Source organism: Mustela nigripes, chromosome 5 (assembly GCF_022355385.1).
Source record: "Mustela nigripes isolate SB6536 chromosome 5, MUSNIG.SB6536, whole genome shotgun sequence".
Lineage (NCBI taxonomy): Eukaryota > Metazoa > Chordata > Mammalia > Carnivora > Mustelidae > Mustela > Mustela nigripes.
In genome coordinates, this window is record NC_081561.1 from 60,371,040 (window position 1) to 60,507,221 (window position 136,182).

Genomic DNA, 136,182 nt, shown 5'->3' on the forward strand with positions numbered 1-136,182 from the left:
TTTTTTAAGATTTTATTCATTTAGATAGAAACAGAACATGAGTGGGGTGGAGGGGCAGAGGGAGAGGTAGAAGCATACTCCCCATTGAGCGGGGAGCCCAACACAGGGCTTGATCCCCAGATCCCGAGATCATGACCTGAGCTGAAGGCAGACGCTTAGCCAACTGAGTCACCCAGATGCCCCCAAATTAACCCATTTTTTAAAGATTTTATTTATTTATTTGACAAAGAGTGACAGTGAGAGAGGGAACACAAGCAGAGGGTGTAAGAAAGGTAGAAGCAGGCTTCCTGCTCAGCAGGATGCGGGAGTCAATCCCAGGACTCTGGGATCATGCCCCAAGCCAAAGGAAGATGTTGAATGACTAAGCCACCCAGGCACCCCACAACCAATTTTTTAAGATTTTATTTATTTATTTGACAGAGAGAGAGATCACAAGTAGGTAGAGAAGCAGGCAGAGAGAGAGGGGGAAGCAGGCTCCCTGCTGAACAAACAGCCCAACGCAGGGCTTCATCCCAGGACCCTGAGATCATGACCTGAGCTGAAGGCAGAGGCTTAACCCACTGAGCCACACAGGCACCTCAAGAATGTCTTTGTATGTCATTTTTATTGTGGGGAAAAAACAGAATATTTAGCCTTTTAACCATTTTTTTAAAAGCTTTTATTTATTCATTTGACAGAGAGAGACACAGCAAGAGAAGAACCACAAGTAACAGTGGGAGAGGGAGAAGCAGCCTTCTTGCCAAGTAGAAGCCCAATGTGGGGTTTGATCCCAGGACCCCAAGATTGTAACCTGAGCCGAAGGCAGATGCTTAATTAACCCACTGAGCCACCAAGGCACCCAGCCTTTTTTTTTTTTTTTTTTAGTTTTTTTTTTAAACTTTATTTATTTATTTGACAGACAGAGATCACAAGTAGGCAGAGAGGCAGGCAGAGAGAGAGGGGAGAAAGCAGGCTCCCTGCTGAGCAGAGAGCCCGATGCGGGGCTTGATCCCAGGACCCTGGGATCATGACCTGAGCCGAAGGCAGAGGCTTTAAACCCACTGAGCCACCCAGGCGCCCCGGCACCCAGCCTTTTAACCATTTTTAAGTGTAGGGTTCAGAGGCATTAAATATACTCACATTGTTGTACAACTATCACCACCATCCATTTCCAGAACTTTTTCTGTACCTGTCTTTTTGATGAACATATGTGCTTATTTTTGATGGGCATATATCTCAGAAAGGCTGGGTCATAGTATATGTTCAACTTCAGTGAATACTGCCAAATAGTTTTCCAAAGTGGTTGTACCAATTTATATGCCCTCTAGCCCTATATGAGGGTTCTCATGGGTCTATGCCCTTGTTTACACTTGGTATTATTATCTTTTAATTATTCTTTTTTCTCCCTTTCTCCTTCAGAAAGAAAGTGTGTGTGTGTGTGTGTGTGTGTGTGTGTGTGTGTGTGTATGCAGAGGTGGGGAGAGTGGGGGGTGGGGGTAGGGTAGAGAGGAGAGGCAGAGGGAGAGGGAGAGAGAACACCATGTAGGCTCCATGCCCAATGCGGAGCCCAACTTCGGGCTCCGTCTCACAACCTGAGATCATGACCCAAGCCAAAGTCAAGTCAGAAACTCAACCCAGGCACCTTGTCTTTTAATTACTCTAGTAAATGTTTAGTGTAGTGTATCTTTTTCCATTTCTGTGATAACAAAGGTGGTTTAGCACCTTTTTTGCTTTTATTTTTTTTAAGAGGGAGAAGGTGGGGAGGAGCAGAGGGAGAATCTTAAGTGGGCTCCTTGCCCAGTACAGAGCCAGACATGGCCTTAATCTCATAACCCTGAGATCATGACCCAAACCCAAATCAAGAGTTAAGCACTTAACTGACTAAGCCACCCAGGCATCCCATAACTTTTCACATATTTAATAGTCATTGGATAGCTGCTTTTGTTAAATGACTGTTCAAGTCCTTTGCCCATTTTTAATTGGATTGCCTATATTTTTCTTATTGATGTACAAGTTATATATTCTAGTGCAAGCACTTTGTTGGTTAAATGTTTTGCAAATATCATCCCTTGTTCCATGACTTGTGTTTTCACCTCCTTAATGGTGTCTTTTGATAGATCAGTTTCTAATCTTGAATATAATATGTACTCCTTTATTTTAGAGAGTTGGGGAGGGGCAGTGGGGGAGAGAGAGAGAGAGAGAATCCTGAGTGGGGAGCCCAACATGGGTCTCAATCCCAGGATCCTGAGATCATGACCTGAGCCAAAATCAAGAGTCAGCCACTTAACCAACTGGGCCATCCAGGTGCCCCCCAAATTTCTAACTAATACAGTCTTATTTACCAGTTCTTTCATTTACAGTTAGTGTTTTTGTGTCCTATTTAAGAAATCTTTCTTATTGAAAGTATGAAGACTGTCTCTTATGTTAGCTTCCAGAAACTTAATTGTTTTATCTTTCACAGTCTAAAATTTATATGCAGATAGATTATCAATCTGGAATTAATTTTCGTGTATGGTACTAGGTAAAGGTCAAGATTCATTTTTTTTCCCTGTAGTTATATGCCCAGTAAACCCCACACCATTCATTGAAAATATCTTCTGTTCCCCTGTGCACTGCAGTGCCACTTTTGTCTTAAATCAAGCATAGAATTGTTCCTGGACTCTGAATTGTACTCATTGGTCTGTTTGTCTCATTGTGCCAATATCACACAGTTTTACTTTATAGTTTTCTAATAAATCTTTCTCTTTCTTTCTTTTTTTCTCTCTCTCTTTTTCTCTTTTAGTAATTCTCCACATTCAATGTGGGGCTCAAACTTACAACCCCACATGCTCTACTGACAGCCATTCTGGTGCCCCCGTAGATTTCCAATAAAACTTAATATCTGGTAGCATTCTTCTCGCAGAGTGCTTTTGCTATTCTTAGACTTTTGCATTTCCATACAAATTTTAGAATCAAGTTGTTGATTTCTATCAAAAAACACATTAGGATTACATTGACTCTATAGATCAATTTCGGGGAAAATTAACATTTTTACAATATTGAGTCTTTCAGTCCATGAGTATGGTATATCCCTCCAGTTACTTAGATCTTCGTTAATTAGTTTTGTTAATGTTTTATAGTTTTCTATTTAGATATTTTATACTTCATTTATTAGATTTATTCTGAAGTATTTAGCATTTTTTTATATTGTTGTAAATGGGGCTGTTTTCCAATTTTATTTTATTTTCATAGGTATATAGAAATACAACTGGTTTTTGTATAGTCACCTTGCTTTCAATGACTTTGATAAATCCAACTAGTATTAAAATAATTTATTTGTATATTCTTTTTTTTAATTATTTTTTTGTCCATGAGATTTTGCTCACCATTTTATTCACTCAGTCTAGCACAGTGACTACAGATTGGTATTTCCCAATCCTTGTTTTTTTTTTTTTTTTTTAAGATTTTATTTTATTTATTTGACAGAGATCACAAGTAGGCAGAGAGGCAGACAGAGAGACAGAGAGAGAGAGAGAGAGGAGGAGGAAGCAAGCTGCTCACTGAGCAGAGAGCCCGATATGGGGCTTGATCCCAGGACCCTGAATCATGACCTGAGCCGAAAGCAGAGGCTTTATCCCACTGAGGCACCCAGGCACCCCTGTTTGGTTTGTTTGTTTGTTTTTAAGATTTTATTTATTTATTTATTTGAGAGGGAGACAGCATGAGTTGGGGGAAGGGGCAGAGGGAGAGGGAGTGGGAGAAGCAGACTCTCTGCTGAGTGGGGAGACAAACAGGGGCTTGATCCCAGGACCCTGAGATCATGACCTGAGCCAAAGGCAGACGTTCAACTGACTGAGCCACCAAGACACCCCCCCAATCCTTATGTATTTGAATTGCACCTTCATGATTTTTCCTTTAAGGATACTACTAATACTACAGTTTCCTTAACATTATTAAAAGTCAACTTTAGGGGCACCTGACTGTCTCAGCTGGAAGAGCATGCTCTCTCTCTCTTGCTATCTCTGTCTGTCTCTGTCTCTCAAGTAAATAAATAAAAATAAAAATCTTTTTAGAAATGACTTGCTATATATATATGTGTGTATATATATATACACATATATCCCCAACATGGGTCTCGAGCTCACAATCCCAAGACTGAGAGTTGCATGGTTTACAGATTGAGCTGACCAGGTACCCCTGTTCGTGTAATTTTTTAAATTATTTTGTAAGCAGGGGCGCCTGGATGGCTCAACTGGTTAAATGTCTGCCTTCAGCTCAGGTCATGATCTCAGAGTCCTGGGATCGAGTCCCAGATTGGGCTCCTTGCTCAGCAGAGAGCCTGCTTCTCCCTCTGCCTGCTGCTCCCACTTCTTGTGTGCTCCCTTCTCTCTACCTCTCTTTCTCTGGCAAATAAAGTCTTTGAAAAATTATTTTATAAGCAGTCTTTTTTTTTTTTTCTCATATAAGCAGTCTTTTCTATTGGTCACACAGACCAACCCTGCCACCATATAGGAAGGGACTATACAAGGGTGTGAATATCAAGAGACATTTTGGGGGCTGGCTGCCATATCTTAGGAACATAAATTGCTTGCTAACACACAAATAATGCCACCTGGATTTCAAATTTCATAGGCTTCCCTTATGTTATAAAAATTTAACCCTTTTATATTTTAAAAATTTTCATACTGTACATAAACATGCTTAAAACATAAATGTGCATTTTACTAAGTTATGAAAAAGCTGTTATCTGTGGACAATCACCCAAGTAAAGATATGGAACAATGTGAACACCCCAGAAACCCCTCCCCATTCTCCTGAATCACACCACTCCCCCACCACACTTAGGATGATCACCATGCTTATTTTTATGGTTTTCAGGTTGCTTTTCTTTATAATGTACCACCTAAGAATGTACTCCTAGTCACTACAGTTGGGTTTTGTCAGTTTAAAAATGTTTTATAAATGCAATCATGCAGTATGTAGTAGTTTTGTAACTATTTTCTTTGGCTCAGTGTTATGTTCTTTAGATTTATTTATGTTATTGAATTAAGCAGTTTGTTAATTTTCAACTCTGTACAGTATGCCATACTATAAACATTTTACTGTTTATTTTACTGTTGAAGACTATGTGGACTGTTTGTCTATTACAAATAAAGTTTCTGTGAGCATTTTTTAAGATTTATTTATTTATTTATTTATTTATTTGAGAGAGAGTGAGAGAATGTGCAAGCAGTGTGCAGGGGCAGAGGGAGAGGGAGAGAGAAAATCCCAAGCAGATTCCCCACTGAGCATGGCACCCAATCCCACAACTCTGAGATCATGACCTGAGCCAAAATCTAGAGTCGGACACTCAACTGACTGAGCCCCCCAGGTGTCCCTTATGTGAGCATTCTTTTTTTTTTTTTAAGATTTTGTTTATTTATTTGAAAGACAGAGATCACAAGTAGGTAGAGAGGCAGGCAGGAGAGAGAGTCGGGGAGGTGGGGGGGAAGCAGGCTCCCACTGAGCAGCGAGCCTGATGTGGGGCTCGATCCCAGGACCCTGGGACCAGGACCTGAGCAGAAGGCAGAGGCTTATCCCACTGAGCCACCCAGGTGCCCCATTATGTGACCATTCTTGTATACATCTCCCAGTACAGACCTGCATATGCATTTCTTAGGATATATGCTTAGGGAAAAGATTGTATAGTCATTTTCAACTTTAGTAGACAATGCCAAACTGTTTTCCAAAGTGGCTGTGCCAACTTACACTTCCATCTGCAGCATATGTGAATGTCACTTGTTCCACATGCTCCCCAACATCTGGAATTTAGCTCTGTAAGTGTAAAGTGGTATTTTATTATGATTTACTTTGCATTCTTGTGATTATTTGTGAGCTTTTTCATGTTCACTCGCCATTTGGATTTCCACTTTTGATCAGTTACTCAAGTATTTTGTCCATACTTTGATCAAAGTATCTGTCTTTTCCTTATATTACAATTGTTGTTTATATAGTGTGGCTATGAGTCCTTTTTATGTGCAGCATATCTTTTCTGACTCCATTCTCTTAAAGGCATCTTTTGAGAAGCAGGAATTCTTAATGGCAATGAAGTCAAATATATCAATCTTTTCCTTGTCAGTTGTGTTAGCCTGGTTCCCTAGAAACCAGAGCCTCACTGTATTATTAGGGTCCAGGGAGCAGGTGTGAGGGACAAGGAGAGTGACGCAGGAAAGAAAGGAGAACCAACAGGAAGATGGTTTCACCAACTCGGCCACTAAATCAAAGTGATTGCTGGATCTGGGGACTGTGTCCTCAATAAACAAATTGCTTCTCAAGACCATCCTGGGAGAAGTGAGGTAATGGGAGAAGTGGAAGAAAATTACTCATTGTCTTTCACTGATCAAAATTCCACCCCACCAGGCATTATCTCCCTCACACTTACAGGTGGCATGTATGAGGGTATGCCTTAAAAATCAGACAAGTGAAACCCTTTACTGTCATTTTAGAAGAGTTTAGGGACCTAACAGTGACAATGCATGGATTGAATCCACCATGTTTAACACAAAATCGTATTTTCTAATTAGCTATTGCTAATATATAGAAAGTAGTGATACCAAGGTCCTGCCGTTCCATTCACTGAGCAATGACAGCCTAGGCTCAGTTCTCAACTAAGGACTGTCAACATTTGTCCTTGCACCCACTTTGCACACAGCTTCCGATAAAGTTATAAACCCAAGCAGAAAATGGACAATAGTTGCGTTCAGCTTGCATGTCAGGGTGGGACTGTCCTTGGCTTCAAGCTGAAAACCCGTCCCAGGTCCTCCACCTCCCAGGAGGCACTTATATCTCCATACACGGGAGTGAAATCTCTGACTGCTACCCTTATTTCTAGACTTATCTCAATGCCTAGGGGGTCTGTGGGAAAGATATATAATCATAGGGGCTCATAGGGCAGATTTATCTTGTTTTAAAGCCTAGGTCTCTTTTCTTTTTCAAGTTTTGAAAAATTATTTATTTATTTGAGAGAGAGTGGGGGAGAGGGGCAGAGGGAGAGAGAGAGAGTCTTTTTTTTTTTTTTTTTTTTTTTTTTGACAGAGAGAAAAAGAATCTTAAGCAGACTCCACACTGAACACAGAACCTCATGGGGGACTCGATCTCATAATCGTGAACCCTGACCTGAATGGAAACCAAGTTGGACACTTAAGTTGGACACTTAATTGAATGAACCAACCAGGTGCCCCTTCCCTTTTCAAATTTTTTCTGTCAAGGCTATTTGTCTGCTACTGTGTGTGTGTGTGTGTGTGTGTGTGTGTGTGTGTGTTAACCCATCTCATCATTTTCATCAGAAGTAAAGTTAGAGGAGCACCTGGGTGGCTCACTTGGTTAAGCATCCAAATCTTGGTCTGGCTCAATTCTTGATCTCGGGGTCATGAGTTCAAATCCCACACTGGGCTCCACACTGGGCTTAGAGCCTAGTTGAGAAAAAAAAAGTGTCTAGTAAGAGTTTCTTGAATTGATGACAGACAACAATTGTGACAGGATGTCAATTAGATTCTTCCTGTTGTCTTTGGAGTTTCAGCAAAGGCTTCAAAAGCAGAAAGAAACACAACAGATGCCAGGTACTGCTCACCCCCACCTCAAAGGGAGATGGGAAGAGATTGTTACCAAGTGTGCCAGCTTTACTAATGTTCTGTAGTTTGTATAAGAGAATGAGAATTGTGTTGGAGAGTTGTGTATGTTTTGAAGTTTCTCTTCTGTAGGGATTAGGGTTGTTCCCTTTACCTAAAGCCAGGTGAGTTAGAAGCCTCCACTGGCACCTCTCAGGATGTTTGTCTTATATTTCCTGGAATGGGGTTGGCAGTCCATAGGGACTGATATCCTAACTCCAACCTGATGAAGTGTGAAAGCAGGATGCAGGCTGACTGGCTTTCCTGGGATGGCAAGTAAGGTGTGTGGCATGAAGAATGAGCTGTACTGCCCTTGTCAGCAGGGCAAAGATGCAAAAGTTGTCCTGTGGGCCAAGTGCACCTAGAAGGAAATCAACCTAGAATCATTTTAAAAGGATCCTGTCAGGATGGCTAAAGTCAACCACATGAGAAACAACAGGTGTTAGTAAGGATGTGGAGAAAGGAGAACCCTCTTGAACTGTTAGTGGGAATGCAAACTGATGTAGCCACTGTGGAAAAGAGTACAGAGTTTCCTCAGAAAGTTAAAAATAGAGCTACCCTATGACCCAGCAATTGCACTACTAGGTATTTACTCAAAGAATACAAAAACGCTAATTCAAAGGGATACATGCACCCCAATGTTTATAGCAACATTAGCAACAGTAGCCAAATTATGGAAACAGCCCAGATGTCCATCGACTGATGAATGGGTAAAGAAGATGTGGTGTGAATATAAATATATACAATGGAATATTACTCAGCCATAAAAAAGAAGGAAATCTTGCCATTTGCAACAACGTGGATGGAGTTAGAGAGTATTATGCCAAGCAAAATCAGTCAGAGAAGGACAACCATATGATCTTACTCATATGTGGAATTTAAGAAACAAAACAACCGGGCACCTGGGTGGCTCAGTCAGTTAAGCATCTGCCTTTGGCTCGTGTAGTGATCCCAGGGTACTGGGATTGAGCCCCACCTTGGGCTCCTGCTCAGCAGGGAGTCTGCTTCTCCCTTTCCCTCTGCCCCTCCCTTCCACTTGTGCTCTCTCTTGCTCTCTCTCTCAGATAAATAAGAGAAATCTTAAACACACACACACACACACACACACACACACACGCAAAGCGGGAAAGAAGAGAGAGAGGCAAACCAAGAAACAGACTCTTAACTATAGACAACAAACTGATGGTTACCAGAGGGAAGGTAGGTGGGGGGAATGAGGGAAGTAGGTGGTGAGGATGAAGGGGGGCATGTATTGTGATGAGCACCAGGTGTTGTATGTAAATGCTGAAGCACTAAATTGTACACCTGAAACTAATATCACACTATATGTTAACTAAGTGGAATAAAAACTTAAAATTGATTAATTGATCAATCAAGCCTTCCCATGATGTATGCCTAGAGAGGAAAGGGACTCCAGCAGAATGAGTTTTATGTGGGATGACTCTACAAGACCAGGGGCTAGAGGTAGAAAAGTAATAGGCAGTCAGCTAGAGAAGAGACATTATCTAGGTCCCAGCAGAAGAGTCATAAAAAAGCCCACAAATGTGACATAGGAGCAAAAGAGTCAACATTTGTGTATCCTTCGTGCCCATAGGGAACCAACTTTTGAAGATGAGAGTATCCTGCATCACCCAGGAAAGACTGCCCTTTCCCTTAATCCCTTCTTTTCCTGCACCAAATGCTGGGGGAGGGCAGTTCAGAAATAGCAGCTGGCCAGTGAGAGAGGACAAATATACACTGAGGAGTAAAGGCTGGGATGTGGAGAAGCCTGGCACACCTCCCTTCAGCACAGTAAGTTTCACATCTGTAGCAGGCAAGAGCTGGGGAAGGAGAGAACCTTTAGCTTGAATGAAGTTTAGAGTTGTACTTGTTACCATGGACAAGGTATTTTCACTACTGCGGTGAGACTACTCTTGTGACTGAAAAATACTTAACAGGTGAAGGGATCTGCAAGAGGTTTCGTGCAGGGCATGGAAAGAACTATGCAGAAGGCAGATGTGAAGGGGAAGCAGGAAAGTTTTCCAATTTTATCAGATGGAGGCCAAATCCCTTGATAAAAATCATTATTCCGTATTACAGAAGGATTGAAGAGGCAAGGTTTTTTTGTTAAGAGTTTATTTACTTATTCGAAAGAGAGAGGACAGAGAGAGAGAGCACGGGCAAGGGGAGCAGCAGGCAGAGGAAAAGAGAGAAGCAGACTTCCCACTGAGTAGGAAGCCCAACCCTGGGATCACGACCAGAGCCGAAGGCAGACATTGAACCAACTGAGCCACGCAGGTGTCCCGAACAGGCAGCTCTTGATCTCGGGGTTGTGAATTTGAGCCCCACATTGGATATAGAGATTACTAAAAAATAAATAAATTTTTAAAAAATTTTTAAATGTATGGACTCCAAGTATCTGTAAATACCTATTAACATTTTCTTCAGCATGGGTGACCAAAATTCACATATAAGCTAATAAAGATAGGGTATACCCCTCTGGCAGATTTTTTATTTTTTTAAATTTTATTTTGTAAGTAATCTCTACACCCAACATGGGACATTGTTAGGGTATGGAGTCGACCACCCCTCAATTAGACAGAGAACACTCTCGATAATGCAAGTCACACAGCAAGGTTTATTTGACAAGCTTAAGCTTGGGCCCAAGTATACCTTGACACAGCGGAGTAGGGACTTGGACCCTGAGGTGACATGCTTAAGCTTGGGCCCAAGTATACCTGATGCAGCAGAGTAAGGACTTGGACCCCGACACTAGTTAAGGCAGGGGTTTTTATGGGTCATTACAAGAGGCTGGGCAGAGGGAGGAGGAGAAGTTCAGACTTTTCTGCAGTAAGCTGATTGGCTGTTCCCGGGGTGTTGCAGGGTGGGGTACTTTCTTGAAACTAAAGCAGGGTGGGGGTCCCTGGAACTAAAGTAAAGTAGGGGAAAGTTCAGCCCTTGGTCACAGGGGCCTGAGATGGCTGCCGAAGCTAAGATGGCTGTACTTATGCTAAGGCTAAACCTCAGGTGGGATGGCCTTAATTTTTCTCAGCCTCCACAACATGAACTCATGAAGTGTGATCAAGAGTAGCATGAGCCAGCCAGGTGCCCCCATATTTTAAATTATTTTTTCCTCAAAATAATTTAATGGGTATTTTATTTTATATAAGTTCAATAAATAACCCAAAAGTCAGAAAATACAAATAAGAAAAAAACAAAACCACCAAAAAACACCTTCATAATAGTCCCATTTGGGAGGTTTTACTATGGTAGGAAATTATCCGTCAAAATCTCAATGTTTTACACAACGAAGCTTTATTTCATGCTCATGGTATATGTTCTACTCAGGGTAGCGTGTAGTGACTGCTCTACTCAGTCACTCAGGGACTCAAATTGACAAGCTGTACCATCTGGAACATGTGGCTTCCTTAGTTGTCCCAGCAAGGGAGGAGAGAACATGGAAGTCTTTTAACTGTTCTTTCCTGATTGGGCCTGGAAGTGCTTCCATTCACAGTCTGTAGTGGATAGAAATAGTCACATTGCCCCCTTTCTGATAGAGGGAATGGAGTAGCCTTCTTTGTGCCCCAAATGAGAGGAAACACAGATGTCAATGTTCCCGGCTAAGGTCTGTCAGATTCCCAGATCTCCTAATCTCACTAAGCCAGAAATGACTAAAATCATCTCATCCAGACTATTTTATTATTTCAGATTTATTTATTTATTTGAGAGAGAGAGAGAGAGAGAGAGCAAGCAAGCAGCGGGAGGGGCAGAGGGAGAGGGAGAAGGAGTCTCAGGCAGATTCTGCTCTGAGCAGAGAGCCCCAGGCTGGACTGGATTTCACCGTCCTGACCTAAAACCCAAAAGTCAGATGCCCCAACTGCACTACGCAGGCACTCCTAGACTATTTTATATGGCAGCTCAGCTTACATACACTGTCACCCTTTAGTTGTTACTGTAAGGTTTTACAGGTGAGATATACACCACACCAGGCAAGATAGGCACAAGGCAAGGTTTATTAAAGGCGCCCTTGGGCGAGGTTCCGCGACTCAGGAGAAGAGAGTTGGGGAAGTGGTGCCCGGGAAGGGGTCAAGTGGGTCTGTTATTTGGGTTAAGACAAGGCATAGGTTCACAGCCATATAAAGTAAGGTTCATATAAAGTCGGTTCACAACTATATATGGTAAGGTATTTGGTGGTTGGAGGGTAGGGGGAGTCCTGACGTTGCTGTTCCTTTCATAGGTATCGGTTTACTTACGGTGACGTGTCCTCAGCATATGTCCTTCTGGCGGGAGAGTCATAAGGGAAGAGGTCGGCCATTTTATTGTTCCTCCTGCATTCCCAGAGCCGCGGACCCAACAGTTACCTAACCAGGTTCATTTTGCCCCATGTACAGCAAGCCAATCACTGAGACTTGCAGGTAGATGGCAGAGAAAGGAATTTATTTGCAAGGCAGCCAAGCATGGAGACGGGAGAACCAGTCTCAAAGCTCCCTTCCTCTGCGAAGGAGTCTTGAGCATTTATGGGATTTTAGGGAGAACATGGGTGAATGGGATTGGAAGTTAGAAAGGGTGATGAAAGGTCAAGGAATTGTTGATCTACACAGGCGCAGTGCATCGTCATGCCTGTTCAGAGATGGTGTATTGACATGATCAGAGGGCGGAGATTTCAGTCTCTTCCATGTCAAAAGGTCACCTGTGGACATTTGCGCAGGCCCAGTAAGAAGTTTTTGACAACTGAAGCAACTATCATGTGACTTATACCTCAGGGAGCTTTCCTCATAGAAGCAGTCCTCCATCCTTACGATGTGTTCCATGGGCTGCCTGTTGTTTGGAAGCAGGCGGTTAGAAAGTTCATTGTTTGAAAAAATGGGTCATAGGTGATGGTTTGACCAGGAGTCTTCCCCATTTCACTCTGACAGGCCTTTTACGTTACTTAGCTGGTGTGCCGAGTGGAGGTCTCTGTTGCATAGGACACATTATGAAATATGTTCTAAACTATACAGAAACCTTACATACAACTCATACGTTCTGGTTAAGAGCCATCACTTTTTCGGTGATGTCTATCATTGATACTGGTATTTTATTTTTTCACAAAGAAATCCCATTAACAAAATCTTTTATTTTTTTTAATATTTTATTTATTTGACAGAGATCACAAGTAGGCAGAGAAGCAGGCAAACACAGAGAGGGAGAAGCAGGCTCCCCACTGAGTAGAGAGCCCGATGCAGGGCTCGATTCCAGGACCTTGAGATCATGACCTGAGCAGAAGGCAGAGGCTTAACCCAGTGAACCACCCGGGCACCCCAACGAAATCTCTTTACTGTTAAATTACACAACTAAAAGAAAACAACAGAAGTGGACTGAGATGTGAATGATGAGCATTTGCCAGGTTTCTTTCATTCCCTCACTGTTGCAGTATACACTATACTGGTAATACCAATTCATGTTTGAACAAAGTTGACTATCCATCCATGAAAAGTGATTTTAGATTTTAACTTAATAGAATGATTATGTAAGGATTCATTCATACATAAAATTCCAGATAAACTAACCTCGGAAAACAAAATCATTTAAGTGTTAAAATATACATGGTATATTGATAATCTTGACATGATGAAGCCTTAAGACGTGAAACCCAAAAGTCAAGGATCAAAAATGCAAATGCTGGGGGTGCCTGGATGGGTCAGTTAGTTGTCTGCCTTTGGATCAGGTCATGATCTTCCCCTCCTAGGATCCAGTCCTGCCTCTGTCTTCTTGCTCAGCAGGGAGTCAGCGTCTCTGTCTGCCTGCTGCTCCCCCACTTGTGCTTTTTCTCTCTCTCTGGCAGATAAACAGGTAAAATATTTTTTTTAAATGTACTTTGTTGTTACTGAGCTATGTTATAAGCAAATGTCATTATACAAACATGTAATATTGGATATATTTTAGATTTAATATGGAAACATAAATTATGGGGCGCCTGGGTGGCTCAGTTGATTGGGCAATTGCCTTCAGCTCAGGTCATGAGCCCAGAGTTCCAGGATCAAGTCCTGTACGGGGCTCCCAGCTCCACTGGAAGGCTGCTGCTCCCTCTGACCTCCCCTCTCACACTCTCCCTTTCTCTCTCTCTCAAATAAATAGAAATTTTAAAAAGAAAAGAAACATAAATTAGAAAATGGAAATTTTGTGGTTAAAAAAAATTTGTTCTGCCTTTGCTTTGGAATTAGAAACTTGATTTTCTTACCAATTTCAAATTTTGTGTTTCTAGTGGAGAGATGAAAATCATCAAGCCACTGTTTTGTTTGGAAGAGTTTGATTAGGGTCAACTTTTTTTTCATGTTTTTGACCACTGTTTTTCTTCTTTTGTGTGTTGACTTTTTCTTGACTTTTGCAGGCTAAAACTGGGGACTACTACAGCCAGGCGTCCAGGGAAATTCTGGTCATAGACTGGAGGTTCCGAATCGCTCACAAAGGGTCATGCTACAGACCCTTTGGCAGTGAGTGACTCTCCCCACGACCAGAAGTATTCCGGTTGAGAGAGCCAACAATTTACTCTGATGTCTGCTCTGGGTTTGACTCTTGGCCCCTCAACCCATCCCCATTCTGCATTATCCTGTCCTCAATTTGAGTCGCCAGAATTCAGGAGAAATGGAAAGTAAAATGATGGCTGAGGCTCCTGTGGGGCCCGGGGCGTTGGTGGTCATTCTTGCTGTACCTGCGCCATACCTAATGTTTTAGGGGTTATTTGTATCCCATAACTTATAACGACTTATTGTCCCCACGTAAATTAGCAGGTTTAGGGAACAGGGCGAAGATGCTCCCGCGATGTTCCCAGGCTTCGAGCACCCCTGGAAAACCCTGTTTAGCTCCCGCTAACCCCGTCTCTTCCGCCAGGGCCTACCTGCGCGGAGGCCCTCCAGGTCACGTGGCCACCGGGGGAGGGGAAGTGGGCGGCCTTCCCGCCGCCATCTTGCCGGCTTGGGGCGGAGCGTGCCGGGCGCAGGTCGCGCGCTCCGCTTCCCCTCCCCTCGGCCTGCCTCGCTCAGGCTTCTGCGCTCCTCCCCACTTCTGGCTTCTGTGGCCGTTCCCTGAGTGGAGGAGCGGGGAGCCCCGGAGGGCGGGGGGGTGTGTCGGACGCGTGCTCGCGCGTCCAACCGCCAGCCGCGACCGCGCGCTCGGCCGGGCCCCAGGGGCGGCGCGGGGCCGAGGGGAGGGGGCGGCTCCGGCTGCGGGGGCGGCGCGTGGCGGCCGTGGCGGCCGAGGCTGCAGCTGCAGCGGCGCACTGGGGCCCCGCGTCCAGGGGGCCCCTGGGTCGGAGCTGGTGCCGTGGCCGCTGCTGCCGGAGCCATGTACCGCAGCGGCGCCCGCTCCTCCGTCTCTTCGCACCGGCCTAAAGAGAGCGGCGGGGGCGGCCCGCGCACCGGCCGCAGCTCCGGCTCCTCCTCAGGCCCGGCTCGCCGCACCTCGCCGCCGCCCTCCGGCTCCTCCTCGTCGCGGAACGCTGCTCGGCGACCCCGCTCGCCTTCAGGGCACCGCGGCCGCCGGGCCTCTCCGTCCCCGCCGCGGGGTCGCCGCGGCTCTCCGTCCCCGCCCCGCGGCCGCCGGGCCTCGCCTTCCCCGCCGCGGGGTCGTCGCGTTTCCCCCTCCCCGCCGCGGGCCCGTCGTGGCTCCCCATCGCCGCCGCGGGGCCGACGACTCTTCCCGCCGGGCTCGGCCGGTTTCCGAGGCAGCAGCCGGGGGGAGCCCCGCGCCGACTTCGCCCGGGACGGCCGCGGAGACCATCCAGGCGACAGCGGCAGCCGGGTAATCCCACCCCTCGACCGAGACTCCCTCTTTACCCTAGTCCCCTCACCCGGGCTTCCCGCCTCCAGAAACGCCCGCAGCACAGGCGCCCCGAGGCCTCCAGGCCAGAGTCCCAGGATCGAGGGCCCTCCATCCCCCCACGGGCTCCCTCAGCGACACCCGAACCTGGAGATTCCCTGTCAGCCCCGGGACCCCTTTTTGCACAATAACGGGCTCGGGACCCAAACGGGCGCCTGATCGGGAGGCAGTGCACCGTTTCTGGAATAGGCTGTTTCTCTCACTCTAGGTGAGATGCGGAAAAGTTTGCCAGGGCGAGGGGAATGCCCTCCAAACCGTGTGCCTGGTACTTGTGCAGTTTCCTCAGAGTTCAGTGGTTTGGTATCCCCTTAGACCTGAGCTGCTCCAGAGGTCTTGGAAAAGAAGCTGGAATGTCTTTGTGGCCAGTTAGGGTTGCCTAAACCCCATCAGCATAGACCCCTGAAGTGTAAACTCTTAGCAAACTGGAGGTGCTTCTCCGAAATGAACTGTGCGTCCACAGTCATTGTAATAAGTGCCACCACTTACTGAGTTATGTGGCAGGATTATACCTAGCCCTTCACTTTACACATTCTCTTTGAACAGTCACAGCCTTGTGAGCCGAGGCAGTGAAAATCGCGTTATTGACTAGCTGAGGTATTCAGAGAGGTTTGAGCAACTTACTGTCACATGGCTAAGAAGTGGTGTAGCTGTGATTCAGTCCATATCTACCTGGTTCCTGGCACCCGTGATTTTCACGGTTTTGTTCTCCTGCTCAAGGAACAGAACATGAGGTTAAGTTTAGGGGGGCCTGTCCAGCTTAAGTTGGTAGACTGTGTGACTTTAGATATCAGGGTTGTGAGTTCAAGCTCCAGGTTGTGTGGAGAGATTACTTAAAACATGAAATCTTTCTGTGTTTCTCTCCCTCTTTCTGTTTCTTTCTTCCCGCCTGCCTTTCTTAGAAGTAGGCTCCATGCCTAGTGTGGGTCTTGAACTCAAGACCATGAGATCAAGAGTGCCGTGCTCCATCAACTGAGCCGTCCAGGTGCTCCCCCAAAATAAAATATTTAAAAAAAAAAATAGATGTAATATTAACCTATAACCACCTCTGGCCTGGGACTGGTGTTTTGGAATTTGTTTTTATTTTCAGTTCACCAATCTTTTTTTAAAAACCCAATGACAGAGTTTCTGTTTTCTTGGGTGGGGTGGGCTTTCTAAAAATATTGGAGAGTACTCTAAGTACTCTGCTCATAGGTGGATTGACGTGTCACTATGCTGAGATTTTCATAGCTGAGCAGGTATAGTCTGAGGAATCAAGCATTTCTACAGAGGAAGCAAAGAAAGTTGACTACTACTTTCCATAACCTCTTTTTTCTCCAGTGCTCTGGGCTTTTCTGTCTCAGTAAAAGACCTCATCCGTTGCTCAGCCAGAAACAGTGATTGTCTCCCTTTTCCAAGTGCAGGCTGTCAGTCACTTCATCTAATTTGTCAGCTCTCACTCCAGGATACATTCCCCAAACTGTCCTCCTACCATCTCTCTATTCTAAGTCCTATTACTTCCCATCTGTTAGGATCCTTTATATTCTTGTTACCACCCAGTTTATTCTGCACCCATCAATCAAAACCATTTTTTAAATCGTCATTATATACATTTGAGAAGTATTAATTAAGCATCTAGCATTTATTAGGCACTGTTCGGGGCACTGGGGTTACAACATGAACAGTCAAAAACCCCTGCCCTCATAGAGCTTATATTCTACCAGAGGGAGTCAGATAATAAATAAGATGGAGAAGTCAATTATTTTGGCATGTTAAATAGAACTAAGTACTAAGAACAAACAAGAACAGAGAAAGGAGTTAATACTTTTTAATAGGGTAGCCAGGGAAGGTCTGGGAAGGTGACTTTAACAAAGACCTGAAGGAGATGAGAGGATGAGCAATGCAAGCATCTAGAGGAAGAATGTAGTCAGATCATATCACTCTTGTGCTGGAAATCTTTCTGTGGCTTCTTACTGCACTAAGAATAAAATTCAAATTTCCTAACTGGCTTCTGCCTGTCTTCTGTCACTTTGCTGCAGTCACACTAGCTGCCTTTCTGTTACCCAGAACACACTAAGCGTATTACAGAGCTTTTTCTTTTTGCCTGAAACATCCTTCCATTTGTTTGCAGGGCTGACATCTCATCATTCAAGTGTAAAGTTAAATAGTATCACCTCAGGAAAGCCACCTTTAACCATTCTCTCTGAAGTAGCTCCTGTTCCCTAATCTCTTTCATGTTATCATGTTTTAATAATTTTCTAGCACTTTCTGCTATCAGAAGTACTTAAAAAAAAAAAAGTTTTTTGCTTGCTTGCTTCACTGTAATGAAGAGTGAGTGTATGTAGAGATTCTGAGGAGAGACTTAATTTACTCTTCTCGTCCCATGCCCAGTACTAGTAAATGAAAGAATGAAAGGGCACTGGTGGGGAGGGTTGGAAGTGTGGCCTTTCATCTACGAAAATGATTTGTTGGGGCACCTGGGTGGCTCAGTTTTTAAGCATCTGCCTTAAAGCTCGGGTCATGATTTCAAGGTCCTGGGATCAAGTCCTGCTCAGCAGGAAGCTTCTTATCCCTTTCCCCATTCCTCCTGCTTGTGTTCCCTCTCTTGCTGCGTCTCTATGTCAAATTTTAAAACTCTTAAAAAAAAAAAAAATTTTTAAATGTGCTTTATTCTGGGGATAGGATCTTACCATAGCCATTTCTCTCCTTGTTGGGCTACTTTATAACTAAGGAGGAGTACATTTTTGGGTATAGGGATGTCTTGATCCTATGGACTATTACATTATCTTTTACTTTTGTAGAGGCGCTCTCCTGGTCTGCGTTCTGACTCTTCTTTGGAACAGAGCTTAAGGATCACTGTTGGCAATGACCATTTCTGTGTTGGCATACCAGAACGGCGGCGGCTTAGTGATCGACTGGGGTCACCAGTGAATAATCTGGAGGACGTGGACAGGTAGGCTTCATGTGAGGAAGGTAGAAAAGTTGCTCTTTTCTGCATGATGTATTTGAAAGAGTGGTGCCAGCACTGAAGTTATGTCCTATATCCAGTACAAAGTACTGCATTGGAAAAGGCTTTCTGAGTGGGGATAGTATATTGATGTAGACTCTGTTGCTGAAAGAGTTATGTAGAAGACTTCAGAATGTCATCCTAGTCCATCTGGAAAGCTGAAGGGACATAAGCAGAGTTCCCCAGATTAAAAACAGTTGAGATGATAAGGATTCTAAGATACTGGAACTAGAATCCTTTCTACAAAGGAAAGTTCTGGACAAAATAGGAAATCTTTTAGTGGTGTTGTTTTTCAGCTTGATCAGGTTGAAATATAGGTTCAGAAAGGGCTTAGATAAATTTATGTCTAATGTATGTATCTAAATATGTGAGCATTAATGGAAAGTTAAAGGTCTTTAAAAATGTTTAATTTCAGTTACTACTTTACAATTGTTGGAATGCTGAGGAAGGACAAACACACTCCACAGAGTGTAATAGGTCCCAGGTATTAGGAACTTAACTGTATATGGGAAGTAATCGCATTAGGTATGTCTCACCACAGGAAAGTAAATAAATAAGAATGGGAGTACAGGGAAAGCTCTCTTTCTGATTGCTGAGAGCCATGTCTCTTACAGTCTCTGCCCAGTATACTGGGAGTTTTCACAATGATGAGCAGTAGCAACAAATCAATGTGATAGTCTTTCAAACTGAGACTGTTCATGCAGTGGTACAATGAGCATAGGCAGACAGGTGGGGGACAACTGGGCAGGAAGTCTGAATACCAGTGCTACCCTTTGGTAATATTTTCTTCAAAGCCGTAGTGGCAATTTGATGTGGCAAAGCAAGGCAGGACAGTTCTAGGTCATACAACATAAGCTTCTGAAGATAGGGCTTCAAGGTATGTAACTGTGTCCCTTCATTGAGGCAAAATCCCTTGCCCTTCTGACTTTCTATTTTGGGAGATGATTGAGTAGGTGGTGCATGGTGTGACTCTCTTCCTTCCTTGTTAAGGTTTTGAGGTAACTTTAGCATTTCCTCTTGTCAGTTTTAGGCTGTCACCTCCCCTTTCCATAAGCTTCGTTATGCACGTGTGCTTCAGAGAGCTAGTTGTCTTTTTTTAAGGTGTAAAAATTAAAATTTTCCTTTTAGGGAGTTTGGGACCCTAGTTTTCTTTCCAGAATCATGTGTTTCAGAGAGACAAGTCTATTTTTAGAGAAAATGAGATGAAGGTTCTAAAAGGAGCTACCAGTGGGGCACGTGGCTGGGGCAGTTGGTAGAGCATACATCTCTTGATCTCACGGTTATGAGTTTGAGCCCCATGTTGGATGTAAAGTTTATTTAAGGAAGAAGAATAGAAGGAGGTACCAGTCCATTATTTTGATGTTTGTTCTGTGTACTTTTGCTCAGTATGGTTTGTGTGGATAATTACGGTCTACTAAAATCGGGTCATAGGACCATTGGCATTCTCAGGATGTCTCCTGACAGTGTGTCTAGTCTTCAGCCTGACCATTTCTAGGTCCAGGCCATTTTTGTACTTTGTATGTAGGTGTTTTACATTTTTTCCTGGGCACACCTGGCTGGCTCAGTCAGGCATTCGACTCTTGTTCTTGAGGTTGTAAGTTCAAGCCCAATGTGGAATATAGAGATTACCCAAAAATAAAATCTTTAAAGTTTTGGTGTTTTTTTTTTTTAAAGATTTTATTTATTTATTTGTCAGAGAAAGAACAAGAGAGCAAGCATAATCAGGGAAAGCAGCAGGCAGAGGCAGAGGCAATCTCCCTACTGAGCAAGGATCCCGATGCGGGACTCCATTCCAAGGACCCTGGGATCATGACCTGAGCCAAAGGCAGATGCTTAACCGACTGAGCCACCCAGGCATCCAAAAACAAAATCTTTAAAAATAAACAAGCATTTTCCTGGGACTCTGGTATTCTTTCTCTTCCCTTACTGAATATATTAAACTTTATATCCAGTTTGGATTACAGCCAAATTGCCAGAGTTGTCTGCGTTCTCACCTTGGCATCCCTGTGTGTATTAATGTAACTTACTCTGGAAAGGGAACATGAACAGGTTGTATGAAAACAGTCAGCTTTTGAAGATTTGTGGATGTGAGGTCAGTGTCCCATGTTATCAAAGTACTCTGCACACACATTGTGTGTTCCATTCATGGAATTCTTAACCCTTCTTAACCCAACCTAACATAGGTTGAAGGAGCAGGATTTTTTCCCTCCAGTTTGCCATAGGGAAAAGACAGAAGCGCACAGTTTTCTTCCAGCATTTTGGGGAATCAGCAGAGGAAAAGAATGGGGTGTTTGGGCTCTGGAGGATCTTTTTCCTGTTTTTATCGTATATATATTTTTAATAGCTTTATTGAGCCATAATTCACATACCATAAAATATGCCCATGTAAAGTTGTACAGTTCAGTGACTTTTAGTATATTCTTAGAGTTGTGAATTCACTACTGTGATCAGTTTTAGAATAGTTTTTTTACCTCTACTCTTAGCTATTTATTAGTTAACCCTACCACCTGCCCTAGCTTATCACTAATCTACTTTCTGCCTCTATAGATTTGCCAATTCTGGACATTTCGTATGTGACTTGCCTCTTCCACTTAGAATAATATTTTTCTTTTTTTTTTTTTAAGATTTTATTTATTTATTTGACAGAGAGTGAGATCACAAGTAGGCAGAAAGACAGGCAGAGAGAGAGGAGGAAGCAGGCTCCCTGCTGAGCAGAGATCCTGATGCAGGGCTCAATCCCAGAACCCTGGGATCATGATCTGAGCCGAAGACAAAGGCTTTAACCCACTGAACCACCAGGTGCCCCAGCATAATATTTTTCAAGACTCACTCATGTAGTAGCATATAATAGTACTTCTTTCCTTTTTACTGCCTGCCTGTGGGTGTTTTGTTTATCCATTAATCAGTGATGAATGGATAGATAAATTTGGGTTGTTTCCATGATTTGGCTGTTGTGAATAATGCAGCTATGAACAATCGGTGTATAAACTTTTATGTGGATATATGTGATATTTCTTTTGACTAATACAGTGCAATTCATAAGTAGAAAAGTACAGAGAGGGAGCTCCCCTCTACTTGCTAGATGAGATGCTGCCCAATTCATGAATAGCTTAATAATGCTAATTAAATCTTAAAAAAAAAAGTAGAATAGGACAGTGAGCCCTCATGTACTCATCACCTACATCCAACAGTCAATTTTTTAAATAGATAGACCTTATTTTAGAAAAGAGTTGGATTTAACTAAAGCTTTCAGAGAGAGTGGGTCCCTGGACTATTCTGAGCTACAGGGTATGGTTACCTTTTTAGGGCTTACTTTTACTGCAGCTAATGCTTTCTCTTATCCTTTGGGAGACTTGGGAAAGGAGGACATGGACTTCTAATAAGCAACTTAATTTCTGCCCTGTATTTACATGATGGCTCATTCTTTAAACTGTTAATGAGCATTTTTTCATTGTGGGTTTTTTGTTTTGTTTTGTTTTGTTTTGGGGGTTTTTTTGTTTTTGTTTTTGTTTGCCTCCTTTTGCTGGAGATTACAAGTCTGGACTGAGACTCTGGGAGGAGTCATCTCATTATTTCTGACTTCTTGATATATAGGGGTGGATTAGATCTTGAGCTGGTATGTCATTTGGTGTAATATGTAATAGTTTTAGTGTGGAGCTGAACATGGAAGTATGGATGAATTTGCCATTATCTGTGGAGCCTGTATCTTTCCCCCCTAAACTAATACAGTCAGAGTTTTCTATGGTAGATGGTAGCAGTGGAGCAACTCATGGACATTCTTCCCTGGAAATAGGTATGTTCATGGCCAACAAACCTATAGAGCAAAATGTTTTACTCTGGTTTGATTTCAGAATTCGTCCTTTGTTCAATCCCATTTTTTCCCCTATTTTATGCTATATTGAAAGCTCAAAATTCTCCTGATTCTTGGGGAGCAGGTGAGTTATAGGAACATGGATTCCCATGTGTGGCATTCTTTTAGTGGACGTGATAAAGTTTATCTTCAGTAGTCTTTCATAAGGTTATTTATAGCTATTACCCAGGTCTAAAACAAAGACAGGACTGGTGAATAAGAAAAGGCCATTCTTTGGTGTTCTGCTAACTCAGTCCCAGAGAAAGCAACTAAAAAATCAAACAAAATGAAAGAAAAGCTAATTCTTAGAAACTTTCAAAAAATAAAGGTAGGTACTGGAAACTGTAGAAAACACCAGTGTGAATGGAATGTGAGTGACCTGTAAATTTTTCATTCAGATTATTTAAAAGTTGTATGCTCAAAGTGCTGGAGGATCTTTATTTCCACCTTTGATTAAATCAGAGATTGTTTGGGGGGGAAGTAGAAGCTCTTTGACTACAGTACCCAAAAAGATTAGGACTATTGTGTGTAGTACAGAGCTCTGAACAGATGGGTATTCCAGCCTATATTTTTATCTTCATGCCACAAAGGTCCAAGACTGTATTATTTTTATGAAATAAAAATATATAGTGAGCCAAACAATCACATACTTTTTCCAGACCCAGGACTAGCAGGGTGCCTGAGGATATCCAAGCAAAGTAGAAAAGAGGGAATTAAACAGGCTGTGAAGGAATTTTATGGCTTTTAATATGTGAACTAGCGAAACAAAGCATTGGAGAACCTTCTAAAACTTGTGAGAAAATAAAGCCAGTTAGGTAGCTCAGTAGTTTAAAAAATTTTCCCTACAGTGAAACACTTCTTTTCCAAATTATATATAGAATTTTATGTCATAAACAGATAAAATTAGAGCTAGTACAGTTTCAGTGAGGTGGAAGACCCAGAGCCATGCAGGCTTTGCTTTTTTTCTTTCTTTCTTTTTTTTCTTTTTTAAGATTTTATTTATTAATTAGAGTGAGCACAAGCAAGGGGAGGGGAAGAGGCCAAGGGTGAGAAGCAGACCCCCCTCTGAGCATGGGGCCCAATGTAGGGCTCTATCCCAGAACCCTGAGCTGAAGTCACACACTTAACTGACTGAGCCACCCAGGTGCTGCCAGGGTGTGCTTTCTTAACATGTCTTTCTTTTAGGCACCTCCTGAGCAGTCTTTAGAATCTCTGTAGAACATAGCTTGAAAATCATTGATCTGGCCTGGTGTTCCTCAGATTTTAAAGTGCATACCTATTACCTGAAGATCCTATTAAAATGCAGATTCTGGTTCAGTAGGCCTGGATGGAGCCTGAGAGTTCACATTTCTGAAAAGTTCCTGGGTAATACAGATGCTGCTCATTCACACCACACTTTTGTTAATAAAGAGCTAGAATTTAAGCTAGTGTGGAGTTGTGTAATCCCAGGCTTTTTGTAATCTGGTAGTGGTATTTTCAGATCTCCCAAACCCTAGTGTGATAGTCTGCATCTCCAAAGTCTACTCAAAGAGATTAGCCTACGAGCCCTGTCCAGACAGACTAGTACTATCTCCCCTTGGTTAGAGGCTAAAGCTGCTTGTGTCCTGGAGAAAGGTAGAAGAAATGTTCCATGGGTTTGTTCTTGGGCTTCATGATTATTGTGTTTTGTCTTGAGTATTCTGTAGCCCCTTGCTTGAATGTCAGGCTCTTAGTCTTGCCTGGTCTCACTGTTTCCAAGTCCATTGTATTCAGTGACGCTTGTCTCTTTCCTCAGGGATGACCTGACTGATGATTCTGTCTTCACTCGAAGTTCCCAGTGCTCTCGAGGTCTTGAACGATATATTTCTCGGGAGGAGGGACCTCTTAGTCCATTCTTAGGACAACTTGATGAGGACTACCGGGCAAGAGAAACTTTCCTGCATCGTTCTGATTATAGTCCCCATATCAGTTGTCATGATGAGCTGTTGCGGGGAACAGAAAGGAATAGAGATAAACTCAAAGGCTCCTACTCCATAAGACCCGAGGAAAGGAGTCGGGAGGCCAAACGGCCCCGTTATGATGACACAGAGAAGATACACAGCATGGGAGGTGATCACTCAGGTTTTACATCAGGGACCCGCAACTATCGACAGCGTAGACGAAGCCCAAGCCCTAGGTTTCTAGATCCTGAGTTTCGAGAGCTGGACCTTGCCAGGCGAAAACGAGAGGAAGAGGAGGAACGAAGTAGGAGCTTGAGTCAGGAGCTGGTTGGAGTTGATGGTGGTGACAATGGCTGTCCCATTCCTGGACTATCAGGTGTCCTGACAGCATCGGAGCCAGGATATTCTTTACATCGGCCTGAGGAAGTATCTGTGATGCCCAAGAAGTCAATTCTGAAGAAACGGATTGAGGTGGACATGGAGCCTTCCATTCAGGTCTCTGCTGCATTTCTAGGGTCTCTTGCTAGTTCCTCTAATATCTTAAAACTTGGTTACTTTCTCAGGGGTGTATGTTTCTAATGATATCTTTGTAATATATCCTGGAACAACCTTGTTAGGCTTATGAGCTGTATCTTCCAGGATTCTCCAAAGGAAACTGTAGGCCTAACAGTGCATCAGTAGAGGGCTTCTATTGTCATATATTAGGCTTTCTAAATAAACATTTTTGGGTATTTATTGTAAGTTTTTTCTCTAAATTGGATAGCCATGTAGGAATCTTGGAATGTGGATATCTTCGAAATTAAGTTTAAAGGCCAAAGATAGGAGATGATCTGAATTTTCCTCATTCCTCTTTAGAGAGAAGACAGAATTTATGAGTGGTAGGACACTAGACCAGAAATCAGGAGATTCTGATTTTGGTCCCACTGCTGCCAACTTGCTGTGCGATTTTTAGGCAAGTCACCTCACCATTCTGGGCCTTGTTATTTTTTTTCATCTGTGAAATGATGATCAGGCATGAGCACTAGTTTTTAGCTATTCTCTTAGGAGTTAGAGGTTTCTGAAGAAGTACCTAAGGGGGCATAAGGAAGGAAGGGAAGGCTGATCAGTTAGGGTTTCACAGTTTCCAGATCCCACTTGAACCAAAGCAGCTCCATTTTTATATGCCTTTTTTTCCTCTTTGAGGAAATATGAATATGAATCATATTCTTTGATAAGGGTTACAACAAATGGGCAAAAGTGAGAATTCATGCTAGTCTACCTTACTTCTTATTTCCCCTTGCTTCAGCAGAAGCATCTGGAGAGATGGAAACCCAAATCTTGAACCTGCCTAAGCATACTGTACCTCATTCCCCTATTAATTCAAGAAGAACAAAGTATTTAAGTATATATTTCAATTATTAGTTTTCTGAGATTCTGCATCGAGGCTAAATCACTTAACGCTTGTCTTTGCAGCTTGAGAGTTTTTCCAGCAGTACCAGCTCCAGCCAGGATCACCCTGTCTACTCTGGTCACCCATCTCTTCCACTAAGTGGTGCTATTGCTGCCTATGCCTCCGAGATTGAAAACAAGGGGGCTATGGTAGAGACTACCCTAAAGGAACCTCAGGGCAACCTTTACCAATGGGGTCCTCTCCCTGGGATACCCAAAGACAACAGTCCTCTCAGAGAAAAGTTTGGAAGTTTTCTGTGCCACAAGGAGAAATTGAATATGAAGGCTGAGGGGCCTGAGCGACACACAGATTTCTTGCTGCCCCATGAGAGGGCTAGCCAGGATGGCAGTGGTTTTTCCCGCATTTTAAGCATGTTGGCAGACTCTACCAGTACACAGGAAAAAAGGCGCCGTAGTTTCCCTGATATCGAGGATGAGGAGAAATTTCTCTATGGGGATGAAGAAGAGGATTTAAAGGCCGAATCTCCACCAAAGCCCCTTGGGGGCTCTGAGAGTGAAGTCTTGAGACAGAAGGCAAGCTCCCTGCCCTCTTCAGCTCCAGCTGTAAAACTAGAATCAATAGAAGAGACCAATCCAGAATATGCCAAGATTCATGACTTGCTTAAGACCATAGGGCTGGATATTGGGGTAGCAGAGATTAGTAAACTGGCTGCCCGCACCCAGGAACGACTTCATGGCAAGAAACCATCACGTTCCTCAGCCGATCGCCGTTCATCAGTTGACCAGCACTTTTCAGCAGACCACTGTCCCTCAGTTGACCACCGTTTCTCAGCTGATCGGCACTCCTCAGATCCTCACAGACTGGAGAGCAGAGAGGCACACCATAGCAATACCCACTCCCCAGAAGTGTCCCATCCACATCCAGTCTCCCCTGTAGATCCTTACCTGCTCACAAAAAATAGCCCCCCATTTCTAAAGTCTGACCATTCAGTGGGTCATATTGCAGGGCCAGAGGTAGTTGGCAGTGGTTTTCAGTCATCTGTGGCCGTCAGATGCATGTTACCATCAGCCCCGTCTGCCCCAATTAGACTTCCACATCCTGCTTCATTATCTCAGTTTCATATGCCAAGGGCATCTCAGTTTGCTGCAGCTCGGATACCTCCAAACTACCAGGGACCTGCCATTCCCCCTGCTTCCTTCGATGCCTATAGGCATTACATGGCATATGCAGCCTCTAGGTGGCCCATGTACCCTGCTTCTCAACCATCCAACCATTCTCTACCTGAACCACACAGGGTAATACCCGTTACCAAACAAGCTACTCGTAGCCGTCCCAATCTCCGTGTGATCCCCACTGTGACTCCTGATGAGCCCAAACAGGAGGAGTCAGTGTTAAGCTCAATTCCTACTGCTCAAGTGCCTGTCCAGGTGTCCATCCCATCACTCATAAGATACAATCCGGAGAAGATCTCTGATGAGAAGAACCGTGCTTCCCAGAAACAGAAGGTGAATATTAGCTTTGGCAACCTGTACCTGGGCCTTCCTATTTTAATGTAAATTGGTATTTGTCTTTTAGAGGGAGTAAGGTCCTTGAAGTTTTTGGAAGCTGCTGTCCTCACTCTAAGTAATGCATATACAACCTCCCCCCCCCCACTTTTTCTTATTAGGACTAAACTGAATTCTGGCCCTAGGTCCCACTGTAATTTCTTGACTTCCTTTTTTTTTCTTTTGTAAGTGTCTCTATCAAAATTACTGGCCTTAGAACCCTATGGGTAGGACTTGAGAGCCTTGAAGTTTTCAATATGACCTCGTCAGGGAGCGAGGAACCAAAATTGGATTGGGTGAAGCAGAATCAGTAAACCTGTTTTCACCTTAGTGAGTTTTGGATCTTTTTCCTATAGTGATTATGCAGGTTAAAAGCTAATACCTGGTTGTTGCTTGGTAATTAAACCCAAGAAATAAGTTTTGCTTGTTCTGATTTGTTTTAGAGTCCAGGAATAACACCACTTTTTTAATGACACTTTTTAAAAAAAAAAATGGTCTTTATACTACAAAGTTCATTGTGTTCTCAGGTATAGGAAGGGAGCAGTGGCTGGGGTAATGATGTAACAATTCTAGGTGTTTGAAAACAGTAGGTAAAAATTACATAGGGATGAGGAATACAGAATAGCAGAAATTCAAATGGAAAAATTAATGCATTCCCTTAGTAACTAATAACTCACTTTGTTTAGGAACATAAAAATGTAATATGTATAAATTTGTTTTGCTAGTAAAGTAATGAAAACATGAGGAGGAAAAAAAAAAGAAAGGGAAAAAAATGAAGGGCCAGTCATTTTTTTTCTGGTTTAAAGGAAATGTAACTAATTCTTGGGAAGACAGAAATTAATTCTTAATACTCTAAACTCCAGAAAGAGGAGGATAGGTTCAATACAGACAAAACTTGAGACTGCACAGACACTTTGTAGACTGAATGCTTTCCTTTTACTACTCCTTCAAGAACCTAGCACTAAGTCAGGGCTGATAATACATGTGTTTTCCACACTAATCCATTATAGACAATCTGTATTTGTTTTTTCCATCAGGTAGTAGTAATACAGTTGAAACATTGTGGGCATTTGGCTATATGTACCTGGATTTGATTTGACTTGATTTGATTTATATACCTAGATTTTACATTTTCTCTAAAAATTACTTATTTGAGAGAAAGACCACAAGCAGGGAGGAGGGGCAGAGGCAGAGGGAGAAGCAAACTCCCCGCTGAGCAGGAAGTCCGATGTGGGACTCAATTCCAGGACCCTAGGATCATGACCTTAGCAGAAGGCAGACACTTGGACAACTGAGCCACTCAGGTGCCCTGGATTTTATGTTTTCTTACTGTATGACCTTGGGTATGTTACTTAATCTTTCACAACCTCAGTTTTCTTACTGTAAAACAGATAATGTCATGAGGATTAAAGAAGATATATGTAATGCACCTAACACAGTATATCCCCTGTAACACTTATTAGCTCCCTTCTTGATGGTTCCCTTTGAGCTCAGAACCCCTGTCGAATAGTTGCTGTCAGTAGCTTTAGGTTACTATCAATAGTATAGCATTTCCTGGAGCACCTAGATGGCTCAGCCAGTTGAGCATCTGACTCTTGGTTTTGGGCCAGGTCATGATCTCAGGTGATGGGATTGAGCCCCTTGCTGGGATCTATGCTGTGGAGCCCGCTTGAGATTCTCTGTCTCCACCTCTCCATCTGACCCACCCCCACCCCAGGAAAAAATATATATAGTGCTTTGTGCATAAAAATGACCCTTTCTGGGCAATGTAGCTCTGAAGAGGATAATTTTATTCTGGAATTTGGGTCAGAATGAAATATCACCTTTGATATAAAGTCAGAACTTTTGTGTGCAGACATTTGGATCCTTGGATTCTGATACCATCTAGCATAAAGACTGATGGAAGAGAGCAATAGAAAAGGGAGGATGTTGGAGGCTGAAGGATTTTATATTTTGCAGGTTATTGAAGAGAGGGAAAAGCTAAAGAGTGACCGGGAAGCTCGCCAAAAGAAGATGTACTACCTCAGGACTGAATTGGAGCGGCTTCATAAACAACAAGGTATCAGACACTCCTATGCGTGACTGCCTTTTTGGAGTAACTTGAGTAGGAAACCCAGTTGAGCTGTGAGGACTCTCAGGTTCAGTGACCTGAAGCCTTAATTTTTAAAAAATTTTGACTTAATTGGACTTACAGAGAAGTTGCAATGAAATGTTACAATAAAGAATTCTCAGGTAGTCTCTATGATTATCAGCATATTTACCATAGTTACCATGCCAATATGCCATATTTTACCAGACCAAAAGCTTCATCCCTTTTTTCCTTTCAGTCTTTGTGTGTGGGGTGTGTGTGTGTGTGTGTGTGTGTGTGTGTGTGTGTGAGATTTTTCCTGAATTCCTTAAGAATAAGTTTTACATACGATACTCCTTTACTCCTAAATACTTCATGGTGAAGATGAAGTGAACATACTCCTAACAACAAAGAATTCACTTGCATAACCATAGTACACTTTCCTAAATTAGGAAATTAACCATAATGTAGTACTAGTCTATTGATCTTACTTCTATTTCACTGGTTCCCCTAATAATGCCCTAAAGCAAAAGAAAATGCAAGATTATGCACAGCATTCAGTTGTCATGTTCTTTTACTCTCCTTTTTCTGTAACAGTTCCTCAATCTTTGTTTCATGACATTGACATTTTAGAAGAAAAGTCACATATTTGTAGAATGTCCTTTAATTTTGGTTTGCGTGATGTTTCCTTATGATTAAATTTAGGTTATGCGTTTTTGACAGGAACATCACAGAAGTGATGCTGTGTTCGTATCAGGTGTTGATTTCAGTCCCATTACTGGTGAGGTCAACTTTGATCATTTGGTTAAGGTGGTGTCTTCAAAGGTGTCTTCAGTGGAAAATTATTATTTTATCCTCTATAATTAGTAAGTAACTTATGGGAGAGATATTTATAGGAATAAATATTCAGTTACTCCTTAAATTTCCTCTTAATAGTTTTAGCATTCTTTGGTGATTCGTGCCTAAATCAGTTATTGTGATGGTTGTTAAATAGTGATTTTCTAATTTCATCATTTCCTTCTACTTTAATGGGTTGGTTTTCTCTCTGATGAAGAGCTTCCTGCCCATCCCTCTTCTCCCATTCATTGATCCATTTATGTTGGTGTGAATGCATGGACTCTTCATTCAACAAGTTATAATAATTTACTGTTGTTCATTTTCATTCCCAAATTGCCCCAGCTTTGGCCAATGGGAGCCCCTTTGAGTTGACTTCTGTGTCCTTTGATATGTCCGCATCATTTCTGGGTACTTGCTTCGGCACAAAAAGATGTTCCATGATGCCTCTTTGACTCCATCTCTTCATCTGTTCTTTTAGAAATTCACATACACACTGAGGAAAGAACATAACAAGGCTTCTAAATATTACAGCTTGATAGCATTGCAGAACAGAGGGAGAAGATACAGTTTCTTCTATGTAGGTTTAGACTGTTTTGGGATGAGAAATTTAGTTAGTGATCTGGTGAGGATTATTTCATGAGGACCTGCAGTTTGGAATAGGAGATAACATGAGGTAAACCTGAGGCAAAACCCAACACTCAATGCAAGTACTGGTGAAGGGTCCTTAAATCACCTAAAGTCAAAGATGTGACTGAATGTTTTTTAGCCTCTGAATAATACTTTGGTTTTCTGAAGAAGACTGCCACTGGATTCATAGTTTGGGTTTGGGGGTTTTTTTTTAAGAGTGATTTATTTATTTTAGAGGAAGTGAGAGCATGCCAGGAAGGGGCAAGGGAAGTGGGAGAGAGGTATTGAAGCAGACCGCAGACTGAGCAGGAAGCCTGATGCAAGGCTTGATCCCAGGACCCTGAGATCATGACCCAACTGAAACCAAGAGCCAGAGACTTAACCAGCTAACTCACCCAGGTATCCCTGGATTCATAGTTAACAACCTAAGGACAAATGCATACAAACTTTGATATACCATTTTGGGGATTCATGGAGTTCTTGAAGCCTGCCTGTATATCCTTAGCTAATAACTCCTACATAAGAAATAATGTAGTCACTTATCCTTTACCTCCATAAAAACTTGACCTAGGGGTGCCTGACTAGCTCACTTGGTTAAATGTCTGCCTTTGGCTTAAGTCATGATCCTAGGGTCCTGGGGTGGAGCCCCAAGTCAGGCTCCCTCCTCAGAGGAGAGTCTGCTTCTCTCTCTCCCTCTGCCCCTCCCACTGCTCATGCTCACTCTCTCTCATAAATAAAATTTAAAAAGAAAAAATGGGAGAAAAGAAACTTCATCTAAACTAGCCCATGTGGAAGGAGAGTCTCTCTTGCTTTTAGGAAGGAATATTTTAACGGCAAAGATTTTGTCACCATAAACTCTTGGGAGGTTACTACTTACAACAGAAAAATGACTTGTCTTAATTTACTTTCCTTGTGTTTGTTTCTTCTGACATTTGACTACTCAGGGGAAATGCTACGCAAGAAACGAAGGGAGAAGGATGGCCACAAAGACCCGCTCCTGGTGGAGGTGAGTCGGCTTCAAGATAACATTATGAAGGACATTGCAGAACTTCGACAAGAGGCAGAAGAGGCTGAAAAGAAGCAGTCTGAACTGGACAAAGTGGCTCAGATCTTGGGAATTAACATTTTGGATAAATCCCAAAAGTCTTCAAATGACTGTAAAGAGACTACAGAGAAGCCTGGAAAAGCGGAAAAATCTAGGAGCCCAGAAAAAGTGTCCTCATCCTCAAATTCCTCTTCCACCAGCAAGGTAACAACTCAGCTTTTCCGTTTCTATTACATCTTTTATTTCCATGGACTCCTAAAGAAGCCTTCTAACTAAGCATTTCCTTAGATTCCTTTTCCAACCTGTTCTTAACTCATGTTAGAGTTATTTTTGTAAAGCACAGATCAGATCATAGGACTCTACTTCAGAATTTTAGTAGTTCCCATTGTCCCCAGAGTAGAATCACAAATCCTTAGCATTCAAGCCTTCCCATGTTTTTGTTCTAGCCTTTACTCCTTAACCCACACCAGCATGGTTTTCTTATCTTCTTGTAGCTTCTGTATACCATTTTGTGCATTCACAGTTAGCAACAGGGACACCGCCATGCTGCATGGCCAGTGAATACATTTAAGTTCTCAAATCAGTATTTGATACAGGAAACCACTGTTTCCTAAAAGTGCTTTCTTCTCTTGGCTTCTCTCACATTTCTTTCCCTCCTAGTATGCTGGCTGCTGCTACTTAGTCTCCTTTACCGCCTGTTGTCTTATACCTAATCTTTAAAAATTTTAGTTCTGCAGGACTTAGTCTTAAACCAGTTCTCCAGAATTATGCTCTCTCCCTAGGTCATTTCATCCAGGTCTGTGCTAAAATACCATACTGACTACTTCCGGTTTTATATTCTAGCTCAAATGAGTCTGGCAAGGTCCAAATTTGAGTGTCCAACATTTTATTCACCATTTCCATTTCATTGTTTCATAGACACTTTAAAATCATCATAGCCTGGGGCCTCTGGGTGGCTCAGTGGGTTGAGTATCTGCCTCAGGTTATAATCTCAGGATCCTGGAATCGAGCCCTGCATCGATCTCCCTGCTCAGAGGGGAGCCTGCTTCTCCCTCTCCTACTCCACATTTGTGTTCCCTCTCTACCTGTCTCTCCCTCTCTCAAATAAATAAGTACAGCCTTTTTAAAAAAATAAAATCAACATATCCTAATCTAAATTAATGATGTGCGCATCCTCCCTCTTTCCTGCCGTCAGTGTTCTCCATATCAGTGGCCCCACTGTCCCAACAGTTTTCATGCCAAAAACCTGAAAAGCTTTATCAGTGCTTCCCTCTCCCTAACTGCTCCATACTGAATCAATGACGGATTCTTTCAGTTCTCCCTCTGACATAAATCTTGGTTTCATCCGTCTCACCATCTTTATTGCCCTCTAAGTTCAAGCCACCTACGATTCCTGCTTGTATGACTACACTCTTAATCCTTTCTCCACATATAACCAGTGATTGCAGTACTCCCTTACCTGCCTCTTCAGCCTCATTTCATGCTACTTTTCCCCCTTGCTCATTATAATTTCATTATTGGCCTTTTCTTCTTCCTTCCTTTTTTTTTTTTTTTTTTTTTTTAAGTAATCTCTAGGGGCACCTGGGTGGCTCAGTCGTTAAGTGTCTGCCTTCAGCTCAGGTCATGATCCCAGGGTCCTGGGGTCATGCCCCACATCAGGAGCTCTGCACAGCAGGGAGCCTGCTCCCCCGACCCCCGCCGCAGCCCGCCCTGCCTGCCTGCCTCTCTGCCTACTTGTGATCTCTCTCTCTGTCAAATAAATAAATAAAATCTTTAAAAAAAAAAAAAAAAGAGTTGCATGCTCTATCATCATAGCTGGCCAGGCACCCCTCATTACTGGCCTTTTTTTTTTTTTAAGTTTTTATTTATTTGTTAGGGCATGCAAGCACAAGCAGGGGGAGTGGCAGCAGAGGGAGAAGCTGGGGGACAGGACATGATACCAGGACCCTGAGATCATGACCAGAGCTGGAGGGAGGCGCTCAACCAACTAAGCCACCCAGGCATCCCGATTACTGGCTTTTTCATTCCTCAGATACATCACCCTCTCTAATGTCTATAGATCTTCTTTCTTTCTGGTTACTGTGCAGATCTGTCTTCTCTCCTAACTTATGTTCATCCTTCAGAGGGTAGCTTAGATTACTACCCTGCCTCTCTTCCTTGATTTCCCAGCCTGTTATATTTGCCTGATAGACACTCTCGTAATAATGTGTCATTTACCTTCTTAGCATTTCTGACGGTTGTAATTCTGTAATTACATGGGTTCCCTCAGTTGGATTTTAAGGTTCAAATGGTTAAGGAAAATATCCATCTCATTCTCCAATATTGTCCTCAAATCATAGCTCAGTGCCTGGCTCATAGTAAATGAGTAGTGTTTAAGAAATATTGCACTGCCTCTTATTCTCCTGTCACCTCAGAATGCTTGCACTTTTCCAAATGTGCAATTTGCTATTATGCCTCTCTGATTTTTCATTAATAATCCTCTTATCATTATCTTTCTTCCAGCCTTACTCACCCCTAAGGCCCAATTTGAATACCATCCTACTCCATGAAAAATTCCTGAATTCTACCCCAATTAATCGGCCCTTCTTTAATATATTAAAGAATATATTCATATATAGTCAGCCCTCCGGTAATATATTATGGTTTCTTTATAAGATTTATTTCATTTTGTCTTATTTAAAACTTGATTATGGGGGTGGCCTGGGTGGCTCAGTCAGTTAAGTGTCTGCCTTCAGCTCAGGCAGGTCATGATCCCAGGGTCCTTGGATCGAGCCCCTACATTGGGCTTCATGCTCAGAGGGATGTCTGTTTCTCCCTCTCCCTCTGCTGCTACCCCTGCTTGTGTGTGCTTTCTCTATCTCTTTTACGCTTTCTGTCAAATAAAATCTTTAAAAAAAACTTGATTAAGATTATGTGTCTTCTCATGCCCATCTCTTCCACTAAGTAAGAACTCCCTGATAATAAAAGGATAGAACTCATTTATCTTTGTGTTTCCAGTGGCATCCACTTTGTTTATTACATAGTAGATGCTCACTTAATGTTGGGGAGATAGAGAAGAGGATATTCTGTATTCCCTATCAACAAAGCTCTAATTTTTCCATTTTTCCTGAGAGAGTTCTCTTTTTCAATCTGGTAGGACTATACTCTTGTTTATACCAGGGCACTGAGTTCAGGGCCTTTGATGGAAAAGAGCTTGAAAGTTCTGGCCCTTTATAGTTGACTTATACATTGTTTGGGGTCCATTTGTGCACCAGCCCCATAATGACCAATCACCTTGATTTGAATGAGGCTTCACATTCTCTGAGGCCAACATGGATATGTTACAATTCAGTATTCATTTTAATAGTAAGGAATGTTGTGTCTTCAGCCTCTTTCCTACCTGGTTGGTATATCTTCTTTCTTTGCCTCTCTTTAAAATGCATCAGTAGTTTAAGGTTTTCTTTCTTTTTCTATTCATTTCATAAAAATAAACACACATATACACAATTCCACAATTCATCTATCTGTAGACTACTGTCATTAATATCTTGGTATATATTATTTCAACTACTCATGTTTTGTTTATTAAACAGAAGATTGTATATTAAACAAATATTTATTGATCTCTAAAAAAGTGACAGACACTATTTTAGATGGTGGGGAAGTTTAAAAGTATAGAAGTGGGGAAGTATAATTAGAACAGACGTTCTAACTCTTGTGAAATGTGGGAGAAAATAAATAATAAACAAGTACAGGTTAGGTAATGACAAGTGTCTAAAAAAAGAAAATGGGGTAAGGGATATAGAGTAGTTACAGAAAGTTATTTGGATAAGGTGACACTTGATATTCTATGCCCATTTACATATCTTTATTGATTTTTCAAATGTATTTAGTTATTTGCTTTTTTCAGTATATCATGAACATTTTACCATGTTAATAGATTTCTGTGACATCATTTTTTTTTTAATAAACATGTATTTTTATCCCCAGGGATACAGGTCTTTGAATTGCCAGGTTTACACACTTCACAGCACTCACCAAAGCACATACCCTCCAATGTGTGACATCATTTTTAATGACCTTGTTTTTTGTCACACAAATACCAACATTTATTTAACCAGTCAGATTATCTCCGCTTTGACATAATAATTTACTTCAGATAAATGTCAAGGAGTGGAATTGCTAGGTCAGGGCATAAAGAATTTTGAGGTGTGTAGTATGTATTCCTAGATTATATTGCAGAAATGTGGTGCCAGTTAATACTTGCCCACAGTGTATACATGTGCCCATCCCTTTTCTGCTGGGTGTGATTTCTTTAGTGACTTTTAAACAAGACCCTAGTAAGGAAAGATATCTTTGAAGTTAAATTATATCTTTCTTCAGCTTGTCTTCCTCTTCCCACTAGCCCATGTGCCCAGTTCTCTGATCTTTTCTCTTCACTCATACTTACCTTCCTCTGTTCCAAATTATTTGTTTTCTGTGCCTCCCTCCTCAACAGTACCAAAATTCTCACTTCCTAAATACCTTGTTCCCAACTTGCTGACACATGAATTCATATTAAAGTATTTTTGTTAATAACTTAATATGAGGAGTTGATACGGGTTTTTTTTTAGTTGATATATTTTAAAAGAGGATTCTTATTAACTCAAAGGTGTTAAATTCTAATGATGGTTGGTATTTTAGGCAGCTGCAAATGTTTTACCCAGATTCTTTAAAGTCATCCCACATAGATACCTGTCTGTTTTATCTATACACAACACCAGCCTTTCTCTCCAGTTTTGTATACCAGGATGTGTCTATGATAAGTGGGTTCACTATTACATGTTTTCTGTAATTGCTTAACCTGTAAGTTACCTCTTCCATATTGTCTTGTCTTTGCTTCTTGGGTGTCATTATGATTTCTAAATTTAACTAATATATTTAATTGCATAGGGAACACATTCAACATCTACCAAAGGGTGTATAGTAAAAAAACTCCTGTCCATCCTTGTTCTCAGCTTCCCCCTCCAGAGGCCGCCATTATACTCATAATCTTGAGCATTTTTCTGTTTTAAGATATATAAGTAAATATATTGCCATTATGATGTATTCTCCATGATAAGGTAGCACTATGGAGTCTAGTTCTGTTTGAGCCTTGTAAACAGATTTCTTCATGAGCTTTTCCCCAGTTTATATAGCTTTAGGCACTGGAAATATGGTCATGTGGCCCTGTATCAATTAATGTGGTAAGCTACCTGCTTTTTCTAAGAAAAGACAGATCTAGAATTCCTTCTGAGTGCAGGTGTTTTCCCTCTAGGAATCAAAGGTAAACAGTGAGAATTCCCATACTAAGAGCCCCAAGCCTGCCGAGAGCCCCCAGCCAGCTGCTAAGCAGTCTGATCAGCCTATTGCTGCCTATGAGTATTATGATGCTGGCAATCACTGGTGCAAAGACTGCAACACCATCTGTGGAACCATGTTTGACTTCTTCACTCATATGCACAATAAGAAGCACACACAGGTAGGTATCTTGCCTGCTATTATTTCCACTCTTGCCCTCCTTCCCTTCAAACTTCTGCACCCCCATCTGCATTACAAAGCTGGAAAATGAAACATTCTCATATGGGCAGGAGCCCCAATCTGAAGAGCCAAGAGATACCATCAAAGGAGACATCATCCCCAGGGCTCAGCCCAGGGGACCTGCCTATAACTAAACAACATGACAAGTGTAAGTGAGGCTTCTGCCTCTTTTGATTCCTTGAGTACCTGATTATTTGTTTCATTTTATCCATTGCTAGTACTTGCTCTAACATGTGTTTACCTTTTCCACAGGTGATTTCCGTTTAAACAGTTGGCAGAGAGGGTGGGGGTGGGTAGCTGGGGGTTTCTGGTCCCCCTGGTGTGGGGGAGAAAAAGAGAAAAGTGGGTCATTGAATTTTAGTGCTGTTGTGTGAGCACCTCTGCCTCTTGCAAATAGACACTGGATCCCTACAACAGACCTTGGGCTTCAAAGACCCAGAGTGAGGCCAAGCAAGATGCTGTAAAGCGTACTGACAAGATAACTGTTCCTGCAAAAGGTATGTTCCCCCCTGCCTCCTCTGTGGTTTTCTTACATTTAGCCAAATAAGAGATGTCCCTGAATTAAGGTGCTAGGAAGCAGCATAGGGTGAGAAATAACCATTTCGTTAACAAAGATGTAAGGATTCCTTCTATGTGCAAAATAGTGTGCCCGAGCCTGAGGAAATAAAGAGATCTATACAACAAAAATGATCTCTACCCATATGGCCAAAATTCTATCAAATGTTAAACATATACATACATACTTTAAAATATAACTGAGGGGTTCCTGGCTGGCCCAGCTGGCAGAGCATGCAACTCTTGATTTTGGGGTCATGAGTTCAAGCTCCATACTGGGCGTGGAGCCTACATTTAAAAAAAAAAAAATTTTTTTTAATGCACATATAACTTTTTTTTCACTGACTTATGTACCAAAATCTTACTTATTTGAAATTCAGGTAAAAGCACAGTAAAAAGGTATAGTAGTTTAACTGCTTTTTCAACTGAGAACTATAAAATATTTTTGAATAGTTGTTATTGGGGGTAGGTTGAAAAGTAGAAAGTTTCTTTGTCTTTATACTTCTCAGATTCTTACCTTCATAAGTAGTGCTCATCTACAGAAGGTAGATTCCTGAGTAATTCATACCAGCATGAGAGATCCTCATACAAATGGTACTGAGCTGTTTGAGAGTATAGTTTTTAAATTTCCTACAATGCTTAGTGGTAGCTGGAGTTTGAGGGGCATCAACAACAGAAATGAGTTTGAAACAGAAAACCCTGAATTAACTAATTAGTGTTTCCAAGAGGGAGAAGGGCCAAAGGTCCTGAGTTCAAACTTTAAATTGGAAAGACTGTGCCATTTGGATTCATCTAAATGGTACTTCTGACTTGAAAATGGGTAAGGTCCTATATACCATTAACTTTTTTATTACAAAGGGGAAGTGGGATTTCCTTTAATGACATGCTGGGTGAAAATGACTTATTTTCTTGACTTCTACTTCTTCCAGGTTCTGAGTTTCTGATTCCCATCACTGGATATTACTGCCAGCTCTGTGAGGAATTTTTGGGGGATCCAATTTCTGGAGAGCAACATGTGAAAGGTCACCAGCACAATGAGAAATATAAGGTTGGTCTTTGTAGTAGTTGTGGAGTTTCCCACTTTCTACAGTAATCCTTTTGACTTTGTCAGACTTCAGAGTCAGGAAGTCATTAATACTTTAAATTCCATGTAATTACTAGGAAGTTTTCTTCAATCCTATTAAGAGATGCTGACTTGGTAGAGCCATCTGTATCCTTGAAGATGACTCTTCTTCAGAAGTTTCTACCAGTTGAATTCCAACAGTAACAGAGCCAATATTTCCTTCTAACTATATTTTGACCAGTTGTTGAGCTTCTATCTTTTCTCTTCCCAGAAATATGTGGTTGAAAACCCATTGTATGAGGAGCGGCGGAATCTGGACCGCCAAGCTGGCTTAGCTGTGGTCCTGGAGACAGAACGGCGACGACAGAGTGAACTAAAGCGTAAACTTAGTGAGAAAACAAAGGAAGAGAAGAAAGAAAAAAAGGCAAAGGTCATGAAGGAAGTAAAAGAGGATGACAGAGTCTCTGAGGAACTAGAGGACCAACTCTCTGAGGGTGGGAACTCCCCTGAAAAGGCTGAAAGTAAAAGGAAAGCTAGCATCAAACTCCAGTTAAAGGAAGAGGTAAAGAAAGAATCACCAACATCTTCCTCTTTTGGGAAATTCAGCTGGAAGAAGGCAGAGAAAGAGGAGGAAAAAGGTTCAGTGGCCACAAGTATTCACAAGGAAGAGGTTATGGAAAACAGTAAGGACAAAGAGGATGGCAAAGCCGAGGCTGGGAAGGCAAAGCCCATCAAAATCAAGCTCTCTGGGAAAACGGTTGTCGCACACACTAGCCCGTGGATGCCTGTTGTTACAACTTCAACCCAGACTAAGATCCGACCCAACCTGCCCATCCCATCTACAGTACTCCGCAAGTCAGGTTCAGCCACAGTGAGCAAGCCAGCGCCTCTTAACACCTTTCTATCCATCAAGTCTTCTGGAACTACTGCTAAGCCTCTGCCAGTGGTTAAAGAGTCTTCAGCTGATCTCCTCTTGCCTCCTGACATCATCTCCAAAGCATTTGGAGGGGAAGAGGTGATTCTGAAAGGGTCTCCAGAGGAAAAAATGGTACTGGCTGAAAAGAATGAGTCATCCCATATACCTGAACAAATGCTGCCACCTCCTCCACCACCCCCTCTACCACCACCTCCGCCACCCCCAGTTATACCTCATCTAGCTTCCCCGTCTCCTACTCAAACAAATGCCATCTTGGCACCGGTCAAATCAAACCCACCTATATCTCACACTCTCAGCCCCAGCTTCCTGGGTCCTAACATTTTGAATCCTGTGTTGCCAATAGCCATCATGGCCTCAGCACAGCCAGCTGCCATCCCTTCTGATGAGACGGCTCCTGGGGTGAGTGAGAGTGACGGGGACCAGACCTTTTTCTCTGTGTTAGTGCGTCCTCCACCTCCCCTCTCAAGTGTATTCAGTGAACAAGCCAAAAAATTGGAAAAGCGAAATTCATGCTTAGCCACAGCCAATGCTAAGGACCTGTATGATATATTCTACAGTAGTGGTGGAAAGGGGACACCTGAGACTAAGCTGAGTGGTGGTCTATTGGCCAATGGGGAAAACAGCCATCTTTCTAAAGTGGAAAGTTCAGATACCTCTTCCACTTCTACTTTGAACAACAGTACATCCCAAGAGGAGTTGCCTCCAGATAGAAGTTTGATCTCTGCTCCTTTAGTCAGCAACCCTGAAAAGCCCGTTCCAAAACCTCTGGTGTCTCTAGGGAAATGGTCAGTGGTAGAACGCACAGACTCAAAGAGCAGAGGCAGTAGCTATGGCTTCCTACAACCTCTGACGAGGTTGTGCCAAAGCAGGCCTTATGAAACTGTTACCCCAAAGACAGACACTTTGGCCATGTGGACTTGTAGCTCCTTCCAGAGTGATGCTAATAGGGATATATCTCCAGGCGGAAAAATCGAACTTGACCTGGGAGAGCCAGGGCCACCAGGTGTAGAGCCACGCCCTCAATTGTCAGATACACACTGTCAGATCCTGGAATCTCAGAAGTTGGTAGAAACCCACCTTATGGAATCTGGTAACCAGGATGAGGAAAGCCAAGAGCTCCACAAATCTAAAGGTTGTGGGGAAAGTGAGGGAGAGGGAAATACTGGACTACAAGAAAAGAGACCAAAACTTTCTGAGGTGATGGTAGAAGAGGGAACAGGTATCTGTGTTGGGCCCAATAGCATAGATGATTCTAATTTGAACCGTGGGAACAGATGTGCATGGGTGGGTGAAATAGAACAGCCCAAGTTACAAATGACTGACAAAAAGCCTGAACAGTCCAAGAAATTGATGACAAGAAGTGAAACTCAAGGTAAAGTAGTGATCGACTTGAGTGCACAGGCCCTTTCTTCCACAAAGGCAAAAATAGACTCATTTCCATCAGAAGCTAGATCTTTACTCCAGAACCCACAAGATGTACATGTGAAAATTTCTGCCCCAGAATTGCTTCTCCAGTCCCCAGCCAGATCAGATATGTGTTTAACAGATAGTGCACAGGGGCAAGGAGTTTCAACTGATAGTGAAGAGTGGCAAGAAAATTCAGCTGCAGAATCAGCTTCCAGAACTAGTTACAGAAGCCTCAAACTCAAGAGAGAAAGATCAAAAGACATTCAAGGTAAAAGGATTTATGAAATGGCTGTTTGGGATGAAAATAAGAAGTCAGAGACCTGGGAGAGCCCAGAGAAACCAGAAACAGAAGCCCTGGAGCTACAAGATGTCCATCCAGAATTGACTGTGACAAGAGGAAGCAAGGCCTTAGAAGACTTTGAAGTTACAGACTTAAAAGTAGAAGAGCTTGCTGCCCTGGGGAACCTGGGGAATATAAGTGTTGATTTCTGCAATCCTCAGGTAGACCAAGCACATAGATCCCCAACTGCCCTGTCTCAGAAACTACGTGAAGAAAATTGTATGTCACCTATAGGATGTAATCCCTCTACTCTCAGTGACTTGGAACCAGTCCCATCCTTCTCTGAGTTTCCATTAGATTCTCCCAAAACCCTGGTGCTTAGCTTTGGAGCAGAGGGTGAACAAAACTCATCTAATCCCAGAAGTGGAAGGATCACTCCTAACATTTTGAAAACTGGACTTCCTATAGAAAATGTTGACCTTGGCTTAGGGAGCCTAGAGGGAACACACCAAGCACTTGACCTGTTAGCAGGAGGAATGATGCCTGAGGAAGTAGAAGAAACTTCTCAATTAAAGAAACAAGATTCTCTCAGATTGGAATCAGAACCAATTAATCCTGCAGGCCTTGGGCCGTCTCCTTGCCTTCCAGACCTTGTTGAATTTGTTACACGGACACCCGGAGTTCAAAAAGAGAAGTTATGTTCTCCTCTGTCTGAGCCAGGTGACACTCCTGCGTGTAGTTCCCTGGAGATGGGTCCACTACAGCTAGAAATACCGAAAGTGTCCATAACACATCTAACAATTCCTCAAGCGGATGAGGACAGTGACCATCCCTTGAATTTGGTAAAATCTCTGGCTTCAGGGTCCCCTACAAGGGAGCAAGTAGTTGGAGGCAATATGGTCCCTCAGGAATTACCCGCACAAGAAGCTCCAGTTGCTGCCACCCAGGACCAAACAGCATCCACTGTTCATGACTAAGAATACACATCGAGAGCTTTTTGCGGATGAATCAAATTGGCTTCTAGATATCAGGTGCCCAGATGATCCAGGACTAGTTGGCTGTCTCATCTGGAATCTACACCAAGAGATGCAGTCAGCATCTTACAGTAAATGTTCATGGAAGCCAAAAAATTTACCTCTTTTCTGTTGTTTTTTTTTCCTTAAGATATCAGATGAATCAATCATAACTTCTATACATATCTGTAAAAAAGTATTTTCTGTTGTTATTATTATTATTATTATTATTATTATTATTATTTTGCCAATTTACTTTCTCCTACTTTGTCATTAAAATCAAATGTCTGTCTGGCTCACCACACAGTGTGCTTTGATTGTATTTTGGCTTTGACTCTGCCATTTCTGGAATATGGGGGAGGAGGGAGACAGAGCTGACTTCTGCAATTGCTATGTTGTATTCCTACCCAATTTCCTGGGCAGCTGATGGATCACTGGGAGAAACACCAGAAAGCCTGCTGAAGTGGAAAACTACTAATGAAGGAAGGATTGTTCATCTCTTAGGCTTCCATTTGGATGGGCCTGCCTTAACATTGTTTGAAATGCAGCGTGAGTAGCTCTTTTGTTTACTGTTTACTTCCTTGTGCCATGTCAACCCCATACTTCCTTTATTCTGTTGCCTTTGCTTGAGATGGTCCTGCTAACCCACAAACCTGTTTGGAAATGGCCTCAATAAACGTGGAAGAAAATCTAGCAGGTTCACTTTTGGAAGACAACAAATCGGTAAGGCTGATTCATGGCTGAATCTGCCAGGTGCAGATATGCTTTTTGGGTCACTTTTATTTTTGAAATGGCCTTTTGTTCATTATATTGTGATCCAGTAACACTTTGTGTTAAATTGTTTAGCAGCCATTTCTGTTCTGAAGAGGTAGAAGAGCTGAAACTTGTTTTGGGATTGGACTCATTCTCTGTTCCTCAATTCATATGTATTCCTTCCTCTACCTCTCCCTTTCCCAAGTTATTTCCACTATAGTGTGATGTTTTGGGTTGTACATTTTGTTTAAAAGATTAAAGAATTTCTGAGTTGGCTTGGACAAGTTTAATTTTATTTTTAATGTGTTAATTACTTGGAATAAATGCATTAACCTCATGTTTCTTTCTTGATTTTTGTTTTGAACCACACACATTTGAACTCCACAGGAAAACTAGAAAAGCGAACTCCTGCTATCCTGTTGTCTATCTCCTCCCTCCCAGTTTCTTTTTCCCCACCTGTTGGGGCTGTTTTCTTCATGTGAGATTGGGAAATTATGTAATCTGTGCCTCAGTGCTGCCTTGGATGGGTAGTGAGTAGGCAACATTGGTCTGGTTTTGGCATCTCCCTATTGTGAAGCTTTTCATATACCCTTATGTTAGCTCTCCCCTATGCTACTTTGGAAGCTGAACTCCCCCAAGAACATTCGTGTTCTTGCTGAGGGCATTCTTAGGGACCAGAGAGGTTAGTCCTCAGATTTCCTAATCTCTGTCCCAGTTTCCTTTTGACATCCTTGTTGTCAGAAATTTATAACCTGGCTCAACAGAGGCATCCAGAGTCTTCTACCCACTCAAAAATAATGCAAAGTTGATCTTTTCCCCTCAGAATGCTTTTTTCCCTGTTAACTTGTATACAGAGGTGCAGAATCCTATGTTGACTCTGGGGAGGCTATTTAGTTTTTCTTGACTAATGTCTATTTAGAAGATGTCCTGGCCTCTGCTGTTCATCATGTTGTGGAAAGAGCACATATTCGAGAGAGTCCAGTCCGTGATTGTCCCTCAGCCATTTGCCTTGCTGTGATTTTGGACAAGTTACTTCACCTCACTGTTCCACAGGGATTTTTTTTTCCTTCTTTAAAATGAGGATCATTGTCTTCTATCTCAGCTCCAAATATGTCCAGGGTCATGCCATCCTGAGTAGCCCTCCTAGGCTTGCTATTTAGGTACTTTCCTGGCCCAGAAACCATAGAGTGACTCAGAAGGTACCCTTTAGACAAACGTAAACCCAGATGAGCTTCAGAAATATATTCGTTTTTCTGGAGACCTACTCCCTCCCTGTCCTACCAGCCTATCTATAGGAATTCAGAGAACGTAGAAGTTAAAATGCCAGTTGTTACTGATTTTCTGGCCTCTTCACTTAGTAAATTCATCTCCCTTTGGGGAGAAATGGGTGGGATTAGACTGGGGAGGGGTAAATCAAAACCCTATTCTTTAGATTAGGAGGGGGACTCATTGGGAAGCATAAAGTAGGGAAGAGAAGAGAGGCAAAATCTACGACGTACAGAACTAATTCAAGTAACTGGGACTGGAGTACTTTGAGCTGTTACTGTTGTATTCTTTTGATAACTTCAGTCTTTTTCCAGAATAATGAATGCCTCCTTGTAAGAAGCAATGTCAGTCTTCATATCTGCCTTGAACTAGCAAAGGGAGAGCCTTTAGTCTAGGCCAGAAGTGTGATTCCTCTTTGATCATTGGGGTCTAGTTTTGTAGCCCATCCAGAGAAGCCCTGTGAAAGGAAAGGCAGAACTCTAACCCAGTTGCCAGAACCTAAAGGTAGGACCTACTTCTTTTTATTCAGTACTATGACAGCACTGAATAAATGTTCACCTTTGGAGACAAAGGCATATGCAAGGAGGGGGCCCTAATCGTTACATGTCGTTTATGGTATCATCTATAACTACTTTAAAATTCTGCAGACACCAGAAAGTTTTTATTAGACTCCCTCGACTGTGAGAATACATCATCAGCAGTTAGGTTTAAATTTGGGCAAACACCTAATTTTACTTAAGTTGTGAATATAATCCCCCAGATATCCCCTTGGCTTTGTGAATGGAGACCTCTTGCTTCATGAACCATCTTTCTCCTATTTACAGCTAGCTTCAGGGCATATAAGACTTAAACCTTTCAGGTAAGTATTCCCATTGTACCTAATAAAGTTCCATCTCTAAAAAAAAATGTAAAAGTCAAAAAGTTAGCTAAATGCTTTGGTATCAAAGCATGCCAGGCCATATGTTCATTTATCAGGCTGCCAGGTTCAGGGACTAAAGAAGAATGGTAAGGTGTTGGACAGGGAGGGTTGGACATAGAGATACAGGCATCCAACAGGGACATTAAGTGTATTTTTTTTTTAAAAAGAAGAAGGTGGAGACAGGTTCAGAGAAGAGATAGCCTACAAAGTGAGATGGGTTTTTAAAATTGTATTCCTAGGGTGCCTGGCTGGCTCAGTTGGTAGAGCATATGACTCTTGATATCGGGATCATGAGTTCAAGCCCCATGTTGGGCCTAGAGCTTACTTAATATATTTTCCTAAACCTTGGGTCTCACATTAACAAAACAAACCTACCAACCCTGGGGCAAGCAATTTATTGCTTAATTAATTAAATAGTTAATTAATAAAAATAAATAAGCTATTAACAGTTTTGTGAGAACATGGACAGATGAAGAGTTTGTGATTGTGAACACATTTCTTTATAGAGTTGAATTTTAAGATAATTTTTATTATTTATAATATATAATTTTTAACCAAAAAAATTATGTATACACTCACAGTGTTCATTGATATAAGCCACGCAGTTGAACTGATAATGAAAATCTATCATTAAAAAAAAAAAACACTGCCATGATGATTTGCCCATAACCCTTATATACTTTCAAAGGGCTGTGTATGTTTTCACTGTAGCAGTGTGGTTTTAATTTTACATTTATGTGTTTATAAACTCTCCTAAGCAGGAAGTCTGCCTTTGCTTACTTTTTTTCCATTGTATTCCCAGTACACAGTTGCCTGACACACACACAGTACTCAATAAAAATTTGTTAAAAGAATCAATGTGGTAATAGTAGCTATTTTTTATTAACTGATTGTAAATATTGAGCAATTTATAAGTGGGTGAAAGCTACAAACTGCTTTTGTATTTGTTGGGTACTTAGCACTCCAGAAACCAGCTACCCTGCTTCTCTGTCCTGGATCTTTGTATACAAAGCACTGTCTGTGGCAATGAATGCATATTGAGGCTGTCAGTGGCCTTCATTTCAGCAGCATTCTGGAATAATGGTGTCAGGCCAGGAGGGGGACACATTGCCCCTGAAGCTCCTGAAAGAAAAACTGAGGTTGGGAATGGGGGTAAACTGACTGTAGTGTTAGCAGTCAAAGGCTTTGGGTACTTTGATATTCAGATGGCTAACTTTCTCCTTCCAGCCATATTTCATAGGCATGTTGAAATCAGTCAGTCAAATCCCCGATCTCTGATTTGGCCCAACATCCTCTTGTCACCTCATCAGAACCAGAACCCAAAATCAAGCTACCAGTTTCATTTCTGGGAGGAAACAACAACAGCAAAAAAGTTTTCATTGGTAGAAGGAGAAGGAACGCTTTCTTTTTTTATTCTTTATTTTTTGTTTCAACATCCTGACCATAAAATGCATTTTATATAAAATACAAATATTTCATGCACATATAAAATAGGTACACACATGTAAAATATGTAATTTTATGTCAGTAAGAGCTATTTGATGCTGTGGAATTATAAACCAGGGTTAATTTTTTTCCTTTTGTGTACTTTTATGTATTAAAAAACAGTATTTTGTTTTGTTTTTAAAGTATGTGTCTCCTACTCAGTTCATCCCTGTCGTCGTTCCTCTCAATAGTTTTCTATCATTACAAATAGTTTCCTGCTGCTTTTCCCACAAGACTCCCTAAATTCCTCTATTCCCTTCAAGGCTGGGCAACATTCATTCAGTCTCCATTCTTGAAGAATATTAGTCCTTTCTTTTTTCCTCTTCCTCTTCCCTTTCTCTTGCTCCTACTTCTGTTTGGCTGGTTATGCATTTCCAAGTGTACAAGCATTTGGACATGAAATTCTATAAATCAAACTGCCTGTCTTTACAGAGCTTTACCTGTAATGCAGGTACACAAAAATATGTCACAAAGTCTTTGTTGCATGCAAGAGAATAGAAGATAATTTGTATCTAGATGTATAGATTAATCACTTTACAGGCTTTTGTTCATTCCACTTGTGGAGGATCAGCAGAAGAAATATTTTGTAGAAAGCAATGGAAATGAGCATGTTTAAGGGAAGTGAGTAAGCAGGGTGAAAGTAGAGGCAGTTACATGATAGAGAGTACAGAGAAAGATTGCAAAGAGGTAAAAAAGCATATTGAGGTATCATTTCTTTCATATCCTCTCTGATGTTCTGTCCCTGGTAAACTACCCAGCTCTCCTATAGCCTACCTATATGAGGTTGACTATGAAGACATTTACTCACTCTTGCCCACCTCTCTTCCTTTCTTTTCAGGAGCAGTTTGTGCCAAAGTCCAGAATTCTAGAAAGAAGAACTCCAAAAGACATCTTTGCCTCAGAGAGGCAGGGATAGAAGTCACAGAGACCAAAGAAATGATGAGCACCCTTGGGGTCAGTAGGCAGTCACCTCTAGGGTCTGACTTCCAGAAGGTAGGTATGACTGCTGGGACAGGCATGGGTTGTGGAGAAGGCCCTCAGCTACCAGGAAATGGTGAGTTGGGTGAGCAAATATGTTGTGTATGTATGTCTGTATCATTATCAAAGAGGAATAAGATAAGAGGCATAGAGATACATATTTTAAACTTGCCACTCATCTCAGTTTATCTCCTAACTTCCATCTCTCATTTTGTGCCCTGATACTTACGTTAAAGCTGTGACTTTCAGATCTTCTCATCCCTCCTGGAGCCTGGGTCCCAGTGTGCCTAGCAAGTAGAACATCTACTATTTCAGCTTCATTACTGGTCCATTTAAGAATCAAGGTAGAAATTGGGTATATCCTTAGAGGAGTGGGGTATGTAAAGACAAAAGAGGTGGGAGGATGGGGAGAAAATCACAAAGGTGGTATTTGAAAAATCCTGGGATTTTAGACTTCAGGACAGCTGTCAACTAGTTTCCATTCAGTCTCACTATCTCTCCTATACACACTGAAAATTCTGGCACACAGAAGCAGGCAAGCATCATTTCAGACTACCAAGGAAACCCCTTCCTCTCCATCTAAAATGCCAGTAGGTAATTCATTTTCTCTTTTTTGCACTTCGGGTCTGTGGAGGATGAGAACCAAAAGCAAATAAAATTTAGCTGACCTCAAAGTCCTTTAAATTCTGAGACTCATTTAAATCTGAGCTGCCTCTGATCCAGATTTACCCTTAAAATTGTTAGTCTACTTTTGTTCCGGCATTTTTAGAATCCTAGAGGTCTAGTTTACTACCCAAATAAATCTGTAGTTTGTGTAGTTTGGGGAATCCCCAAAATCTATAGTTTGGGGAATACTCATAACACTAGAAGTATAAAGAACTGTGTAATATCCAACCAGAGCCATCGAAAGCGTAAGAAGTAAGGAGTAAGGGGTACAAAATATCTCAGGGTCTCTGGCTATTGAGGCTGAAATCAGTTAAGAACTACTCATTCCTAAGGCATCCACCCTGTGGATGAAGCAATGGAAATGCTCTGGTGCCAGGGCTGCCAACACTTTGTCACCACCACTTTTAACTTTCTTTCCCTTGCTCCAGCCCAAGATCTGTTTCGCATCAGCTACCACATTCCTCTGTTCAGGGACAATCAGGGCTCTTGGTCACAGTTTTTATTCCTAACTGCAACTGATCTACCTCCATTCTCCAATGGTATCTGAGGTCCACCTCTAAGAGGTGCTGATCTGAAGGATGGGCAGGGGAAGGGAACACTTCTAGAGTAATATTTTCCCTTTGAACTTCTTTTCTTTAATATGCTAGGGTTCACATACATTGTGAAAATATTTAAGATCTTTTTTATTGAAATGTATTTCATATAACATTAAATCTCTTGTAACATAAAATTCACCATTTTACAGTGTCAAATCCAGGGCGTCTGGGTGGCTCAGTCAATTAAGCATCTGTCTTCAGCTCAGGTCATGATCCCAGCTTTCTGGGATAGAGTCCCACATGCGGCTTCCTGCTCAGTGGGGAGCATGCTTCTCCTCCCTCTGCCCCTCCTCTGCTCCTGCTCTCTTTCTCTCACTCACTCTCTCAAATAAATAAAATCTTTTTTTTTTTTTAAGTATAAAATCCAGTGGTTTATAGTATCTTTAAGATTATGCAACTATGGGGTACCTGGGTGGCTCAGTCAGTTAAGCATCCACCTTCAGCTCGGGTCATGATCCCAGGGTCTTGGGATGAAGCCCTACATCAGGCTTCCTACTCTGTGGGAGCCTGCTTCTCCATCTCCCTGCCACTCCCCCTGCTTGTACATTCACTAACACACACACACACAAACACACACACTCTCTCTCATTCTGTCAAATAAATAAAATCTTTAAAAAAAGTCATGCAGCTATCACCACTATCCAATTCCAGAACGTATCTACCACCCCTCCTAAAGAAACATACCCATGAACAGACACTCCCATTCTTCCCTGCCCCAAAGCTGTTGGCAGTCACCAATCTGCTTTCCATCTCCGTGGATTTACCTGTTCTGGGCAATTCGTGTAAAGGGAGTCATACAGTGTGTGCTCTTTTGTGTCTGGCTTCTTTCATTTAACATGTTTTCAAGGTTCATTCATCATGTTGTACCATGTGTCAGTACTTCACTATATTTTATAGTTGAATAATATTCTGCATGAATATACCGCATTTTGTGTCTCTACTAGTTGATGGGATTTTGAGTTATTTCCACTTTGGGGCTATTATGAACAATGCTGCTATGAAAGTGAACATTTGTATACAAGTGTTTGTGTGGACATGTTTTTCAGTTCTCTTGGGTATATCCTGGGTCATGGTAACTCTAAATGTTTTTTTAAGTTTTATGTTAAAGTACAAGATGCACATAAAAAACAAAAGTAAATGGGGCTGCCTGGGTGGCTCAGGGAGTTAACCCTCTGCCTTCGGCTCAGGTCATGATCTCAGAGTCCTGGGATCGAGTCCCACATCGGGCTCTCTGCTAGACAGGGAGCCTGCTTCCTTCTCTCTCTCTCTCTCTCTCTCTGTTTACCTCTCTGCCTACTTGTGATCTCTCTCTGTCAAATAAATAAAATCTTAAAATAAAAAAAAGTACACACATCACAATTGTTAAGCCCCAAAATTTTAAGATAATGACCACAACTGGGTAACCAACATCCAAATCAAAAAATAAAATATGACCAACATCCCAGAAGCCCTCTCATGTCCTCTTCCAGTCACTACTTTTCTGAAATGTAACCACTTTTCTGACTGATGTCTCAGGTCTTGTGTTTGTTTATTTGTTTCATGGAGGTGAAATTCACATAACTAAATAACCACTTTAAAATAAACAAGTGGCATTTAGTCCATTCACAGTGTTGTATAACCATCACCTCTGTCTAGTTCCAGAACTGTTTCATCACCCCAAAATAAAACCTTGTGTCTATTAAGCAGTTAGTTCTCATTCCTACCTCCCTGCAGCCCCTGGCAATTGCCAATCTGCTTTCTGTCACTATGATGTATGTATGCTGGTTATTTCACAAAAATGGAATCATAGGATATATGACCTACTCTGTCTGGCTTCTTTCATTTAGCATAATGTTTTTGAGGTTAGCATGTATCAGTAGCTCATTATCTTTTATGGCTGAATAATATTGCTTTGTATGTGTATACCATAATTTGTTTATCCATTCATTCACTGATGGACATTTGGGTTATTTCCACCTTTTAGCTATTGTGAGTAGTACTGCTGTGAACATTCCTGAATAAGTAAATGTTTGAGTACTTGTTTTCCCATGGATAAGTACATGTTTGAGTACCTGTTTTCACTTCTTTTCAGAATATAACTAGAAGTGGAATTGCTGAGTCATTTGATTATTTTGTTTAACTTTTTGAGAAACTGCCAAACTTTACCACAGCACCTGAATCATTTTACATCCCTTTCAGGAATGTACAGTGGTTCTAATTTCTCCATATTAATAACACTTGTTAATTTCTTTTTTATATATATTATAGTCATCCTAGTGTTTCATTGTGTTTAGTTTACCTTTCCTTGATAACTAATGATATTTAGCATCTTTTCATGTGTTTTTTGGCCTTTAAATACCTTCCTTAGAGAAATACCTACTCAAGTCCTTTGCCCATTTTTTAAATTAGGTTGTTTGTCTCTTTGTTCTAGAATTGTAAGGATTCTGTATATATTCTGGATACTAGACCTTTATCAGATATATGATTTGCAGGTATTTTCTCCCATGCTACATGTTGTCTTTTCACATTCTTCATAATACCTGTTAATGCACAAAAGATTTTAATTTTGATCAAATCTAGTTTATCCATTTTCTCTTTTATTACTTGTGGTTCCAGCATAATATTTAAGAATTTATTGCCAAGTCCAAGACCACAAAGATTTACCCCTATGTTTTCTCCTAAGAATTTTTTAGTTTTAGCACTTATGTTTAGGTTGTTGATCTGTTTTGAGTTAATTTTTGTATATAGTGTGAGGTAGGGTACAACTGCATTCTTTTGTATGTGGAAGTACTGTTGTTCCAGCATATTGTTAAAAAGATTATTTTTTCTACTTTGAATGGTCTAGGCATTCTTTTTTTTTTTACAGCTATCAATTTATTTATTTTCAGAAAAACAGTATTCATTATTTTTTCACCACACCCAGTGCTCCATGCAATCCGTGCCCTCTATAATACCCACCACCTGGTCTAGGCATTCTTGTTGGAAATTGATTGGCTGTAGATGTATAGATTTATTTCTGGAGTCTCAATTCTATTCCATTGGTTTATATGTCATCTTGATGCCAGTACTCTCTTTTGTTCACTGTAATTCTGTAGCAAGTTTTGAAATTGAGAAGTATAAGACCTCCAACTTTGTTCTTCTTTAAGATTATTTTGCTGTTCACAGGGGCGCCTGGGTGGCTCAGTGCGTTAAAGCCTCTGCCTTCAGCTCAGGTCATGATCCCAGGGTCCTGGGATAGAGCCCCACATCGGGCTCTCTGCTCAGCAGGGAGCCTGCTTCCCCCCCACCCCTCTCTGCCTGCCTCTCTGCCTACTTGCGATCCCTGTCTGTCAAATAAATAAATAAAATCTTTAAAAAAAATTATTTTTTAATTAATCGAAAGGACCACCTTTCGATTTCATATGAATTTGAAGATTGGCTTTTCATTTCTGCAGAAAGGGTCATTGGAAATTTGATAGGGATTGTTTTAGATCTATAGATCACTTTGGATAGCATTACCATTTTGACAATATTAGATCTTCCAATCCATGAACATAGATGGGATACCTTTTTGTTTATTAGGTCTTTAATATCTTTCAGCAGTATTTTATAGTTTTTGTGTATGTCTTCCATGTCCTGGCTAAATTTATTCTTACGTATTTATTCTTTTGTATACTATTGTAAATGGAGTTGTTTCTTAATTTCCTTTTGGACTATTTATTGCAGGTGTACAGAAACACAATGTTCTTTAATATGTTGGTCTTATACCATGAAACTTTGCTAAACTTGTTCATTTCTTCTAGTTTTGTGTGTGTATGTGGATTCTTTAATATAATGTAATATAATATAATATATAATGTATGTATAGTGTATATCATAAGATCATGTCATTTGAGAATAGAGATAGTTTTACTTCCTCCTTCCCAATTTGGATACCTTTTATTTCTTTTTCTTCCCTAATTACTTTAGCTAGAACCTCCAGTACAATGTTTAAAAGCAGCAGTAAAAGTGACATCCTTGTCTGGTTCCTACTTAATCATACAGCTGTTCATAGTATTATCTTATAATGCTTTTTTATTTCGTAAGGTCAGTAGTAATACCCTACTTTCATTTCTGATTTTAGTTACTTGCATCTTCTCTTTTTTTTCTAAGTAAATTTAGCTAAAGCTTTTTTTTTTTTAATTCAGATAAAGTTTTGCCAATTTTGTCTCTTCAAAGTATCAACTCTTGGTTGCTTTGATTCTGTTGTTCTTTTTTCCTGCTTCATTCATCCCTGCTGTAATCTTTATGATTTCTTTCCTCCTACTATTTTTTAGTTTAGTTAGCTCTTTTTTTTTTCTAGTTCCTCAAGGTATAAAGTTAGGTTATTGATTTGAAATCTTCTTTTTTAAAATGTTCCTAGCTGTAATTTCCCTCTTAGCACTGTTTTCACTGCATCCAATGTGTTTTGATATGTTGTGTTTTCATTTTCATCCATCTCAAAGTATTTTATCATTTTCTTGTGAGTTCTTCTTTGACCCTTTGGTTACTTAAGAGCGTGTTGTTTAATTTCCACATTTTGTGAATTTTCAAGTTTTCCTTCTCTTGTTGATTTTTAACTTTACTGTGGTTGGAGAAGATACTTTGTATGATTTAAATCTTTTTAAATGTATTGAGTTTTGTGGACTAACATATGACCTATTCTGGAGAATTTTCATTTAGTTCTTATGTGATATTATAATAATAAATGTATATAAATATAATAATAAATAATGTATATATCTTTATGGATATTCTTTATTCATTTCTTCATTCTCCTAGTTTCCTTTAGGTTATTTTGTCTATTATTTTCTTTAGCTCTTTGAGCACATTTAAGACATTTGATTTAAAATATTTGCCAAGGAGTTGCCTGGGTGACTCAGTGGGTTAAAGCCTCTGCCTTCAGCTCGGATCATGATCCCAGGGTCCTGGGATCAAGCCCCACATGGGGCTTTCTGCTCAGCAGGGAGCCTGCTTCCCTTCCTCACTCTCTCTCTGCCTACTTGTGACCTCTGTCTGTCAAATAAATAAATAAAATACTTAAAATAATAAAAATAAAATAAAGTATTTGCCAAATGGGGTGCCTGGCTGGCTTAGTGGTTAGAACATGCAATTCTTGATCTTGGGGTTGTGAGTTTGAACCCCATGTTGGGTGTAGAGATTACTTAAAATAAAAAATCTTTTAAAAAAATAAAATATTTGCCTGGTAAGTCCAGTGTTTGGGTTTCCTTGGTGATGATTTCTGTAAACTTCTCTGTTTTTTCTGTGAATGAACCATACTTTCTTTATTCTTTATATATCTTGTGATTTTTTTTGTTGTTGTTTAAAAATGAACATTTTGAATATTAAACTGTGTCAGTCTGGGAATCAGATACCCTGATTATTGAAGACTATTGTCATCCATTTGTGCATTGATTTTCCTAAACTATTTTTATTAAGACTGCATTTCTTGTTGTGCGTGATCACTGAAAGTCTGTTCCATTATTTCAGCAGTCAGTCAGTGATCTGACAGAGGTTTCCTTAAGGGGCTGGACTAAAAACACCTCAGGTACCTCTCCAGGCTTTTGTAGCTTGGCTCTGAGCTGGGGCACTTCTTCAATGCTAAGCCAATTTGCCTGAAACTCTGCCTTAGCCTTCACCTCCTGATTGCATGGAACCCAAAGATCAGCTAAAGGTGCAAGCCTAGGATATTCTCAGGTCTTTTCTGAACATGCATCTGTCCCTGGGCATGCACTTTGTTTGATGGAGTTCCCCAATCACACAGTAGCCCTTCAGAGTCCTTATTTCCCCATGTAGCTTCCTCCTCAGTCTTCTACTTCCCAGGCTTTTAGATTCATCTGCTGCTTTTTCAGTTCTCTGTCTCTTGCTCTAAGCAGTCACCAGTAGCACAGGTCTTTAAGTACTTTGAACAGATGCTATTTGGAAAGCTCTCCAGGCTAGGGAGGAAAAAAAAAGTCAGACTCCGCATGCATCCCTCAGGGCACCAGACAGGGCACAATTGACAGCCACAGTCTTTTGCAAATAGGGTGCATCTCTCCTCCCCTGGCAGTAGCAAGCCACACCAGGAATGTGGACTACTGTCCCACAGGCACCACCAAACTGGGGAATGGGGGATGGTAGACAGGTAAACAAAAATGCCATAACATTTAACAGCTAATTTTTTATTAAGCACACCACTGGTTGGACTCCCCACTCTAAGTTTTATTAGATTCCAGAGTTCTGAAAAAGTTCCTTCTATCTGTTTTTGCCAGCTTAATGATAGCTTTAGTGGAGGACTGATTCTTGTAACTCTGTCTGCCATTTCTGTGAAATCACAATATATTTAACTTTTTGAGGAACTGTCAAACTGTTTTCCACAGAAGTTGCATCACTTTATCCTCCCACCAGAAATATGAGGGTTTCGTTTTCTCCATATCTTTTGCAACGCTTGTTATTTTCTCTCTTTTTTTTTTTTTTATTATAGCCATCTTAGTGGATGTAAAATAGTATAGTATGTTCTTCTGGTTTTGATTTATATTTCTTTAATGACTAATGATGTCAAGCATGTTTTTCATGTGCTTATTGGCCATTTGAAAACTATCCAAATTTTTTGCCTGTTGTTTAATTGGATAACTTGTCTATCCAATTTTTTACATATCATTTTCTAGTCTTTTTTCTTACATGGTTATCCTAAAAATCATGCATTAAGAAAATATGTATTTGAAGCAATTTACAGTGTCAGAACTTTATACACCATGATGTAATTCTTAAATACAAGAAGAAGCACAAGAACTGTATAAAGATGCACACTGTATTAATTAGGACTCTTGGTCATAACGGAAATCAACTCAAACAAGCTTAAGAAAAAATGGATAGGGGATAATTTACTGCTTGATACCAAGAAAATAGGGCAGAGTTAGATCCTGGAGGTCAGAGATGTCATTAGGACCCTCCCTTCCTATTTCTCTCAGCTTTGCTTGGCCTCATTTTCTCTTCACTCAGGGGCAAAATAGCCCCTGAAGTCTTGAACCTGCTGTGGTCCTTACAAGGTTTCTGTCTAGGAAATGAGAGAGTATCTTTCCTGATAACACCAAAAAGTCTTACGGAAAAGTCTCAGGGAAAAGGATGAGTGCGACTTGAGCCACACTTCTATCCCTCAGCAATTCCTGTGGCCAGGTGGATAAAGTACTCAGACCAGGCCCTGGTCAGAAGCTCATCAGGGAAGAACAAGATCTACCCTACTGAACAATCTATAATGGGGGAAGATGAGGTTCTTCAAAGGAAATGCTTCCAAGTAAAAAACAAAATGTCCCCTATACAGCTGCAAAGATTCAGTGCTGCCTTGGTTTTTATAGCCTTCCTCTTCATGGCTTTTTATCACAAGATGAATGCACAAATTCTTGTCTCCACAAGATACTGGTAATTGATACTGTTTTTGGTGGTCGTGGTGGGGTGGTAGTAAGAGATTATGAGTAAAGATATTATAGTTCTGGCTCTGCCAAAAGCTCCAGAGAAGAGAAAAAGCCCAGTCGTTTTGGAGTTGGGAAAAGCCTGGAACTTGACTCCTGGTTCTGTGATTTTGAGTTTCAGAAACTCCTCTATAAAAAGGTAAGCTTTTGCATTTTTCTGAATCATAAAATTAAACTGTTTTAGTTTTCCTTAACATAGTCTCATGACCTGGAAGGACTATTCTTTTGTATTATAAAAAATGGGATGAGGAAGTTGCTGACAGTTCACATCATGGAGTATTGTCACCATCTGTCAGATCTATAAGCAAGCTGACCACCAAGTTTCACTCCTGTTTTCTTCTCAGTTTCCAGCAGCATATGGATACATTTTTCGGGCTGCAAATTATCTGGATATAGTTATTTTCATATATTTTTAGATAAAATACACATTTCCAAGTGATATTTGAGAAACCAAGCCCATCTTTGTATGGAAAACCACTATTTAAAGCTATTGTTAATTTCTTCAGGAGGTGAGTTGAAGGCAACCACGGTGAGGGATCAGACTGTCATTTCCTGCAGTCTTGATTCTGAATTAGCCCAGCTGATGCCACTCAGTCACAAAATATAGCCCAGTCAATAACCCCAAGCAGCTAACTAACCACAAGTAGCTATACACAGAATGCTCTCAGCAGGTTCATGTAACGGCAGCAAGCAGATCCTGGAAAACTGGGGACAAAGTCAAACAGACTTGCTAATGTGGTTTTAAGAAAACATTTCAGTCTGTTTTTGTCTTGTGTGTATGTTTCTATTTTTATTTTCAGTAACATAAGCGGTAGAAAGTAAAGCTTTCTAGTTAGAGGAGATACTCAGAAGATGGAGTGAGAAGGCACACAGGTTATGGGTAGTAAAGGTTAAGTGACACAGTGATCAAGAGGTAAGACTAACTTTTCATTAACACACCAGAACTTAGTGAAACCTTTCAAGAGCCATTAAGGAACAAAGTTTTTTATAATGCCTTAAAAGTTTAAGCATATGCCCGTATACTTGAACAAGTCTACAAAGTTAAAAATAAGTGGACTTTATAGTTGTAATCAAAACTCAGTGCTAACCTGACATATTATAGCAGTCATATTTGTAAGGTGCTTTACAGTTTACATAACACCTTCCCACATTCTCTCACTTGCCATATATTTAATGATAGACAGAATTGTGCCACATGCTAATTAAGTTTAATTAGGAAGTGCTTGTGAATGACTGCAATTAGTGGAACTGGTTTGCTGCCAAAGCAGATTTTCAGTACTCTTTTTATTATCTAGTATTTATAATCAGGATCACTTTAAGTCATATTCTGGTTTGCCTCATACATGCTGATCCTCATGGGTATGAAGAAATGAACTCCTGTGTTCTTACTCCCAGGCACCTAAGTTTCCCTTACTCCAGGGCTTTTGTTGTAATGATACTCTCAACTCCTTCCAGCCCCCTCCTAACTCCACATCTCCTCACTAGCCCTCATCTACTCACATTTGAGGGAGACTTGTGTATAACATTTAACATTCTTTCACCAAGTATTTCTTGAGCACTATGTATCAGAGATTAAGCAAGACATTGGAAGCATACACATGTGTTTGGCAAAGCATTCCTGGTCCCTGCCCTCATGGAGCTCACAGACTAATGGGGTAGATAAAGCCCAGGTTTTATCTACCTGGGTAGGAGCAGGTAGGGCAGGAAGTTGGCAGACCTCTTTTATTCTCCCACTAAGCTACAAATGTAGCCTTTATCATGAGTTTCCATTTGCCTTTTTTCCCTTGTTCGGTTGAGCTGTCAAGTAGGGAAAAAACAGTTGTCATTGATTGTACCCCCTTGGCCCTCCAGCACAGGATGCTATGGGAGAGAATGCCTGGGCCCAATAGCCTGATATTGAGTGGGTGAGGGGGACCTGAAGTTAGGCAGGAATTAGTGAGGTGAAGATATTCAGGAAGCAAGTTCCCAGAAGGCAGATAGCATTTGCAAAGGTCCTGAGGCAGAAAAGGATTTGGCAGGTTTAAGAAGCTCATTTAGTGGTTGGAGGGAAGAAACAGGGGGAATGGCTAGAACTGGAAAGGTGAGGTACTTAGAGCCAAGTTAAAAACTTACCTTGAGGGCACTGAGAAGCCATGGAAAAGCTTTAATGACATTCCCATCTCTTGCAACCCATTCATTATTTGCCTGGAGAGGTCCTCTTACCTTTGGGCACAGAGGTGCTGTGTAGACAAGGATAGTATCCTTTCAGACTCAAACACATGGGCAGCTTAGCAGAAACCATGCTTAGGAACAGGGAGTGGAAAGAGTATGAACTTGAGAATCCTGAGTCTGTATGATTTGAAAAAATCTCTTAACCTCTCCACGCCAGTTTGCTTTTATGTACAATTGATGATGTAGCATTTTTCATTTATTTATTATTTGAGAGAGAGCAAGCAAGTGAGAGAGAGCACACAAGCAGGGGCAGAGAGAGAGGGAAAAGCAGACTCCCCTGCTGAGCCGGTATCGTGACCTGAGCCAAAGCAGACATTTAACCAACTGAGCTACCCAGGCGCCCCAATAATGTAGCATTTAAACCCCTCACCTGGGTGTTGATCATAAATAACAAGTACAGGGCCTGTGACTGGTGCTCCATAGGTGGTAGCTGTCACCGTTTTGTTTTTAAGATTTTATTATCTAACAGAGATCACAAGTAGGTAGAGAGGCAGGCGGAGGGGGAAAGGAAGCTCTGCTGAGCAGAAAGCCAGATGCGGGGCTCGATTCCAGGACCCTGAGACCATGACCTGAGCAGAAGGCAGAGGCTCAACCCACTGAGCTACCCAGGCGCCCCTAGCTGTCACTGTTTTAACAGTGCTCTCTTGCTAACACAAATTTGAAACTCTTCTTTGGTAATAGAATCACAAAATCATATACTGCCAAACTGTGAGGAAAACTCAAAGATCTGTCTGTGTATGATGCTTGCATCCCTTTGGCAACACTAGATCACTAGTTGGTTTGTTCTCCAGTGTTATTTATGACATCCAGAGATAGGAAGCTCCTACTATCTGAAGCAACCACCCTGTGTTTGGGCTCTGTAAGAACATTCTTTCCTTGGACTGAATCCCAATCTGCTTCTTTGTGACCTCTCTCCAGGGGTCTCAGTAGTGCCCTAATGCCTCATCCATGTGACAGCCCTCAGGTGTTTGGGGCCATTATCTTCACCACCACTCATCTTGTTGGAAAGCTTGTTTCTTCAGCTTCATAACAATAGGGGTCACTTCATCGAAAACTACCAACAGTCTGAAAACAAATGTACCTAACAATAGAGCCTAAAAACATGAAGTAAAAAGTGTTAGGGATGGATTTCAATAATAATAAAAATAGGGGCACCCAGCTGGCTCAGTTAGTGGAGCAAGTGACTCTTGATCTCAGGGTTGTGAGTTTGAGCCCCATGTTGGGCATACAAATTACCTAAAAATAAAAGTCTTTATTTTTTTTTTAAGATTTTATTTATTTAACAGAGATCATAAGTAGGCAGAAAGGCAGGCAGAGAGAGAGGGGGAAGCAGGCTCCATGCTGAGCAGAAAGCCCAATGCGGGGCTCCATCCCAGGACCCTAGGATCATGACCTGAGCCGAAGGCAGAGGCTTTAACCCACTGAGACACCCAGGTGCTCCAAAAATAAAAGTCTTTAAAAAATAACTATCATACTGAGCACCCCCACTTTACTTGGTGCTATAGGTACACAGATAAGAATCAGTCATGTTGGTTGAAGAAAGCCTGACAAGTAAATAAGTGTAACACAACTATACAGATACTGTGACAGGTCTGTGCAGGAAAAATTAGGGGGTATTTGAAGGGCACCAAGGGATCAATCACCTTTATGAAAGAGGGATCTGCCTCTCAGAGGACACAAACTCCACTCTGACAGCTGATTGGGTGCTACATACACTCTACTGAACTTAACCATTTGTGGTATTCATTAAACTATCATGTTAGAGGCTTTACTCACACAAAGTGTTCAGAACAGCCACCATCAGTAACTGCAAGTGCATTCCTACAAGAAGTGTTCATTTTCCCTGTTAGCAATCTTTACAAAGCCTCTTTTATTTTTTTTTAAAGATTTTATTTATTTGTCAGAGAGAGAGTGAGCGAGAGCGAGCATAGGCAGATAGAGTGGAAGGCAGAGTCAGAGGGAGAAGCAGGCTCCCTGCGGAGGGCAAGGAGCCCGATGTGGGACTCGATCCCAGGACGCTGGGATCATGACCTGAGCCGAAGGCAGCTGCTTAACCAACTGAGCCACCCAGTCGTCCCACAAAGCCTCTTTTAGATACAGAATAATAGAAGCCAGTCAAGGAAGAGTGGAATACTGTGATTTGCTGTACTTGCACCTGGATGGCCAGTATTTGGAAAGGAGGAGCCTCAACTAGCCTTTCCTAAGCACTGAAAGAGAAGCGACAAGGCATACTGTGTTTGTCACAGCCATGCAATGCAGGAAGGCCCCAGAAGACAGGAGCAGTAAAGCACTTGCCCCACTGACTCAGGGCAAGTTGTGTGAAGGCAACATGGTGCTCACACTCCGACACCTGTTTCTTTATGTGGGATCCCGTGCTGGATGCTCTGGTAAAGATGACCTCTCTATGGGGCTGAGTATGTGTCCAAGGTGACCCAACACAGAAAGAGCTGCAGATCCTCAGCGAAAGATTATTTGATATGCCCCAGAAATTCTAAGAATAGTTCTGTGGGCCAATGAAGCTAACCTTTCTAAAGGACAAATACAGTGTCTATGAATGACTACAATGAAGTTCTCCCAACCTCCTGAATAAGAGCTTCTCTGTGACAGCCGTAGAGAGCAAAAAACAGTGAACCTCAAGCTGCCTTCTGGAAGAAGAAATGAATGAGAGAGGCAGAAACACAAAAGTAAAATATTGGTGGAGACTGAGACTGATGCTTTTCAAGTTTGTTAAAGAAGCCCATCAAGAAATAGGTATAAAACTAAGGATCTTGAAATAGTTCCCCAAACGAGAAACAGATAATGAGAAAATATAGACAAGTTCGTTTCATAGTATGTAGGCTTCTACCTTTAGAGGTCAACAAGGAGGATAAAACAAGTGTTATAAGAAGGAAGTATGGATGGAGACAACTGATTAAACAGGAATGTTGAGTGGAAATTCATAGTCACCATTCCTATCCAATTGCCCAGGGAGGGAACCAAAGTCCAGAGAGGCTCTCGAACTCCTGAGACACAGGCAGGACCCCTTTCACCCAGCAGGACACAGTACTGCAGCTGCAGGCTAAGCTCAGCACCCACACCCCCTTGAGCTGTTTCTGGGCTGATATGACAAAACAAAGGAATTTACCCCAGAAAACTCTTCATTTCACCACTTAATACTTCATCAAGGGATTGTTTTCTCTGCTCGGGCACTGGCACACAGTAATTAGCTCTCTTCCCTGCCCCTTATTTCCTGAGCTGCCTTTTTAAAATAAATTATCTTTGGCCATTATTATTATTATTATTAAGGAATTATTCACATATAAAATTCACCCTTCTAAGATATACAATTCATTAATTTTTAGTATATTCATGAGGTTGTCCATCATCACTCATTCCAGACCATTCTCATCTCCTCACAAAGAGATCTATCTAATACCCCCTCAGCAGATATGCCCAGTTTCCCCTCCTCCACACCCCTAGGAATGACTAATCCACTTTTCTGTCTTTATGGATTTCCCTTTTCTGGACATTTCATATAAATGGAATCCTACAGTATATGGTGTTGTATGTCTGGCTTCTTTCATTTAGCATATTTTTATGGCTCATTCAGGTTGTAGTGTGCATCAGTACTCCATTTTTATGGCTGAGTCCTGTTCTAGCACAGATAAGCCACGTTGCTCATCTGTTTATTAGCTGATGGACTTTCAGCTGTTGTGAATAGCAGTACTTTGAACATTCATGTGCAAGTTTTCATGTGGACATATGCTTTCATTTCTCTTGGGTATATACCCAGGATTGCAATTGCTGGATCATACCATAACTCTTTTTAACCTTTTGAGGAATTACCAGGATGTTTTTCAAAGGGCTGCACTATTTTACATTCTCATCAACAGCATATGAGGAATCCAATTTTGACACATCCTAATACTTGTTATTACTCATCTTTTTTTATTATAGCCATTCTAATACTTCTAAAATGGTATCTCATTGTGATCCTGATTTTCCTTTTCCCTAAATGACTAATGATGTTGATCACCTTTTCATGTGCTTGTTGGCCATGTGTATATCTTCTTTAGAAAAATGTCTATTCAGGGGCGCCTGGGTGGCTCAGTGGGTTAAGCCTCTGCCTTTGGCTTGGGTCATGATCTCAGGGTCCTGGAATCGAGCCCCGCATCGGGCTCTCTGCTCAGCAGGAAGCCTGCTTCCCTCTCCGTCTGCCTGCCTCTCTCCGTGCTTGTGATCTTTGTCTGTCAAATAAATAAATAAAATCTTTAAAAAAAAGAAAAAAGAAAAATGTCTATTCAAATTCTTTGCCTGTTTTTAAATTGGGTTGTCTTTGTTGACGTGTAAGAGTCCTTTATTCTTATTACTAGATCCTTATCAGATACTATGTTTGCAAATATTTTCTTCCTTTCTCTGTGGGTTTTCTTGAGGTGTCCTTTGAAGTACTCTTGGGCTATTTGTAACAAATATTAAAACCTTGAAACTAAATTAGGAATATGTAATTGTGTCTGAGTTATATATTTAAATTTAATACGCTTTGTAATTTCACAAGAAAACCATTGTATCCAGACCACACTTTGAGGCTACCGAAGAGTCTTTTGAGTTTATTATGGGATCCATCTTAAAGATAGCTATCGATTTTAGAGCAGCTATGTGCCAAGCACTGAGCCCTTTACACGTACTAGCTTCATTCCCACAACAATCCTATGAGGTAAAGATTAATCATCATACTCATTGTACAAATAAAATGGATGCGGAGGAAATTTGCCTGAAGCCAGAGAGTAAGTGGCAGAGATGCGCTCCAGATTCCGACGCTCTTAACCTCCTGAGACGGTCAAGGCGGAGTTAAACCATTTCGGAGAAGGCTGACCCTTAGCTTTGAGGAAATTAGTGTTTTCATGAAGTCCGCCCTCTGGACAGTTTTCCCGTTTGTTCGAAGACAGAAACTAGTGCCCCCCCCCCCCCCCCCGCCCCCGGCCCCGGCGACTTCACTGCTCTCTTCCTTTCCCGTCTGGCTACAAGTCCCACTGTCACCACCACGGGTCGGAGGCTTTAGCTTTTGGAACTACGAAATCGCCGGCGTCTCCCAGGTGGAATTGGTCTAAATTTCTGACAGCCAATAGGCGGCGAGGAGCTACTGTTTCAGCCCAATGAGGCTCCCAGCGGAGCCATGGGCGGGGCCGGCGGAGGGGGCGGGGCCGGCGGAGGGGGCGGGGCCGAAGCCCCCCACCGTGGTGCCTACTGTGTGAGGCGCAGGCTGCGCTGAGCGGAGCCATGAGCTGGACCTGCCCGCGTTGCCAGCAACCCGTTTTCTTCGGTGAGGCCCGGGCTGAGGAGGGGGAGATGGGGCGAGTGTGAGCCGGGGCGTTGGAGGAGCTTACAACAGCGTGGCCTCAGACCCTCTTTCCACCTCTGGGGCGCAGGGCACTCGGGCGGGTTCGAGCTGAACTTCCCCGGACACTCCCCGCAGTGTCTAGGAAGCAGGCGGGCGGGGCTAAGGAGGGAAAAGGGGGCCCCCCGCTGCGTGGCCTATCTCCCCATATCCCGGTTCCACCTTGTCCCCCACAGCGGAGAAGGTGAGCTCCCTGGGCAAGAACTGGCACCGCTTCTGCCTGAAATGTGAGCGCTGCCACAGCGTCCTGTCCCCAGGAGGGCATGCAGAGGTGAGGCCTGGCCAGGGCGCACAGCCCTGTATCTGTCACTGTCCCCTAAGCACCAGCCCCCAGTTTCGACTCAGGAGGCTCACTAAAGGCAACCTCAGCAAATACCAAGACCACCTACTCGGAGGGCCCCACACCAGCCAGGATTTGGGATACCTGAGTTGTGCTGGTGGACCCCATTCCTTTTGGTGGGGAGGGGAAGGAAGCCACGGTTTTCTGACATGCTCTTGCTCATTCTCCTGACCACGGTGGCAATTCTGACATGCTCACCCTACACTTCTCCCAGCCCCACAAGCCCAGGCTAATGGACAGACACCCCTGGCAGTCTGTCCTTAGAGAAGGCCCACCCACCCACCCTACCCCAGGCCTTTAGTCCTGAGCAGCCCTCTTTCCTCTGCTTGTGCCTAGCACAACGGGAGGCCATATTGCCACAAGCCATGCTATGGGGCTCTCTTCGGACCCAGGGGTAAGTACCAGCCTAGAAGAGGCCAGGGGACAGCAGGACCCTCTTTGTGGCCTGGAACTGGAGGTTCAAGCCTGACAGCCACTATTTTCTCTACAGGGGTGAACATTGGTGGTGTGGGCTCCTACCTCTACAACCCTCCCACTCCCACCCCAGCCAGCACCACTCCCCTCAGCCCCAGCAGTTTCAGCCCCCCCAGGCCCAGGACTGGCCTCCCCCAGGGCAAGAAAAGTAAGTGAAGTTGGGCCCCAGCTACTCCTCATCCCCAGGCTGGAACAGGTCTCCCACCTAGTCCTCTGCTTCACATTCCTATAACTTCGTTTGTGGCAAAGTCTTCTCTTACTCGTGGCCCTTTTTGGGGGGTTCTCTGATGTGAGCTGCTGAGTTAAGAGGTAAATTGAGTAGATGGCATTATCACCTGCATTTTACAGGTGAGGAAACCAAGGTTTGGAGAGAGCAAGTGGCATTGTGCAGTCACACAGCGAGTCGGGCAAAGCTGGCCTAGAATTCAGGCCTCTCCCAAGCCAAGGCCATGGAAAGAATGACCTAGGAGTGAGAGGTCATTGAGACAGGGTCAGCCCCTCTTATTCTTCCACTTCTTTCCTCTCCCTGTACCTTCCTCCCATCCCCTAGAGTGGGCAATGACGCTATGCTCCCCAACACCTGACACCCATGCCCTGGCCTTCTCCTGTATCAGCTCAGGTTTCCTGAGGATAGAGTTGCTGACCAGGGTTGAGCTAGTGGGCACCTGAACCCCTGGGAGGAGAAGGAAGCAGGGGGTCCCTTCTGCAGAAAGGTTGGGGACAGAAGGTGGGGGTCATAGGAAACTCGGCTCTGCCCAAGAAAGCAGATCCATGGCGAGCTGGGTGGAGTGCTCCGGGATGAGCATGGCTTTTGGAAGAAGCCATGTGCAGGCCGGTGCTGATGGGCCCTGCTTAGGCCTGGCCCCCACCTCAGCCCTAGCCAGGGCCTCTTCCCCTTAAAGGCCCTCCCCACATGAAGACATTCACTGGGGAGACTTCACTGTGCCCAGGCTGCGAGGAACCTGTCTATTTTGGTAAGTAACAATGGAAAGCTTGGGGAGGAGGGAAGAGGATGGGCATCAAAGTGTAGGGAGGTGGTGCAAAGCAGGTAGGTCTCATTGCCCTGCCCTAGAATTACCAGTTCTCTCCACCACCAGCTGAGAAGGTGATGTCTTTGGGTAGAAACTGGCACCGACCCTGTCTGAGGTGCCAGCGCTGCCGGAAGACCCTGACTGCTGGGAGTCATGCTGAGGTGAACGGGGCAGGGATGGGTACTTATGTCGGGAGGAGGTAGGCTGGAGATGGGAAGAGAGCCAAGCTGAGATGGCTCTCTTTTCTCTCTATGTCCCAGCATGACGGCGTCCCCTACTGCCACATCCCCTGCTACGGCTACCTGTTTGGCCCCAAAGGTGGGCAGCCCCAGCCCAGACAGCGGGCCTAAAGTATGGCATGTGGGGATGTGTGGACAACTTCCCCTGTAGTCAAACACACCCAGGCCCCTCCCAATCCCCTTCATCCCTCGGCCCAACAACCCCCACCCCCAAGGCCCTTGGTGACGGGGCTCTCTCCCTCAGGTGTGAACATTGGTGATGTGGGCTGCTACATCTATGACCCCGTGGAGATAAAATCCAAATGAGACGCTCACAGGAGAGGTCACTCTAACTCAGGCCACATACCATCCCCTCCATGGTTGAGTGGGAGCTACAGAATTCTTCAGTCCCACGGTGGGGAATATGGTCTTCCAGTGGCCTGGGCCTAGGCTCCATGGTAGACCAGGGAGCCTAGACCTTGCTGATGCCTCACTTCTCGTTCCCTTGTGGCCAGGAGGACACAGACCACCACATTTTAAAGGGTGTCCTCCCGGCCTTCCCAGTCCGTTTCCCTAGCAAATTCTGTAATTTCAAGGTACTTAAGAAACGTGTTTATTCTGGCTTCTCCAATAAAATGTTGGCTCCCATGCCTTCAACTCTTCTTTGGGCATGAGGTCTAAACAATGGGATGGAAGATGGGAGGTGTAGGGTGGGGGATGCATCACCCTGCAAAGTGCCTGGGAGGTATAGGGCCAATCATGGGCACAAAGCTCTGTTCTCTTGGTTACCCTCGACCTGGGAAGCTCCCAGTACCACACAGTGGACAGCATGCCCACAAGCCTATTGGTGCCAGAAGTCATCATAGGGCAGTCCCTTCTTCAGCACCATCTCTAGAGGAAGCACGTTATTTGGCATCTCATTTGAGCCTGACAAAAGATAGATCCTGTGGTGAGGTCTACTAAAAGCTTTCATTATCCATTCAAGAGATGAACAGACTGAAGCCTTGAGAGGGAAAGCCACATGCCGAAGGTCACACAGCAAATCAGTGGCAAAGTTGGGATCAGATCGCAGGGGCAGACTGGCTTCCCATCCAGGGCTCGTCCGTGCTGCCCCAAACCCTTGGGGCACCTTCGTTTCTAGAACTACCCCCAGCCATGACAAGGGTACCAGAATTATTCAGCCACCGACTGCATTCTAGGAAGTCACCCAGCTGCTGGAGGCTGGGTGAGCACAGAGAGGGGGCACTGTTGGCCACCCCAGCCCTGGGGAGGGGGCTTGATGGCCCCAGCCCCAGCCACAGGGCCTGCCCTTCTGGTCTTCCAGCCCCTGCTGCAGAACTTCTGTGGAGAGCCTGCCCCGATACCACTCAGTCCTGGACCTGCTTCATGGGCATCTCTTCCTCCTGAAGGCTGGATGGGGCACTGTGGAGGAAGGAGTCATGAGCAGTGGTGGGGTTTAGGCCCTGGGCCTCCCACCCGAGCCTGCCCCATCAGGGCTGGCCTACACCTCCCCCCATCTGCTAGTATAAAAACATGGGTACTCCCTCAAGTGACTCCCACACATGCTTGCACACATCCCTGATGGACAGGCATACCTGAGTGTGCACACATCCACCTCTTCCTGGACAATCTTGGATATCCGTGTACACACACATATGGACTCGTGTACTTTTACATACCTCAAGTCATATGCCCATGCACACCAGATACACAACATGCAGACACGTCCTCTCTGCATCCTACCTAAGGCGTCAGGTACTTGAGCACTCATTCCCACATGCATGTGCTCACACAAACAGTCATTCTGTGCACACCTCCTCTCCACGTCCTGGATGGTCTCTGGCAGCTGTGCTTGCCTCGTCTCTGGTAGCAGGAGGGCAGTGCAGGCAGCCAGCAGGGCGATCCCCCCATAAGCGAGCTTGGGCAGTGGCAGCCATACTCCATCCAGCAAAGCTGCCAGTGGGGCCAGAGAGCCCCCCAGCCGGCCCACCAGTGAAGTCAGCCCCATCCCTGTCTGTCTGTTTGGAGAGAGGATGGGGGAACGGGTGGGTGGGTGTTCACATCTACTTAGGGTCATGCCTCAGAGGGCTCCCATCCTGGGCTGGCATATCCTGAGTCCCCTTCTCCCTAGATGGCTAAGAAAGCTGAGACTTCTTCCAGGTGGTCTTCCCATCTGTCCCCAGGCCAGGGACCCCAAGCCAGTATTCACCAGAGGATGGGACCCCCATTCTGACAGAATCAATCAGGTACTGCTGAAGGAAAATAAAAGTCATCAGAAAGGGGGTAGGGAAAGTGCAGTGTGGAAGGAAGAAGGTCCCAGCTCCCAGAGACCCTGCCATGTTGGTAGAGGAGGAACAAGGCTTTCTAAATTTACCCAGTCCCTACCTGCCAATAGCTAGTTGAAAGGATACCAGGGAGTGCCTGGATGGCTAAATTGGTTGGGCATGGCCACTCTGGATTTTGGTTCAGGTCATGATCTGGGGGTCGAGGGATGAAGCCCCGCCTCAGCTCGGTGGGAGTCTGCTTGAGATTCTCTCCCTTTCCCTCTCCCTGTTTGCCCCTCTCCCCACTTCCTGTTCTCTCTCTCTCTTCTCTCTCTCAAATGAATACAGTCTTTAAAAAGGTAAAAAAAAAAAAAAGGAGGGGGGGTGGGCAGGTCTTAAGTCTGGAGACAACCCCTAGGCAGCACTGCCTGGGGCTATAGTGAATGGGAAGGGAAGGGCAGATAGTGCTTTTTGTGACTTTTCTTTTAAAGAGGCCTAGAGAAGTGTGACCTCGCTCAGGGTCACTTAGTAACAATAAAATGCTCTGCCTTCTACCAGATGTAAGCAAGCACAGACAGCTCTGATTAGCTCTTGTATTCTGCGTTCGGTTTAAGGAACGGGTAGGAGGAACTGGGCTGCAGTGTGTGTGGTGTTGGTAAAAAGATGTAACTACAAGCCCTCTGGGTGTCAGTGTGAGTGTGTGTGTTGAGGGGGGAGGGGTCGCTGGTAAAAAAGATGTGACTACAAGCCCTCCCCCAGGTGGGTTGCCTGGAACCCAGGCTCCCCTCACCTGAGCACAGTAGGGTACAACTCCGACGTGAACAGGTAGGCAGTGGTGAAGGCACCTTCAGAAAAACCTTTCCCTATCACAGCCAGGGCGATGCTCCATGCGCCCATCTCTGGAGGAAAAAGGGTTCGGGTAGTGAGCGGGCCTTGCGGGAGACCCAGAGTTCCCGCGATGGGAGGTTCCCCGAGTGCTGGACTTCGAGCAGAAGCTTCCGGGAAAGGGCGGGCCTTCTTGGGCAGGAGGCGGGGCCTCCGGGCAGTGGGTGGGGCTCACCAGAGGGCACCAGCAGACTGGTACCCAAAGCGAGGGCCGTGCCCAGGAGCATTCCTGCTTGCGTGAGACGGCGTCCCACGTGGCGCACCAACAGGTAGACCAGCAGCTTGGAGGGCACCTCAACAGCCCCGAACAGCAGCTGCGTTTGGTACACGTTCAGCCCCAGCCCCGACAGGTCCAGGCTCAGGCCATAATAGGAGAAATTCACTCCAAACCTGAAAGGGGTCAGGATGCCACTCAGGGTGCCATCCTCCTTTTCACGCCCGACTCCTTGTCTTCTCTTTTTAGGAAACCTTGGCTTTTTAGAAGGACCATCTCCCCCACCTCCAGAGCCTACTGCCCACCACCTTCCCTGTCCCCATAACCCCCTGGGAGTGTGCAACATGTGCCAATGGCCAAAGCGTCTTTACCTAATCTTCACAGCAAGCCTTGAGGTAGGAACTAACAGTGTCCTGTTTTGCAGAAGGGGCTCTGAGGCCCGGTGTTGTGACCTGTCCAAGGTCTCAGAGCAAGGAAGTGGCAGAGCCTGCATCTGAGCCCCGCTTCTGATGACTGCTCCATCTTGTGACTTTCCAGAACCCCATGCCCGCAGGGGCTGGTGGTCCTGCTCCGCACAGTCACAGTTCACTTGTCCATCTTCCTCTCACACTCAGCACCATCCCGGAGTCTGCCGCCCCTCTGTCCACCTATGCCCACCCTGCCAGGCCCAGGCCAGGCTCCCTCCTTACCACATCACCATGCAGCACAGTGAGATGTATCGGAGCCGTGGGGTCCGGAACAGGTCTAAGTAGGAGGGTCTTTGAACTACTCGCTCCCGAGTGGCGACTTTGTTCAGGGCCTGGTGGGAGAGAAGGAGAGTTTGTGACATCAGAGTTGGCTTAGGCACATGGCTTAGCTAGGCACATTGATCTTCCTGGGTCTCTACTCTTCCTTCTTCAGCAGCGGGGGTGGGGATGCACTTGCAAGCTGAGTAGGGTGGGCCCTGAGTCAAGGATGTGGCCCACTGGAGCCAGGCAGGACATTTTGAAGAGTTTGGAACTCTCCACTGGAGGCCAGAAACTTTTCCTGCACACACACACTGGGCCCCAGGAAGGGGGCGCTCGACATAGGCCTCACACACACACACATGCACGTCCCTCTCATGCACGCGCGTGCACTCACACACACACATTCTCCCTCACCTCCCGGCTCAGGCCGTCTTCACCCACGAGCTGCCCATTGAGCCTGGCACAGCGGAGCAAGTACCTGTGGGCCTCCTCCACACGGCCCTGGGTCAGAAGCCAGCGTGCAGACTCGGGCACCCACCTGGGGGACAGACAGCAGGAGGCCCTTCAGGCAAAGTCAGCACCCACAGCCACATCTCCCTCCTGCACATACCACAGCCTGTCAACCTTCGGACTCTTGCCCATGCAGTCTCTCAACATGGCCCAAACCCTCCTCACCTGACGGACTTTAATTCATCCTTTAAGGCCCAACTTAAAAGCCACCTTCTCCCACACTTCCTTGCCCAGGCCTGGATCTGCTACAGCCTAGGATTCCCTTCTCTCCAGCTGGATTGGTTTCATTCCTGAGACCACAACCCCCAGCATCAGCCACCCACTTCTCCCACAGGTGATAGGGTGAAGGAGAGAGAGACACACAGAAATCCCCGAGGGGCATCAAAAGCCAGTTCGTTTTGGGGAGGCAATGAAATGGCCACCCTGCCTGGCTTCCTACCCTCCTACTTGGACTCCCTATCCCTGTGCTGGCCCTATCTCTCTGGCCCTGTCTCTCTTGTCACTCCTCCAACCATCTCTATCTGTCCCTCTGAATCTGCCTTTCAGGTCTGGCCTCTGACACTTTCTCTCACTGATTCTGTTTCTGTCTCTCCACCATCTCTCTATATGTTGCCTGTGTTTCTCTGCTTCTCATGTCCAGTGCCATCTTCTTTGTACTGGTCGGTTTCTCTTTCTCTCTTTTTCCATTTCTCGGTCACTGACTTTCTCTTCATCTCTCAGTCATTCTGTATTCGAAGCTCAGCCTCTGATTAGTTCTATCTCGGGGGGCGCCTGGGTGGCTCAGTTGGTTAAGCAACTGCCTTAGGCTCAGGTCATGATCCCAGAGTCCTGGGATCGAGTCCCGCATCAGGCTCCCAGCTCCATGGGGATTCTGCTTCTCACCCTGACCTCCCCTCTCATGCTCGCTCACTCTGTCTCTCTCTCTCTCAAATAAATAAATAAAATCTTTAAAAAATAATAATAGTAATTCTATCTCTATCTCCCACTCCCAAGCTGCCCACAGTCCTCACCAGAGGCTGAGGATGCCTGGGGCACAAGGCAGAGTGACAGCCAGCAGAAGCCATCGCCAGTCCCGTATCAGGTATCCGACCAGCGCCAAGAGCATCACGCCCACTGTCCAGAAGGTGCCGCTTAGGACACCTGCCACGGTGCGGTGCCCCACGTCCAGCCATTCCATTTCTGGGCCCAGGGCAGGGGCCAGAGACAGGAAGAAAATTAGCAAGGACCAGATGGGTTTAGTCTCACCCTTGACAACTGCCTCCCTCCAATCTCCTAGGCCCTGCCCGTCCTTTGCCTGCCTTACCCAGTGGCATCACGATGATGGTGAAGCCAGCCAGAGCTGTGCCAGTGAGGGTGCGGGTGATGACGAACATGATGTAGCTCACCGAGGCTGCAGACGCCAGGCCTAGCACCAGGGAACTCACATAGGCCACCAGCAGCAGACGGCGTCTCCCGAACCTGCACAGGGGTCACGCGGCGTCAGCTCCCCCTGAAGAGGGGAGGTCTCACGACAGAGGTAGAACAGGCCCATAACCCCAGCTAGTGGGAGAGGGTTCCCCACCCGCTCCCCTGCCCACCCCCCACTCCACCCCACCTGTCAGACAGGTATCCGAAGGCCACAGCCCCCACCAGCACACCAGCAAAAAAGAAAGTGGAAGTGGCTTTGTTCAGGCCTTTCTGCTCGCACACGAGGTCCCACTGCAGGGACAAACAGGGAAGGGCCTCCCATGGGTACAGGCCCTCTCCAGCTAGCACCGACCCTTCCTCTCTAGACTCTGGGGCCTTCCAAGGTCAACAGTCCCATCCTGGCGCCTCCATGTCAGATAAGAAACCCTCAACTATTCACCCAACTTGAGGGGTAAGAGACTTTGCACCCCCCAATCCTGCAGCGTCAGTTTCTTCCCATGGAGGGCCTTCTCTTTGACAACAGATCTGCTCCTCTCCAGACAGAATGCCCCCGTCTGCGTTCACCTCTAGATGGATTATATAAATCCCAGACCTGGGACCAAAAAGAAGAAGAGAAAGAAGGAGGCCTGTATTGTTTCTTCACCTCCTACTGTAGAAACGCCTTTCCCAACTCTCTCTCCCAGCTCCCTGGAGCCGTCTTAGCCCTTCCCTGCCTTAATCACCTCCCAGCTGACACTAGCAGCTCCCCATAAGGGCTACCTACTACAGGCCAGGAACGAAGCTCACTGCTTTAAATTCATAGATCCCATCTACAGATAGGTAAACTGAGACTCTAAAAAAAGTAAGGTAATGCGTCTCCTGCCCACACAGTAATCACCCAAGGCAGTGTCAGGCCCATCCCACTCTCGTGTCCCCCAGTCTCACACACGAGTACCTCGGTTGCAATGGTGGAGGAGAACTCGGAGCGGTCGTAGTCCCAGCCCTGAGGGCAGGGTGCTGTGGAGGGCTCACCCTCCAGCTGCCCAGGGCTCTGATCCGCTCCCCAAAACGTGGTGTTGGGGAGGGCCTGGGAGTGGGTGAAGTAGAGGCAGGAGCTGAGGGTGCCGTCAGGCTCCCGGGGCAGGTGGGCCTCCAGCCACGCGTCCTGGTGGCTGAAGTTGGCGGGGGCACCAGGCAGCGCACAGCGGTGGGCAGGTACGGCCGCCAGGAAGACGGGCAGGAGGAAGTGCATGGGCAGCAGCACTCGGGGAAGGGCCAGCAGGGCCACATTGCACAGCTGGAAGGGCCCAAAGCCGCCCACCTGCTCTAGCAGCTCCTCGAATCTCATGGCGCCCACCCACCAACGGTTATCAGTGCCACTTTCCTCTGTAGTGCTCAGGACAGCCTGGCCCACCCACCACTTGGACCCTTGGACTCTGGAGGCGGGACCAGTTCATCTGAAGAGCAGAGAGCCTACAGTTGGAATCCAGCCCAGGGGCTGGGCCAGCACTGGGCCCTCCCTGGTCACCAGGTCTTCAGGGATCCTGGCTGGTTCGGCCCACAGCCTGGGGGAGGGGCTGCCATCCATTGGGAGGTCACTGACTCTGTGGCTCTGGGACTTACAGATCGGTGCTCAGGGACCAAGTGGGCTAGCCTCGGGTTGCCATGATGGGGTAGCTGGGATGTGTAGGAAGTGAGCCCCTGACCCCTTGATCAACAGAGCTCCAAGAGTCCCTAAGAGGAGGAGTCCTCCAGGGCATGGTGACAACTCTCCTGGGATGCCCTTTGTTCCATGGGAGATTTAGGTCAGCCTTACCTAATGAAGCCACAGCTCTGCTGGGCCCCCAAGATTCAAGACTGAGGGCCAGGGGCTACTTGTGTGGTTCAGCTGGTAAAGCATCCAACAGGTGATTTCGGCTCAGGTCATGATCTCTCATCGGTTGTTCAGCGGGGAGTCTGCTTCTCTCCCTCTGCCACTCCCCTTGCTCACTCCCTCTCTCTATATATCTCAAATAAATAAATAAATCTTTTTTAAAAGGAGGGAGGGAGGCTGCCTTCAGCTTGGGCCATGATCCAGGACCCTGGGATTGGGCTCTGACTTGGACTCCCAGCTCAGTGCGGAGCCTGCTTGCTTCTTCCTCTCCCTCTGCCTGCTGCCCCCCTACTTATGCTCTCTCTCAAATAAATTTTAAAAAGGAAGGAGAAAAGAAAGAAAGAAAAAAAAGACTGAGGGCCAGGCCGTAACCAGGTGAAGAGTTCTTTTTGCTGAGCCACAAACCCTCTGTAAACCTTTAGACCCCCACCTGGAACTGACGGGGCAGCCTGGCCACTCTGGGGACCCCAGACCCATCACTCTCCCACTTGCCATACACGCAGTGCCTCCTGCCTGCCCCCTACCCCTATTTTCAGAGCTTCCCCTTTGGGGATTGGCTAGGTAAGGAAAGAGAGGGCTTGCCAAGGTCCTGCCATGCCCATCAGCAATGCCTAAGACTCAGGATCTGTCTAGCCTCCCACATTCAGTTCTCGTTCACGACCTCTGCAGCAAAAGCACAGCACAGACCAGCACTACCGGCTTCATTCTGATCTGCTTCTCCAAACTCTGGGTTGGCAGAGATGGGAGGTCATCAGATTTTTTCCAAAAGCTCCAGATTTCTTTTTCCTTTTTAAGATTTGTATTTATTTATTTGTCAGAGAGAGAGCGCGAGCGAGAGCACAAGCAAGGGGAGGGGCAGAGGCAGAGGAAGAAGCAGACTCCCCACTGAGCAAGGAGCCTGGTGTGGGGTCATGACCTGAATCAAAAGCAGACGCCCAATCGACCGGGCCACCCACGGGTCCCAAGGACTCCAGGTTTCTAAGCAAATTGACTTGTAAACCTAAAAACAGTTTAAAAACCACTAGTGTAATCTAACCCTCACTTTGAATAGCTAAGGAAATGGGGCGGAGGGGTTGTGCTGACTAGGGCCACTCTGGGACTCAGCAGCATAACTGGAGAGAGGACCAGGACCCCTGCTTCTGGCCCAGGCCTTTGACCTAAGCTGCTGGGTTCCCTGAGATGGCTCTGGAAGGGAACTTAGTCAGTGACATGGTGTGTGGTAAGGGTGGTGCCAATAACGTGGGGGCAAGGGCAGTGACAAGTGATAACAGAAAGATGATACAAGCGTTCTGCAGAGTGCCCAGATGGCCCAGGCGCAGCTCCTGCCCTCAGTGAGCACGCCGTCTAGCAGGAGGATCAAAACCAGGTGAACACACCTCCTAGCCTCCGGTCTCACTCCTGTCAGCCCATTCGCCACACACCTGCCACAGAGGACTTTTTTTTTTTTTTTTTTTAAGATTTATTTATTTATTTGACAAGAGCGAGAGGGATCACAAGTAGGCAGAGAGGCAGGCAGGGGCGGGGGAAGCAGGCTCCCTGCTGAGCAGAGAGCCCAATGTGGGGCTCCATCCCAGGACCCTGAGATCATGCCTTGAGCCCAAAGCAGAGGCTTAACCCACTGAGCCACCCAGGTGCCCACAGAGGACATTTTTAAAACACAAAGCTGACATGGCAGTGGCTCAGGGCAAAGCCCTCCCACTGCTGGAGGGTGAAAGTCCAGCTCCTTCCCTCAGCCCACACGATTCCCCCCAAGCTCGGCGCCTCTCTGTTTCCTCCTGGCCCTTCCCTGACATCCCCTGTCCCTCCATGTCCCCAAACACACCAGCCCTGCCGACTCCTCCCACAGTGTTCCTCCCTCATTTAATACTATATAATCATATTATTTATGTAGGAATATAAAATACCAGGGCACCTGGTTGGCTCTTTTGGTAGAACATGCAACTCTTGATCTTAGGGTCTGGAGTTCAAGCCCCATGCTAGGCATGGAGCCCACTTAAAAAACTAATAAATAAATATGAACAAGCAAACAAATAAAATACCACAACCCTTCGCATCTTGGAGAACTAACTTTTGCTGACATCTTACCTCTGTGGCCCATCCAGTAGCTCACTCTGAAGTTTTCACAGCCAGGGGAATCCGCCAATGAGGCCAAGTCTGGGCATTGGCTGTGGTGCCTTCCTCCTGCCACCACCACATGTCTCTCCCACCTTAACATAAAGCCTCTGCCTTCAGCTCAGGTCATGATCTCAGGGCCCTGGGATCGAGCCCTGCATCGGGCTCTCTGCTCAGCAGGGAGCCCACTTCCTCCTCTCTCTCTCTCTCTGCCTGCCTCTCTGCCTGCTTGTGATCTCTGTCTGTCAAATAAATAAATAAAATCTTTAATTAAAAAAAGAAAGAAAGAGCTGATAGTCAGATGGTGGTTACCTCTCCCCTTATGCATTGACTCCTAAGAAACTCAGATCTGAATCTTAGCCCCTTTCTGCAGAGAAAGATTTGGTATTAACTGTACTCCTGGCTATAGGTATAGGTCCCCAGCCTATATGGCCTCTCTCTTCTCTCATGTCATCAAGGAGTAGGGATGACAGTGGCCGTGATATCTGGAGACAGATGATAGAACTAGGCAGACAAGGTTTGAAACCTAGGGTCTAACCAGAGGGAAGATCAGCTCTAAATCACCAGTTAAGAGCTGATTTTGATTAAATATTTAACCATCCTCATTCCTCTCCCACCTGGGAATCCAAACCTGAGCATCCAAACCTGAGCTCAGAGGCCAAGCTGGGGGAAGCATTCATTTATACCCAACTACAGGAGAAGGAGAGACTTGTGCCCTGGGAAAAAAATAGCAACTCCTTAGTTGAAATTATTGCTAAAACTGTTGGAGGGTTTGGGGAAGAATAAGTTCTTAGGATAAACTTTCCCTATATGGGATTGCTTCCAATATGGAAGGAATCACTTACACTTCAGGACTTCTTACCCTTTTGTCCCTCTCTACATTGAGTGACCTCATATGACCTCCCCATCTTAGCTGGGACTTCACTGACCATTAACTATTGCTACAACCCATGTACTTATTTCCTGCAATGATGATGGTGGCAATGATGGTGGAATTAATTCCAACTGATGATATCGGTTGTAGTGAAAAGTATGGTGATGGGATGATGTAATTGTGATCAAATGAGAATACTGATGATAAACGGATGGTAATGGGAGTGACTGGAGTAGGGATAAGGGGTATGGGTCTAGGATAGTGGTAATAGTGATCTGGTTATAAGGCAGTGGTGGTGACAAGGATCATGTGGTAGATGATAATGACGGTGGTAGTGGTGGTGGACCACCATGTTCTACCAGTGGACAAAGATGTGTAAGTTCCTTGAGAGCAAGAACCTTCTCTCTCTTGTTAAGCATTATGTTATCAGAGGCTAGTAGTGTTGATGGTGGTGGTGGTGGTGGTAATGGAGCCTAGTTTGGGAGAAGAGGACCTGTGATTTGAGTAATGATGGTGCCAGTAATAGAGTTAGAGTTGGGTAATGGACATACAGCTAGCGAATGTTGATGGTGGCGGTATATCATGTCACTTTGGGTTTAAGGGTACATGGATGAGAAGAAATGCAGAAGTTGCCACCTGGAGTTGGTGAAAATGGGCTTGTATCATGTGTCCCTCTGACCTATGGCCACTTTCCCATGACCATGCGGCCTCCCCTCCCCCATCACCTCATCACCATGGTCTGCTAGGGACTTAGAAGATCATCCTGACCATTCTTCTATCTTGGGTTAGTCTCAGCTCTTATTCTGGCCTCGACTCCTGATTAGCCAGAGGGAAAATCTCAGCAGGCCCCTGTGTCTGAAGATTAGAGGCACAGTCTCCACACTCCCACCCTGTCTCTCTTCTCCAGAGTAATCCCCAAGGGTCTCTCTCTACTAACAAAGTCCCCTCCAATGTCCTTGATCTTGTGGCTCCTCTCTGGCCCCTGACTCAGAAACCTTGATGAAGTCACTTATTTCTCTGGGTCCCTGTCCTTAGAGCTCTCTGGGCCATAGGACAGAAAAGAGAACTCTCTTTCTCGGGAAGTAGAGAGAAGGTTGGCCAGGACCTGGGCAGGTCCTCACCCATGGAGCATCAGGCAGGCTCATATATTTTATGAAATCCATTTCACATAGTATATGAAATGTCCAAAAAGGCAAATCTGTACAGAAACAGAAAGTAGATTAGTGGCTGCCTAGGATTAGGGTTGACTGCTAATGGATAAGGAGTTTCTTTGGGGGGTTCTAAAATTGATTGTGGTGATGGTTGCACAACTCTATGAATATACCACAAACTGTATTTTAGGACATATTGTTGGGCATCAAAATTATGTTTCGGAATAGCAAGTGTAACATGCTCTTCTATTTATGGGGAGGACAGGGCAAGAAGGAGGGAGAGAGCTATGATTATTTTTTCAAGATTGTATTATTTATTTGACAGAGAGAGAGAGCACGCACTAGCAGGGGCAGTGGCAGGCAGAGGGAAAGGGAAAAGCAGGTTACCTGCTGAGCAGGAAGTCCAATGTGGAGCTCAATTCCAGGACCCCGATATCATGACCAGAGCTGAAGGCAGACGCTTAACTGACTGAGCCACCCAGGCGCCCTGGGAGAGAGGTATTATAAACATAAGAAAGAAGTCATTGAGGCGTCTGGCTGGCTCAGATGGAAGAGCACATGACTCGATCTTGGGATTCTGAGTTGGAGCCCCACGTTGGGTATAGAGATTACTTAAAAAATAAAATCTTTCAGGGGCGTGTGGGTGACTCAGTCACTTGGACATCCGACGCTCGGTTTCCATCCCAGTCATGATCTCTGTGTTACTGGGATCAACTGAGCCCCATGTTGAGTTCCCTATTCCCCACCCCAGTTCCATAATCAGCAGGGCACCCACTTGAGGATTCTCTCCCTCTGTCCCTCCTTCCACTTGCACACACGCTCGAGAGCACTCTCTGTCTCTCTCTCAAATAAATAAACAATTCTCAAAATAAAACAAAATAAAATCTTAAAAAAAGAGAAAGAAGAAGAAGCCAGTCATAGGAGTTACCTCTAGATAATCAGATTCATGGATGGGGGGACTTTACTATTTTATTTTATATCTGTTTACATTTGCCTTTATACTCTAAATATGATCTGTTTTTTACTTTCTTTCTTTTTTTTTTTTTTTAAGATTTTATTCATTCACTTGACAGAGAGCACAGGCAAGGGGAGCAGCAGGCAGATGGAGAGGGAGAAGCAGGCTCCCACCAAGCAGGGAGCCTGAGTCAGGGCTCAATTCCAGGACCCTGGGATCAAAACCTGAGCTGAAGGCAGATGCTTAACAATGACTGAGCCACCCAGGTGCCCCTTGACTATATTTTTTAAAGATTTATTTATTTGCTTGAGAGAGAGAGAAAGCCCATGAACATGTGGTGGGGGGGGGTAAGAGGGGTAGAGGGAGAGAGAGTCTTAAGCAGACCCCCCCCCCACAAGCACAGAGTCTGACTTGGAGCTTGATCCCCAAACCCTGAGATCAAGGCCCTGAGCTCATCAGCTGCATGGAAACCAAGAGTCAACCACTTAATTGACAGAGCCACCCAGGGGGCTCTGCTTTTGACATTTTTAAGCAAGAAGGAAGCTGAAAGCATGTGGCAATCCCTCTGAAGTCTGGCAAATTAGGACCTAGAGCCCCCGGCACGTGTGTCAGAAGCAATGGAACCCCAGGGGGCAGGGGCAAGAACAGGAGACAGTTACACATGTTCTGGAACGTCAGAGCTAGAGCTACATGTGCATGGTTTTCTTGGAGGGAAAGCAGAACTTCTGAGCTAGGCCCCTTTCCCTCGGACCCCAGGCACAGCCAGGAGTGTGTCCTGGGATGGAAACTATCTGTGTATGGCCTTGGTGAAAATTTCACACCCACTGAAATAGGGTCCAAAAGGCAAAAGGTACAGCAAGTACCCTGCAGGAAAGCCTCCCATCCCCCGCCCCAGCCCCTCTCCCTGAAGTGAACCAGACTCCTCTCACTCGTGAAAATAGCTGCACAGCATACACTCCGCTCTCCCATGTACTCTCATTCTCGGAGGCCAGTCCTTAGGTGTGTACAAAACACATACATCCCCTTCACCGTGGAGCCTCACAGTACCACCGTACCGGAGGCCACACTGTACGGATCAGCCCCAATCAGGGGACGTTTAGACTGCTTCTGAACATTTTTAAAAGAAGGCTTCACGGGATTGGGAGGGAGACAAACCATAAGTGACTCTTAATCTCACAAAACAAACTGAGGGTTGCTGGGGGGAGGGGGGTTGGGAGAAGGGGGTGGGATTATGGACATTGGGGAGGGTATGTGCTTTGGTGAGTGCTGTGAAGTGTGTAAACCTGGTGATTCACAGACCTGTACCCCTGGGGATAAAAATGTATGTTTATAAAAAATAAAAAATTAATTAAAAAAAAAAGAAATGTTTAAAACAAGTTAAAAAAAAAAAAAAAAAGAAGAAGGCTTCACGCCCAACATAGGGCCTGATCCCACGACACCAAGATCAAGATAGCAGATGAGTCTGTGCGATTTTAACGAGAAAGCTCCCATTTCCAGACATTTTGAGTATGAGATCGCGGCTGAGGCTTTGTAGAGTTCCTTCCGTGCCGTATACTGCGGTGAGTAACTTTGCACACATGGAATTTGGCAAGTCTACCCACCCTCTACAGGATGCGTGTCTAGAAATGGAGATGCTAGTTCACAGGCTACACTCATTTATAATTTCTACGGATGTCGCTAGAATAATGGCCATGGTTTCTCTTTGCCTGGGAGCTGCTTAGCTTTGTGGTTTTCCAAACACTCCCTTGTGTCTGTTAACTTCGGGGCAATGAAAATTCCTCCTCCCTCCCTCTCAGCTGGCTGGCACAAAGCGGGACTCAGTCTCACGCCCTTGGAGAGAGAGCCAGGGGAGCTGAGCATGGCAGGCTCTGCAGTCAGAGACAGAGGGCGGCCCAGTGTGACCCTGTATCTGTCCTGTCCTCAGCTTCTGTTTCCAGCTCTGTAGAGACAATCTGCTTCCCACGATCGTTCCTCCCTACTTGTCCACCAACCTGCACTCTTCACCACTGCCCACCCCTAGCCCCAGGTCCTGGGCTTTGCCCTCCTCCCCAAAGAAAGAAGAGTCCAGGCCAACAAAACGAAAGGTCCACAGGCTTTTTAATGGTGTGATGGCTACTTCCCTTCCAAGACCCGATCTAATCATGACAGCGGCTTCCAGGGTGTCGGGGTGGGGGTGGGCTGGTGCAGGGCGGGCAGAGGCCATGCAGTGACTGGGAAGAGGTGGGGAAGGGTGTTACATTCTGTTTGGCGTGTAAACATTCTTCAGTGGCTTCCCTGGGGGAGGGGGAGGGCATCTCCCTGCCCCCCCCCCCCAACTCCATGCCCACCAGGGCTGATCCCCAGAGCTGAGAAGACTGAGCCAGGCCCCAGTAAGGGGCTGGGAAAGGGGGAGCCCATGCGCCTGGGGCACGGCCCTTCTCCTGCACCTGCTTCGTACACAGTGTGGCTTGGGAGGGGAGGCATGTTCTGGGGTGAGCAGACCTGCATCTGAGCCAATGACACAGGTTGTGGCAATGGGGAAGTGCTAGAGGGGTGAGGTGATGGTGGGGGTGGGGTGTGACACTCTTTTACAGGGAAGGGGTTCAGGACCAGGACAGCTTGGTGGAGGGGATGGGTGCTCGGTGGAGGGGATGGGTGCTCGAGGGGAAAGAGGCTGCTGCTGGGGGTGGGGACACGGGGGAGGTGTGGTTTCCTCTGCCCTGGATCCTTCCTGGGGAGAGGAGCAGAGACAGTCCCCTGGACCCCTCCACAGTCGCCCCTTCCCCTCCTTCCCTCGGTGACATTCAATGACGCAGAGGCCCGAGGATAGATGGGAGCCCTAGGGAGGTCTGGAATCCCAAGAGCAGACAGGGTTTTGCGTCTCTGCCCAGCTCCAGTGCTGGGTGAAGCTGAGGGTGAGATGGGTCTGGGGCTCTCTCAGACCGCCCCCTTTTCCTCCCAACACCAAACCAGGGTGTTGTTGGTCCTGGGGCAGGGTTGAAGCTGGGGGCCCTACATTCACGGTTCGGTTGGTGGCAAGGAGCAGGCCCAGAACCTGGGCACTGGGGGTCATGCCCTGGTCCCCACCTGGCACGAGCTGATTGTCATTCAGAGAAGCTCTAGGTGGGAGGGAGTGGCCCCTCTTCCACCCCCTTTGCTGGACCCAGAGGGCAGTAGAGGCCTTGGGAGGGTCTCGGGTTGACAAAGAGGGCTCTGTCCGGAGAGGTTTCCTGAGTGTTCTGGGAGCTTCTGTGTCAGCATGAGATGGACCTTGTCCAACCTGGAGTCCTCCCCTGGCCTCATTTGCAGAGAAGCCACCACCTTGGTGTGGGAAGAGCTGCCCAAGCCTGCTGACTCTCCAAGAAAGGCTTCGGCAACCACCACACTGCTTCCAGAGCCAACTTCCTCAAGGGCGTCCTTCTAAGTGATGGTGGCTGGATGCTGCCAGACAGCTGGGGCATGTCAGGGTCTTTCTTCCTCTTCCCCTGGTTGCCTTGCCTTGCTTCTGGGACCCAGAGAAGAACAGAGGGGCCAGGCCAGGGGACAGAGGCTGAGGGTGTTGAGGACTGAGGAGGCCTGCAGGGGACCCATCCCAGATAGACAGTTTGGCTGTCCCTTCTATAGCCAGGGTGCTGCTTGGCTCGACGGAGGCAGTTGAGGCTCTTGACGAGGTGGGATGAGCTACGCAGGAGCCAGACCCAGAAGGAAGCCCCATATCCATTCATGGAGCACCACAGCCCTCACCCTCTGCAGGGATAGCTCAGATGCATGGGCTGGGGTTAGTACAAGAAGGGACAGTCTGAAGGGTTAGCTGGGGGAGAACGGGACTTGGGCCGGACCCATCACACAAGCACACAATCTGGAAGTTAGAAAGGCCTTTCCACCTTGAGTCCAGGGGCCAGCTGTCTACCTGCCTGTTTCTGCTTTCTCTGCCCACTGTGGAAGATGATGGTCTGATCCAGCCCCCTCCCCAACCCCAGGAGGACAGAAAGTGTGACCCGGCCAGAACTGAGTCCCTGAATCTCTAAATAGCCAGTGCAGAGAAGATGAAAACCAGCCTCCACCTCCACTGAACTCAAGAGAGAGGGAGGTTGGCTGAAACTGCAGCAGGCAGGGTTGAGGTTAGATGGCAAGAAGGAATTCCTGATGGTGAGGGGTCCTGAGCACTAGATCAGGAGGCCAAGGGAGAGGGTGAAACCTTTTTTAAACCCCCCCCAACTTCCCATTGGGAAACATGTGACCAGGAAGGCAGCCCCCACACACACTCTATGGTTCCCACTGAGGACCTACCCAAATTTATGGGGAGGAGAACTTTGCACCCTGGGGGTGCAGGAGAGCAGCCCCCCAATCACCTGCCCACTACCTCCCCCAGGGATGTCCAGGATGGAGCTGAATTTGGGCTAGTTAGACCTGCCCTCTCACACCTGAGTAGACCAGTGGTCCCTAGGTCCCAGCTCCCCAACCCCAGGCTGGTAGCTAAGGGGACCACCACAGCTCCCAGGAGATTGTGGGGTTGGCTGGAACTTCCACTTCCGGAATTTGAGGCTGCCTTTCCGTGCAGGTGGGCTTGGGCTGGAAGAAGGCCGGGAAGAGGGGAAGGCGCCGCAGGAGGTGTAAGCAGAGGTCCCTGGAGGAGCACGAAGAGCAGCAGAGGCCTGGCGGGTGGGCGAAGGGGTGGGGGAGGGCGTCCCCATTACTGGAGTCCTCGGTGAAAAAGTGGCTGAGCCTTCCCCGGGGCCAAGGGTGAGCCTGCCCCACCAGAAGGGCGGCAGGGGGAGGGCAGGGGTCACGGAGATGGGGCAGAGGACAGGGGGCGGGCCCTCCCCCCGCGGCGCGGCGCCCCCCTCCGGCCCGGCCGGGGGGCGGGCGCGGCGAGTGCTGGCGCGCGTCCTCGCGGGTGCAGGCGGGAAGCTGGGGCCGCGGGTGGCGCGCGTCAGGCGCGTAAGGCTGTGCCGGGAGCTGTTTCAGTGTGGCCGGCTGCGGGTGGGGGGCCGGGGTGAGGGTGGGGGGCCGCGGAGAGCCGCGCGCGTCATTATCTGGCCCCGGCCCGGCCCTCCGCGACCCCCGCCCGGCCTTTGGTTGCTGCGCGCTGAGTATGGAGTTTCCCTCTGGGTCCTTTCTTGGGCCCCCCCGGGGAGGGGGTGCCATCAGGCTGGGCCCGGGCCTGCGGGGCGCCCCGAGGCGGGGGCCCAGTGGGCCGGGCCTGGTGCGAGGGGGAGGAGCTCTCCTTGCGGGACAGGGACTGGCTCCGGGGGGACGCGCTGGGGTGGCGCGGCACGGCAGAGGCGGAGGGGCCTGGACTGCGCGGGACAGGGGGCCTGGTGCCGGCTGGGGTTCTCCCGGGCCCCGGGCCCCGGCCGGGGGACTGTTTGGGGCGGAGATCAGCAGCGACGGCTGACCCTGGAGGCTTCTGCAACTGGAGCCTGCGGGACGAGGGGAGGGGGCAGAAGGCAAGAGAAAAGAGAAGGGCAAAGAAACAAAAAGGGAGAGACATTTTCAGAATCGCTGAACACTCAGCGGGGAGCCTGCTTCTCCCTCTCCCTCTGCTTGCTGCTCTGCCTACTTGTGCTCTGTCTCTGTCAAAATAAAGAAATAAAATCTTTTTTTTTTTTTTTTAAGTCGCTGAGCACTGAGCCCTGGAGCCCTGCGGCTTCAGACCTGGGTGAGGCTGTGGAGACCAGGCACAGGTTGATAAACTAGGGCTGGTGCTCCGTCCTCCTGGGCAGGACCTCTAGGGGCCACAGGCTCCTGGGACTGCTACCTGGCCTCTGTTTCATCTTTAAAATTCTAATGGATTTTACATTCTACTCTACCACCTACCCGTGTTTACAACGGTATGAATGTTTTCTCCCAACTACTTCTGGTCTTTAACCTTTGGCTTCAAATGCCTCATGGCACACCAGAGGATGTGTGTGAGCCCCACTGGCCCCCATTCACCTTCCTCAAGCTTGGCGTCCCTGACGACCCCTCTAGACATGTTCACTGTAGCCACTCCCTTGAGCCCAGTGACAGGGCTGGAACCTGAGAGGGAGGAGACACTTAGTTGTGGAGGTGGAGAACAGGAAGCGTCCTTCTCTGCATCCTTGCTAGGCCCTGACCTTGCCTCTGGGGAAGCTCCTGAAGTTGGAGGCCTTCTGCGGTCACCATCTGGCCACCGTAGGGCCAGCTGTGATTTCTCACCTGCTGGTGATGGCTGTGTCGGAGGCGGGGCCAGCGCCATGGGGTCTGCTGGCAGCAGAAGGCTGCTGGGCTGCAGCAGGCGTGGGCATGCGGATGCTGATGGGGCGGGGAATCCGGCTCCGGGTGGCGGCTACCCGCCCAGCCTTCCTGGGGGCAGCAGGCTCCGAGGCAGGTGTGTCCTCCTCTGAGCCAGTGCCGGAGAGCGTCTCTGAAGCCCGGCGCTGCTCCTCACTGGAGGAGGACGAGGCCCCGGAGGCCAGCCGCAAGAGCAGGCGGCCCTGCCTCTTTTCCATCACCAGCCGCGCCAGGTCCTGCTGTGGCCGGACCCTCTTGCCCCACCGCTCTTTGGCCGACAGGGAGCCTGAGGGCTCCGAGCCTGTGTCCTCCTCAGACAGCAGGACTGGGATCCGGCTCCTGGGGCGAGCGCCTGCCATGGCATGGCGGCTGGGGGAGATGGTGGCCAGTTTCTCGGGGCCTGGCTCCAGCGGGGACACTGGAGTCGGCCCATTGGCAAGGGCTGGGCCATTGGGCAGTGAGTCTGTGGCCACCTCCGGGGGGGTGTCCCCGGGAGGGCCAGCCAGAGCACCGCTCTCCAGCCCTGACTGGGTAATGCCATTCTCTAGGGGCAGGGAGGCCCCCTCCTCCACAGCCCTCCCATCAGAGGGCGCCTCCAGGCCCAGTTCACCCCCAGCGCCCAGCTCCTCAGACCGGGACACTTGTCCGCCGGAAGACATGACGTTGAGGTGGGTTTTCTCCGCAATGTGCACAAAGGTCCTCTCAACTTTGGTGAAGGGTGAGGAGGTGACGGCCACCCCTCCCGCCCCTGTGGTCACTGTCCCGGCCCCCGGCCCCGTCCCAGGTCCAGGGGGCTTGGGCTCAGACTTGAGCACAGAGGACAGGGTGCCCGGCTCAGACACGTCCAGCTGGCTGCCCGTGGGCTGGGGCCGCTCCTGCTGAGGAGTGAGGGCAGCCAGAGTGCCCAGGTCAGGGTCAGGGGCCAGGTCGGCAGTGACGGGCGACTTCTTCATGTCACCAGGGGAGACGAGCACCAGCGTTTTGGAGCCCTCCTCGGGCTCCAGGTCCCCGTCAGCCATGGAGGCCCGGCCCCTGGACTCCTTCTGGTCGTCAGCCAGCAGCGTGGATGGGGCACCCTCCTGACTCCGGTCCGTGCTCCTTTCACTCCCCTCACTGCTAGAGCCACTTCGAGGCCCCAGCACCTCCCCTAGAGCCACTGCTTCCTCCTCCTCCTCGTCTCCCTCCTCCTCCTCCTCCTCGTCTTCCTCCTCCTCCTCCTCGTCTTCCTCCTCCTCCTCTTCATCTTCCTCCTCCTCTTCCTCCTCTTCCTCCTCTTCTTCCTCCTCCTCTTCCTCTTCGTCCTTCCCATTAGCTTGAGGCTGAACAGAAGCCAGTGGTACCTGGGGGGTGGTGAGCAGCATGTGGGAGAAGCCCACCCTCCGGACCCTGTTGAGCAACCGAGCCCGTTCTCGGTAATCAGAGAGATCTTTCTTGAAGTCCTGGTAGGGCAGGCTCAGAGGCACAGCTCGAGGGAGACCATTGACCTCAAACGGGGGCGCCACGGAGAACACCTGCAAGGGGCACACACAGGGATTCGCTGATGTCACCTGCCCTGAAGGGCCCGATGACACCAGCACTGCACCCACAAGCTGGGAGGCCCACATGCCCAGGTGCATGTGCCAGAAAGTGTGCTCCTTTCTGAGCACTGGGCCCGTCTTGTTCATTGCTCTGTCCCCCAAGGCCTAGAAGGGTCCCTGGCACCTAGTGAGTGCTCAGAAAGTCTCTGAGGAAGGATTGTGTGCACGCTCCAGCTCCTCCTGAGGCCCCTGGCCCTGAAGCTGGCAGTTCCTCGGTCTCCCGTCTCCCACCTCCTTCACTCTCCTCCCTGCCTCTGAAACCCAGAGCCAGCTTTAGTTCAATCAATAGAAGACAAAGACAGCGGCAAGGCATCAGAGGCACGGTGTGGATCTCCCTTTGACAGAGGACGAAACCAGGTCCGGAGAGGAGTGGCAAGCGTCTGGGTCAACCCTTGCTGCCTCCTTACAGGACAGGGTTTCTCTGCAGCCAAGGAGTTGGCGGCCAGGGCCATCAGAGCCTGTGCAGGAGCAGGGCAAAGTTCAGCTGTCCTCCACACCCCAAAATGCAGGTTGGGTGCCCTTGGAGCTCCAGTGCCCTCTTTCCTCCTGCCCTTTCCTGGCCTGTTGCTCAGGAATTCTCCAGCCCTCCCCAGCTGTGTGTTGAGTCCACAGTTCCTCCGGGAATTTGCAGCTAGCTTACAAAAGGCAAGTTTCTTTCCACTTGATTTAGTTTTCCCTTTTGAAGCTTTGGGCAGAGCCCTTGGCAATGTGATGGCCTATGTTCTTGGTTTTCTGGGCTTCTGCCACATCTCCCCTTAGTCTTCCAGGCTAAGGATCCTTTCAGACTAGAAAGGCCTGATCACCCTGTCAGGACCTCAGCCCTTACATCTTCTCCAGCTCTGACCAAGTCAACACACGCACACGCACACTCAAACACGCATTTCCAGCACCCCTAGTGCACCAGGCCCCACCAGGGGCTGACATAGCTTCGTTTCAGATGGGGATGGGGCTGACAGCGTCCAGCGCTTTGTCAGCCTTTTTGAACATGCTGTGCCCTGTCTTCCTAAACACAGCCCCTCCAGATCAGAAGCCCCAGAGATCGGACACCTCCAACACCTCAGGTGCCATCCAGACTTGCAGGGAGTACTGCTAAATATTCTTCAACCTCTGCACCTGCTGCCTCAGCTGTAAGGGCACAGTCCTATCGGGCCAGGGGTGGGGGGGAGTCCCCAACCACTGGCTTGTTCTCTCCCGCCCACCTAACCATTCTCCCTACAGCTGCTAGAGGGATCTTTCTGAAACTGAAATCTGACCCTATCTCTCTGCTTCCAACTTGCAGAAACCTACAATAGCCCCCACAGTCCTCAGGGGACAGTTCCAATTCTAGGCTGGGCACTTGGCAACGCTGCCCCGCCCCCATGACTTGGCTCCTCCCCTTCTGCTCTGAGCTCACCTGGCGCTGCGCCCTGGGATCCTTGCCCTGTGCGCTTGCCTGCTGATGCAGCCAGCAGTTCCCTAAGTGCTAGTCGCTTCTCACACCGCTGTCTTTCCCTCTGGTGGTCCCGCTGACTGGGGATCCTGTCATTCCCTCTACTCACATGACAAATCCCTGTCCTTCCTCCAGGACTGAGCTCAACCAATCTTTAAGAAAACCTTCCTGTCCACCCACCAAGCAGGCATCATCACCCCCCTTTCTACTTGTTTTCTCACACCCCGATAGAGACACTTCACTGCGCCCCTTGAGGCCCTGACCTGGCCTTTCTTTCTAGAAAAAGTCCTGGAATGTCTATTGTCCTGGCCAAGATGGTAGAGGCCGTGAATCTGTGGATCACATACTGAACGAGACAGATGTGGCCCTTGTTTTCACAGAGTGCACCGTCTCTCTATTAGGAAATAATATGGGTTTGCAATGAGGTGGATGGAACTTGAGGGTGTTAGGCGAAGTGAAATTAGTCAATTAGAGAAAGACAACTATCACATGATCTCACTGCTATGCGGAATTTAAGAAACAAAACAGAGGATCATAGGAGAAGGGAGAGAAAGACAAAATAAGACGAAATCAGAGAGGGAGACAAACCAACCATAAGAGACTCAATCATGGGAAACAAACTGAGGGTTGCTGGAAGGAAGGGGGGTGGAGGATGGGGTAACTGGGCGATGGGCATTAAGGAGGGCACGGGATGGAATGAGCACTGGGTGTTCCGTAAGACTGATGAATCACTAACCTCTACCTCTGAAACCAAAAATAAACTATATGTTAGTTAATTTAATTTAATTTTTTTTAAACTACATTTGACCAAAAAAGGGGGGGGGGTGAAATTGGGATTATGCACACTCCACAGAGATTGTGATCATAAATGAGGTGAGATAAGCAATGGGTCTGGCATATAGCTCAATACTCAGATACTCAATAAACGTCAGCTCCCTCCCAGCCTGCCTCCTGCCCTCTGCCCTGCTCCCTGGTCTGGAGATCACTGTCTCCCTCTCCAACCCCAGCAATGCCCTGATGCCACACCCATGGGAGAGAGAGTGGTGAGAAAAGGAGGGGCTCTCCCAGCTGAGGCCAACTAGCAGGCAGCCAGAGGCAGGTGGAGGGGAAGGTAAGAATCCCCCAAGCTGAGGCTCTGCCCAAGGCTGTGACTTCTCCCTTCCTCAACTGCCATAATCTTTCTCATGGTCAGACCATCTATGAGGACTGATAATGGTGGGGAGGGGGGTGCAAGATGGGGTAGCATCAGACCCCAGGCAGGACACTTGCCCACCCTGTCTGAGCCAGGCAGGGGACTTCCTTAGAGCTTAGTCTTCTTCACATCCAGGCTGAAAGTCCCTGGCAATTGTTTTCTTTTTCTACACCATTCCCATTCATTCATTCATTCATTCATTCAACAAACACTGAGCCCTGTTTCTGTGGTAGGCCATGTGCTGCGGCCCTCTGCCATGCTCAGTTACCAACAGTAAGGCTAAAGATGACTGGGCAGAGGTGGAGGGGTGCTGTGAGATCCTGGGTGTGTCGTGACTGTGGTGTAGGTGCCAAGGACCTATAGAGAGACGCAGCTCTGATCATGTCTCCCTCCTGTCCAGCTCAGAACTCACCCACCCAACACCAGATGCGTCCCACCCAACGTCTCTGCCTGTTTTCTCTGTCCCGTCTCTGACACTTTGAGCAACCTTCTGGCCAGGCCCTGGATCTCTTTAGAAAATCCCATCTGTAGGACAGACCCTCCACTCACAGTGTCTGTGTTAGATCATCATAGCTCGAACCTTCTCCCTTCCATCTCAAAGCCCTCCCCTTCCACTTCACGGGAAGGAGGGGCAATAAGAACTGAAATCAGGCTTCAGTGACAAGGTCAGAATAGGACACAGGCCTAGAGAGAGCCACTGGCACACCCACTTCACAAAGCACATCAACCGAGGTGGCTCAGAACCCCAAACTCTTTCCATTGCCTCACTGGCCTCCCACCCTCCCATGCAGGGAAACCTGGTATCCGGTGCCCTTTAGCAGGAAGAGCCATGAATCTCAGAGTGGGGACAGCTTTGCCCTAAGGATCACTGACAAGCCCACCGGCCAGCTGGCATCTGGACCTGCTGTGTTTCCCAACTCAGGCTCCCTCCACACCTCCCCATGTGGCTCCTTGTTGGGGAGGGCAGACCTGGGCTCAGTTCCGCCCTCCTCAGAGAGGGGGAAGTCCTCCTTCCCCCCTCCCCAGCCTCTCCTGAATGCCCATGCCCAGTGACTATTCATGCATTTGCCCATGCTATCCTGTGCTCATTCATTCAGCCTCGATCCTTAGCCAGCCTCTGTGTGCTTGGTCCAGAAGTCTGGCAGATACCATGGGAGGGGGATACCAGTGACACTCTCCCATTCCAGTTCAGGGGGCAACAAGCCTACTGCATTTCAGCAAGGGAAAATCAGGGCCTAGGGGAACTCATGTCTTCCTACTCCCTCTCCAGAGCAGCGACCCTTTATGATTCCAATTATATTTGTGGTTCTCCAGCTTGGCTTGGTACAGCACTATCTAGGGGAGCTTTTAAAACCTACAGAGCCCTGAGTCCCACTCCCCTTGCCCCCAGATTCAGGTCCAAGATGAGGCCCAGAAATCTTTTAAAGCTCCCTGGTGGTTCTGAGGGAATGGCGGATGCGGTAAGGGTGAGTCATGGAGGAGGGGAGGCAGGCTGCTGGAGCTGAGACCCTCAGAAAGAATGAAAGCCCTAGCCCTCCCCTTGCCTCCAGGGAGTCCAGACCCAAAGACTTCAGCTTCACCAACTTCATAGCCCAGCCAAGTCCATGTTTAACTCCAGTCAGCAGGAAAAGTGGAGGGAGGTGGATGGACCTGCCTCTGATATTTTCCTGCCACCAAAACTGTTCTCTCCTCAGCCTTGAATTGCCTGACACTAGCGACACCCCCAGGGGTGGGTTTGTCCACATACCCCCATTCCCCAGACAGAGTACAGAGGGCAGCTCTCCTGTTTGGACCCTGGCCAAGCCCAGACACAGCACACTGCACTTCAGCCCACAGTCCCAAGGTCAAAGAAGGGGGACTGTTGAGTGACCAAAGCCGGAGGATGGACCATGACCCTTTCCCCCTCCCCAGCAAGCCTCTCACGGCAGTGCTCCCCTTCCTTCTCCCTCAGCAGCCACCCCCGGCACCCTTCCCATCTCTCCTCCCCAAAGGAGCCCCCAATTGCCATAATTTCCCCACCTGAAAAACAGAGACATTGGCAGTGTGGTTCCCTTTGCCCACCACCAGCTTCCCCAGATTTCTCACCTGTCTGTCTGGGTCTGCCGACTCAAACCACATCTGCCAAGCCAGGAGCCCTCCAGCCCTCCCCCTGCTCTTTCACCCACACCCAGGGGTGCCACCCACATTGGCACACTGGCCATTGACAGTCATCTGGGTGGAAGGGCTAAGATGACCCGAGCTGACAGCGTGGGAACATTCTAGCTCAAGAAATGCAGCCGTAGCTTGCCCTTCTTCTGCCCCCATACTTGCTTTAGGCCCCAAGGAGTAAAGTGTGGCCCGGTGAGAGCACCCCACCCCCAGGCTCTGCACAATCCACTCTCTCACTGACTCCCCTGGACAGATCATTCTCCCCACGCCAGAGCTGTCTCAGTTCCCCCATCAGAGCAGAGGGGCAGGGAAAGACTCCCAGGGTCCCTTCACAGGGCTCTCTGGTTTCCTCCTTACACACACACACACACACACACACACACACACACACACGCAGCTTCAGTAGATTGATCCACAGAGAACAGATCTAGGTACCCACCCCTCTACTTCCCATCCATCCTCCAGCAAGTTGGCAATTAGGAGTCCAACCCCAGAGACCAGGGTCCATCCCTATCACCTTCCTGCGGATGAAAGGAGACTGCCAGCAGGACTGCCAGGTCTCCTGGAGTCCACCTCCCAGGAGACCTCTCAGGATTCCCCCTTCCCCTCCCCATTCTTGTCTTAGGGGCTGTGGGGCTGGATCCATTTATCTGGAATTTGCCCCCCTCCCCCCAACCGGATCCCAGAATCAGCAAGACTAGCCCCTGGCCTCTGCCCGTGGGGTGGTGGGTTAGGAAGAAGGATGAAAAGAAAGAAGGCGAGTCGCAGGTTCCTGGAAGGCGTCTTTAATCAGGATTTGGTAGTACACAAGCTCTCCGGATTGTCTGCATTAACATACAGGGACTAAAAAAGGCACAAGATCCCTCGCACAACGACGCGAGACGGCGGGGCGACCCCCACCCCCGCCCGTGCGCGGCCGTGTGCGCATGGGTGCGTGTCCGTGTCCCACCCCCCCGTGGCGGCGCCGCGCGTGTGCGTGTCGGTTTCAAGTGTTGGATTTGTACAGTACTCGCAGTCTAGGGGTGGGGGCTCAGTGCATGCTTTTCCACCCGGGCCCAGGCTTCCCCACCCCCGACGCCGCTATGTACACTGAGGACGCACCCCGGAGAGGAAGAAGAAGAAAAAAAAAAAAAAAAAAAGCGTCCCGTGTGTGTGTGTGTGTGTGTGTGTGTGTGTGTGTGTGTTTTTCGTGCATGCTTACGCTGGCCGGGTTGGGGAATAGTGCAAGCTTATAATACAGTATTATTGCAGTACAAAAGTGGGGGGGGCATGATGGGAGGGGGAGACTTAGGAATAAACTGGCTGGAATTCGGGACTTCGGGAAGGGTCCTCTCCCCATCCCCTTCCCATCCCTCGCTCCCCTCCCCACCATGATTAGGAAGCGTCTCCCCATGCTGGGAGGGGATCCTGGGGTCCCTAGAAGAGGCTCAGCTGGGCCCGGGGCTGAGCTTCCCTCCTTCTCACCAGTACTACCTCTCAGGGGGCAGGGGCCAGCCCTCTCCTTGCGAAATACTGTCAGACATTAGGGCCCCCAACCCCGCCTGCCCCCCCACGGAAGCCCCTCCAGTGGGGGGGGGGGGGTGTCGACGGAGCAAGTGCAAAGGAAGCAGATGTTGGTCCCTGAGTTTTATTTTCGGGGGTGGGGAGGGAGAAGAGCTGGAAGTGGGGGCGTGTTTGGGGACCCCCAGGGCCCTCAGTCGTGGAGTGGGGTCGGGCAGGAGAGACAGACGAAGAGGCGTGGGCAAAAAGGGAGTGTTGGGTGGCTCTGAGAGACCTAGGCTCAAAGCTTGGCTCCCCCTCAACTCTGGGCTCTTTGGCATCCAATTGCAAGGCCAATTATGGGAGCAGGGGGAGGCTGTGGGCGGCGAGGTAACAGGGATAAGGGTGGGGTGACGGGGGGCCCTTCGAGCCCGGAGAACTGGCCAGCTCCCCCGCCCAGCCCCTCGTCTGCACCCCGGCCCTGAAAGCACTGAGGGGCGAGCCCGCGCCCCGGGGTCGGGGAGCCCAGCGGCCGCGAACCCGGGGAGGGGGAAAGCAAACACAAAGTTGGCGCGAGGGCGGGGTGGCAAGGGGGCTCACCCGGGAACCGGGGACTTTAGCAGCAGGCAGCTCGGCTGGGGCGCGCGCAGGGGCGGGGCGGGGCGGGGGCGGGGCTCGGAGGCCGGCCGGTACCCTGGTCGCGCGCGTAGCAGCTAGTTAAGACGACCGACCGTACATTCGTGGCGCGCGGGCCGCGGGGGCAGGAGTGTGGGGGCGGGTCCCGGAGGCGGGAAGTGGTGGTTGGGGTCCTGTTACAGTAGAGTTAGAAACCTGCGAGAGGTGCCCGGAAACGCGGCCTTTGTGCTCTCCCAGCCGGGGGCTGCTAATTTGCTGTCCGGAGAGTGGATGAAATGTGCGCGCAGCTATGGAGTGTGCGTGTGCGTGTGCGTGTGTATGTGTGAGGGCCAGTTAGTCGTGGCAAGGTGAACCCCACCCCCCTGCACCCGCAAAGACTGTGCAGGTAGAAGGGAAGATAAAGTGGTGGGACTGACGGCGGAGCCAAATGGAAGGAGGGTCTATAAAAGTTCCCACAGGCCTTTAGGCTTCATTGCTCCTCCTCCCCCACTGCTTCTCAACTCTTTACTTGGGGGAAGGGGCCCACTCAGGCTCCGGGGCGCCCTGAGCTGGGGAGCCCACTGGGTGCTATAGGGGAACCATTGGGGATATTTGAGGGATGTGGTCCTCAGGCTGGGAGCCTCTCCCTTAGGGAGAAGGATGCTTTAAAATTTTCAGAGACTGACCCACTAGTCCTAGGGGGCACCTCTGGCCCTAATGGGAATAATGCAAGCTTTGGGGACATGCCCCCCAACTTAAGGAGAGTGATTTGCCACACTCCTTGTTATCAAGGACTGCCTCTGGGGTGGGCTGATTCCTGCCCTTTGGGTTGGAATCTCAGTGGGGTTTGGGGTAGGGTGGGGTGACATTCAGGCCTTCATTAGGGATCATGCTTCCTTCCTCAGGTACCAAAGCAACCCAAAGACAGCAGAGAATATTCCATCCTCCCACAGCCAGAGGTCCCCACACACTCCTAAGCATGGTCTCCCCGGCCACTCAGTACAGACGCATTTGCCATAGCTCCCCGGGCATCCAGTGGCCCAAGCTCCCCCCACTACTGCCTGGGCAGACAGCACCACCCATCCCCAGAAAAAAGAACTTAGGCAGGGCAGAGGAGAGAAAAGGAGGTTCCTGGGACCCTCTTCAGAGAGGACCCCTACTTTCCTGGGATTGAAGGGGTCTGCCCACCCCTCTTGGCTGGGGAAGCAAGGATGAATATACCAGCATGGCTCAAAGGTGCCATCATTCCCCCATGTGCTGGGCAAGGCTGTGCCCATTTTCCCTAAAACTGGAAATGCAGAGGGAGATTGATGGGTTCAGGATGCTAGTCGTTGGGATGAGTGTTGAGTGGTTATTGCTGTGACCCAAGCTGCCTTGAGTGCGTAGGGATGTCTATTCATTACTGAGAATTCACTAGAGCATTTTTCACTGACCCAGGGTCCTGTGCCGTCAGAGAAAATACTGGTCCTACCATGAGGACCCCATTTACCACAAACAAGTCCACTGGCCCACACGCATTCAGGCACACAAACCACGAGGTCACCGACATAAACACACAGCATACACCAACACCACACATCTCCACTGGCTGTGAGCTGCCTCCTCGAAGAAGCCCACCTGACTTGAGGTCCCAGGAAGAACTCCATCCTCCTTGAAGTGCCGCAGCCTTGGACAGAAGGGAGTGGGGAGTCCTCAGGCTCACAGAGATTGCAAACTGAGTTCAGAGTCTCTGCCCTTAAACCAGTTTTGTTTGGCTCACAGTGATTTTTCTTTAAAAAGTTGTGTTTTTTAAAAATTTGATGCCAATAATTAAAAATCGGGAGATTTCACATAAAAATTGGAAGATAGTGGTAACAGTTGGCTGAGCTCACACCAGGGGGAGTGCATCTCCCACTTACCACAGTCCCCAAACCTGCCACTGTTTGACACGGCTTAGCCCCTGTTGAGGTGTGAGTTGGTGACCCTTGGCTCACCAATGCCAGTACCTGCCCTATCTGTGAGCCTGAAGCCCAGGACCCCCCACCCCAGTACCTCAAGGTCATGGTTCTGAGCACTGCCTTCTCACTGTAGCTCTTACCCTACCCACTGAATCTCCAGAGCTGCTTGGGGTGTGGGATGGAGAGGGCGGGTCTCTGGAGAGATAGGGTGGCTCTTTTCAACCCACCCTCGTACTCTGGAGTGACCCCCTCTGCCCTACGCCATCCCACACCCCCCACACCCCCGGGGACACCATCAGGTGGAAATGGAGAAAGAAGGAGAGTCTGGCTTGGAGACAACCCCTTCCTTTTATATAGAGTGAGGAGGGGCCAAGCAGGAAGGACAGTAAATAGATCGCTACACAGAAAAACACTCTAAAACTTTTATCCAACAAGACCTCAATTATCCGGCATTGGCGGGTGTTTTTATGTTTTTGTAAGTTAAATAATCTGATTAATCCATTAAATGCAAATAATACTGGGATCAACCTCATAAAGTATTATGAGGACTAAATGAGTTAATTTTGTAAAGTGCTTAGATCACTGCCTGGCACGTAATAAGCACTGCTGCCAGTGACTGTTTAATAAAATAAAAAATTAATAATTGGAAGCCACCACTATACGCAGAGTGTGACTATAAAGTACAAAAACACCATTTCCAAGAACAGCAAAGAGTGCTACCTCTTTTCACAGCTGACTCTGAGAAGGTCGTGTATTTTTCCCCAGCAGGAAATCATTTCTTGAAACATTCTGACCTCCTCCTTGGGAAACCCTTCTGGAGAAAAAGAGCCTGACAACACTGCAGACTCACAACTTCCCTACCCAGCCTGGGCCCTAGAAACAAGGAACTCAAGTCCAAACCATGCATGGCTCTGCCGAGCTGCACGTGAACTTGACCCAATTCACTGCGCTAATTCCAGAAATCCGAGCCACCCTCAAAGGATAATCATGTTATCAAGATGCTCTCTTGTTGGCTTAGAGCTTTATGGCCAACAAGATGCTCTCCCACTACCAACGAAGGTATGCAAAAGGATGTCCCTCAAAGGACAAAATATTTGAATATTTGATCTTACTTTAAAGGACACACCCTCTCCCACAGGTACCAGTTTTGGGATGTGTGTGTGCCTGTGTCTATGTCTGTGTCTGTGTGAAAATTCAGCCGCCTTTGGAATTCTTAACAGGATTCCCCACCTCCAATGGCTTTGGAAACAGAAATATGTACTAAATGCTAAAATGAGGCTGAAGCTAGTGCCATCATCTTTGATAAGTCACAAGGCACTTTGGGATCTTAGAGTACCTCAGGGTTCTGGTCACTGAGTGGGAGCCGTGCTCAGGTAGTGGAACCCTCTGGAACGGAATGCCGGATAACTGAGTGCTTGGTCTCATCTAACCCCAGATAGCATGGGCCCTCACCCCCACCCCATGGCTGCTGACTTTTGGAGCTGCTGGTGGACAGACTCCCCTTCACTTCACCGCCTGCCACTCGCTGGGGTGGATGGAAAGAGGGCCAAAGAGGAAGGGAGTAGCCAAGGGGGCAGTGGCGGAATGTGGAGGCGGGAGTGGGGTTACTGTTCATCCCACCCCCTAACCTTTGTGCTTTGTGTTTTCTGTCCTTTCTTTTTAAAGGGTCTACCCTGACCTCTCCTCTACCCTCTGCCAGAGCCAGATACAGCACCACCCAAGACAGACTGGAGAGCAACAGAGGCTTGACCTTGGGGACATTCAGAAGTAAGCAGCTAGGATAAGGTGGGGGTGGGGCACCAGTACTAGGGCTCGAATCTGGCTTTCATTCCTAGATGAGGACGGTGCTCTTGGCCTAGACATCCTCCAAAAAGAACAGATTTTGAAGAAAAGAATGTAGTGAGTGTGGGCATAGCTCATGTGAGTGAGCTATACACAGCGCCAACCAGCCATGAGGACATTTTAGCCAAACAGCACTGCCCACCTTCCTCTGACATCCCCAAGCTGGGGCAAGGATCCTGAGGCCTCTACTCCAACCAGAGATAGCTGGGGAGTTGAAGGGAGTTGAGTTGGGAAGGAAGAGTCAAAGGGAAAAGGTAGGAGAGAGAGGAGCCAAGATGAGAGTAGGTACATAGGAAACTACCAAGGACTGCACAAATATTTTTCTGACTCCCTGACACACACAAGTACACCTTCACACACACCCATATACATAGGACTGCGGCACTGCAAATTCAGTGGTGTCATTCACACTGTAGTCAAATGTAAACGGTACTCCCTGGAATTGTGCAGTGCACAGCCTGAGCATCTATCCATGGCAGGCCTGCCTCATGCACATATGCTCATGTATAAGAACACTCATGGGGCGCCTGGGTGGCTCAGTGGGTTAAGCCGCTGCCTTCGGCTCGGGTCATGATCTCAGGGTCCTGGGATCGAGTCCCGCATCGGGCTCTCTGCTCGGCAGGGAGCCTGCTTCCCTCTCTCTCTCTCTCTCTCTGCCTACTTGTAATCTCTCTCTGTCAAATAAATAAAATCTTTAAAAAAAAAAAAAAAAAGAACACTCATACTCACAAGTATTCATGCATGCACACAAGCATATACACAGATACGGTCTCACTGCAATAAATATTTTGCAAACCTTCAGGTCTCAACCTTTCCTTCCCTTTCTGTATAGGCACTACCCTTCCTGGCACCCCTCTTCACCACTACTCCATTGCCTAGGGAAACAGAGGTGCTGGCTGACAGGGGCAGGAATGTGGAAAAGGAACCTTAGAGGTCCCTGCAGTGACAGGTTGGGGGCTGAGAAATGATCAGAAAGGACATAGTGATCTGGCATCCTGACCCACCCCGCCCCCTGCATCTGCATATCCCCGGCAGATCTGCCTACCCTGTTCTCTGTCTTCACCAAGGCCCCTGGGGACTGGCTCGGCTGAGCACCTACAGGAAGGAGTCACTCGTTGAGAGGGACACTGGTGGGGCTGCTGCTGCCTGGGATTTGTCCTGAACTCACAGGGGCTACCTCACCCTTAATAACCTAGCTTCTCTGCCAGTGCTTCTAGGATGGGTGCCCTCACCCCAAGGCGCCAGCTTCCTCTGAAAGGCAGATGCCAAGCCCCCAGTCATCCATCCTCAGATCCTAAGGGGCTGGGCTAAACCACCAAATCCATCAGGGGCTGATGGCATATATCCCTTGGGTAAAGGGCAGCCTAGAGTGGACTGAGCTCCAGGCCTCCTGGGTCAGATGAGGGAGGCAGGAGCTCTGTCCTCTGTGACAATGGCATGTGGTAGGCCCATTGGGCCACAGGGCTGCCCCCAACATCCTGACTGTGGAGGCCCTTCCTACCAAACCCCAAACCTGGCTGACTAGGCCCGCGTCTCATACACAGGGCACATGCCTTGCCCCATGCAGACAGACAGACACACCCCAGGAGGGTGTCCGTCTTCTGCCACCCCCCTTGGGGGCAAACCAGACCCTAATGCCAGGAAATCACAGATTAAACAGAATCACCTCCACGCCAGACTGACTCTGACCCAGCATGCCTCGTCTCCCTGATACCTTGCTTTCCACCGGACTCTGGACCCCACTGGTGGCTCCAGCCCAGTGTCTCTGTCCTGTTCCTGAAGCTGCACCGACAGCCCCACCTCCCCCTGCACCATTTGGCTGGCACCAAGCAAAGGGAGACGTGGGGGAGGGGGGGTTGGTCACTACAGTACCTTGGGCCAACATTACAGGGGGCTGTATTGCATGATGGGGTGGGATGGGGTGTGTGAGTGTGTGATTATTGCGTCCTGGGAAGGAACCATGGTCTCTGCCTGCTCCCCACCCCCCCCACCTGCCCCCTCCAGGAGGGGGGGGAGCCCAGCCTAGGTCTTGTGGGTGAAGCGGGCCCACACCTGCTGCAGCTGGGACCGCGAGATGCGGAGCACCGAGGGCACGAGTCTGTGGTTGCCGGCGGCGAGGGGCGCGTGGCGCCGGTGGGGCGCCCGCACGGGGCTGCTCTCCGCCGAGCGGCTGCGCTGAATGAGGGAACCGGAGGAGCCGCCGCCGCCAGGGTGAGGGTAATGCTCGGTCTCCAGCGTGGAGGAGGAGAACACGGAGGACGCCAGTCGTCGCAGAGGGCTGTACCGCGGGAGGGAGTGCCCCGAGAGTCTGTCCTCCTCCAACTGAAAGAGACCAAGAGAGTGGAGGGAAAAGAGGTGTCAGGCACAGACTCGACAGCTCCGTCTCGGGGGCCGCCCACCGCTCACAGCCCCTGCGGCGCTGGCATCCCGGGCAGGGGGAGGGTTGGGCAGGCGGAGGGCGTGCACACCGCCCCATTCTGCCGAGCACCTAAACTCTGGCCGCCAAATCCCTTCCCAGTCTTCCTCCTCTTTGCCACTCCTCACACCGTGGTCTCCTTGCGGAGACCTTGGTCACGTGCCTCCCCAGGGCAGCCTTCCTAGTTCAGAGTTCCCTCTGGGCTGAGGAATCCTCCCCCACAGGAAGACCCTTCTGCAACTGCTACCTGCCATCTCTCTCCTCAGCTGGTTTCCTGACTCCTTAGGAGGCCGGAAGAACATTCCTTGCACGCCCTCTGCCCCTGTCACGGGGTGGGGGTGGGGGGATGGCAAGGACTCCACAGGAAAATGTAGCAGACCGGTAGGACTCTAGCGTCCAGCTCCTCATGTTTGCACGCCAGCTCCACTGCTTACTATCTCATGAACACAAGCAAGTCACTTCTCGTGCCTCAGCTTCCTCATCTGTAAAATGGGGCTGACCATGTTTCCCAGCCCATAGGTTTAGGATTGCCCTGGCGTAAATGCTGTGTCGTGTGAGTTTGTCCGATTATCCTTTACGTCACTCTTAAGAATGAGGAGAGGAATAGAGAGGGTGAGAGGGAGGAGCAGACTGAAACCATTTCTCCAAAGTGGCTTTTCTTGTCCTCTCCCAGCCCAGCCACAAGGCAGCTGCTGGGAGGGCCTTGGCCACAACACAGACATCAGGAAGAATCCTGTCTGTGTCCTCCTGCCCTCGTACCCTCAGAGGGAAAAGGGAAAGCGGACCTGTGTGTTCCAGGCCTGTGGAGATGGAAATGGTGGCTTGGGTGTCGCCACAACTGTCCCACCCTGACCCCTAGCTCTTCCTGTGACTGAAGCCAGTATAAATAGCTTTGGGGAAGGGGGGCTGAGGATGGCTTGGGCCAGCTGCCAGAGAGCTGAAGAGGAGGGGGCCCAGGACACTCAGTGTTCCCTTGTGGATGTCAAATGGGGGCAGAGGGACCCAATGTGAGACCTCCAAATGGAGATGAGGAGAGAGAAGATTGTGATAGGACTGTCACCGCCCTCACCCTGCTTTCCCTTCGCCTTCTTTTTAGCCAAGCATAGGATCCTGGTCCCAGCTGCGCTGAGGATTAGGGGCCTAAGGCCCTCTGTCCAGAAGAAAGGCTGGTTACGAGTGTCCTCCCACAGCACATGTGCGTGGCTTGAGCATAACACCCCAGCCAGAGTTTGGTCAGCTTGGGGAGTGGGACTCAATCCTAGCATGCTCCTGCCCTTTCACTCACCCCCCACGCCCAGCTGAAGTACCGCCTTCAAGAGACCACCCTGCTTCCCAGGCAGGCTCCCCATTCTAGAAAAGAAGCATTCTCTGTTATCTACCTTATGGCCCTTGCCGATAAACCTTCACGTCCACACCTTGGCATCCTCACCCCACCTCTCTAGACCATGAACTCCAAAAGGGCAGCCTTGGAGCTGTGGAGCCTTGTTCATCTGTGTCCCCCTGCCCCCAGCACACCGCCTGGCACGTGGCAGAGAAATGCTCTCGTGGCTGCCAGGCGGAAGTCTACCTGCTCAGAGAACGCTGACCTGCGGTGTTATCAGCCAGAGACAGCCGGCAAAGGATGGCAAACATCCCTCCCCCAAATCACACCCTCTGTCCGCTGCCTTCCCCTCTGCCTAGCTCTCTAGCCCCTTCTGATCTGCACCTTCAGTTTCCTGGGGGAGAAGGTGAGGCGCATGTAAAGAAAAAGTTGAAGGCATCATGGCATTCACACCAAAGACCAACAGATGCCTGGCTCCACATTATCTTGGTCGGGGGCGCGGGGTGGAGGGGGTGGGGTGGGGACAACAGCAGGGCTCTTATCTTTAAGGATCACTGTTATGAGGAAGTTCACACATCAGACACTGGGCAGAGAGAGCAAGATCTAGGAGGGGGTCCCTGCAGAAAAGTGGCAGGGTAGGGAGTCCGCAAACGGTGATTCTAAGGCCGGCCAAGCTTGGGAGCCCCTATGTAGCCTGAGATCTGAGATCAGGACTCCCTCCAGACCAAAGAAAGAAGGAACAAATGAGCCAGTCCCCGCCCCACCCCCACCCCCCATCCTCCTCTGCCCTTGACAAGGAAGGTCTCTGCTTCACCAGTACTGGGCTGTACCGAAATGCTCAGTAAACCATGTCACCCACCCCCCCATGTGCTCACACACACACACACAGACTGCCATGCACACTGCTGTGCCTAAGGCACACCTGCTGACAAGGGCCCCTGCCACCCCCACCTCACACTCGGGCTCTCTCTGGCCTATGTTTGCTCCTCTCCTAAACACACAAGCCTCAGACAGCACTCACGCAGCTCTACCTCTGCCCACAGCAACCCCCACACCCACCACCCGGTGACCCAGCATCCTGCCAGCCTCGGTTTCCTTATCTTTTAAAGGGCGGGTTTGCCTTATCACATCACTATTGGAAGGAAGACACAAGTGCCCTAGGGAGGCACTGAAAGAGTGCAGCTCTAGTTACCGTCAGTGGAATTACTGCTCTGATGGTTCCCAACCCTTCAAGCTTTGCCATCCCCAGCCTGGCTTCCGGGGTTCTCTGCACTCCTGCAGACCCGGGGCATGCTGCATAGACACGCCGCTGTGTGCGCAGACCCACAGCCCTGTGCCCTCCTGAGCTACACAAACACGGAAGCGCATGCGATCACAGCAGCAGAAGGCTAACCAACTTCGCTGCAGTGCGCTGCGGGGAAACCGAGGCCCACAAACACCGAACACGCCCTCCAGACACATACAGCTCATGGCGGGCCCACAGCACCAGCAGGACCTGAACCCAACACTGAGACTGTACAAGAGGCCCGTGCCCACGTCCCCAACTCTCTCCCCTTACCTGCTTGGCTGCGGTTCCCCCCTGCAAGGATTGTTCCCCACACCCAGGAGGAATTAGAAGGTGAAGAAAACCTCCCAGATAGCTTACCTCCCTCTCTGAGATCCACCTGGCCTGCAATCACCAGGAGGGGACAAACAGAGGGCCCGGGTCCAGAGCCTCGGCGTCCTGACTTGGATTCTGGACTCTCTACCCTACACCACCCGTCAGTCTCCCCTCCTTGACTCTGAACTTCCTGTGCGTGCGTTTGACCTCTGATGCCTCTGGTGCCCAGCATAGGCTAGGTGCTCAGGAAGACTATAGCTGCTGAATGGATGAATGAACGCAGGAGAAAATGAGAGGGGAGCCAGACAGATCTTGCTCTCTCTCCAGTGCTGGCCCTGGTGGGAACAAGGTCCCCAACCCAGTCATGCTGGCCCACACCCTGCCTTGCCTGGGCCTCCGACTCAGGTTGGCTAGGAGCACTCTGGGTAGGGGCCCAGAGTTTCCACTTTCTGAGCCCCAGATTCCCAGGGTCCAAGGCACAGTGAGGATGCACAGCCCCGAAGATCTCAGCTCAGAGGCCCTCTTTTCTAGACAAGGGGGTGGGCCCTGAACGCAGTCCTGCCTGGGGCTGCCCTTCTCCCAGGCTCCCACATGTTCCCAGGCCAGGCCTCCCAATCGGCGCATGCAGTGGATTGATCTGACCTTGGCCCTGAACCCTGGCACTTTCCAGAGCCACCTGGCGCAGGGCCCTGACATGGGGTGATTGACTGGAACACAGCACAGCCCTGGAGCCCTCCAGCATCACCTCCTTGGCTCTCCCTAGACCCTCTGAGGAGTCATGCTCCCTTCAAAACCACTCAGTGATGGCACTGCTGTCCACACAGAACTCTGGGCACCAGCCGAGAACCTCCCCCCTCTACCAGTTCACAGCCCCTCAGTTCTTTCCGCAACACCTCTTGGTTCCATCCACCCTGCCCCACATCCAGAGCCCTGGTCCTGGTCCAAGCCACCAGGCTGCTCTCCTGCTGGCACCTGCCATGGGGCCTTCCTGCTTATAGTTCTGGGCCCTTTCATCCGTTTCCACCCAGCAACCAGAAGGCTCATTCAAGAGCACCAAGGGGATCATGGTACACCTCTGTTTAAAAGCCTTGGGTGGCTCACCGAGCCTTCAGAATCAAACCCTAACCCTTTAGCTTCACCCTGAGGCCCTCGGGGCCAGGACTGGGGGACCTACCTCGCAGCCTCACCTGTTCTGCAACATGCCATCAGGGCAGCGCTTTCTGACTGCCGCCCCCGGGCCTTTGCACACACGGTCCCCTTGGCCTCAGAGGCCTTTCTCCTGCTTTGTCACCTGGCTGAGGCTGCTCATCACGCAAGACTCAACTCAGAACATGGAGGGCACTTCCTCTGGGAAGCTCTGACCGTCCCCCAAGCATGGTTTTGGACACTTAAACCTATCTACCTTCATCACAGCCTGCAACTGGTGGATGCTAGTCAGCAGTCCCCAAGGAGCCCATGGGGAGCCCACAGGGAACACTCCAGGCAAAAACTGTGGGCATCCAGGGGCGGGGAGTGGGATGCAAGCCCAACCTTACCTGTCTCTGCGGGCCCGTGGGATCCGACTCTCTCCGTCGAGGGCGGGGTCCCGAGTGCAGTGGCGAGTGGGAAGGGCTGCCGGGCGTGGGAGGCTGCGACGTCTCTGACCGGCCTTCCGCCTGGCTCAGCTGGGGTGGTGGGGGCTGGAATGGAGTCTGCCGAGGGTCCTCCTCAGCCAGGGTGTGCACACCTCGGCCCCGGGGCCTGACGGTTGGCTCTGTCCCTGGCCGCCGCCGCTCCTCGCCCTCCTCAGGCAGTGGCCGCAGCTCCTCAGGCTCCTCATCCGTGGTACCCGACGTGCTGGGCTCGGCCCCCGGGGGGAAGTCCTTGAGCTCCGTCTCCTTGTCAATGATGACCCACTCCTTGCTGTCAAAGTCCTCCTCCTCGGCCAGTGGCACAGAGCGGAAGGCGTTGCTGAGGGCCTCCTGTTCCACAGAGGCCGACACGTCCATGCGGCCGCTGGCCTGCCGGTCGGGGTGGCCCGTGTCCACTGACAGCATCTGGGCCGGCTGCGAGGAGCAGGCCTGGCGCGAGGGGGAGCCAGGCAGATCCATCCGTGACCTGCAAAGCCACCCCGAGTGAGGCTCAGTGCCCAGCCTCTCCATCTCTTCAAGGGACTCGAGAAGGTGGCCTGGTGGACCATGCCTCCTGGAACCCACTGACCAGAGCAGCTCTGTCACCCGGGGCCAGGCCTGGTCACCACCTGGCTTACCAACCCCCTCCCACCTCACTCCCCATAGAGATCCCATTCATTCATTCATTCATTCACTCAACACACGGATTTGGATGCTTACTGCCTTCCAGGAATACAAACAAGCAGAAAATGAAACCTCACTCCCATGCCCAAGGAACGCTGTCTTCTGGACCACCCAGGAAACCCAACCTCCCGAAAGCCAACCCTATGTTCCCCGTCTGGTGCTCATACCCTGTTGGAGGTTCCCTCCCACTGCCGTCAAGGCAAACGCACCCACCTGGCCCTCGAGGGGGCAGATGATTTTTCTAGCTTCTTCTACCACCACCCTCCAGGCCTGCCTGGCTGGTGTCACCACCCCCAACAAACTCCAGTGGCTCCCAGCCTGGAGAACAAAGTCCATATTACTTAGTTGGGCACTCAGGTGGCCAGGCCAAGGCCCAGGTTCACCATTCTCTGAGGCAGACTCATCTCTGTCACTGGCTTTTCCCCGAACTGCCCATGTGCTCTTACTTCGGTGCCATTGCACCTGTCACTCTCTGCACGCCCTTTGCTGTCCCACCCGCACGGATGTCACCTCCTTGGGGAGCTTTTCCATCCTGCTCTGCTGGGGGCGGGCAAGTTTGCCTTCCAGCGCTGTGTTCCCCTCTCACCACAGAATGGAGCACGTGTGTTTACATATAGGTCTTCCCCAGAGGCTGTGAGCTCCCCTGGCAGGGCCTGGGCCCCACCTGACTTTTCTTGCTGGGCCAGTGACCCTGCTGAAGGACATCTCTTCCATTGTGCGGGGAACCTCGCATTACCTCCAGAGGCTCCCAGCCTGGGAGGAGGCTGGGTACCAGCCCTGAGGTGAAGGTGTTGCTGGTTGTAGGAAGGGCGCCCCCTCACTGAGAACCAGGGAGGCTTAGCTGCCTCGGGTTGTGCACATCCTCCCACTCGGGCTGTGGGCAGGGGGCTAACTTTCATTCTCCCCCAGCCTGGAGCCTGTGACAGAAACGGGTGCAGCTCGGAGCCACTGTGGGGCTTTCTCAACGTCCTTCCGCCCTGGTCTGTGGGACTTACCTCCTTCCTCTCCAGGAGATTGTTACTAATTTAATAAGGCTTAAAATACACACATCCCTGAGAGAGGAGATTCAGGGCCTGCCATGAAAATGGCTGATGTGGCTTCCTTTCCTGAGCGCATGGTTTGTTTTGAGGGACATAAAGGAGAGAGGGCGCCCACGGAAGAGAGGGGCTGAAGGTGGGGGAAAGGGAGGTGAAGGAAAGGGGGAAGGTGGGCATCCAATCCCAGCGGCTTCATACTTTTTCCTGCTCCCAAGAGCCCCAGAACCCACCCAAAACCTCGGCCCTGCCCTACAAGATCCTGAACCTTCCCTTCCGGAAAGTCTCTCTTCAGCCGTTTCCTCTTCCCATTAGCCCTGAAACAAGAGTTCACACTGGGTCAAGCCAGTCTGCTCTTCAGGGCTGTCTGTTTGGGGCCTTCCCACCTCTCTTCTCCACTGACACCCCCTCCACACTGCTGTTCCTTGGCTCTCCTTGTTTCCTCGACCCTCTGGGCTGGGCTACCGTGGATGCAGACGTGGTCTTCAGTCCCAGGGAGGCCAACCCGTGTGAGTGTGACTGTGAGTGTGAGGGCTGGTGGCAACCTGGGCACTGGGCCCGTGTCCCCCTGTCCTGGGGTTGCCGCAGGGACTGGCACAGGCCTCTTCTGTCTTGAGCACTGCCACACTGCAAAGGGCACTGTGTCCCACCCCAGAGTCAGGGTGCAGTTTGGAGCAGAATCCAGAGGAGGGGCCATGGGTGGGGAAGAGGAGGCACGTGGCATGGATGGGAAGAAGCAGCCCAGCCTCCTGAGCCTGGCCTTGGGAAAAAGGCTCCTTTTCTGGTGCAGAGAAGACTGCAGCCCTGCTGTGCGGTGAAGGCCCACTCAGAGCCACACGAGGGTAGGGGCATCTCTCAGAGGCCTCAGGGAGGTTCTGACTCTGGTCTCTGATGGCCATGGGCCACCCTCACATTTTGGCTCTAAATTCTCTGTCCCACCAACCAGATAACCCTGTGACATTCAGATCCCTGCACCCCGACCCCCAAAACTTGATCCACCCCCTCTTGGAGCGGAGCATTTCCTGGTCTCTCCTCCCAGGCCCCCTCCCCCAAAGCTGAAGAGAGCCCAGTCAGCTGCTCCAAGGCATCTGTAATTAGTCTCTAAGGAGAGGTTCTAGAAGAACACCCACCTACCGGCTCACCCCTTGCCTCCTCCTGGGCTCGGGGACTCAGCCTACCCCTCCAACAACCTGCCTCCCCCCCTCCATCCCTTCGTGACATGAGCTGGAACCTCGGAATCCCCTACCCCCTCTCCAGGCCTTGTCACTGACTAACCAAGGTCGACCCCAGGCCCAAGGACAACCCCCTCAACACTCCCAGGGTCCCTGCCCACCTCCACGCTGCATCTGCTCTTTCCTTCAGAGCAGCCATGTGAAGGCTGAAGTGACCAGGGGACCCCTGGCCATGCGCCCAGCCCCAGACCTACCTTCTCTCATGCAGTTCCACCCGCCCGTCGGCTGTGGAAAGCCTCTCAGACTCAGGGCTGTTGACCCTCCGGTAGCGAAGAGAACGGACTGGGGTTGTCGGTGAGTCTGGAGGGGCACGCACCGGGGAGCTAGGGACCCCCACACCTCGGCTCTGCTCCTCTTCCACCACACAAGGGGTCTGCAGGAGAGGGGAGTCCCATGAACGGGGGCCGACAGGGTGGCTGTGGGCCAAGTGCTTTTCCCAGGGTGAAGGAGACAGAGGGAGGTCGACGCTGGTGATCCTGACATGGGGCGAGGCCACGGAAGCAGGGCCCGAGGGCGGATGGCTGGGGAGAGGGCACACAGGAGGAAGGGGAAGGGGGCCGTGGGCTGGGAACCAGGGTGGGAGCGGGGGAAGGCCACCCACGTCCTTCTCTCTGGCTGCAGTTACTTTGCCGATGTTGATCCGGAGTTTGTTCCGGTTGACATCCGTCTCCTCCCAGACTTCAGCCTCAGGACCCCCAGAGTGGGGGACCAGGTGGGGGCTGGGACCTAGCCCCTCAGAGGGCCGGCCAGGCAAGATTGGAGGTGCGTTCTCCTGGTCGCTCAGGTGCTCGCCCTGCAGCACGTCCTCAGTGTTCTCCCGGAGCAGGTCCCCAGGCACTGGCGTCACGTTGACCACCCTGGAGAGGCCGGGAGGGGCCGGGGCTGGCAGGGGTGCTCTCTCCTCCCAGCACAGGCCCCGCAACTCACTGCCACCCCAGGGAGCAGGCACAGGAAAGGTCTTGGCAGGAGTGGGGGCATCCGTGGGCCCCTCACCATCCCCGGTTCACCAAGCCTGCCCTGGGGCCATTTTCAAGCTGGCACAGGGCCGCAGGGAGATGTGGCCGCCCAACATGGCCGCCATGTCACCCTATCACTTTAGGAGACTGTTACTTTCCCGGCCCCACCAGATTTCCAATGCAATTCGCTGGCTGGCCTCGTTTAGAACAAGAAGGGGTCTAAAGAGAAGAATCACTTGGGAACTGCTCGAGCAGTATCTTTGCAGAACGAGGCACCATGATGTGCCATCAGGCCCTTCGGAGTCTCTTTCCCGGAGCCCCTGCCCTGTTTCCCTGGGTCCTCCCCGGGGTAGGGGGAGGGTCCCTGCCTCACACTGGCCCCTCCCCAGGTGCCTCTGTCTTCGGTCCATGACAAATACCCCAAAGAGCACTCTGAGGGCAGGGGCTTCAGGTCTTTTCTCTGAGCCCCACCAGCCCTGGACACAGGCTCAGGACATGCTGCCTAAAGGAATGTGTGTGAACAACAGAAACAAAGTGTGGGGCTCAGGTAATTTCCCTCAGGGCTTTCCACTCCCCAGTTAGGTCAAAAACTCCAAAGGAGAACACCCGCTGTGTCCCCCCCATTGAAGGCAGAGAGGTGGCAGAACTGCCCATCATCCCTCCTGAGACTCACCCAAACATGGCTGCCGTCTGCCGGGTGTTCTGCTGGGGTGGAGTGGAGGTGCTCGTGGACAGGAGGGCATCGGTGCCTGCCTTCTCCCAGTCAAAGGCCTCATTCTCAGCGATGCCCCGTTCCTTCATGCTATTCTCAAACACCGACATGATCAACTGCAGGGGTGGGGGTGGTGGGAGGACAGAGAGGTGACCCTGGGGCTAGCCAGGAGAATGGGGCAGTTGCTGGGATTGCAGGGGGAAGAGAGGGACCTTCCAGGACAGGAATGGGCTGAGAGGGGGCACTGGAAGGAGAAGGGCACATTGATTTTAAATGAAAACATGCACATAATATGCAAATCAGCATGCAAATCACCATCTTGGTTTGAGCCCCACTGGCTGGACACCAAACCCTCTGGGATCCGTCCCCTGCTTACCATCCCCACCCAGCCTGCTCTGCCATTCCCACCATCTCAGCAGCCCCGGAGCTCCGGTAGTTTCCCAAAGCCACCACCTGGGGTCACGCTCTGCACAGACTGCTGCCTCTAGCGGCGCTGCCTAACCCACCAGTCCTCTCCTCTGCGAAGCCTTCCCTGATTCCCCCACCCACATACTCCCTGATCCACCGCTCTCTGTTCCTAGCATAGCACACTGTATGCTCACTTGCTTGCAGCTCTCTGGTCTGGGGAGCCCCAGGAGGAGAACTGGGGGGCAGAGCCTTCTATCACTCAAGTGAGGCATCTGTGGCAACCACAGGGCTCCAGGCTCAGGATGTGGTGGACACCCGTAGCCCATCAGAGGCCCGCAGACCATTCCAGCTCTGACTTAGCTCTCTTCAGAATGCAGGGCAGGGTCTCTCTGCTGGCAGGACCCACTTCACTGAGGGCCCCCTGTGTGCCTGTCGCTGTGCTCTGGGGTGTGGAGACTTGTGCCTGGCACATTGTGGGTCCTGGGCAGCACACTGCTAATGCATACCCCCCTCTCCTATCAGGATTTAAGTAAGTCCCCTAGGGGTGTGATGGTGGCACCTTGGAAAAAGCTGATTTGGGAGTCAGGAGATGTGCCTGGGCCCAGCCCTGCACCCTGCCATGCTACCCAGTCTTAGTTTCCTCATCTGTGAAATGGGGGCAACACAGAATTCTGGTGTGAAATATTTGAAAGCATTTGGCTTCATTAATTGTTGAGTGTTAGAATAACCACATAAGGAACACACATTATCACCAAAGGCTTGTTTTGAAGTTTAAATGAGTTAATGCATAAAAAGTACCAAGAAGAGGGTCAGCTGTTGATAACTCATAGCTATGAATACCGTTTACAAGAGCACAGTACAGTGTCATGCAGTTGGAAGACCGGGGAAGATGCCCAGGGCTCAGCCAGCAGGGGAGTGGGGTCCCGGCAGTGTGGGTGCCGCCGGGGATGGTCGTCCCCATGGAGACGTCCAGGGATGCGGGGGCCAGGTGGCAGGCTCCCACCTGGTAATCAGGCTTGGTGAAGTAGTCGAGGCTGGCGATGTGGTCCAGGAAGAGGTGGAACTCGGAGGGCATGTGCTTCAGCAGCATTCGGTGCTCATACTTCTCCTTGATCATCCCTACCTGCTCCTGGAGGCAAGAGGGCACAGGGTGACGGAGCCCCTGTGCCCCCATGCCCCCTCCACCTCCTCAGACCCAGCCCCACAGGGCTTACCTTGTCCTTGATCTTCCTCCAGGGCAACTGGCCCACTGCAAACTCCACCAGCATGTAGAAAAGGGACCACAGGTCATCATGGCGGCCCATCTCCTGGGGGGGTGGGGGGGGGCAGTGAGGGGAGTCACCCACAGCTCTCGGGTCTTTCCCTGGGACTGACCCTTCCTGAGGGGGTCTGGCCTCAGGGAGGTCAGACACCCAAATTCCCGTGAGCAGAGCTGAGGTCTCCCTGAAACCATGGCTTTCTCCCTGACCTTCCAAGACACACAGAATCCTAACATCAAAACTTCCATCCATGCTTCTTCCCCCACACAGATGGTGTGAGCAGAGAGGAGGGAATCTCCAAAAACAAGGATGAAGGTGAAGTCACGGGGAAATGGCAGCAGAGTCTTCTTCCAGCCGTGGTCTCTGGTGTGGCAGCTCCCAGCCCCTGCCCCATACTGCTGTCCCCACCGCGATGGCTGCCCATCCGTCCCTCTTCCTGAGCTGCACACTCTGCCCCTGACCTGGGCCGCACTGCCCCCACCTCCTCAGGCCCGGCTCTGCCACTCACCCGGTTCTTGTGGGCATTGACTGAGGCATAACGAACAGTCCCTCGAAACCCGGCCACATTCCGGGGCTGCAAAAGGGAGAACACACAGCAGGGCCTTCACACGCCGCCCCTAACTTTGGCGGCATCTCCATCCTGCTTACCGAGCCTAACTCTGCCTACTTTAACCGGGACTGCCTCCCTCCACCCCTAAGACTGACACACCAACCCCAGTGCTACCCCCATCTCCTGACCCTGCTCACTGCCCCTGTGTCCGTCCCCGACCCAGGTGGGCAGCCAGATCACAGGGTGAGGCTAATGCAACTACAAGAGCTCCAGGAGCGGTGGAGGGGACGGGCCGAGTGTAGACCGAGCTAGGTGCCGCTCCTACTGAATCCCAGGCCGGGTCGGCTTAGGCAGCTGCAGGAAGAATTGGCGAAGAGTGCCCGGGTCAGGGAGCCAGGCGGGGCAGCCGGGGGTCCCCGCAAGCGGCGGTACTCACGGGCCGGACGTCCCCCGTGGTGTTGGTGTACTGCCGCGCCAGCCCGAAGTCCAACATGTAGCACTTTCTGTAGGTGGAGGGCAGCCTGCCCATGGCAAAGTTCGACTGGGGAAGACAGCAGCTGTGACCGCAGGGCTCCAACCCCACCCGGCTCACCTCAAGGGGCGCCAAGAACCATGGTTAAGTGTAAACACCACCTTGGACCGCAGGTCATCACATCCCATCTGAGAGACAGGTGGGATCCCCCTTATCTGAGAGCTGAGCATTCCCAAGGTCAAAGAGATTATGGGGCTTCTCCAGGATCACACAGCCGTGATGACCCAGCTGGGGGTTGAACTGAGGTATGCATCCAGTCCCCAATCCTTGGGAAGCCCCAGCAGGGCTGAGTGGCTTAGTGACCCTGTCCTGCTCTGAGGCAGCAGCAGACCTGCATTGTTCTTACTGTGTGACCTTGGGCCATTCAGCCAATCTTTCTGGACCTCAGTTGTCAGTCCTTATTTGAATTGGAGATTCTTCCAACACCGGGATCCAAGACACAATCAGCTTCTGGGAATTCCTTACCAAGCCCAGCCCCTTGGTCCCTTTCGTCCTAGATTCCTCTGTGCTTCCCCAGCCCCAGCACCTTTCAAAGTTCAAGGACTACTCAGGGCAGGAGTAAGGGAGAAGGGAAGAATAGAGGAGAGAAGTGGGCCAGGGGAAGGCAGGGGTGTGTGCTCTTGGCTGGCAGGGGAGAGGAGGAGGAGGGCTTGGGGCAGAGAACAGGAGGAAGGGACAGGTACAAGAAACTATTCCTGCCCCAACCACAGCTCTGGAGGAGAAACCATGGGACCTGGAGAAGGAGAAGTGGTGGGGGTGCACTTTGGAGGAGGGGTCAGGGAGGGCAACCCTCACCGGCTTGATGTCCCGATGCAGGAAGCCCACTGAGTGGATGGCCTCGATGGACTCCAAGATCTGCTTGCCCAGCCGCAGCGTGGTGCTCAGCGTGAAGGTGCCTCGAGGCTGGCTTCGGCGCAGGTCGGCCAGGTTCCGGCCCTGGGGGTGGCGGCGGGGGCTGGCTAGGCTCGGCTGCCCTGTCCCCTTCCCCGTGGCACCACTTGACATTCCACCCAGCCTCATCCCCAAAGGTTTGTGCCCACTCCCCACGCCCATGGTCACATCCCAAGCTTTGGTGGGAGAAGAGGGAGGACCCCAAGGGGGCTGACTCACCTGGAGCTGCATCACTACGTAATTAAACTTCTCATTCCGGCCACAGCCAATGAACCTGCACACGTGGCTTTTCCCTGGGGGGGCACAGACAGGGGTCTCCCAACTCCCACCCCTTCTTCCTCCCTTCCAATCCTCAGGGGTCTTCAGTGAGTTCTTGATTCCTGGACCCATGACTTCTCCCACTCCCTCCGCCTGCCCCTCTCCCCACCACTGCCCTTAGACTCCGCCCTGTCTCAGCATCCCCCATCAGCTCTCCCTTAGCCCCAGACCCCAGATCCCAACCTTCACCTCTCTGCCCATCCTCCTGCCCTTGACCCGCACCTTGGAGCTTTTTGAGCACAGCCACCTCCATCTTGAGAACCTGCTTGGGCTGCTGGGCTGACTCCACCTTGAGGGCCACATTCTCCCTGGTCAGCAGGTCCATGGCCTCGTAGATCTCACCAAAGCCCCCGCCTCCGATCTTTTTCAGCTACATAGATGGAAGAAGAGGATAGGAAACACAGGGATCAGGCTCAGCGGCTCTGCGTCCCATCCATTCCTAGCCCTTCCTTGGTGGGGGTATGGCTACCCTTGAAGAGGAGGATCCTGTATCTCTCCCTTGCCCCACCCGCCAGGGCCCCTACCTCCTTTCCTAGTGCCAGAGACAGCTCAGCCCATGGGCGTGCGTGCACGTGTGCGCACACACACGCACACGCACACACACACACACACACAGAGCGCTCGTTGTCAGAGTGGGAAGTAGGAAAGGGTATGAGACCTCTGACTCCATACAGACATGGAGACGAGCCTTGTAGGGTTCTAAAGAGATCATGGGCCATCGTGAAACTTTTCTTCTCTGGAAGGACAAGAAATATCACCGTTCCCCTACTCCTCGACTAGATTAAACCACCACCATCCAGAAGGAAAACGAATTTCCAGAACCTCCCAGCTTCAAAGTGGATCTTCCAGAGAAGCAGGCCCTTCCTCAGGTGGGCAGTCTCCTGATAGGTGTTATTAAAGGGAGAGAGTGATGGGGGGAGGGGGTATTTGGGGAGGACTCTCACCAAAGGGTATTCACTGCCCATGCCTGCTGCTGAAGCTCACGGCACTTCCTAGACCCCTAGTCAAGATGCCCCAAACCAGGGTGAGCCTCCTCTGGGGGCCAGGGGCGCGTGCGGGGACCCTGGTGGGAATGCAGGTTTGGAGAGTCCATCTATTCCCCCCCCAGGGGGCGAGGCAGTACAGACCTGACCCTCTAGGCCCTCCTCCTCCAGCGTCCCAGGGCAGGCAGTGAGAAAAGGCAGAGGGGAGAACTGAGTTGGAGAAAGAGCCAGCCAGGGGAGATGAGCAAAGCTGAGTGATGGGGAGGGATTAAAATCATTTCAAGTCAGAGGCGTTGGGGTTCCTGGAGAGTGAGTGTGCTGCTGGCAATGATGAGGGACAAGGAAAAGATGCTGAGTTCTAAGCCGGGACTCAGTTGGTTAAAAAAGATGTACGGCTCACCTCACAGGTGGCCTGCCCTCGCTGAACAGCTTCCAGAAGGCTCACTGGCCTCCCGTTGGCTTGTTAACTCACCAGCACAGCTGGGCATGCTGGCGATTGGGTGGAGGCTGCTCTGATCAGCCAGCCTGTAAAGGGACTCTGAGCCCCATGCATCTCTAAGCCCGCCCCTTAGCACTTCTTCAGCACTCAGGTCCCATTAAATGTTTAATGGTGGCTGAAGCATGGGGATGGACGGGGGAAGGGGCAAGCCAGAGCCCAGGGCTGGGAGCTCCCAGCGGGTGACAGCTGACACCATTCCAGGAAGAGACAGGATGAAAGGAAGATTTAGACAGAAGAGCACCTCTGGCTGCGTCCTGAAGGCTCTTGTGCCCAGGAAGGAGACAGGGAAAGAGAAAGGAGGAAAAACAGTGTGAAACCAGAGTCTCTCTGTACTTCAGACAAAAGTTAAGTCAGACTCCTAGAAGAATTCCGTTAAAAAAAAACTTTTTAAAGACTTATTTATTTGACAGAGAAAGGAGAGAGCACAAGCTGGGGGAGCTGGAGAGATAGAAGCAGGCCCCCCGCTGAGCAAGGAGCCTGATTTGGGGGGTGGGCATGAGGCCAGGGTCCTGGGATCATGACCTAAGCCAAAGGCAGACACTTAAACAACAGAACCACCCAGGTGCCCCTCCTAGAAGAACTTCAGGATCCGGAGGGGATAGACGCAGACTCAAGGGAAGAAGCAGCATGTCCCCCTCTGGGGAAGTTTAAACTCAGGGGAGAGTCTAGTATCTTCTAGAATCCTTTATGGTTTGTTGTGTGCCAGCAAAAAAGAAAGGGGGGCGAGGGAGAGAACAAAAGCCCCATCTCGGGTTCTGTGCTCCAGGCACACAGACATCATCTCAGCTCTTCCCCTAAAGTTCCTGACAACACAGGTGCGGAAGGTCGTAAGAGTCACCATTTTGCACAGAAGGAAAACTAAGGTGCAGGGAATTAAGTACTATGCCCCAGGTCACACTTGCTAGTAAACAGCAATGCCAAGTTTCCCTTAAACCGAGGCACTCTGATTCAGAGCCCACACTCTTAACCATGATCTCACAGCAACTGGTGACAGCACAGGGCTTAACGGTGTGAGTGCTGAGATTCAAGTCCGAATCTGCCAAGCTCCGAAACCCTCCTAAGAGGTGGTAAGGAGGGCTCAGGGCACCAAGATATTTCCAATACCCGCTCCCCAATTTCCGAGGGTGGCCAATGGTATTTCTCTGTCATCTTCACTTCCAAACAGAAGCTGTTTCTCCTTCCCTAACCCCCTCCATACCCTGCCACACCCACTACCGAAACTCCCTGAGGCAGCAAGCTGGGGGTCTGCATGCACCCACTCACCTAACACCCCTCCTCCCCAGACCCTACAGACACCACTCACCCATCGGGGATAGCAGACAAAGTGGCCCATAATACTTTTAGGGGGCCATAAAAATGTTTCAATATTTTTAAATCACAAGAAAAACAAATGACCTCTTGGATTAAAACATTTTAATATGTAATGTTAATCCATTCCTCTTTATACCAATGCAGTCATAAAATATAGCTTTTAGTACTTTATTAGAGAGAAAGGGTTCCATGAAGGCAAAAGCGCCCAGGGCCCATGAAAGTCATAATGCAGCCCTGTCCAAGCCAGGTAACCAGAATGTTCTCTCAACCTCTTTTTGTCAGACCCTATTCCTTCCCTCCTAATTTTTTTCAGGATCCCCTCCCCTGTCAAAGGAGGGCTACTGAAGGGCAAATATGATACAACAAGACCATCATTCACTTAGGAAAAGGGAAAACTGGTTTCTTGGCTCAGCTCTGGGTCACCTGGAGTGAGTTTAAGTTTTTTCCTCCACGTTTCCTCCTCTGTAAAATGAAAAAGTTATTCTAGAACTGGTCACAAAGACTCCTTCATCTCTGTGCTCTTGATTCTTGGGTGGGCTAATGCTTGGGAAACAGTACTGCTTAATGGCCGGTGACCCGACCGTCAGATAGACCTGGTTCCACCCAGGCGTCGGGAGAACGTGGGAGGTGAGTCAGTCTCTGTACCTGTTTCCACACCTGTGAAAAGGGGGTAATAATATCTATTCCATTGTTTTGTGAAATAATGCAGGTAAGGCATTTTGCATAGTGTCTAGAAACAATAAGTGCTCAAAATGAATGCTGTTTTTATTAGTGGTGGTGGTGTTTGCTATTCTGATTCTGAGAAGCACACCTCAAGAAGGGTCAAATGTGCTTATTTGTAAATACTCCACCTAGTGCCACCACCCCTCCCTTCATCCTGGTCAGCTCATTTTCTCTTCCATTCCTGAGCTCTGCCTCCTGTCTCTGTCCCCCACCCCTCACAGGGAGATGGCTGAGGGGAGGCATCTGGTACCCCACCCTCTCTATTTCTCCAGGGGCCAGGGAGGGAGTGATGGTTAAGAGATGTCAGCCTGGCAGAGATTAAACACTTTCCCCTTCCCCCAACAACCCCTCCCCCACCGCCATTTCTCTCTCTACTCATCTTCCACCCCCTCCCTCAAAAAGCAGTGAAAAGTTCTAATCCAAACTCAGTATGGTGTGAACACCATCTCTTTCTCACCTATTCAGGGCAAATGTCCTTCTGCCTCCAATCTGTCAGAAACTAAGCTCTCGCATCAGGGGACCCAGAGTGTTTTTGAAGGAACACTCCTCATTTTGCCAGGCCCTCATTCCCTTGATCACTGCCCTGGCTCTTCCTCCCCAATTTCTGTCCTGTCACTCTCCCTCTCAGGAAGTCCTCTCTGGGACTTAAATGGCTCCTTCCCTCCCTTCCCTCAGCTCTCTGGTCCTCCAAGTGCCACCACCTCTCCCAGTCCCTGAGACATCTCAGACAACACTGCCACCTTTGCCCCTATCCCTGGGCCTTTAGGGAACCTGCTGGAGGGGTGGTTGTTGCCATGGATACCAGCTAGCACCCAGGTCCCACTCTCTCTTCAACCTTGCAGCCCAGGTGAGCTGAGCCTCTCCCCTCAACTCCCACACACCCACACAGAGCCTCAATGTAGGCCTGCTCTCTTCTCCCTCCGCTCCTCCAGGCTCCCCACAAGCTCACACAACATCACCCTGCAATCCGCCCTACACCATCCTGCCCCCACAATAATAAGAGGACAACAGAGAGCTCTTAAGCTACGGCAGGAAAAGGGGGTGGACAGGGATTGATTTACGATAGGTCCCACTCCCCAGACACTGCCTTTCCCCCAACCCCTCACAGGTCCCCCTCCCATCCAGGCCTGAACCCCGAGGAGGCTCGGACTACAACTCCCAGCAGGCCGAATAGCCCGAAGTCCTGGGCTGGACGAGCAAGGCACGCTGGGACATGGAGTCTCGGCGTCTTGCACCTGCCGCAGGAACCAGTGAAGGGAGGAGGGTGGAAGGAGAAGATGGAGTGCGGCTGCGGTGGGAGCAGCCCGCAGGGCCTCTTTCCCCGAAGCCAGGCCTTTCCGTCCTCTGCGGAAGCGGAGGGACACATGCTCACTCACTGCCCTTCTCCAAGGTCCGGCAACGAAAGAGCCCCCTCCCCCACCCCGCCCGCCTCCCCCACAGAGCTCTGCAGCTCCCGCTCCGACGTCCAACCAGGAGTTGTTCCAGGCTGGGCCCGAGCAACGTGACCCAACAGGGAAAGGGGTGAGAGAGGGCGCTGGGAGAAAGCGATTGTCCACAAGTGTACGCCAAAATAGTGACCTCAAGCAGTATGCAGATGAACTTGGGGGCACCTCCCTCTTAGGGGAGAGGAGTTGGGGGCAACTGTTTTAACAGGTCTCTGGTCCTCTCTGCTCTTCTCCTCCCCTCCTCTCCCCACCCCTCCCTTGGCCCCGCCGGGTCACTCACCACCTTCCAGCGATCCTTGACCACGTAGTTGGCCGGCAGTATGTCGGCCTGCTCCCCTCCCCCACTCATGTTGGTTTCGTCCTTAAGAGCAGCCGCTAGGCACTGCATCCGCCAGCCGGAGGGAGGGGTGTCCGCAGGGCCTGCCCTGGGGGGGCCATCTACCTGGGGGGGGGTGGGGAGGGGCCGTGAGTGGGACAGGCAAAGGACTCGGGACCCTCCTGCAAATACGGAGGAGGGGAGCGCCATTCTCCTGGCAGGCATCCTCCCCGGGGCCCGCTGGGCAGATGCTCCAGGGGTTACTGGGGGAAGCACTGTGTAAACGCCCCGGTGGAGGTCACAAGAGAAGACAGAAATACTATCCAAGGGAAGGGAGACACAAACTAGGAACTGGGGATGGGAAACGCAGCAACAGGACACACATGTTGAAAAAAGGAGAGGAAAATGCTGTGTGAGCAGGCTGGGGGCGGGGGGGGGGGGGGGGGGGGGGGACACTTGGGCTGAGAAGGATCCGAGTGACTTGATGGGAGCCCCGCCCCCCCGCACCCACACATTCCTATGCAGAGGTGACACCAAATGTCCATGGAGCTGAGCATCTGAAGCTTACTAAAATAGGGAGTCCTGCTGACCGAGGGGTGACCCGTGGGAGAGCCGCCGAGTGATGCAGACCTGCTCCTCCACCACAGGGGGTGGGATAAGCAACGAGAGGAGTTGCACCGCAGCCCCTTGGGGATGGTGCCAAGTGAGGATGCTGCTGTTGTGTGAGGCACACACCATTCTCAGGGGTGCGTCCAACTCACTGACAGCCATGGGGTTCAGAAGCAAAGATGCGATCCAGAAGCAAAGATGGGATGGGGTTCAGAAGCAAAGATGGGATGAACAGAGGTGATGTACTCAGCACATGGATTTCAGAGGGACCACAGACCTGGGGGGGTCTTGGGGACAACAGGGTATGGGATAGGTGTGAGAGGCCGGAGGAATGCCGAGGAGCAGCAAGTCGCAGTGGGCGTGCACTGAGAGCTCTGACCACACCTTTCTGTCTGCTCCGGAACAGGAAGGCCTCAGAGGTAGAAGTTGGATGTCAAAGAGAGTATCCTGAGTGAGAGGCTTGGGAAAGCCCACCAGCGTTATCCAGGGAAACAAATGTGTGTGCACATGTATGTGTCTGTGTGTGTATCTGCACATGTGTCCTTCCGTGAGTATGTGTATGTCTTTGTGTGTCCGTGTTTCTTTGTGTCTGCTCCTGTCCATCTGTCCATGGGTGCTTTTGCATGTTGTTGTGTCTGTCTGTGATGTGCATGTGTACAGACAGCAGGCCGCTTTTTGAGATTTCTGTCAACCCCGTGCAGGATTTGAACTAAGGCCATTTCCTCTCTTTCTTCTCCCTTCCCCCTACACTTTGGATAAGCACACTACTCTGCCCTCATAGTGACCCTGGAGAGTCACAGTGGGAAAGCAGTCGCTCTAGCTGGGGACGAGGTGGAGTGGAATGGAGATGGGGAGGAAGATAGTGACCAAGGTATGCATGGATGGAGCAAAAACTCCATAAACCTGTCTTTCCTTGAGGTGGGGATATCTCCCCCAGGCTCCTGTGTCTAGTCATCCTCATACAGGGAGCAGTATGGGGTAGTAAAGGCATAAAAACCACCTTCAACAGGTCATAGAGGGCCATGAGGGACATGTGGAGAAGAGGTCTTCATACAGAGGGACACTGTCGCTCTTGTCCTATCTTTCTTCAAGTGACTCAGCTGACTCTCCAAGCCACCCAACTTCAGAGATTAAGAACCATGGGGATGTCAATCAAATGGGCCGCTGCCCACCTTCTGCCAAAGTGGCATGTGGGGCATGAGGTATCCAGAGGGCAGTGAGGGCAATGGCAGGGTAAAGGGAGAGGCAGGGGGTGTGGGGTTCTGGACTAAAGGTGGAAACAGGTTGAGGACGAGACAGAAGAAGACATTGAACCAGTTGGGAGAGAGCCTGGAGCAGCTAGTGACCCCTGGTGGGCCTTCCAGTCCTGTGATGGTAGATTCTATAGGTTGGTGTAGAAATTTGGGATGTAGCAACCAGTTTCAAGATGGACAAGCCTAGAAGGAACAGGTGGGGTGGGAAAAGAGAGTGGTGGCCAAAGGCTAAATCGGGGTTCCCAGCCTCTTCCTGTCCACCATCCTCACTCTCTGCCTCAGAGGACTGCCCTCAGCTTAGACTGGGCTGGACGACAGACCACAAGGAACTTAGCTGTCCCATTACTGCCTCCTCAGGACCCTTTGAGTATGTGGAGGTATGGGTGTGCCATGGGAGGGGGTTTGTGGAAGAGGTTTTTATAAGTGTCTGTCAAACAGTGTGGGGCCAGTTGTGGGGGGGGGGATGGGGAGACAGGGAGACACAGGGAGGGAGGGAGCTCATCATGGTGTGTGAGTAGAGGTGTTGATGTGTAACTATGCAAGGTGTGAGCCAGGTGTCTGGGAGCGCAGGTAAGGAGAGGTGAAGGAACCCAGTGAGGGGTAGTGGGAACAGGTGAAAAGAGCCGAGGAAGAAGGCAGAGGCGAAGGGAAGGGATTGAGGGGGGTAGGTGGTGACAGGATCCGTGGAGGGGGTTGGGTAAGGGGAAAGCAGGCAATGAGCAACGATCCTGATGACAGGTGAGGGAGTGGCAGGTCCCCGGGAGGGGCTTCTTGGCACTGCTCAAGGGGTGAGGAAGTAGGTAAGGCAACCGGCCTCAGGGACGGAGGGAGTGAGGACGAGGGAGAGAGGTTATGGAGGCAGCTGGGAAGGCTTGTCAGGGTGACAGCAGGGTGAAGCCGTGGGGACAGGGGCAGCGGTGAGAAGCGAGGGGCAGAGGCCGTGGGGGGCTGGCTGGCGAGGGCGAGTGTGTGTGCTGGGGCTGGGGGGAGGGGGCGGGGGGCAGGGAGCCGTTCCAGGCCTCAGGATGCGGCCCAGGCTGTGTAGGCCAGCGGCGGGCGTCCCGGCTCCGGCGGACATGGCCCAGGGAGGGGGAGCTGGGGAAGGCTGCGCTGGGAGGCGAGCCGGGCCCGAGGCCCGCGGAGCCCGCAGGGAAGCCCCCGCCCCGACCCCGCCGGCCTGCCGCCGGCCCCGCCCCGCCTCACCTGCTCTGTGCCCGCTGCGGCTGCGGCTGCGGCGGCGGAGGCAGCGGCTCGGGGCGGCGCATCCCCCGGGGCCGGGGCGGGGCGGGGCGGGGGCGGGGGCGGCTCAGTGCGGCGCGGGGCTGCCCGCTCCCTCCGGCGGCGGTGGCGGCGGCGGCGGCCTCCCGCCCGGGATCATCCCCGCCCGGCCCGGCCCGGCCCCGATTCTCCTCCGGCGACGGCGGAGGCAGCGGCGGAGCGGGGAGCTGCCCACAATGCACTGCGCCGCCAGCATCAGCACCAACCCTGACATCACCGCCCCACCGCCTGGCTCTTACATCACCGCCCTTTCTCTGACATCACATTTCACTCCGCTCCTCTCTCCACTCCTGCAGCCTTAGGGTTCTCCTTCAGATGGTCCCACTCCAGCTCTTCGGTTCTCCTCGCTGGTTTCGCCATTCACTTGACCGCCACCTCTCACTCCGGCAGGACCCCATCCCTCCTTATCTGTCCCCACAAACCTCATCTGTCTTGATCATCCCTTATCTTCTTCCCTCCCAACATGTCCCTGTCACTCCTTACCTGTCTCTGTCAGCCTGAAATGGTTGCCCCACTGCACCTTCCATGTGCTCATACTACTTTCCTGTAAACTCCTTTCCCTCACCTGGAGAAAGGAGGGTTTTGTTGTTGTTGTTGTTTGTTTGTTTGTTTTTGTCTTTTTGAAGATTTCGTTTATTTAGTTGACAGAGACACAGCGAGAGAAGGAACACAAGCAGGGGGAGTGGGAGAGGAAGAAGCAGGCTTCTCACGGTACAGGGAGCCCAATGTGGGGCTCCATCCCAAGACCCTGGGGTTCATGTCCTGAGCCAAGACTGATGCTTAACGACTGGGCCACCCAGGCGTCTCTCCGTCCCCTATTTCTTCTCACACATCCCTTGCCTAGAACTCACCTCCCCACACATAGGCCTTACCTCCTGGTTCAACCTGTTCCTGTCTTTGGCCCTTCTTTCCATTTATTGGCAAATTTTGTCATTGTTTCTTACTGATTACAAGTAAGATGTACTTACTCTTTTTATTTTTATTTTTTACAAGCTTTTATTTATTTATTTATTTTAGAGCGAGCGAGAGAGAGAGAGAGAGAGAGAGCATGCGCTCAGGAGCATGGGGGAGGGGCAGCAGAGGGAGGGGCAGAGGGACAGACTGATTGCCCACTGAGCAGGGAGGGAGACATGGGGCTTGATCCCAGAATCTGGAGATCATGACCTGATCCAAAGGCAGATGCCTAACCAAGTGAGCCACCCAGGCGTCCCAAGATGCACTCTTTAAAAAAAAAAGATTTTATTTATGTATTTGAGAGAACATGAGAGGAAGCAGAGTACAAGTAGGGGTGGGGTGGGGAGGAGGGGCAGAGGGAGAGGGGGATGCAGACTGCCCACTGAGCAGGGAGCCTGATGCAGGACTCCATACCAGGACCCTGGGATCATGACCTGAACCGAAGGCAGATGCTTAACCAACTGAACTACCCAGGCGCCCAAAATGCACACTGTTTACTGTAACATTAAAAATTCTTCCCAACATGGTAATAATACCATATAAAGACTATTACCACCCTTTTGACCAGTTTAATTACTCAACATTCTCTGAACGCACTTTACACTTTGTCTCTCTCATCCTTTGTGCCTTCCACAAATGCATAGAGGCCTCCATAGCAATGACAAATGGCAACCATTTATTCTTGCCAGACACTATTCTAACTTTACACCTATTAACTCATTTAATCCTCATAACAACCTTGGGATGCAGCAGTACTAATATTACACCCAATTTATAGAGGAGGAAACTGAGGTACAGAAAGGTTGAGTAATTTGCCTTGGGTTACACAGCTAGCAAGTGGCAGAACTGGTTCGAACTCTGGCTTCACAGTCCACGCTCCTAACCACGATGCCGGGAGGAAGGACCACTGAGTCAGCAAGACCACTCAGAGGAGGTGAATTCCACCGTAAGTTGAAGGATTAGAAGTTTTGCAACAGACAAGAGGGGTCAGGCCAGAGGGTGGGAGAGACTTCCAAGCTGAGAAGAGGGCATGAGGTAAGCTGGGGGTAGACATACTCAAGATTACATAGGGCCCTATGAGCCATGCTAAGAAGACTGGATTTTCTACACTTGGTTTTTGGAAGTGTAATGGAAAATGTCACGAGCCATCCAGATCCCCCTCCAGAATTGAGATACTCATTCCTTTAGCTGCCTTGGGTGCTAAAGTCTGAGTGCTCTGAGCTGACTCCCTCTCTGGAAATTGCCCCTGGCCAAGAATGCTGCCCCTCAATATCATGAGCCCTTTCTGGCACGATCCATATCCAACCGATGATCATCAGCCTGTGAGGACAAAGGTCTGGCCCCCTCACCCCATCTCAGGATACTTCTGAAGGGACATCCATTTTCAAAACTCCTGCTATGGTCAGCCAGGACTTCTATTGTCCTGCTCTCTTCACTCCTCTACTGATGTTGATCTTGAGAATACTTCCCGGTCAATTTCTTGTATGATCCTCTCCATCTCAAAGTCAATGTCAGGGGAACTAGACCTTCAGACAGGAAATCACTGGAGAACACAGTCTAATCTGAGTACTGAGTTGGGATACTAGGTTGACAATTTTGTCCCCAGAACTATAAGATTGTCACTCTAGCTTGTATTGTTTCTGATGAGAAATCAGCAATTATCCTTACCTTTGTTTCTCTGTATGTAATATCCATTGCTCCTATGGCTACTTTAAAGATTTTCTCTCTATCCCAGTTTTAAAGCTATTTGGGTATGATGTGAGTTGACATAGTTTTTGTTTGTTTGGTTGGTTGTTGGGTTGTTGTTTTTTTTAAAGATTTTATTTATTTATCTGACACAGAGAGATCACAAGTAGGCAGAGCAGCAGGCAGAGAGAGAGGGAGAAGCAGGCTCCCTGCTGAGCAGAGAGCCTGAGCGAGCGAGCAAGTGGGGCTTGATCCCAGGATCCTGAGATCATGACCTAAGCTAAAGGCAGAGGCTTAACCCACTGAGACACTCAGGCTCCTGAATGTAGTGTTGCTGTTATTGTTGTTTTCCATGTTTCTTGTGCTTAGGGTTTGTAGCTCTTGTAGCTGTGAAATTATATGTCATCAAGTTTGGAAAAATTTCAGGCATTATTTTCTCAAATATTTTTTCTGCCTTCCCTTTCCTTCAGGACTCCAATTATCCACTTGAAGTTTTCCACAGCTCACCGATGCTTTGTTCCTTTTCTCCCCAGTCTTTTTTTCTTACTGTGTTTTGTTTTACATAGTGTCTACTGATAAGAATTCAAGTTCATTAATTTTATCTTTTAGAGCAACTGAGCTGGTATTAATCCCATCTGATGTATTTTTCATTCTAGTTTACATCTCTAGAAATTTAATCTGTCTTTTTTTTTTTTTTTTAAGATTGACTTATTTTTGAGAGAGTGTGTGTGTATGATCCAGGGGAGGGGCAGTGGAAGAAAGGGAGAGTCACAGGCAGACCCCACACTGGGTGTGGAGCCCAATATAGGGCTCTATCTCACAGCCCTGAGATCATGACCTGAGCCAAAACCAAGAGTCAGATGCTTAACTGACTACACCACCCAGGCGCCCCACAATCCGGGTCTTTCAAAAATCTTTCATGTTCAATTTTTCTTCTAACTTCTTAAGCATACGGAATACTTATAATAACCATGTTAATGTACCTGCCTACAAACTTTATTATCTGAATACTTTCTAGACCACTTTCAATTGATCCTTCTTCTCACTCTGGGTCATATTTTTCTGCTTCTTTCCATACCATAATTTTTTTTTTTTTTTACTGGATGCCAAATAGTGCGAATTTTACTTTGTTGGGTTTGTGTTTTTGTTTGTATACAATATTTTTGTATTTTAGCAAATATTCTTAAGCTTTGTTCTAGAATGCAACTAATTTACTCAGAAACAGTTTGATCCATTAAGGCTTACTCGTTAAGTTTTATTAGGTGGAACCTAATAGCTTCTAGTCTAGGGATAATTTTCCCCACCCCTGAGGCAAAAGACCAGCATATCTTACCTCATGCCTCATGAATTATGAGGTTTTCCTACATTGACTGGAGGGAACATGCACTTTTTGCATTGCTGTGTGAGCTATGGAAATTGTTCACTTGGCTACTTTCAGGTAGCTCTTTTCCTGCTACAGCAAGTTTCCTCACACACCTGTGCTGATCAGTCCGCAGCCAGCCCTCACAGAGATCACTCTGAAGATTCCAAAGCTCTCTCTTCTGTCCTGTGCTCTGTTCCATACACCAGCTACCTTGGCCTCCTTGGACTCCCCAGTCTGCCTCCTCAGCTCCAGGAGACAGCTGGGCTCAACCTGGAAACCCAGAAAACCTGCAGGTAATATGTGGGCGCGGTAAACAAAAGCTCACCTGGCTGTTTTTAGTCTGGGGGGTGGGGGGATCCCTGTCCTACACTGCCTGATGGCCAATGTTCAAACATCATTGCTTCATATTTCCTGCCCAGGTTTCTGCTTGTTAAACAGGTGAGGCTCAACAACAAAGGAAACCAGTAAAATGAGAAGGCAAGTTATGGAATGGGAGAAAAATGCTTGCAAGTCATAAATCTGTTAAAGGGTTAATATCTGAAATACATAAAGGACTCATACAATTCAATGCGGAGGGGGGGAGTACAGTCCACTTTAAATATGGGAAGAAGGGGGCACCTGGGTGGCTCAGTGGGTTAAGCCACTGCCTTCGGCTCAGGTCATGATCCCAGGGTCCTGGGATCGAGTCCCGCATCAGGCTCTCTGCTCAGCAGGGAGCCGACTTCCTCCTCTCTCTCTCTGCCTGCCTCTCTGCCTACTTGTGATCTCTCTTTGTCAAATAAATAAATAAATTCTTTAAAAAATAAATAAATAAAAATGGGCAGAGGATCTAAATAGACATTTTTCCAAAAAAGACATACAAATAGCCAATAGGTACAAGAAAACGTACCACACATAGTACCCAAAGCCATCTATAGATTCAATGAAATCCTTATCAAGATTCCAATGACATTTTTACAGAAGTAGAAAAAAAAAACCCTAAGATTTATATAGAACCACAAAGACTCTGAATAACTAAAGCAATTCTGAGAAGGAAGAATAAAGTGGGAAGCATCACACCTTCTGATTTCAAGCTATGTTATAAAGCTAGAGTATCAAAACAGTATGGTACCAGCATAAAAACAGACATATAACCAGTGAAACAGAACCAAGAGCACAAAAACCCATACATATAAGTCCTACTAATATTTGACAAGGGAGCCAAGGATATTCAGTGAAGAAAAGACAATTTCTTCCATAAAGATGACCGATGGATCATGAAAAGATACTTAACATCACTAATCATCAGGGAAATGCAAACCAAAACCACAATGAGATATCACCCCATACCTATCAGAATGGCTAGTCTCAAAAAGACAAAAAATAGCAAGTCTTGGCAAGGATGTGGAGAAAAGAGAACCTTCTCATACTGTTGGTGGGAATGTAAATTGGTGAAAACACTGTGGAAAACAGTGTGGAGGCTCCTTTAAAAAAAAAAAAAAAAAAAAAACTAAAAATAGGGGCACCTGGCTGGTTCAGTCACTAGAGCATGCAGACTCTTGATCTGGGGGTTATAAGTTCAAGTCCCACGCTGGGTGTAGAGATTACTTAAAAATCAAATGTTTAAAAAGAATGAAATCTTGCCATTTGCAGCAATGTGGAAGGAGCTAGAGAGTATTATGCTAAGAGAAATAAGTCAGTCAGGGGCGCCTGGGTGGCTCAGCCACTTGTGTGTCTCACTCATGGTTTCAGCTCAGGTCATGATCTCTGGGTCATGAAATTGAGCCCCTCATCTGGCTCCAAGCTAAGCTCAGAGTCTGCTTGGGATTCTTTCTCCCTCCCATCCCCGTCTCCTCTGCTCCTCCCTCTGCTTGTGCACTCCTCCACTTTCTCTCAAATAAATAAATAAAATCTCAAAAAACCACAAACCCTAAAAATAGAGGTATCATATGATCCAGTAATTCCATTTCTGGGTATTAACCTGAAGAAAATGAAAACACTAATTTAGAAAGACAGAAGCACCCCTGTAGTTCACTGCAGCTTTATTCACAATAGCCAAGATATGGAAGCAACCCAAGTGTCCATTGATACAAGAATGGATAAAGAAGATGTGGTGTATAGAGACAGTGGGCTCTTACTCAGCCACAAAAAAGAATGAGATCTTGCCACTCGTGACCACATGGATGGAGCTAGAGGGCATTATGCTAAGTAGAATAAGTCAGACAGAGAAACACATATACTGTATGATTTCATTTATATGTGAAATGCAAAACAAACAAATACAAAAAAAAAAAAACCCACAATAAAAGAGAAACAGACTCCTAAATAAGATAGTAAGCATGGCTGCTGAGAGGAGGTAGGAGGAGGTGGTAGGAGGGTGGACAAAATGGGTGAAGGGGAGTGGGAGATACAGTCTTCTAGTTATGGAGGAAGTCATGGGGATGAAAGGAAGAGCATAGGGAGTACAGTCAATGGTACTGTAACAGTGCTGTGTGGTGACAGAGGGAGGCTACACTTCTGAACATACATCTAGACTCGTCCAATCACTATGTGGTATGCCTGACACTAATGTAACAGTGTGGGTCAACTATACTTCAATTCAAAAAATTTTGAGGGGTGCCTGAGTGGCTGGGTCGTTAAGTGTCTGCCTTCGGCTCAGGTCACAGTCCCAGGGTTCTGGGATCCAACCCTGCATTAGGATCCCTGCTCTGCGGGAAGCCTGCTTCTCCCTCTCCCACTCCCCTTGCTTGTGTTTCCTCTCTCACCGTCTCTCTCTCTGTCAAATAAATAAATAAAATCTTTAAAAAGTAATAAAATAACAAATTTTTTAAAAGACAGTGTCTTCAATAAACAGTTCTGGGAAAACTGGATATTCACATGTAAAAGAAAAAAAAAACAAAACTAAATCCCTATTTTATACCACTCACAAAAATTAACTCGAATTGGATTAATTTTTTTTTTTAGTTTTCTGTCTGTTTTATTTTTTTAAGATTTTATTTATTTATTTGTCAGAATGAGAGAAAGAGCACAAGTAGGGCGAGCAGCAGGCAGAAGGAGAAGCAGGCTCCCCACTGAGCAGGGAGCCTGATGTGGGACTCGATTCCAGAACCCTGGGATCATGACCTGAGCCAAAGGCAGATGCTTAACGGACTGAGCCACCCAGGTATCCCTCTTTTCTATTTTTTTTTTTTTTTTAAGATTTATTTATATGAGAGGGACGCCTGGGTGGCTCAGTTGGTTAAGCGGCTGCCTTCGGCTCAGGTCATGATCCCAGCGGTCTGGGATCGAGTCTCACATCGGGCTCTCTGCTCGGCAGGGAACCTGCTTCTCCCTCTGCCTCTGCCTACCAGTCTGCCTGCCTGTTCTTGTGCTCTCTCTTTCTCTCCCTTTCTCTAACAAATAAATAAAATCTTAAAAAAAAAAAAAAGATTTATTTATATGAGAGAGTGAGAGAGAGTGTGCATGCAAGCAGGGGCAGGGGTAGAGGAAGAGAGAAAAAGAAAATCTCTAGCAGACTCCGTGCTGCACAAGGAGCCCAACATGGGACTCAATTCCATGACCCTGGCATCACAACCTGAGCCAAAACTATGAGTGGGATGTTTAACCAACTGAGCCACACAGGTGCGCCTCTAATTGGAGGACCCCTAACCATGTCTGACACTAATGTCAGACCTGAAACCATGAAACTCCTAGAAGAAAACATAGGGGAAAAGCTCCTTTGCATGGTTATTGGCAATGATTTTTTTTTTAATATGACACATAAAATACAGTAAACAACAAGAATAAATAAACAAGTGGGACTACATCAAACTAAAAAGCTTCTGCACAGCAAAAAACAAAAACAAAAACAAAAAAACCAACCCCCAACCCCCAATCAGAAAAATTAAAAGACAACCTATGGCATGGGAAAAAAAGTTTGTAAATCATATATCTGATAAGGGGTTAATACCCAAAATATATAAAGAACTCATATAACTCAATAGCACACACAAAAAACCACAAATAATCCAACTAAAAACAGGCAAAGGCCCTGAACAGATATATTTCCAAAGAAGACATACAAATGGCCAACAGGAATGTGAAAAGGTGCTCAATGTTACTAATCATTAGGAAAATGCAAATCAGAACCACAGTGATAGGGGCGCCTGGCTGGTTCAGTCAGTGGAGCATACAACTCTCCATCTCAGGGTTGTAAGTTTGAGCCCCACATTGGGTATAGAGCTTACTTAAAAATAAAATCTTTGGGGTGCCTGGCAGTCTATCAGTTGGTAGAGTGTGCAACTCTTGATCTCTGGGTTGTAGTTTCAAGGCCCATGCTGGGTGTAGAGATTACTTTAAAAAAAAAATCTTTATAGGAGGGAGACAAACCATAAGTGACTCTTAATCTCACAAAACAAACTGAGGGTTGCTGGGGAGAGGGGGGTTGGGAGAGGGGGGTGGGGTTATGGACATTGGGGAGGGTATGTGCTATGGTGAGTGCTGTGAAGTGTGTAAACCTGGCGATTCACAGACCTGTACCCTTGGGGATAAAAATATATTGTATGTTTATAAAAAATTTTTTTTAAAGTGGAAAAAAATCTTTAAAAAACTCACAATGATATGTCACCTGGTGCTTCTTAGAATGGCTATGTTCAATCTTAAGAAAAAAAAAAAAAAAAAAAAACAAAAACAAGCTCATAAACACAGAAGCCAGATTGGGAGTTACAAGAGTCAAGGTAGGAGGGACATTGTGCAAAGTGGAAGAAAGTGGTCAAGAGGTACAAATTTCCAGTTATAAGATAAACAAGTCCTGGGGATGTAAGGTACAGCATAGTGACTATAGTTAATAATACTTCACTGTATATTTGAAAGATGCTAAGAGAGGAGATCATAAAACTTTTCATCACAAGAAAAAATATTTGTAATTATGTGGTGATGTGTGTTAACTAAACTTACTGTGGCAATCATTTCACAACACACACTTATATCAAGTCATTATGTTGTACACCTAACACTAATGCAATGCCAAAGAAAAAAATTTTTAAACCACAGTGGGGGAAAAAGCGTGACAAACAACAGAAAGAGCAAGGAAAAGCATGGCAAATATAAAGCACGAAAGAGGATAATAGGAAAATATCCAAATATGTTAGTAATCACAATAAATATAAATGGAAGAAATTCATTGATAGAGTATCAGGTTTGTTAAAATGCAGGTATAAGCTGCTTAAGAGACAAAAATGTTAAAACTGAAGATGTAAAAACATGTAAGTCTAAAAGGATTTATTGGGGGAAAAGTGGATCACATCATGAGGACAAAATGTATACAACTAAGAACATATAAAAATTCTAAACTTGTACACACATAATAATAGTCTCAGAATACAAAATGAAAATAGGTAAAATTACAAGGAAAAAATTTAAGTACACTGTCAAAGGGAGATTTCAAAAAAATTACCTCAGTAATTAACAAGTGGGAAAAAAATAAAGAAAAAGATCTGAAAACTACCAATATAACCAACCAGTTTGATCTAGTGTATGCGTGTATAGACAATTACATATAAGTAATCTATTATCTATTATATTTATTTTAGATATGATATCTGCTGGATACATGGATATCTATTATAGATAGATTTTATATACATATAAATCTATTATTAAAATAACAGATATCGGGGTGCCTGGGTGGCTCAGTGTGTTAAAGCCTCTTCTTTCAGCTCGGGTTGTGATCCTGGGGTCCTGGAATTGAGCCCCACATCAGGCTCTGTGCTCAGTGGGGAGCCTGCTTCCTCCTCTCTCTCTGCCTGCCTCTCTGCCACTTGTGATCTCTGTCAAATAACTAAATAAAAATCTTTTAAAAAAAAAATGGGACACATGGGTGGCTCAGTGGGTTAGGGCCTCTGCCTTAGGCTCCAGTCGTGATCTCAAGGTCCTAGGGTCGAGCCCCACATCAGGCTCTCTGCTTGGCGGGGAGCCTGCTTCCCGCCTCTATCTCTGCCTGCCTCTTTGCCTACTTGTGATCTCTCTATCAAGTAAAATGGATGGGATCTTTAAAAAGAGAAAAAAAAATCTTAAAAAAAAATAAAATAACAGATATTTACAATAGATATTATGATATATAGAATGTATAGATAGATCTGAAATACATATAACAAGATTTTAAGATTTGATAACCCTGAGTAGTAAACACAAGGATATATGATATACCATTCTCCAAACTTTACTCATACTTGCTAAATTTTATAAAGTTTTTAAATTCATAATTATTCACAAAAAAATCTGAACTTGAACACTAGGCTGAACTCCCCATTTTGGCCTCTCGCAGATGCCTGACACTGAACAGCAGATGAAGAGTTCAGATGCTCCCTCCCTGCACAAAATCCCCATCGTAAGAAAACATCATAGCAACTAGGATGGTGAGGAAATAAGAGTCAGAGGGCCCTACCTGGCTGGCTCTGTGGGCAGAGCATGTGACTCTTAATCTCAAGGTCGGGAGTTCAGGCCCCACTGGGCAGAGAGCTTGCTGGAAGGAAGGGAGGAAAGGAGGAAAGAGGGGAGGGAGGAAGGGGACTGAGAACATACTCAGGTAAGGTGGATTCAATATATATTAGAGCAAAGATTCTCAACCCTGCTTTCTCCACAACATATCTGAGAAAGCAGGATCACATTTGAAAAATAAATGAACACAAAACATGGGAGGGTAAATCTGGTCCCTACTATTCCCTCTTGGTGAAGAAGCAGGTGTTTGTTTGATCTGGGTATTAACCAGTACCAGTGTGAGGATAAACGGGAAGGCATGCCCCACAGGCCTGATTTCTGCTTTCTTTGAATTGCTCAACACTTTGTATGTCGCTGCTTGGCATTAAATTGACCTCGACTCTAGAGCCAAGGCTGGCCCTTCCCCAGACCGGTATAAAGACTCAGGCTTTATTCCTTTTTGTAGTTCCTCTAGTGTCCACTGAGTGTCTCACACAAAACAAATGCTTCAAAAAAAAAACCAAAAAAACAAAAACAAAAAAACAAAACAAAAAAAACTTCCTCAAAGCTGGATATTAAAAGAGACTTTTGAAAATACTAAAAAAATGAATCTGTTTAAACTGTAGGACTAGGAATGCACATTTGGGTGATAAAACCATAAAGAAGTTTATTTATGCCCAATTTTGGTCGTTACTATAAATGTATGGGCAGCGTGTACTTTTGGAGGAAAATAAGGAGGCTGTGACTGGGATGGGGCACATGGAAACTTCTCGGTGGCTGAAGATCTGTTTCCATTCCTTTTTTTTCTTTTAAAGATTTTTATTTCTTTCTTTATTTGACTGAGAGAGAAAGAGCACAAGCAGGGGGAGAGGCAGAGGGAGAAGCAGATTCCCCACCAAGCAGGGAGAACTGGGATCATGACCCAAGCCCAAGGCAGACAGTTAATTGACTGAGCCACCTATAGGCGCACCATGGCTTCTGCTCTTAAACAAATGAACTGTAAACAAACACAACATTTTTAAGACAATTGGAGATTTGAACCATAGTTGAATACTTGTTGATGTTAAAAAATCTTATTAAGTATTTTAGCTGGGATAATGGTATTTTGGTTACTTTTTTTTTTTTTTTTTTTGAGATTTTATTTATTTATTTGACAGACCAAAATCACCAGTAGGCAGAGAGGCAGGCAGGCTCCCCGATGAACCAGACGTGGGGCTCAATCCCAGGACTCTGGGATCAAAGACAGAGGCCTTAACCCACTGAGCCAACCAGGTGCCTCTTTATTTTAAGTGTATCTTGGGGCAGCTGGGTGGCTCAGTCAGTTAAGTGTGTGACTCTTGGTTTCAGCTCAGGTCATGATCTCAGCATTCAGAGATCGAGCCCCTGTCAGGCTCAGTGGAGAGTTTGCTTTGCATTCTCTCTTCCTCTCCCTCCTGCTCACTCTCTCTCTCTCAAATAAATAAATAAAATCTTTAAAAAATAATAAAATAAAAGTAAGAGTATCTTTTAAAGGCACATATTAAAATATTTACCAAAAAAATTCAATCTTGAATTAGTATCAAAACAGTAGAGCAAGGCAATTGGATATGGATACATAGATGAAATTAGATTGGTCATAAATTGATAATTGTTGAGTCTCATTACATTACATTATCTACTATTTCCCCTGCTTTAATTTTACTCTTTAAAAAACAGCTTTATAGGGTGCCTGGGTAGCTCAGTCGTTAAGCATTTGCCTTTGACTAAGGTCATGATCCCAGGGTCCTGGGTTTGAGTGCTGGAGCCCTACAATGGCCTGTTTGCTCAGCAGGGAATCTGCTTCTCCCTCTCCCTCTGCCCCTTCCCCTGCTTGTGTTCCCTCTCTCACTTTCTCTGTCAAATAAAATCTTAAAAAGTAAAATAAAAATAAAAAACAGCTTTATGAAGTATAACACATATTAATACATTCTGTCAATTGTACATGTAAAATTTAATAATATTTTGTGAAAATTGATGTTAAATGATCCCATTTTTTTAAAGATTTTATTTATTTATTAAAGATGTTATTTATTTTAAAGAGAGAGAAAGAGAGAGAGATCACAAGTAGGCAGAGAGGCAGGCAGAGAGAGAGGAAGGGAAGCAGGCTCCCGGCTGAGCAGAGAGCCTGATGCAGGGCTGGATCCTAAGACCCTGAGATCATGACCTGAGCAGAAGGCAGAGGCCTTAACCCACTAAGCCACCCAGACACCCCTAAATGATTCCATTTAAGTGAAATGTCCAGAAAAGTCCTATTTGGAGGACAGAAAGCAGATCATTTAAATGGAATTGTGGGTAGGGCACCTGGGTGGCCCAGTCGGTTAAGCTACAGGCGCTTGATTTTGGCTCAGGTCATGATCTCAGGGTTGTGAGATAGAGCTGCAAGTCAGGCCAAGTGCTGGGCATGGAGCCTGCTTAAGATTCTCTCTCTTCCTCTCCCCCTGCCCCCCCACCCCTCCCAAGATAAATAAATAAATCTTTTATTTTTTACTTTTTCTTAAATATTTTTACTTATTTGAAAGAGTGAGCAAGCGGGTGAGGGTGCCTGGGACACTAGCCGATGGCTCTGCACATATTTGCCCCACGGTCTATGTACCTGTGGCTGGGCCCACCAGAGGACAGAGATAGCATAAAAATCTCTGCTTTCTCTTTGTGTCTTTGCATATTTTTTTTTTTTTAGGTTTACTTATTTATTTAGGTAACCTCTACACCCAACATGGGGCTCGAACTCACAACCTGAGATCAAGAGTCGAATGCTCTTCCAACTGAGTCCTCCAGGCCCCCCTGTGCCTTTGCATTACTTATTTATTTTTATTTTTATATTTTAAGATTTATTTATTTATTTGAGAGAGCGAGAGAGTGCTCGAACAAGCGAGGCCCGATCCCACGACCTGGAGATCATGACCTGAGCCAAAAGTCACTGCATCTTAAAAATTACTGTGTCAGCCCTGTAACCCCATTCCTTGGTATTTTATAGTTATCATTCAGAAGAATTCGGAAGTCAGCACGACAGAGCTTTCTTCCAGCGAACGGGATTGGGGTGTCGTGACTCAGTTTCCACCCAGTACTCTTGCTCCATTTGATTTTTTGTCCTAAGTTTGTGTTTTTCCATTACCTAATGAGCGGGAAATCATCATTATGACCAGCGAACAACGTTGTGTCCGCCAACCTCCCTGAAGAGCCTGCTTCTATCAGCCTACTATAGGGCTGAGCAGATGACAAAGTGCTGCTGACAAATAGAACTTCTCATCTGAACTCACTCATTCATTCAACAAATATTTGATAACTAGTCCCAGTGTGTCCAGCACAGTTCTAGAAGCTAGGGATCTAGCAGTGAACAAAACGGAGAAAAGCTCCTGCCCTCCTGGGAACTCACATTCTACTGGGTATAGAAAGACAACCAACAAAATTAATCAGTGTGTCAGGAAGAAGGATAGAAGGTAAGGCGGAGGAGGGCAACAGGGAGGACTGGGAACAGGGGGCTGCCGTGTTGAACAGGATGGTCAGGGACGGTGACCTGTGAAGACGGGAGAGGTGAGGGAGTGCTCCAGGGGGCTACCTGGAAAAGACGGTTCCAGGCTACAGCAAAGGTAAAGGGCACGGCCAGCATGCTCGAGGAGAGCCAGCGTGGCTGCGTAAAGGGAGAGGAGGAGGAGCTGGAGTCACCACAGGATGTCCCCGCGTCTAGCTGAGATGGGGGACGCCGGGCCGGGGGCGCAGGAGCGGGTGGGCTGTGGGCGACCAGCCGCAGGGACGAAGCCGGGGAGCGGGTGGGTTTCCAGTCGCGCCGTCGTCAGCGTCCGGAGGCTAACGCCGTGCTCCCACCTCGCCCGCCACTCGCTGGAGCAGCCTCTGAGGACCCAAAGCGGCGTCCCGGGGCCGGGCGGGTCACGTGGTCGCGAGCGGGCGCCCCCTGGCGCGAAGAGGGGAGCGGCGGCAGCGGCGGCGGCGGCGGGATGGCGGCGGCGGCGGCCGGAGCGCGGGAAAGCGGGGAGCCGGGCCAGCCGGGCCAGCCCGGCCGCCGGGCCCTGTACTTCTGCGGAAGCGTCCGCGGCGGGCGCGAGGACCGGGCGCTGTACGGGCGGATCGTGTCGCGGTTGCGGCGCTTCGGGGCGGTGCTCACGGAGCACGTGGCGGCCGCCGAACTGGGAGC

General features: G+C 48.0%; 5 protein-coding genes across 17 annotated transcripts in view; 3 read left to right on the forward strand and 2 right to left on the reverse strand.

The window, feature by feature from the left end:
• The first annotated feature begins 14,803 nt into the window (after nt 1–14,803).
• On the forward strand, nt 14,804–42,687 carry ZNF318 (zinc finger protein 318). Its single transcript, XM_059400403.1, has 10 exons — nt 14,804–15,362; nt 18,218–18,369; nt 24,048–24,687; nt 25,645–27,087; nt 29,086–29,185; nt 31,603–31,907; nt 36,979–37,182; nt 37,639–37,738; nt 38,726–38,844; nt 39,131–42,687. Exons 1-10 carry the CDS (start codon nt 14,907–14,909, stop codon nt 42,458–42,460), a joined length of 6,849 nt encoding a protein of 2,282 aa, XP_059256386.1. The 5' UTR covers nt 14,804–14,906; the 3' UTR covers nt 42,461–42,687.
• Nucleotides 42,688–63,841: 21,154 nt separating this feature from the next.
• CRIP3 (cysteine rich protein 3) lies at nt 63,842–66,879 on the forward strand. 5 transcript variants are annotated; one of them, XM_059400407.1, is made up of 8 exons: nt 63,849–64,093; nt 64,345–64,439; nt 64,845–64,902; nt 64,999–65,130; nt 65,885–65,956; nt 66,080–66,174; nt 66,274–66,331; nt 66,497–66,879. In XM_059400407.1, exons 1-8 carry the CDS (start codon nt 64,051–64,053, stop codon nt 66,556–66,558), a joined length of 615 nt encoding a protein of 204 aa, XP_059256390.1. In that variant the 5' UTR covers nt 63,849–64,050; the 3' UTR covers nt 66,559–66,879. The 5 variants fall into 5 exon arrangements, with proteins under 5 accessions (XP_059256391.1, XP_059256390.1, XP_059256394.1 ...); XM_059400408.1 differs by lacking the exon at nt 66,274–66,331 and having other exon boundaries at nt 63,842–64,093; XM_059400411.1 differs by lacking the exons at nt 63,849–64,093; nt 64,845–64,902; nt 64,999–65,130 and having other exon boundaries at nt 64,351–64,439.
• Nucleotides 66,880–67,181: 302 nt separating this feature from the next.
• Nucleotides 67,182–73,636, reverse strand: SLC22A7 (solute carrier family 22 member 7). Of its 3 annotated transcripts, XM_059400404.1 has the most exons (10): nt 73,174–73,636; nt 72,427–72,530; nt 72,136–72,290; nt 71,843–72,011; nt 70,737–70,860; nt 70,284–70,393; nt 69,556–69,770; nt 69,286–69,394; nt 68,046–68,249; nt 67,182–67,653 (listed from the first exon to the last, which is right to left on the reverse strand). In XM_059400404.1, exons 1-10 carry the CDS (start codon nt 73,564–73,566, stop codon nt 67,599–67,601), a joined length of 1,638 nt encoding a protein of 545 aa, XP_059256387.1. In that variant the 5' UTR covers nt 73,567–73,636; the 3' UTR covers nt 67,182–67,598. The 3 variants fall into 3 exon arrangements, with proteins under 3 accessions (XP_059256387.1, XP_059256388.1, XP_059256389.1); XM_059400405.1 differs by lacking the exon at nt 72,427–72,530 and having other exon boundaries at nt 70,801–70,860; XM_059400406.1 differs by lacking the exons at nt 71,843–72,011; nt 72,427–72,530.
• Nucleotides 73,637–81,273: 7,637 nt separating this feature from the next.
• Nucleotides 81,274–121,582, reverse strand: TTBK1 (tau tubulin kinase 1). Of its 7 annotated transcripts, none has more exons than XM_059400417.1 (17): nt 121,502–121,582; nt 118,401–118,562; nt 114,287–114,307; nt 113,382–113,529; nt 113,061–113,134; nt 112,746–112,886; nt 111,855–111,959; nt 111,377–111,442; nt 110,824–110,916; nt 110,613–110,738; nt 109,163–109,317; nt 108,159–108,390; nt 107,728–107,906; nt 104,509–105,070; nt 99,689–99,958; nt 85,343–86,928; nt 81,274–84,585 (listed from the first exon to the last, which is right to left on the reverse strand). In XM_059400417.1, the coding sequence occupies exons 2-17, from the start codon at nt 118,506–118,508 to the stop codon at nt 84,195–84,197; spliced, it is 4,257 nt and encodes a 1,418-aa protein (XP_059256400.1). In that variant the 5' UTR covers nt 118,509–118,562; nt 121,502–121,582; the 3' UTR covers nt 81,274–84,194. The 7 variants fall into 7 exon arrangements, with proteins under 7 accessions (XP_059256400.1, XP_059256395.1, XP_059256396.1 ...); XM_059400412.1 differs by having other exon boundaries at nt 108,135–108,390; XM_059400413.1 differs by having other exon boundaries at nt 108,135–108,390; nt 118,401–118,558; nt 121,502–121,522.
• Nucleotides 121,583–135,979: 14,397 nt separating this feature from the next.
• The window catches only part of DNPH1 (2'-deoxynucleoside 5'-phosphate N-hydrolase 1), a 3,182-nt gene continuing 2,979 nt past the window's right edge, over nt 135,980–136,182 (forward strand). The window contains 1 exon segment of the mRNA XM_059400423.1: nt 135,980–136,182. This exon segment is cut by the window's right edge and continues 32 nt beyond it. Within this exon segment, the coding sequence (XP_059256406.1) occupies nt 135,986–136,182 (197 nt within the window). The 5' untranslated portion in view covers nt 135,980–135,985.

Excerpts from the sequence above, each read along its gene's own strand:
- TTBK1 (XM_059400412.1), bottom strand. The coding sequence starts at position 118,508 with ATGCAGTGCCTAGCGGCTGCTCTTAAGGACGAAACCAACATGAGTGGG. Across the intron at positions 112,887-113,060 it reads ACGTAGTGATGCAGCTCCAG|GGCCGGAACCTGGCCGACCT; the intron begins GTGAGTCAGCCC and ends CGCCACCCCCAG. Across the intron at positions 84,586-85,342 it reads GACACAGCCATCACCAGCAG|GCTCCAGTTGCAGAAGCCTC; the intron begins GTGAGAAATCAC and ends CTCGTCCCGCAG.
- SLC22A7 (XM_059400404.1), bottom strand. The coding sequence starts at position 73,566 with ATGAGATTCGAGGAGCTGCTAGAGCAGGTGGGCGGCTTTGGGCCCTTC. Across the intron at positions 69,395-69,555 it reads CAGTCTGCTGGTGCCCTCTG|AGATGGGCGCATGGAGCATC; the intron begins GTGAGCCCCACC and ends TTTTTCCTCCAG. Across the intron at positions 68,250-69,285 it reads TTGTACCCTACTGTGCTCAG|ACAGACAGGGATGGGGCTGA; the intron begins GTGAGGGGAGCC and ends CTCTCCAAACAG.
- CRIP3 (XM_059400407.1), top strand. The coding sequence starts at position 64,051 with ATGAGCTGGACCTGCCCGCGTTGCCAGCAACCCGTTTTCTTCG. Across the intron at positions 64,903-64,998 it reads GGCTCTCTTCGGACCCAGGG|GGGTGAACATTGGTGGTGTG; the intron begins GTAAGTACCAGC and ends TTTTCTCTACAG. Across the intron at positions 65,957-66,079 it reads CGAGGAACCTGTCTATTTTG|CTGAGAAGGTGATGTCTTTG; the intron begins GTAAGTAACAAT and ends CTCCACCACCAG.
- ZNF318 (XM_059400403.1), top strand. The coding sequence starts at position 14,907 with ATGTACCGCAGCGGCGCCCGCTCCTCCGTCTCTTCGCACCGGCCTAAA. Across the intron at positions 27,088-29,085 it reads GTGCTTCCCAGAAACAGAAG|GTTATTGAAGAGAGGGAAAA; the intron begins GTGAATATTAGC and ends TATATTTTGCAG. Across the intron at positions 37,739-38,725 it reads GATAACTGTTCCTGCAAAAG|GTTCTGAGTTTCTGATTCCC; the intron begins GTATGTTCCCCC and ends TACTTCTTCCAG.